The sequence below is a fragment of the Geotrypetes seraphini genome, chromosome 11 (assembly GCF_902459505.1).
Source record: "Geotrypetes seraphini chromosome 11, aGeoSer1.1, whole genome shotgun sequence".
NCBI lineage: Eukaryota > Metazoa > Chordata > Amphibia > Gymnophiona > Dermophiidae > Geotrypetes > Geotrypetes seraphini.
This window is the reverse complement of record NC_047094.1, coordinates 65,141,196-65,271,950: the sequence shown is the minus strand read 5'-3', so window position 1 is coordinate 65,271,950 and position 130,755 is coordinate 65,141,196. Positions and strand designations below refer to the sequence as shown.

The 130,755-nt window shown below is 43.4% G+C and overlaps 1 protein-coding gene across 1 annotated transcript; it reads right to left on the bottom strand.

Moving 5' to 3' along the window:
• Positions 1 to 9,150: 9,150 nt before the first annotated feature.
• PGAP6 (post-glycosylphosphatidylinositol attachment to proteins 6) lies at positions 9,151 to 120,812 on the bottom strand. The gene is made up of 13 exons (XM_033915134.1): positions 120,547 to 120,812; positions 108,728 to 108,905; positions 67,848 to 68,055; positions 67,105 to 67,238; positions 62,573 to 62,841; positions 44,443 to 44,816; positions 42,619 to 42,712; positions 32,693 to 32,816; positions 30,971 to 31,107; positions 29,201 to 29,379; positions 25,342 to 25,488; positions 22,885 to 23,001; positions 9,151 to 11,055 (listed from the first exon to the last, which is right to left on the bottom strand). Exons 1-13 carry the CDS (start codon positions 120,659 to 120,661, stop codon positions 10,762 to 10,764), a joined length of 2,370 nt encoding a protein of 789 aa, XP_033771025.1. The 5' UTR covers positions 120,662 to 120,812; the 3' UTR covers positions 9,151 to 10,761.
• Positions 120,813 to 130,755: the final 9,943 nt, after the last annotated feature.

The following is a 130,755-nucleotide window of genomic DNA, read 5'->3' as shown; positions in this document are numbered from 1 at the left end:
ATTAAGTCATGCCCCCAAAATATGATCATTACTATAATCTAATCACTGGCTTCCTATTGAACAGCCTATATGAAGTTATTATTTCTTAATTTTAAAGCACATAGAACAGGTCAGCTGGACTATCTAGCAATTCACACTATTCCCTATAGCCTCATTCGTTTTCATGATGGCCCTCAGATTTTTTTTTTTTTAAATTTTTAATTTTTCAAATTGCAGAGATGCTACTGAGTAAAGACATGAACAGGTGGAGAGGTGTAGGGATACAGATGGTACTATAGTATATAAGTCATTAGGTTGTGTGATATTTGGGGGTTGAACTGTTTCTGTAACCTGCTCCAATTGGTTTGTACTGGAGGGGTAGCATATCAAATATTATAAATAAATGATTTGCCCGTGATTGCACAAAGCAGGATCTGAACTGGGCTTTCCTGGTTGCCAGCCCAGTACTCTAACCATTACGCTATTCCCCAACTCCTTACTGTAGAGCAGTGGTTCATAGAGCAGATTTGCAAGCCAAATCTCTCTCATGCATATTCATTAGGGCTTGCCTGAAAACCCGATTGGCCTGGTGGTCCTCCAGGACAGGATTGGGAACCACAGCTGTAGAGCTTTGATAAAGAATTCTATACAGCGGAGACAAACCTTAACCCTTAACTGTAAAGTATCTTCAAATTTGGTTAAAAGAATCGAAAGGAAACTTTGTGCATGAAATTTTAGCACAGATGACAGATGCTAGAATATGATCCTGTGGTTCTTATTTTATCATTACCCTCCTAATGTCATGGCTCTCCATCTCTCTCTCTTTTCCTAGATCCTGCCTTTTTACCTTATTTTTATTGCTTTAGCTTCTAATCTCTCCCTCTTCTACCCCTGATAACAGAAGATCAAAATTTACCTCAGGATGAATAAGTCTTACAGTGGTATACAACTAGATTTCTAAGCCTGCTTTTTATTTCTGTTCATCATCCCATGGTAGATGGAGAGGTGGTTGTGTGATTGGGGCATTATTTTCTACGTTACCTAAAAGCCCTGCACTGTGTGCACCTAGTCACTAGGATTTGTCACCATCAAACTTAAGTTAATCATCATTATAAATGCAGAATTTGTTGCATTTTAAGAGATGTCACAATACCAGACTATAGTTAATTCTACAGTTAAACCTCCTGTTAGTGGTATTAACAGAGAGCATATGTAAAGCAGGTGTTATCCAGGGACAGCAGGCAGATATTTTCACAGATGGGTGACATCATCCACTGAGCCTGATAGACAGGGCTAAAGTATACTGTCACTTTAAGCTTTTATCAAAGCTTCGAGATTGCCCAAGTGCCTTCCTACCTGACGCCAGCTCACAAGGTCATTAGTTCTATGCCCAAGTGAAGAAGCCAACTAGAGGAGGTGTGCAGGCTGTGAGAATATCTGCCTGCTGTCCCTGGATAAACACCTGTTACTTTATCCTAGGTGCTTTATCCTAGGACAAACAGGCAGCATATTCTCACAGATGGGACTCCTTGGCCTTAGCTTAACTGAAAGGGATGGAGGGAGAGTTGGCCTCTAAATAAAGAATAAATGGTGCAGTACCATTGAATGAACTCAGACATATCATGTGATATAAGTATATAAAGAGTAATGGACGAAGGAAATTGGTGAACTAGTAACTGGTACAAAAATGTGCTCAATAAGGGTAAAAGGCAAATACTGTAATCCAGCAATCACTGATTGAGGATTCTAAAAGTAACACGACCTCAGTAGTAGCCGAATGCGAACATAGGAGAGCGAGATGTTATGAAGACACAGATAGAATGTCTAGTTAGGTTCTTGAATGTGGGATGTTTAAGGTTGAAAAAGAAACAGGTTATGTGAAGCCCTGCGTGGCTTAGGTTGTTGTGTGATAGGGAACGGGCTGACTGGGGATTAGGAAGTCACCAGCAGTGTTCCCCTAGAGATTACCCCGAGAGCTCTGGTAGCTCTTCTGTAAGGTAAATAGAGGTCAGTGCTCTAGGTTCACTGACTCAAATAGGAAAAGTAATGTACACTAGAGTAGAAGAGGTACTTCCCAAGGCAGGAAATGAAAGTCAAAAAGAGCAGGGGTTGGAATCCCTGAATGTGTCCATTATTGTAGAAATGAACGGATGCTCAGGGAGAGGGTTATGGCTGAAAGGAAGTATTGGAGGAACTGATAGCAGTGAATTGAAGTGTGAGCCAAAAAATCTAACCTCAGGTTCTACTGAGATATGGAGTCAGATCACTGGACTGAAAGCCATGAGTGCTACACATGACAACACAGAACCTCTCCTCAGTTAAACAGGAATAGTAGGAGGGCAACTACGAAAAGAGTGAACAGGAATCTACAGTCATGTGAAAAAATTAGGACATCCCATGAAATATTCAGTTCTTTCTTAAGAAATGTTCACATAACGATGTCAAAGTTTTTTTATTTATCTCTGGAAAAAAAAGTAACGTAATTGCAGGTAAACAACAAAAGTTTTACTCGATTTACTCATAGCCTATACAAAAGATATCCAAAAAAATGTGTATTCTAACTGGCTTGTATATGTGTAGAGATTTGCACTAATTTTATGATCTGTTAGCTTGTTTATTTGTTCTTGGCATTTATTTTATCAGTCAATTGTACTTACTTATTTTAAATGTGTTTATGTTGCTATTTTATATTTTAATAATTTTTATGGAGCCAAAAACAGAACACAAAGTGAAAACAAGCAGTCAACAATACAAGGCTCAGAATAGCAATTTTCAATAAAACAAAATCCCCTCATACCTCCCACCCAGCCCCCTTCCGGAGTCCCAGTCACCATAAATCATTGAGAATATACAGAAAAATAAAAAAGCATGGAATGTATAAACAGTCAACAGTTCAAAATACAACTCCTGGCCACAGTAGTCATAGTGTTCCAGAAGGGCTCTCAAGTAGTTGTAAAACGCAGGCCTGGAACAAAGGAAAGGTCTGGTATACCCCTGCGTTCCCAGGACAGCAGAACAATCATCTGAGGCCTCCACAATGAAATGTAGGGGCCTCCGGCTCCAGCTATTGCAGTAATATGCATTTTAAGGCAGTCAAAACGGACCATCAAAAAAAGTAGCTCGTCCACGGCTGCCGAGGATGATGAGATAGAAGCTTCCCAAAAAGCAATACAGGAAAAGGTTGGACAGTCATCTGCCATAGACTGCCAATATAATGGGAAAGAGTGGTCCAGAAGGTTTGGATGGTTGGACAAGACCAGAACACGTGGTCCAGGGTAGCCTCCAAGTGACCACATTTATCACAAGTTGCAAGTTGAAGAGCTACCGTCTTGAAAGATACGGATCGGGACGTCATCATACTTCAGCTGGTCTCTTTTAAGCCAATATTGCTGCAAAATCTCCACCTTATGCAGATAATTATGCATGTTTGCCACCATGACTCTGGGTCTCGGACGCTCCACCACAAAACGCCCCACCCAGTGTATGTGCTTCATATAGAGAGTGCCCAGACCAGCCGGCAAGGGAAACTCTGAGGCAAGCCAGTCCTTAAACACAGTGCCCAGCTGTCGGTCAGAGTCTCCGGCACACTGATGAACCTCAGATTGTCCCGCCTGGACCTATTTTCAAGGTCCTCCAATTTTTCTTAGCTCTCTGCCAGGTGCTTTTCCAGGCGAGTAAGGTGATCTCCCGTGGCCTGCACGGAATCATCATGCGCGGACACTCGTGTCTCAAGGTCAGTCGTGCGGGTCACTGTTTCTCCCAGCAGTTGTTCAAATTGGGAGATTTGGCTAGACAATTGTTCAATTTGCGGCGCCAAGGTAAATGCCAAGGTAAGTTGTTTCAGCTGGCCCTCAGAGAACTCTGCTGCGTGCGATGTCCCCACCTCTGCCATCTTGTCTTCGGTTGGCCGCAACTTATCTTTGTCTTTTTTAGCTGTTCTGCTTGACATACTGCTACCCGATTTGGACACGAATTGGTCCATGCACAAACAATAGCAGGGAACAGCTGCAAAGTGCTGGTCGATGGCCCAAAATGAGTTAAAATGATATAGGTGTACGCGAGGGCCCAGGAGCTACAGATTTCACGTCTGCACTCCTTACTGCATCACGTGACCTTGCCTGTTTTGATATTCCTATTATTTTGCTTGCTTTTTTATGACATATACCCCCCCTCTTTGAAACAGTATATATATGTATATATGAAATGTGTTTTACAAGTGGGTCATGTACAGGGATTCAAGACAAAATTGGACAAGTTCCTGCTAAACTGGAATGATACGCAGGTGAGGCTGGACTCATTTAGAGCACTGGTCTTTGACCTGGGGGCCGCCACGTGAGCGGACTGCTGGGCACGCTGGATCACTGGTCTGACCCAGCAGCAGCAATTCTTATGTTCCCCTTTTACAGATATTGTTTTATTCATTTATCTGTGTAATCATTTATTTATATAAGCTCTTGATCTGATCCTTTCATTTATGTTTTGGTAATTCACATTTTTTTGAGTGTATTTTCATGTATACATTCTTGTCCTCCTTCAATGTATTCTTTTAGACCTATATACTACACTTCTGAGGCAGACATCCATTTGGAGGCTGAAACATGGACCATGTCGGGTCATTTCCAACCAGGATTTTCAATTATTTGGACTTTTTCATGTGAATTATAAAGTGATTTTATGTGTATTATTATTGTGAATTGATTTATACAAATAAATATTGTCTACCCCAAGGCTGATGTGGTCTATCCCACTCCCCACTTGTTTTTTTGTTGTTAAGAAAGACGCTCCGGATGAGTAGCATGGAGGACCTTGTTGAAGAAAAACAGGAAGCCCTCTTGTATCACTGAAAGATAGTGGACATGAGAGTCGGCACTGATGGCATAGTGGAAAATTACCTCCGTCAGTCTGAAGAGAAGGCAGAAAAAGCATTGATATCAAAGTCCAAGATGCGAAGCCAGGAGATATGTCAGATAACATCTCTATCTTAATCCCAGTGACCAACGTGACCAATGACACCTCAAAACAAATCTCCCATATCATGACCGAAATCGAACAATGGACTATTAATTTTAAACTGAAACTAAACTCAGAAAAGACAAAAATCTTCATGGCAAGCCCAAAAGACATAATCACTACTACAACAATACACCTAAATGGTCACGATCATCCAATATCAAAAACTATAAAAATACTAGGAGCCACCTTGGAACACCCACCTGACCTTGATTGAACACACGAACTCGGTGACTAAAAAGTGCTTCTCCGCACTTTGGAAATTAAAAACCATCAAAAAATATTTTGACCCTCTATCTTTCAGATTATTGGTACAGTCATAGATCCTATCCACCTTAGACTACTGCAATATCATCTATGTGGGTATTCCTAAAAAAAACCATGAGAAAATTAAGAATAGTGCAAAACATGGCCATCCGACTAATATTTGGACTAAAGAAAAGTGATCACATTAGTCCCTACTACAAACTGCTACACTGGTTGCCAATTGAGGCACGGATTTTATTCAAGTTCTCCTACTTTTGCTATAAACTGGTGTGGGGAATGGCCCCAATTTATCTATTACCTCACTTCGAACTTTACACCTCCATAAGGACAACCAGAAATCGCAACCTTTTTGCCTACCCGAAGATCATAGGTTGCAAATACAGAACCTTTCTGGATAGAACTTTTAAGTTTCAAGCTGGCAGACAGCAAACCTGGCTAGGCAACTTCACTGACAAAGCCAGGCAGACCTACGGCGCCTTTCGGAAAGAAATCAAGACCGCTCTGTTCAACAGATTTATTCCCTAGCCAGACAACGCCCCCCCCCCCCCCTTTTTTTAAAGCTTTTCTCTTCATACTGACATTACGCTTCGTCACTAACGGCTTTCTGTTCTTCACTCGACTGTTCAGTGTCTTCCTTACCATTTGTATTCTGTAATCTGCTGACCATCCAGCCCTTTCGATGTAATATGTTAAAGATTATCCTATTTGTACCCTGTAATCACTGACTACTCAGTGACATCCTACCTATTCTTACCCTGTAATTCGCTGATTGTACAGCTCTCTTCACTGTAAACCGCCTAGAAGTCGCAAGATTATGGCGGTATAGAAAAAATAAAGTTATTATTATTATTATGAAGGTCTAAAGAATCTGGTAGCAGAGAATTCAGGCTCAGGGAAAGTGTATCATGAGATATGAGTACAAGTGAAGAACCTAAGCATCCTGAAGAAGACAGACAAAGGAGCTGCAGAGAGTTATACAGCAGAAGAAGAGGTGAGCCAAACTAAAAAAAAAAAAGGCTCTACACCCAAATAAGCAAAGAGTGGATTCCTCTTATAGTGCTCCCCTTGACAAAGTAGACTGTTGATGAAATTGGAACTAAAGGCGAGTGTGCGCAGCAGAGAAGAAATCCTTTAGAAAATGCAATGGGATAGATGTGTGGATAGCAGAGGTAGGACAATCTGGTTCAAGACACTGAAATTCCCACTTGAGGCCAGTGATGCAGATGGCCAGGTTGAAATGAATGGAGTTGATAGATGGCCTGCATCATCTGAAGCCATACAGTAGATGTGTGGATGGATAACTTGCCATGAGAAGCCATATATGTCCATTGATAAGACAGGAGGCAGTGAAGATTGACATTAAGATGCCTATGCTATCGTCTGGAAGAAGGATTACAAGGCATCAAATAGGAATGGTACCGAAGAACTTATGGAAGAAGCAGTACTGATACAGTCTTCCGTTATTTAGTACTGCTACATCGATGTTGAAAGAAATGACGGTACTGAGAAATAATCACCAGTACTAAGCATCGATGATCTCAACATGACAGAGCGGGATCCGGTACCATAAGGCCTCAATAAACTATATTTATGCTGGGCTGGTACTGATGTAGATAGGAAGTGCATTGATGCCAATTAGAATTGCAGCTTCATGGCCACCCCTCCATAGTGTAGCTCCAGTTGTACATGCCGGAGTGGATGCACCAGTACCATGTGCTAAGAATTACCACTGCTGAGTCAGACCAGTGGTCCATCATGCCCAGCAGTCCGCTCACGCGGCGGTCCTCTGGTCTAAGACCAGCACTCTAACTGAGACTAGCCCTACCAGCGCACGTTCTTGTTCAGCAGAAACTTGTCTAACTTTGTCTTGAATCCTTGAAGGGTGTTTTCCCCTATAACAGCCTCTGGAAGCTGGTACATAAGGTCCAGCAAGATGTCAAAGCGTTGGTAACCGCAAGGAAGAGGCATGCTTCAGAGATAACAACCTGCATCGAAGAATGATGGTGTCGATGTAAGGCATGCATTGAGTGACTCGGTGCTATGAATGCCTTTGATGCTTGTTGAGGCTTCTCACATCGAGTATGAAGATGATGCTTGAGAACAATGTCAATGCCAATGTCGATGTCCACTGGTACTGACATAAAATGGGATCGGTACAGAAGAAAAAATAATGAGCCTTAACAGCTGAAAGAGGGTACCCGAGGTCCAGGCCTAACAGAGATACAAGTTATTTGTTACTATCGTAATTAAAAAAAATTTTTAAGCCTTGGAATATTGGGAATATTTCCAGACAGAAAAATAATACAATGCAGAAAAACTACCACAGTCAGGAAGACATCTTAAAGACCAGGTGGGAACCGAGGGTCAAGTGAAAGTTCTACCGGAAAATTGTCGATGCCCTCGGTAAGGCTAAAGGCAGAAAAATGTCAATAGGCCCGAAGTTGGAAACAGGTAAAAAATTTTGATACGAAATAACATTGTATAGACACTAACTTAAAAAAAAGGAAATAGTGACAAGAAGAAAAATCAAAGTGGGAAGGCAAATTTGACTGGATAAAGTCCAGATACGTTGTCTTCACTCTGCAGAAAACAAAAAACTGATGACCTTGCGAGCTGGCGGCAGGCAGGAAGGCACTCATGCAGGCATGTCCGAGCAGTCTTGAAGCTTCGCTAAATGATTAAGGTGACAGTACACTTTAGCACTGTCCGTGGATGGCGTTACTCTTCTGTGAGAATATGCCGCCTGCTTGTCCTGGGATAAAGTTACTTACAGTACTGAGAGACCTTCAGCAGCTCAGGTCAGATAGCCTTCATCCCATTCCTAGGCACTTTTCCCTTTCCTTAGTTTCCTTCTGAATATGAAATAATAGGTCTAATTTTTATAATCACACCTGCCATTAACTAGCTATTAGTGGTGTCTCAGCCATAAAAGATGTGAGGTATCATGGAGAGGTGGTTATCATAAGCATAAGAACATAAGAATTGCCGCTGCTGGGTCAGACCAGTGGTCCATCATGACCAGCAGTCCGCTCACGCGGCAGCCCTCTGGTCAAAGACCAGCGCCCTGACTGAGACTATCCCTATCAGCATACGTCCTTGTTCAGCAGGAACTTGTCTAACTTTGTCTTGAATCCCTGGAGGGGTGTTTTCCCCTATGACAGACTCCGGAAGAGCGTTCCAGTTTTCCACCATTCTCTGGGTGAAGAAGAACTTCCTTGTTTGTACGGAATCTATCCCCTTTCAACTTTAGAGAGTGCCCTCTCGTTCTCCCCACCTTGGAGAGGGTGAACAACCTGTCTTTATCTACTATGTCTATCCCCTTCAGTACCTTGAATGTTTCGATCATGTCCCCTCTCAATCTCCTCTGTTCAAGGGAGAAGAGGCCCAGTTTCTCTAATCTTTCGCTATACGGCAGCTCCTCCAACCCCTTAACCATCTTAGTCGCTCTTCTCTGGACCCATTCGAGTAGTACCGTGTCTTTCTTCATGTGAGTCAATCACTCTCCATTATGGCTCAGACTGTGGCAGGAGGCTGGACAGGGGTGGAAACCTCTCTAGAAACACCTTCCAAAAAGGACATTTCCAGGAAAAGTGGAATGTGCCAAGACCTTAAAAAAAAAAAATCAGGATCTTCTGAGACAGTAAACATCTCAAAGAACTTTTCTAGGTAACTAAATCCTAGTGGATACTGCATCACTTGGTCCAAGACTGTTATGGCTCTGCATATGACTGAAGCCCTTCTAAAGATCCTGTGCCATCTTAGGCCCCTGTGCGAAATACATTCTGCCAACACTAGGTAAAGCTCAATAACATCAAGGAGCTTACATCAATTTTCCCATATGCTCAATTCATATAACTCAAACCAAATAAAGCATATTTTCCTAATAAAATAATAAATCATTCAAATTATTATATTTGTGAAAAGTGCTCAGTGCCCTTGTCTCCTGCAAACACGAGCTGCTAAGAAAACAATGTTGGGACCACAGGTAATGCTCTACAGATCTGAGCATTCTGTGAGTGGTAATACGAGGTAATTTATAGCATGTTGCATGTACATTCACAAGGAGTGCATATAAATGTATTAGAAATGACTAAAGAAATGTAGATTTAATGCTGCCAGACTATCAAAGCTAACAAACAAGACTGAGCATGGAACCCAATTAATATTTTTGCATTATTAGTAAGGACTCATGTTTTTATCCATCAGAGCATATTAGCTATATAGCCTGACACTTTCAGCATAGATGCATCACTGAATCAGTTGCAAATGAAAAGTCAGGGAAGAAAGGGCATGAGGAGGCTAATATGAGGGTGTAAATCATTCAAATTACTATAAATATACTGGAGGTGCACGTGGATCTTGTGATCCAGACTGGCCAATATCAGAGACAGGCTTGATAAAAGACTAGAGGGCCATCTATTCTAACCTCTTGATTACCATGTAGAGAAAGCTATTAGATAGTTTCTCTCTCTGCCAGGCTGCCTCATTTCACTTTTAATGAGACTGTCATCTCATTTTTAGTCTGATCTGGAAGATAAATACAGTAAACATATTCAGATTCTTTCCAGCAGATAACCAGTCATTCAAGAGTAAGTACAGTGGCTTCACGGTGTCTGCCTGGACCAGTATCCTAACCCAAACTCTAGGATGCCCACTCTTACACAGACTAAAGTTATTTACACCAGAACTCATACAGTTTCCTCCCAAACATATTTAGGTAAGTGAGCACATTATGACATGTGATTAGTTAAATACACTTTATCTGTTCTATATCCTACGATAAAGAGCTGCTAAGGGATGTCTTGTTTTGGTGCGTTGAAGTTAGATGTAAACATTTTTAACACTCTCTGAATAAATCTGATAATGGAAATAAGCAGACAAATATTAAATTAAAAAAAATCATTACCATCTGTCTAAATAATGCCATTCCTAACCAGAGCAACCACAAACATCACCCCTCCCTTTCCTCCTGCTTTCTATAGTGTCCAATAACTTATGTGTTTAGAAGACCCATCCTAGGCATGGTCATCATTAAAAGCTATATGTAAAACTGAGTGCTGCTATGTATGTATGATCAGAACCTACAATCCAAATCCATGATAAGCAGCTTAATTGCAGTCTCGAGAATGAAGGAGACCGTTAAACTGGAGAACAGTGGAGAGATAGGTCACAATGCAAATGCACAGTGTAGATTTCCCTCCCAAATACATTAAGAGAAAATAGGTATAAAAGGGTAGAATTACGAATACAATCAGAGGAAGGAAGGATACCAAATATTTGGAAAACATACAGTACTGTTCAAAACAAATTCTGTAGTATCAGCTGGATTGCATCCTGGCATGCAAAGCATGCCTTCTTAGTTCAGTATCTCAGCTGACTGGCCAAAATAAATCAAATGTGTACAGCCGGAAGGGATTACACTGCTGAGTAATATTAACCCAGCTGCCCACCTTCCATATCATTTCCTATCATTTTCAACTATAGGCCCCACTTCCCCATCTCAGTTCATGTAGTCACATACAGCTCCTCGTGATCATCCCTGCACATGCTGTTCCATTTCAGCTTTTGCAAGTCCAGCCAGGGCTTCTTATGCTTTTCTCGTGGTGGGAGAAGGAAAGCCACACTGCCAGCCACCAAGATGTGCCACAGGCTGTGGGTGTAGAAGTAATTTTGGTTTGTCTCCAGGAAGGCATAGACGGCCAGAGCAATCAGGGCTAGGAGGATGCCTGGTAAAAGGAAGAAGACCCAGCGCTTCCAGGATGGCGGGTAGCAGTGCCGGCGTTTCACACCACGATAAATCTAATATCAAAGAAGAGAAAAGTGGCATTTAAATGATATACTTTTATCTCAGGAAAGAGAAGGAACAGAGTAAGACATTAATGAAGGTTAATGATTAAGAGAGTACTGGCCAAAGGGTCTCTCTCCTCTACTGCTTTGAGTTAAGCCATGTTTTCTGGGCTCTGCCAGACCTGCATACTTTCATAGCCTCTCTACAATTCCAGAAAACTATCCCCACCTCTCCAAACCACTGTGAAGCCTGGATCTCTCTCTCAGCTCTGCTTGCTTGTAGGGACATCATTGGAGATGGATTCCACAGTTACACTTTGCAAACATCCCTGTTGCTTAGGCCCTCCCACCCTACCCCTTATCTCACCCATCTTTAGGCTCACATTACATTTATATTCCTATTAATTAGCTTCATCAATCTCCAGGATTAATCACCCTCAGCAATCTCTGCCAGCTGATCCTGACAAGAGAAAATCATCACTAATTGAGGCTTCAACTTCCACACCTTTCATCAGGTGGCCCTCTTGACTATGACTGTCACCCTTTCCTTATACTTAGAAACTACCCAACAGTTCACAAAAATGACCTTTAAATCTACCTGTAGACTCCTTCCAGAACTCTCCAGGTTGACCCCCCTGACCCACTCAGATCAACCTAACCCAAGTATAAAATTTCCCTCTTTCTTTCTTTTATTTTTATTATTTATGCATTTTCAAAATAATCCACAAGAGTACTCTTGTTACAGAAAGCAGAGTATATGGAAAACATGATTATCATTAAATAATGACAAATTGAAAAAGGTAAATTAGATAATCATTAAATTACTATTACTATACTATGATTATTCATATCTTTAAACTCTTAATAAGGCCTCAATTCTCATGAGAAAACAGTAAAGAAAAAGACAAGGAGGTCTTATATTTACCGTATTTTCACGCAGATAACGCGCACCCGTGTATAACGCGCACACGGGTATAGCGCGCAGAAACCACGATTTTATGTATAAAAACTTTTGTATACCGCGCTCACGGGTATAACGCGCATGCTGCCCGACTGTCCTTTCGCCCGCCCCGACTCTCCTCTGGCCACCCCGACTCTCCTTTCGCCCTCCCTGACTCTCCGTGCGCTGTCCCGATTCTCCATTTACCCGCCCTGCCCTGCCCTGCCCCCCCCCGGCAGGACCGCTCGCACCCCCACCCCGAACGACCGCTCGCATGCGCTCCCACCCGCATCCACAATCGGAGCAAGAGGGAGCCCAAGCCCTCTTGCCCGGCCGACTCCCCGACAATATCGGGCCAGGAGGGAGCCCAAACCCTCCTGGCCACGGCGACCCCCTACCCCCACCCCGCACTACATTACGGGCAGGAGGGATCCCAGGCCCTCCTGCCATCGACGCAAACCCCCCTCCCTCCAACGACCGCCCCCCCAGCCGACCCGCGACCCCCCCTGGCCGACCCCCACGACCCCCCCACCCCCCCTTCCCCGTACCTTTGTGTAGTTGGGACAGACGGGAGCCAAAACCGCCTGTCCGGCAGGCAGCCAACGACGGAATGAGGCCGGATTGGCCCATCCGTCCCAAAGCTCCGCCTACTGGTGGGGCCTAAGGCGCGTGGGCCAATCAGAATAGGCCCTGGAGCCTTAGGTCCCACCTGGGGGCGCGGCCTGAGGCACATGGGCCCAATCCGACCATGTGCCTCAGGCCGCGCCCCCAGGTGGGACCTAAGGCTCCAGGGCCTATTCTGATTGGCCCACGCGCCTTAGGCCCCACCAGTAGGCGAAGCTTTGGGACGGATGGGCCAATCCGGCCTCATTCCGTCGTTGGCTGCCTGCCGGACAGGCGGTTTTGGCTCCCGTCTGTCCCAACTACACAAAGGTACGGGGAAGGGGGGTGGGGGTGTCGTGGGGGTCGGCCAGGGGGGTCGCGGGTCGGCTGGGGGGGGCGATCGGAGGTTCTTGGGGGGGCGGTCGTTGGAGGGAGGGGGGTTTGCGTCGAGGGCAGGAGGGCCTGGGATCCCTCCTGCCCGTAATGTAGTGCGGGGTGGGGGTAGGGGGTCGCCGTGGCCAGGAGGGTTTGGGCTCCCTCCTGGCCCGATATTGTCGGGGAGTCGGCCGGGCAAGAGGGCTTGGGCTCCCTCTTGCTCCGATCGTGGATGCGGGTGGGAGCGCGTGCGAGCGGTCGTTCGGGGTGGGGGTGCGAGCGGTCCTGCTGGGGGGGGTGAATCGGGCGTCGGGCGGGGTGGGAACTATGTAGAAAAACTTTTGTATAACGCGCGAGGGGTATGCGCGGTAGGTAAAAACGCGTATAACGCGCGCGTTATATGCGTGAAAATACGGTATCACTAATACATAATTATAGAAATGGCTTAACGTTATCTATACATGGCCCAAAATTCTTTTAGACTACCCTATGATATTTTCTTAGTGTCCAGAAAGGTACGAAGGTGCTTAGGAACAAAAAATAATATTTGATTCTGGAGTATCTGGATAACCAAGCATAAATGTAGCTCCCAAACTTTTAACTTCCTCCCTCATAGCTAAAAATAATTTCCTACGGTCCTGTGTAGTCTTTGTAATATCAGGAAAAATCCAAATTTTCTGACCGAAAAATAAAGTTTGGGATTTGCGAAAGAAAATTCTTAATATAGCATTAAGATCTTGCTCAAATACCAAAGTTATAATCATTGTTCCATGATATTCAATTTATTCTTGTGTAGTTTCCAAAATGTCAGTTAGATTATTCAAGTCCAAAGATTGTATTCTTTCAGCTCGTTTGGCAGAAGGTAGACTTTGTAACTTATTAGGCAAATAGTAAATCCTATTGATCGGCGGAATTGAGTCTGAAGAAAATTTTAAATTTTCAATCAGGTATTTTTTAAACATATCAATAGGAGCTGCAGTAGCTGACTTAGGAAAATTCAGTATTCTTAGATTAAGTCTTCTATTATAGTTCTCAAGTTGTTCAATTTTTTTCTGGAAGAAAAGTCTGTCTTTGACAAATGTTGTAGAGATATTTGAATGGAAGTTATCTCCTTATTAATAATGTCGAACTTAGGGGTCCTTTTACAAAGGTGCGGTAGCAGTTTAACGCATGGAATACCGCACATTAAACCGCCTGCCGCACTAGTTCCTAATGCCTCAATTGACGAGGCATTAGGATTTTAGGCTGCCGAGGGGGTTAGCGCGTAATGAAATGTCCGACGTGCTAACCCCCGTAGCACGCCTTGAAAAAAGGAGCCCTTAGAGTTACCGTATTTTCACGCATATAATGCGCGCGTTATACATGATTTTTACAAACCGTGTATAACCTTGCACGTTATATGCGTGAGCGCGTTGTACAAATTTTTTTTTACATAGTTCCCCCCCCCCGACGTCCGATTCACCCCACCGCAGGACCGCTCGCACCCCCACCCCAAAGGACCGCTCGCATGCACCCGCACCGCACCCCCACCCTGAAGGACCGCTCGCACGCACTCCCACCCGCACCCCCACCCTGAAGGACCGCTCACACCCCCAAAGCCTCCCGACCCCCCCCATCATGTCGAAGCTCCTACATGTGTCCTGCTGCTTCCTCTTGGCGGTCCCGGCCCTTCTGTGAGCCCTGCGCCTGCGCTGCTTCCTCTTCCGGCGGTCCCGCCCTTTCTCTGACATCAAGCCCTCTTGCCCCGCCGACTCCCCGACACGATCGGGGCAAGAGGGAGCTCAAGCCCTCTTGCCCCAGCCAACCGTGGCACCCCCGACACGATCGGGGCAAGAAGAAGCTCAAGCCCTCTTGCCCCCGACTCCCCGACACGATCGGGGCAAAAGGGAGCCTAAGCCCTCTTGCCCCGCCGACTCCCCAACTCCCCGACAATATCAGGCAAGGAGGGAGCCCAAGTCCTCCTGGCCCTGGCGACCCCCCCCCCGCTAGTTGTTCAGGCCAGGAGGGAGCCCAAACCCTCCTGGCCATGGCGACCCCCCTACCCCCACTACATTATGGGCAGGAGGGATCCCAGGCCCTCCTGCCCTCGACGCAAACCCCCCTCCCCCCAACGACCGCCCCCCCCAAAGAAAACCTCTGACCGCCCCCCCAGCCGACCTGCGACCCCCCTGGCCAACCCCCACGACACCCCCACCCCCCTTCCCCGTACCTTTGTGTAGTTGGCCAGACGGGAGCCAAACCCGCCTGTCCGGCAGGCAGCCAACGACGGAATGAGGCCAGATTGGCCCATCCATCCCAAAGCTCCGCCTACTGGTGGGGCCTAAGGCGTCTGGGCCAATCAGAATAGGCCCGGGAGCCTTAGGTCCCTGCTGGGGGCGGGGCCTTGGGCACATGGTCGGGTTGGGCCCATGTGCCTCAGGCCCCGCCCCCAGGAGGGACCTAAGGCTCCCGGGCTTATTCTGATTGGCCCAGGCGCCTTAGGCCCCACCAGTAGGCGGAGATTTGGGACGGATGGGCCAATCCGGCCTCATTCCGTCGTTGGCTGCCTGCGGGACAGGCGGGTTTGGCTCCCGTCTGTCCGGCCAACTACACAAAGGTACGGGGAAGGGGGGTGAGGGAGTCGTGGGGGGTCGGCCAGGGGGGTCGCGGGTCGGCTGGGGTGGGCGGTCAGAGGTTCTTGGGGGGGCGGTCGTTGGGGGGGGGGGGGTTTGCATCGAGGGCAGGAGGGCCTGGGATCCCTCCTGCCCGTAATGTAGTGCGGGCATGGGCTCCCTCCTGGCCCGAACAACTAGTGGGGGGGGGGGGGTGTCGCCAGAGCCAGGAGGGCTTGGGCTCCCTCCTGGCCAGATATTGTCGGGAAGTTGGGGAGTCGGGGGGGCAAGAGGGCTTGACGTCAGAGAAAGGGCGGGACCGCCAAGAGGAAGCAGCAGGACACCGGTAGGAGCTTCTACATGATGGGGGGGGTCGGGAGGCTGTGGGGGTGCGAGCGGTCCTTCAGGGTGGGGGTGCAGGTGCGTGCGAGCGGTCCTTCGGGGTGGGGGTGCGAGCGGTCCTGCGGGGGGGGGGGGTGAATCGGACGTGGGGGGGGGCATAAGGCTTTCAGGGTGGGGACAGGACTTCAAGGGGGAGAGGAGAGTTGGGGCGGGCGAAAGGAGAGCCAGGCGGCGACGGGAGAGTCGGGCAGCATGCGCGGTATACGGGTGTGTGCGATATACAAAATTTTTTACATATATTTCGGTTTCCCGCGCGCTATACCCGTGAGCGCGTTTTACACGGGTGCACGTTATCTACGTGAAAATACGGTAGTCTCAATTTGAAAGTTATGAATATAAGTTGATAATTCATCGATTTTACTTACAACCGGTAGGAGCTTCTACATGATGGGGGGGGGGGGTCGGGAGGCTGTGGGGGTGCGAGCGGTCCTTCAGGGTGGGGGTGCAGGTGCGTGCGAGCGGTCCTTCGGGGTGGGGGTGCGAGCGGTCCTGCGGGGGGGGGGGGGGTGAATCGGACGTGGGGGGGCATAAGGCTTTCAGGAAGAATTGCCCAATTTCTTCGTGTCCGGCGGGTCTGTTCTACCTTGGTGGAATTTAAGAAGCAGGCTCGAACCCTCTCGAACAGATTTAGAAGTCGGGGATATCCAGAAAGATCTATACGCCAGGCCTATCTTAGGGCTAATTATGCCCAGCGTGAACTCTTGTTACAAGAATCTGAGGAAGCCCAGACAATGGAGGGGGAGGTGCTCACTTGTATGCTTCCCTTCTCTAGGGTAGTAAATTTGTTGGTATCATTGATGAAGCGCCATTGGCACATAGTGCAAGTTCATCAGGCATTGAGGGAGTTCCCCAGGGTAGCATACTCTAGGGGCATGACTCTTGGGCAAAAATGTAATCGTTTGCTTTATAAGAAGGTGGTTGAGGATCAGGGGGGTTGTCATAGGGGATGTGGCAGGTGCCAATGGTGTCCTCTAACCATGGAAGGGGGGAGTTGGAAGGTTCCAGGGAGGGACATCATTTTGAATCTAAGATCTGATACCAATTGTATGTCGCAGGATGTGATATACGCTATAGTCTGTCCCTGTGAGCTGATTTATATTGGTAGAACAAGTAGGGCGATTCGGGTTAGACTTACCGAGCACAAGTCCCGTATTGTTAATTCGGTCATCCAAGCCCCTCTTGTGGCTCATTGGCTGTCCCATCAACACACAGTAGAACAAATTAGGTGGCGAGTCATTGATCGGGTAGTTGGGAGGGATGGGGAGAAGGATCCTTTTAAATTGAATGAATGTGAACAGAGATATATTTTCACGCTCGATACAGTAGAGCCACGGGGTTTAAATGGAGAAATTGAGTGGGTTTCCCTTATTGGGTGAGGTCGGGCCAATGTGATTTGAGGGGCGTACACCTTTAATTTTTGTAAGGCGGGCTATTTAAACTCCCCGCTGGGACGCCGCGGCCATCTTTTACTCTCTAAATATCGTAGAGTCGGATGACACGGACGTTCCTGGTGGGTATTTTCTGAGTTGGTATCTTAGTGAGACAGTTACACTGTGAGGAGAGGGGGTTGTGTGCAATTTTAATGGCCCCTTTTCTCTCTTGTTCTTTATATATTCCAGGGAGACCCTTGAAACAGCACGTGTATTGTGCGAAACATGCATGTCGGGTTCCACTCCCGGATATCGGCTGTTAACTAAAGCTAAGTACAGATTCATCTGAATGACACTATAAAGCTAATAAGACACGTTTTTAAACAGTTTTTGATTTATAAAAAATTTTTTTTGAGCATAGTGTTACGGGCAGCTGATGATGAGTTCCCACATAATTCTTCCCGCATTGAAACATTGAACTAGCGGTGGAGTGGTGGGGCTGAGGCTACCTTCTAAAGGAATAAAGCATAGGGTACTGTGTCTTTAGCCGGGGTCATGCATCTGTAATCACATTCGTTGGACAACAATGAAACAAAACTGAACAAATAAAAATATTTTGGGTGCCCTCCCCTAATATAAAGGCAGAATACCAGCATAACCAAGTAGATAGATACAGGATCACTTATGTCAGCCATAAAACTGGCGGAATTGGAGACACCAGTGTTCTGGACATACCCATAGTAAAGAGGTGCAAAGTTATATGGCTAACATAGTAAATGATAACGTATAAAGCAAAGAGATACTTACCTGTAGCAGGTGATCTCTGATGCCATCCAAGGAACCCAGTATGGACACTGCCAAGTGCACTGTCATTTTAGATCGTTAGGAAATAATCCATACAATCAATGGAAGCGAGACAAAACCTCCAATAAGAAAATGCTCTCCCCATGTCGGTATAACAGAGACAGCTGACACACTTATAATCTTAAAATGCTAAATTTTAAGTTTTGAGAGGAGACCATGAAAGAGTGTGCATATCAGCTCAGTGAAACGTTGTGACAAATGCGAGTCACAACAGGCTCTACTTACCAACATCATACAGTATTTCTCTCCTCTGTGGGGTTTTTTTTAGTGTCTGTATAAAAAATTCCCTAAAAAGGTGCAACAATACAATAGTGAGCTGCCACTTGTTCGTGAACATTAAGCTCAATTAGTTGCAACATATAATTAAAAAAATAATGTTCAACTATGTGCTTTATGAAGGGAACTCCTATTTAATTTGAAAAGTCTAAACACTGTCCGATAAGGGACCCTATTTCGTTATCTTCCTCAGGGACGATATAGCGTATGCTTTTCATAACAATAGCTCCTGCAATTTATGGCTTGTAATGTTTCCAACATGGGGTTCCTTCTTTGTTCATCTTAAATGTCGAAGCCGGTCCTACCCAAGGTAAAGTTATGTTGCAGTGACATTGGGAGAGCCTTTTCTTGTTGGACTTTAAATCTTTAGGCAATGCCCATACTGTGCGTGTGCCATTGTCTTCCCACCCGATGTTGGCTTGTTGGACCATCAGCTCAGTAACAAAAGCTAAGAAGCCAACTAAGAGAGGTAGGAAGGTTCTGCTTACTGTTCTTGGAGAACACTTGCTACAGGTAAAGTATCTTTGTTTTCTTCAAGGACAAGCAGGCTTAATTGTTTTCAAATGTGGGACTCGCAAGCTGCCAGGATCATGTGTCTGGAAGAGGTTAAACATTGAATAGACAAGAGCCTAGCAAAACCCTATAAGGTTGAAGGAAAGTTGGCTTTAAAGTTGAGAATAGATGTTACAGAACTGTTTGCCCAAATTGACTTTCTCTTCTGTAGATGTACTCTAAGCAGTAGTGAGAAGTAAATATATGGACTGAGGATCAAGTAGTTGCTTTGCAGATTTCTTCAATAGATACAGAGCAAAAAAGAACCACCAAGGCAGCCATAGCGCAGGCTGCAAGGCCATGTAACAGCACACAGTGTGTCAGCCCAGCCTGAGTATAAGAGAAGCAAAATATAAGCTAGCAAAGTGGAGATGTCTTTTGGAAACAGCAATTCCTTGCCTCTTATGATCAAAGTTGTCATGGTGTCTGTGTGTATAATTTTATCAGCCACCTCTTCAATCTTGTCTCCAAGCAGACTACTACCCTCACAAGAGCCATCTGAAAGGTGCTTTTAAGACTGAAGTTTTCAAATCAGAAACCCCGAGCCAAGACACGGCACAAGGCAATTGCTACTGCTAATGTTCTAGAAGATACATCAAATGCATCCAATATGCCTCTAGCTAGGAACTTTAGTGAACAATTTTTGGGATAACTGTGGAGGGAGGAATTCCTCAATCTAAAAGATGTTTAAGCAAGAATTTTAAATAAATGGAAGAAGAGAACTAGTAGTCCAAAATTCTATTTATGAGCATGGATGACTTGAAAATTACATTTACCAGAGGCTTCTCTTCCTGGAGGAGCAGAAGCAGAATATGGTGATGACCTTAATAGCTTCCCCAGATTTACTCAACTATTGGGTAGATCTGCTGATCAACGTATCTCTAACAGCCTGATCCTACCATTCCCAACTCTGAAAGATATAAAATACGAGGATAAATAAAAAAATAAAGGCAAAAAACATTTAACGGCTTTAATAGAAGTAACTATGCACAACTGAACATATCACTTTTCCACATAGTCCCCATGCAAGACAATGCATTTGTTGTATCGTTCAACTAGCATTTGAATACCTGCAGAGAAGTTTTTTAACTGCTCCCAAATCCAGATGAGGACTGCTTCCTTTACTTCATCATCAGAGGTGAATCTGCAACCTCACAGTGTCTCCTTCAGTGGGCTGAAAATGTTATAATACTAGGCACCAGATCTGTGCCTTTAAGAAGGATGTGGAAGACTTTTGAACCCAAGCTGCGGCACTCTCTCTTTTGGCACAGTTGCTGTATTAGTATGTGCATTATCATGTTGCTGCAAGATTGTTTTGGACAACATTCCTTTTCTTTTGCTGCAATTGCAGGTTTAAATTCATTTTGCAGCCAAACACAGTAATTTTCACTGTTCAGTTTGCCCATGTGCTGAAGAACCATGGGGTGGAAGGAGACGTACATAGATGGATCAGAAACTGGTTGGAGGGTAGAAAACAAAGGGTAGGAGTGAAGGGTCACTACTCCGACTGGAGGAGGGTCACGAGTGGTGTCCCGCAGGGCTCGGTGCTCAGGCCGCTGCTATTTAATATCTTCATAAATGATCTAGAAACAGGGACGAAGTGCGAGATAATAAAATTTGCAGACGACACCAAACTATTTAGTGGAGCTCGGACTACAGAGGACTGTGAAGAATTGCAAAGGGACTTGAACAAACTAGGAGAATGGGCGGCGAAATGGCAGATGAAATTCAACATTGAGAAATGTAAGTGTTACATGTGGGGAGCAGAAACTCGAGGTACAACTAAACAATGGGAGGGATGTTATTGAATAAGAGTACCTAGGAAAGGGACTTGGGGGTAATGGTGGACATGACAATGAAGCCGTCGGCACAGTGTGCAGCGGCCGCTAAGAGAGCGAATAGAATGCTTGGTATAATCAAAAAGGGTATTACAGCCAGAATGAAAGAAGTTGTCCTGCCGTTGTATCGGGCGATGGTGCGCCTGCATTTGGAGTACTGCGTCCAATATTGGTCGCCGTACCTTAAGAAGGATATGGCGTTGGTCGAGAGGGTTCAGAGGAGAGCGACACATCTGAAAAAAGGTATGGAAAACCTGTCATATTCTGAGAGATTGGAGAGGCTGGGTCTCTTTTCCCTGGAGAAGAGGAGATTTAGAGGAGATATGATAGAGACTTATAAGATCATGAAGGGCATAGAGAGAGTAAAGAGGGACAGATTCTTCAAACTTTCTAATAACAAAAGAACAAGAGGGCATTCGGAAAAGCTGATAGGAGACAGATTCAAAACAAATGCTATGAAGTTCTTCTTTACCCAACGTGTGGTGGACACCTGGAATGCGCTTCCAGAGGACGTAATAGTGCAGAGTACGGTACTGGGGTTCAAGAAAGGATTGGATAAATTCCTACTGGAAATGGGGATAGAGGGGTATAGATAGAAGATTACTACACAGGTCCTGGACCTGTTGGGCCACCGCGTGAGCGGACTGCTGGGCACGATGGACCTCGGGTCTGACCCAGCAGAGGCATTTCTTATGTTCTTATGTTAAATGCACCAAAATAGGTCCCTTTCTGTCCCAAAAGAAGGTTAGCATCATTTTCTTGGAGGAGGGCCGACGTTTCAATTTTTTCACTGGAAAAGACGGATGTCTCCACTCTATGCTTTGTCTTTTGCTCTCTGGGTTGTAGTGAAGCACCCATGTCTCGTTATTGGTGACAATTCTTTTCAGAATACTCAATCTTCTTCATATCATCTCAGGAACTCGGTCACAACCTCCACTTGCCGCTGCTTGTGCAGATCAGTAAGCTGTTTGGGAACCCATCATGTGCAGACTTTCCTGCATCCCAAGTCATCATGTATTATGGCAAACGCAGATGCATAGCCGATATCCAAATATGCAGCTAATTGAGGCACCGTTATCCATTGGTCTTCTCTAATCAAGGCATCTGCCCTGTCAATGTGATCTCATATGCGCAATGTTGATGGGTGACCAGAATAACCTTCATCGGTTTCATCTGCTTTTCCCGCTTTAAACCTTTTTACCTACTCATAAACCTTTCATGGTGCTATGTCCATACTGAGTCAATATCCGACAGTGAATTTCCACAGATTTCACCCCCTCTGCTGAATGAAAGCGCACTACTGCATGTTGATCTTCGATGGTGCAATCTCACAATGGAGCGTCCATGTTTCTGACATGGACCATACTCACATGCTGAAGCAGCTTAACTGATACTTGTTCAGAAATCTGCACGACAGGAATTTATAGTTGTTTAATAAAGAAAAAAATGATTCCACATTGTCAAATGTGTGACTGCTAGACTTTTGTGAAAGTCATGGACTAAAACTAAGATGGAAAATGAAAGTTATAATATGCGTTGTCTAGTTTTCTGGAATTACATAAAAATTTATCTCAGCATGTGCCAATCTTTCATTGACACAAGACTGAGTGATATTGTGCTCCAAAATAAGGACAATCACCCACTTTTTTGTTTGACTCAATCTCTACAAAATTAAACACAGTGGGAAGAAATGATAAAAATTTTCCTGACACATTTTCATATTGGAAATATAGTGTCTCATACTTGTATTTATCCAACAAAAGATCTTATTTTTCCAGCTCTAAAGAACTGAGAAAATTTTCCTAATCACCAAACTACCTCCTGTGATCTCTAGACAGGAACTTGTGTTAACCGAAGAGCATCATAGACTAGACACACAGAAATTATGTTAAAGTGTGCCACAAGGAAGGGACACACAGAAAATCCATTATAAGGAGTTACAGAGCAGTGTGTTAACTCCACATGGATGTATCCTTCCCCCAAAGTACTACTGGAGCAATATATTCCCAGCACAAGACAATGTCACTCACCCAGGCTAAGAGCAGCACGATGATGGCGAAGACACAGGGGCCCATCATGTTCCACACACCCCTGCGATCCAGTTGCATGGACATGGCAATGAGCAGAGTCCCCAGGATGAAGAGCACCTGGGAAGCCAAAAGCAAAGCATGATAAAATGAGGCTTGATGGAATGGAAGGTGGTGTGACAGGAGAAGGTAGGACACAGCAAGACTCAGGGAAGCAAACACACTAAACTGTGTTTTGTCTCTTTTGATATCTTTACAACTCCTATTTCCACTTTACCTTTATTTGTATTTAAATTAATTTATATTCTATCTTAAACCTGCAGGGTAAATTTTGCAACCGACCTAGTGTATTGGACTCAAAATAACAGAAATAGGGATATGTGTAATATTACAATCTGGTGAGTGCTACTCTGGCATGATATCTGGATATTTTTAAACATTTGAATTTTAAAAAGCTATTATAAATCTCTTATTGAAAATGAACATGTGCAGAGGAAGGAATTAATGCCAACTCAGAAGTGAGAAGGCCACACAGAGGATAGAAAGGGGTGAGAATTTATTTAATTTGGAAAAATGTTAGTTCAAGACTATTCAAAGTTTATTAAGACAAGTAAGATAGTTAAAAAAAAGGGAAGAGATTACAGTCATGACAGGGAAATATGGTGTCCAGCTTGGTGAATACCTTTTCTGTAACACAGTGAGTGAAAGTAGCCTCAGGAGGAGGATGCAAGGCACATGTAACCATACACTAGTGGAATGTATAAGGCTGAAGAGAAATCAGACATTTATCGTTGTCTCTGACAAACTCATGTTAGATTTTGCATGCCACTCTGGGTGAATTAACTTCATGTCTAAGTTGGCATCTGGTTGGATCAGTGTGTAAACTGAGTAATTCAGATTATGGTGATCTTAAAACCTGGAAGGTATAAGTAACGTTTCTGAACAATGATGTTTGACAATAGCACCTTTTGAAGCTCTATGATCATATATTGTTGCTCTGATTGGCAATATCTTGGCACTACTTATACCTGCTATTATTGAATATACCGTACCGTCCATGTTTTTGAGATCATCATAAACTGACTCCAAGCTGAAGCTGAAACAAGGTCAGTGTTGGATCATTAATAAATTCTGCACAGTAACTTGTCAATGATTCCTTGTGGAATATCTTCATTGGCCAAGGCCAACTCCTTATTTCGGAAGGTTGAAACAGCTTCTCTTAAAAAAAGAATGTCTATGATAATTTTGAATGGAGAGGCTTAATGGTTAGAGCTGAAGAGCTGCAAACTTAAAACAAAAAAAAATTGAGAAAAGAACTCTGCACAAACCAAACAGTAAAAAGGAGCAGGGGTATAACTGCAATATGCACTAGTATTTTAGAGGAAGAACTCTGGAGAGATTTTTCTTCTCTTTTTCTTTGGTTTTTTCCATCTCTTTTATTAAATATTCTTAAATATTCAATTTCTGTGCACTGTGGAGACTAGTCACAGTCTCTGAAGAACAGACCCTTCAACTTGTCCCCTTAGAAACTGCCAAGAATACTGTCCATCTGAAACCAGAAGTTCTGTGAACTGATTATCTAACGTATCCTATTTCCTGTGCGTTTGTAGCCTATGCACATTTGTCATCTGAAAATATAAATAATCTACAAGTACAATCTAGATCACCATCCCAACTCTTGTAGGAAATGCATCACTCATTGAGTGACTTTCTTAGCTGTCTTTATCAATGCTTTGCATCTAACTTGCCAGTGCTTGTGTTTCTTTTTATTTTCTTCATTCTGATCTTTTTTCCATTCTTTAAAGGATGATTTTTTGGCTCGGATAGCCTCTTTCACGTCACCTTTTAACCACGCTGGCTCTCGTTTCCTCTTCTTTACACCTTTGCTGATATGTGGAATACATCTGGTCTGGGCTTCCACGACGGTGTATTTTTAAATAACATCCATGCCTGGTTTACAGTCCTAATCTTTACAACTGATACTTTTAACTTCTTTTAAACCATTTTCCTCATTTTATCATAGTCGCCCTTTCAAAAATTAAATGCCCCTACAGTAGATTTCTTTTGCAACGTTACTCTCGGTATCAGCTCAAATTTGATCACATTATGATCACTGTTTCCCAGTGGACCCAACACAGTTAACTCCTGTACTATGTCTTGCATTCCACTAAGGACCAAATCTAAAATAGTACACCCTCTTGTTGGTTCCCGGACCAGTTGTTCCAAGATGCAGTCATTTATGACATCTAGGAATTTTACCTCCCTAGCACTCCCCGATGTAACATTTAACCAGTCAATGTTGAGTAATTGAAATAACCCATTATTATAGTGTTGCCCATTTCTCCAGCTTTCCTAATCTCTGAAAAAGGAAAAAGGTTATAGAGGAGATAAACAGGGAGAACTGTTCAGACAGAAGAGATGAGCACTCTCAGATACTCCCTCTGCATTTCTGCTACTTACATATTTCAGGACTTTTTTAATTCTGGACATACAGAGTACTGTCACCCAAATGGAGACGACAGAGCCCAGGAAATCACAATACTGTAGTGTGTCATAATCCATGATGCACATCACTGCAATCCCAGGCTGGTCACAGGCATGATAAAACTGCAACAGGGAGAAAACAGCATCAGATCATCAGGATAGGCTCTGTGACTCTAAGAGGGTCATTTTTTAAAGAGGCATCTGGTTATAGGCAGCAAGGTGGCACATAAATGGGCAGAATTTTAGTTGTATCCATGTGTAAGTGGGCTCCTTCCTCCTGTGCACAATCAGTGGTGCATACATCAGTGTTTGGGAATAGTGTACAATTGCACATCTAATATAATCTAATATAATAAAGCCCTAAGCGCGCATGCACACTCCCACCTGCGTGCTCCCGTTTTCCGTGAGCTGTAGGGACCCGCAGGTAGGAGTGTGTATGCGCGCGGCGGCTCAGAGCCTGTCGGCCGTGGCGGCTCTTGCCGTCTGAAAGAAGGAAGGAGGAAAGGGGACGCGGAGAGGAGGCGCTTCGTCTCAAAGAGCCGCAAGCCTTCGGTCCAAGAGATCATTATGGCGCCGAGGAGGAACTGAAAAAAAAAAAAAAAAGGCAGCAGCGCCTGCGCAACAGCCGAGCATTACTGTCACACCACACCACGGCTGAAATCCACATAGGCATCTCAGTGGCGCTCCCGAGGAGGGTAACTGCAATCAGTCTCTAGGGTTGTAGGCTCTCTAAGACCTATCCTTTTTGGCAGCTTTAATAAACAAATGCTAGCTGGAATGAAAAACCACCACAGTATTTTTGCACAGGGTAAAGGGCTGAAAAAGCAGTGGCTTAATCACATCATTTTAAATCCTGTTGATTGTTTTCCCAGTATAGCTTTACTACCTAAGGTCAGGCAGAGTGACAAAGACCTTGGAATTTAGGGCCTAATGAGCTCTCTCTTGCCATCTTGGTTAGGTCCCTCGATTGTGGCTTTAGACTGAGCAATGGCCATTTTGGGATCAGTAATTAGGCATAGTATAGGGATAGATATAATGGCACATTATTTTGTATATTAACATTTGATTAAGATATGCTACGGCTAGATTGTGACTTATAAAGATATTCCTCTGTTTTCATTTTTGCTGTTACTATGTTTGTTTAATTTCCTGTGTTGTTTGCAGGCTTTTTTGTTTTCATTTTCTTTTAGGGAAAGAACACTGACGAAACAAGTCAAGAGGCATAGCAGAAATGCTCAAGAGCAAACGTGCTTTGCTTTGGGGGGAGGGTTGTGCTGGGGGGCAATCTTGCATTGCTTTGGGGAGGATAAAGAAGGGGGCCATAGAGAAAGACAAAGAAAGGCAGGCAGGCAAGGGGCCACAGAGAGATAGAAAGACAGCGGACAGGGAGAGAGACAGAAAGAAAGAAAAACAGACAAACAGGGGGCCAGAGGGAGAGAAACAGACAGAAAGAAAGACAGTAGGAGGGAGAGAGATAGAAATAAAGAAAGAGACAGGGGCAGGGAGAAGCACAGACAGAAAGAAACACAGACATACTGTACATATATTCTAGCACCCGTTAATGTAACGGGCTTAAACACTAGTATAGATTATAAATAAAGTGGTACTTCGGAATCTGAACACCCCAGAACTCGAACAACTTGGAATTCAAACTATTCTTAAAATTAAATTTTGCCCTGGAATCTGAACGCTGCTTTGGAATCTGAACGTACGGGAACTGCAAGCGACACTCAGCCCAAAGCTTCCCCTCTGACGCAGCTTCCTAGGAGGGAAGCTTTGGGCTGAGCACCGCTTGCAGTTGCCGTTGATCTTGCTGCTTATGCCTGTGGGAGTCCGATCTTGCTGTCTCTGCCAGGGGGGCCTGATCTTGCTGAGTTTGTGGGATCAAGGAATGGATTAATCCAGTATCTACCATTTTCAATGGGAAAAACTGTCTTGGAACTCGAATGTTTTGGAACTTGAACGGTGTTCTGGAACAGATTAAGTTCAGATTCTAAGGTACCACTGTACTTAGAATCAACGTGCTTTCTTTAGAAATCTAGGTGCAATTCTAGGGCTGGTGTAAAAGGTCTGTACCTGCAAAGTAGGCATGCGTTAAGTATCTTATGATGGTATTTTATAAAGACAGGTGCCTACTTTGTAAAATAGCCCAAGCTTACATGAGATACAGTACCTCCTTTATAAAATTACTTGCTAAATGCAAGCAGCCAATGTGCAACTGAATAAAATCTTTAAATCCATAGTGAGAGCATGGGGGAGAAGTCAAATGTATAAAGGAGATGAGGAGCAGCCGCTCAGAATGCAATGCAACCCAATCTAGGTGTAACCAGGAGAAAAAAAAATCTAGCTGAATTTTGTACAATATTTAATTTCTCTGCACAATCTCAAAGACCCTGGCAATGCATTCCATAAATGTGGACCCACAACAGAAACTGCTGCTCTTTGCTTTTTTTTTTTATAACGAGTCTCATTTAGCGCTTCAAATCGATATCCTCATAGTGGATTGTGACCTCAAGTTTCTGGGAGGTATATACTGTTTCAACAACTGTTTTAAGTACCAAGGTGTCACCCTATAAATCACCTGATGTACATAAATGATGCATTCTGGACACCTTAGTAATACCTAGCTAAATTATGGGTGATCTATGTAGAACCTGGACTGTAAGTACAGAATACAAGTTCATGTATCAGGAAAGAATCCATCATGGAGTTAAGAAGCAGCTTAGTGGTTATAGAAGCATGCTACAAAATAAAATAAAAATAAATAAATAACACCCCATTGGGAAGCCAAGATTCAATTCAGCTTCTCTTACTGACAATCTGTGACTGAGCAAGTCACTTCACTCTCCACTGCCTCAGAGACAGTCAACTTACTACCATATATTCTCAATAATAGTTTGAAGATAACTCAATACAAAGATATTCACAGAGTCCAGTGAAGAATTCACCCGTGTAAGATGAGTTCTTAATGAGGTCCGAAAGGGGTATCAGACAGCCCTACAAACAGTAATGTTTGAAGGGAATAAACTCTTCATTTGCCCCACGGTACCTCCTCCTCCGTATTAATTCTGCTTCTTTTTTCCTTTTTTTTCAATAGTTACTATCACTTTTAGTCATTTCTAGTGCTTAAGTCTTATTATTTCATACAGTTACTCATGAATATCAATTCTGAATACTTAGCTTTCAGCCTTGAAATCATTCCCCTGAATGCCAACGCGTTTCGGATTCTTTGTCAAGGCAACATGGGGAAAGCTACTGTTGTGAACATACACTACGTACCGCCGAACGAACACTCCTCTTGGACAAAGAATCTGAAACGCGTTGGCATTCAGGGGAATGATTTCAAGGCTGAAAGCTAAGTATTCAGAATTGATATTCATGAGTAACTGTATGAAATAATAAGACTTAAGCACTAGAAATGACTAAAAGTGATAGTAACTATTGAAAAAAAAGGAAAAAAGAAGCAGAATTAATACGGAGGAGGAGGTACCGTGGGGCAAATGAAGAGTTTATTCCCTTCAAACATTAGGGCTGTCTGATACCCCTTTCGGACCTCATTAAGAACTCATCTTACACGGGTGAATTCTTCACTGGACTCTGTGAATATCTTTGTATTGAGATATCAGAGACAGTCAAGTCAGTTTAGGCAGGGAAATAACAGTACCTGAATGCTCTCTCTTCTTGAGCTTGGATTTGGAAAAAGTGAGTAATAAATCTAATAACTCAAATCCAATCCCCTAGGGTATATGCATTACATAATATGTTAAGAGCGAGAACAAGAAGTATGGATGGAGGAGCGGAAAGAGCAGACAGAATAATTAGTAAACTCACGTACTGTGGAAAAGAACATGGTATACACATAAACAGAAGCTTCCACAAAATAGTATCGGTAAACAGCCACGGCGATAGCTGGGATAAACATGAGGTTACTGAGTGAGAGCAGCAGAGTAGCCAGGAGCTGCTGGGGCACAGAGACAGCATTTGTAGAATCAGTGCAGCTCCACCCACTCCAACCTGAAGAGAGAAAGACAAGGATGTGAGCCATTACCAGGACTTATAACACTGCTTTACTATCAGCACTGTATCATGATGCTTCACACTACACACAGCTCATGGAGCCAGAAGCCCTACACAATGCACTGGTAATCTTCCAGCTCTCACTTGAGGCATCCTTCACCCTTTCTTTTGGGATTCTCCAACCATCCATCATTGTTCCCTCCTTTTCACTTAGACCCCTCCCTCATCCCCTTTGGCTTTCATGCCTTCACACTCCTCTATCTCCCTCTTCCATGGCACAACAGCAATCTTTTGATTTGATTTGATTTCTTATATACCGCTATACCGTGAGGTTCAAAGCGGTTTACAATGAAGATAAATTAAAGATATATTAAAATAAAATAAATAAAAATGGTACTTTGGATTTCCCTAGCTGTCCCGAAGGCTCACAATCTAGCTAAAGTACCTGAGAAAACAATAAATAAAAATAAAATAAATGAAATAAAGTAAATTCCAGTCAGACAATAGGATCTGATGTTAGAAGTTCATAAAGACGATATTCCAAGGAGCGAAAGCTGGTATGCTCCTTAAGCCCTGACGTATGCAGCCTAGCCAACACACAATATTTCAGCCATGAGGTTTCCCAGGAAGTAGTAATGAGTGCTAAAATGCAGGCATGTCATTTGGATCAGATGACCTCTGCAACAGCCAGACAACCGCCACTATCATCTCGGTGCATCAGCTGCATTAAATGGTCAACTGCCACCATTCTCAGATCCGATATCTAGTATGGTATAGAACCCTGCCGGATCGGGTGAGGGGCGGAGCTGTGCTCTTAAGTCTCTGCTACTGCTTCTGCTGCCTGCTGCTGGTTTCGGTGTGGCCCCGGCGTCTCCATGTGCTCACCGTTATCCCCTGTTGGATCGGGGGAAGGGCGGAGCTGTGCTCATTAAGTCCCTGCTGCTGATTCTGCTGTCTGCCGCTGGTTTCGGTGCGGCCCCAGCGTCTCCTCGTGCTTAACCGTTAGCCCCTGCTGGATCGGGGGAGGGGCGGAGCTGTGCTCTTAAGTCCCCGTCGCTGCTTCTGCTGCCTGCCTAAGTTTCCAAGTTTGTTTAAAATTTGATAATCTGCCTATTATGTTTCTAAGTGGCGTATATTAATCTAAAATTGGGGGCGATACATAAAATAAGACATACAGTTGTACTGAAACAGGAAGGGAAAAGGAGGAAGAACTACATCGTAGGATAGGAGAAGACCACATTTAGGGACAATACACAGGGAGGGGATCCATCTGTAATAAAGATTTAATGGACAGAAAAAATTATAGATTGAAAGCATCTTTAAATAAGAATGCCTTCAGTTTAGATTTAAATCTAATGACATTTCTTTGCGCAGCTAGATTGGAATAGAATTCCACAGCGTGGGGGCGGTTACTGAAAATATTGTTGAACAGGTCGTGCTAATGTGTCTTAGGGAAGGAATTGATAGCAGATGTTGGGTGTTAGAATGGAGGGATCTTGCTAGAGTATATGGAACTAGAAGTCTATAAATTCTGGGGATTTGGTGGCAAGTGGAGATTAGCCTGAAGAACGGTTGCCATCAAACTTACCAGCTTTACAGCTACATGCAGCATAGAGGTAGCCGTGTCTTCGCAGTAGCTTGCACACACCATATGTGCCACAGTCATTTAGGCAAGGGTTCAGGTAAGCAGACACTAGAACTCTAGCGTTCACACTCCCACATTCCCTGGCAAAGGACAAACATCACAATTAGTCTGCAGAAATAAACAGCACTCAGAAAACAGCACAAGAACTAGTCGATAACCAAGAACTAATTTACTAGTACTGGCTCCCATACGAGCAGTAAGAGTCAAGCAAAATTTTCCCCAAAATAGGTTAAACCCTCATAAGGACAGTAAAAAAAAGAGCAGAATCGGCCAAGGTATTTTAGTTGTTTTATCTGCTGCTGAAGCCTTATCTTCTACTACTCCAATTAAGATTATTGTTAATGGAAACCACTTGAATGAGTTTTGTCCACTAAAATGATATAAACACTTATAAATATGAAAAGATGTCTGTCCATAAGGGCACAGCTGGACAGGCAGCACCTGTTGGTGCTTAGGAGGCCTTACTAGACAGGTAATGTCCACCCACCCATGGATGGTATGGAATGATTCATTGCAGCTGTTTCATCATAGGACATTTCAGTGTGGCTGCGACAAAACGACCGCGATGAATCGTCCCATTACGGGGAGGCTGGGCTTCACAGTTCCTGAAGAGGGTGGCCAACACATCAGATGCAGCAGCTGCGGCAGATGCTTATCCCTCCAGGGCCCAGGCTCGGAGACAATGCAGCAGCTCCGGCGACAGCTTCTCCCCACCACCACCATAGAGGTGCTGGATCGTGATCGTGAACAGGGGGAGAGGGGAGGGTATAATTTTTTTTTGGGGGGGAGGGGGGCATCACCCTCCCAAATGCTGAAATTTGGGGGAAGGGGGCACTGAAATTGGACAATTCATTGCAGCAGTTTCAGCATGTCCATTTCATAATGAACTGGCCATCCTAGACCCACAAATGGACTGGCACACTTGCTCAGAAAGGCCCAAAGTGCAATATTACTACAAAATGCCCTGAAAGATATGACACAGTAACCCATCACTCTAGCTTTAGATGCCTGTCGTAGATCAGGTTGTCATGGTGAGCCCATGTTATACAGCATTTGACTCAGTCAGACAACAGGACAGATATCCTATGATTCTCATCCGGCCTTGTAACAGAAAAACTCCAATCCCTTAGGCCCCAGCCCTGCAATCCCAATAGGCCATAGCTCCCATGGATATATCAGCCTTAGATACTCGAGGTCCTTCCAATGTGGTTAAGTAACATCAACACAGCTACAGGTTTAAATCATACACAAAAGGTTACACCAACATAACATTAACACATTTTATATACTGTGTCAACCTGAAAGAGCTCAAAACAGTCCCCAAAACAAATTCCAAAATATAGGGTACAAAAACAAATCAAAGGGATCACCAACAATAACCCTCTAATATTTAAATAATAAATAACCAAGTTTTAAGTAGTTTACGGAACCTCAAATAATCATGCTTTATTTGCAATTTCAAAGGAAAAGAATTCCAAAAGTTTAACAGCAGCATAACTAAAGGTCTTCCTATATGAAGACTACGGAACAGTTAATACACATCAGAAAATCTAGTTCATGAAAAACTGGATGCTTGCCAAGCTTTTGAACCAAGAGCCCCACCATTTGCAGGCATGGGTGTTACCCAAGCCTCTGGTTCAAGGAGAGCTCACAGCCAATGCATACCTTTGGTTCCAGGGACACACCACCTGCAAGGTCAGATACCATCTCTCAGTTTCAGGGTAGGGAAGTATATGTGTTCCATTAGGAGAGCTGAGGTTCATTTGGAAAGGATAGCCTTGAAAAAAAGCTGAAGAAAGAGAAAAATGTTTGTCATCAACAAATAGAGAATGACAGCAACAAGCTGCAACACTGAGATTTTGGTGAGATATGTCAATCCTATAGCAGTGAAGTCATAGTTGAGAGTTGGAAGCCTCCTCAACACCAAGGCAATAGTTCATTCCACAGCAGTGAGGTTGCAGTTGAGGGTTGGACATTTTTCTTAAGAAGATTATGGCAGTGAAAGCAGGAGGGACAAGACTGAGATTGCAAGTTAGAAGAGGAAAGGAGGAATGTATGGAGGCCGACAAGATAAACATTGAATAAGTATTTTCTGTGTTCAAAGAAAGAACTGGAGTACCATCTGATGGGTCAGATATACAAAACCTTTATCCCACAGACACAAAATAGAAGAAATTGTTAGTATATCAGGATCGTTGGCAGTGGTGAACATAAGGGTACATATGATAAGAGCAGGTGTCACATTTACAGAAGAGAGGTTTCAGTGAGATACAATATTCCCTCCCCCCGCCAAACCTGGAATGGATGGATTTATATTATTTTATTTATTTATTTGGATTTAGCTCAAACCTTTTCCAGTAGCAGCTCAAGATGAGTTATATTCAGGTAGACTATGCATGCCTCGACTTAATCTCAGTAAACTTATGCACATACTGGGTACACAAGTATTATAAAAACTTATTTCTGCATTAAAAATGATACATTACCTCAGAAATGCCTTTTTAAACTGCATCTAGAGAGCATATATACTAATCTTTCAATGGCTTTCCCACTTATTTGACACTACAGGTAGGATATAGCTGAATTTCTTTGCTTTCTGTTAAAGTGCTGATTTAAGGACCCACCCACTAGAGGCTGACCAAAACTGGGGTTTTAGTTTTCAGCCAAAACTGAACTGCAAATTTCAAGTGCTGGTTTAGTTTTGGCAAAAAACAAACAAAACCCCTCCCCCACGATCACTTTCAGTGGCTCCCACCCCACTTCCCTCCAACTATACAAAGGCCCTTCCTGGGCCTTTAAAACCTCCTAATGATCTAGTGTAGGGTTTGGCAACCTTTTTACAGCAAAGAGCCAATTTATCCAAAATGTTTGACCCAAGATTTACAGAGTCGCAAGGTGTAGCTTCTTTCCCCTCCAACCCCTTGCAGGTCTCTGCACCTCTCCTCTCTCCTTCTCTCCCTCCCCCAACCCAGCCAAGGTTCTCTCCCATCTCCAGGCCCCGACCCTTTAATCTCCCTCCCAACCCCATGATTCCCCCTCCCATCAGGCCTACCAAGGTACCTGGTAGTCCAGCAGGAGTCTTTGTGGCAGGAGCACAGCCCTCTCGTTCTTGCCTCCTCGCGGCTGCCTTCTAAAATGGCTGCCAAGACCTCTTGCAAGAGTTCACAGCAACTATTTTAGAAGGCAGCCACAAGGAGGCAGGAGTGAGAAGGCCGCGCTCCTGCCACAAAGACCCCTGCTGGATCACCAGGTACCTCGGTAGTCCTGGGGAAAGGGGGATCATGGGGTTGGGAGGGAGATTAAAGAGTCAGGGCCTAGAGAGCTGCATGTGGCTTGCAAGTCGCAGATTGCCAACCTCTGGTCTAGTGGGTCTTCAGGGCAAAAGCGATCACCAGTCAAGCTAGCCCCCACAGGTACCCGCTGGACTTCTCACGGCAGCCTTGCAAGACAGCCACTGAAGGTCCCGGCAACGATTCTGAGATAGAAAACAGCATAAGCAGGAGTGCCTGGTGACTGCTGTGGGATGTCCCAGCAGCCATTGTGGGATTTGAAGCAGCATAAGCAGGTGCAGTCTCAGCAGCTATTTTGGCTACAGAAACCACAGGGACAAGAGTGAATAGGTTGGGAGATCCAAGATGGCTGCGGTCGTGGTTTACTGAGCAACCGCCCGCAAGCCTTACCTGCTAAATCTTTTCTTCCGGCGGTTTTTACCATCGTTGACTGTGATTATGCCGAAGAGGAGAGGAAAGGGTGCCTTTGCAACCTCGCGGCGCTCTGGTGTGGTCTCCTCCGGCAACATTGAGGAGTTGCTGAGGCAGAGGCAGATGCAGGGCACCATTGGAACGTCGGCATTGCCACTGCCTGGGACGCTTCCGGGAGACGGAATGGAGGCGTCGTTTCGGGCTCATGAGATCTCGTTGAACCTAGACGTGAGAATTCCTCCTCCCAATCCTCGTGCCGCCAGTTCCCCGGGGGTAGAGAGGCAGTCGGAAGTCAGCATGCGGTCTCCCCCTGAGGTTGCTGGGAACGGCGAGATAAACAATGCTTCAGGCTCTCAGAGTTTGCAGCAGAGCCTGAATACACACGAAGATGGTACAACACTGGGGTTAGTCCCGACCCAGGAGGAACAGGGAGGAGAAGGTCCTTTGGTTGGTGAGCCTAACTTTTCACTATCAGATTTGCAGACTTTTAATATTGTAAAGCCCCAAGAAGTCACATTGGAGGCTTTGTGGGATCTGACTGCCAATTTGGTCAGAACAGTGAACACTAATTACTTTCAGATTGAGGGGAAAATAAAATCCCAGAAGGAAGTTCTTCAGATAAAACAAGACCTGGGAGAATCAAAATTAGATATTCAGAATATTAAAGATCAACTTAAGTCTTCCAAATTGCTTCAGGAGACATTAATTAAGGACAATGTTAACTTAAGAAGGAAGATAGAGACATTTGAAAATTTCTCTAGGAACAATAATCTTAGATTGATTAATTTTCCCCAAATTTTAACAGTTACTCCAAGAGAAATGTTAAAACGTTATTTTTGGAGATATTGGAAGTACCGGAAGATTCATTGCCTCCTTTCACTCAGGTCTATTATTTACCGAATAAGAATCAGGATTACCAGGAAAGAAACCAAGGACCAATTGATGTATCTGCTTTACTTGAATTGTCCGATAAAGAAAATGCAATACCTGCAAACATTGATTGTGACCTTGGCTATCACATTGGATAAAAATTGGCTTCTGAGATTATTCTTCAAAAATAAAGAGAAAAAATTTCTTGATTTTAAGATACATATGTTCCCAGATTTGGCAAAAGATACACAAAGGCGTAGAAAAGAGTTTCTGTTATTAAAACCTGGAGTTTTGGCTCTTGGGGGAACTTTTTATCTTCGTCATCCCTGCAAATGTATAGTACAATATAATTCTCAGAAATATTTTGTTCTTATATAAAAATTAGTGAGATTTTTTTTTCTTCTTTTGCTGTAATCACTTTCTGTACAAGTTATCTTGATTTGTTATTTGAAAACTATAAATAAATAAATAAATAAAAAAGAATGAATAGGGATTGCTCTTGCCCTGAAGACCCGCTAGACCATCAGGAGGCTTAAAAGTAGGCTCAGGGAATGCCTTTGGGTGGTGGGAGTGTGAAGGGGGTATGGGGTGGCACAGGATGGAGCGTGATTGTGGAACGAAGTAAGCAGGGGTTTTAGAAGAAAATGCACTTGCAATTTTGGTCTAAACCAAACCCGATTTCAGGATTGTCTCAGTGCTGAAAACAAAATTTGGTTGGGCTCTACTACTCACCCTCCCTTCCTCTCACCCAGCTACCCATATAGTGGGGCAAAAGCAAAGATCCTTATCTGTAGCAAATGTTCTCCAAGGACAGCAGGCACATATTACATTACATTACATTAGTGATTTCTATTCCGCTTGTACCTTGCGGTTCAAAGAGGATTACATAAGAAGAGAGCTGGACATTTCCAGGAGGGAACATTACATTGGAGAATTTCTGGTACAGGTACAAATTGAGGATATAGATTAAATTACATTGGAAATTATTTCAGGTTTCGTTACATAGAAAAGTATTCTGCTTCCTTACATTACATTACATAGAAAAGTATTCTGCTTCCTTACATTACATTACATAGAAAAGTATTCTGCTTCCTTACATTGGTAGATAGTTGGTTTCGGTAGGAGATATTAAGTTTCAGGTTAGTTACTTGGCTTTCCAATTCCTTTTTTTTTTTTTTTTTTTTGGGGGGGGGACGTTGAGGATAAGGTGCCAGGGAGTGGGCTGTGCTTGGTCAAGTTAAAGAGGAGAGTAGGAGGGGGAGGTTAAGTAGATTGTATATACTTTTTGAATAGAAGTGTTTTGATTTCTTTACGGAATGCTTTGAGGTCAGATATTGTGGTTAACAATTTGGTGATGGAGGGCTCGTTTTGCTGCTTGTGTTGCTAGGAGGTTATCATTTAGCTTTTTGCGATGAGTGCCTTTGAGTGGTGGGTAGGAGAATGGGGTCAGTGTTCTTGTTCTGGGTGGAAGGTTACGTTTTAGGCGATTGTTTAGGTAGATAGGTGCAGTACTGTTAATTACTTTGAAGAGTAGACAGTATAGTTTGAATTGAATTTTGGCTCGAATCATCCATGACATCATCCATGAAACATACACTGCCAAGTGCACCGTCACTTTAAATCTTTAGGCAGTGCCCAAACTGTGCACTTGCCAGCCTTCCCACCTGATGTCAGCTCACAGTATCATCAGTTCAATAATAAAGTTAAGAAGCGAACTAGGGAAGGCGGACAGGCTGTGAGAATCAATGTCTGTGTCCTCGGAATACACCTGCTACAGGTAAGTATCTTTACTTTATCCGAGGATAAGCAGGCATAATATTCTCACATATGGGACTCCCAAGCTGCCAGGATCATGTTTCTGGAAGAGGTTAAATACTGAATATACAGGAGCCTGGTGAAACCCTACAGGGTTAGAAGGAAAGGGTTGGCTTTAAGTAGAGAACAGATTTTGCAGAACTGCTTGCCCAGACTGTTTCTTCTGGAGTTGTGCTCTAATCAGTAGTGAGAAGTCCTTAACCCTACCAATTTGTAAATCACCATATTTGTATGTCATTCCCTCTGCAGTCCCCTAACCTCTATAACTCTTCCATTTGTATTTACCTAGATGAGCAGCATATATTAATTCACCATTTTTGCCCAGTATATCTATCGTAATTAGGTTATAAGCTCTTTCGAGCAGGGACAGTCTCTTGCATGTTTAATGTACAGCTTTGCATGCATCTGGTAGTGCTAAAGAAATAATAAATAGTAGTAGTAGGACCAAGTAGCTGCTTTGCTGCTACTTAAGAGGCCCGGAGGTATTTCTGGAGTCAGGACTCACTGAATCGGTGAGTCTGATTTTTTTTAAAAAACTGAATCTATTCGAATTGATTCAAATTGGCAAACTGGGCAGCACTACTGTGAGGCAATGTCAGGCAGAAAGGCACTGGCACACATGTGGTATGGGTATAAAGTGACAGTGCACTTGGTAGTGTCTGTACCAAGTTCCATGGATGTCACCTACATGTAAGAATATACATATGCCTGCTTGTCCCCGGAGAAAGCTTGATTTTTTGGAGTTTTATGCATTTAGATAACGTGGTTCCCATTCTCAAATTTACCTTCACTTATAAACCTACTTTCGGGAATAAACAAGTCAATATTTAAACTAGAGAATGACACGGGGACAAATTTGTCCCCATCCCCACAGGAATTCAATTTCCACATCCCATCCCCATGAGTTTTGTCATTGGTATTGTCCCTGTCCCTGCCACATTCCTATAAGCTCTGCCTTAACCGCACACGCCTTGAACACTTATGATTTTAAAGTGTTTGAGGCCCTAATTTTCAACATATTGAAGAAAAAAAAATTAAGGAACACACCAAAGAGTTGAATGATTTAAGAAAGGATATGACTGTCTCTAACTCATCTATACAGAAATTTGAAAAGGAAATGCATACATCTAAACAATTTCAAGAGACGCTAGTTAAGGATAATATTAATTTGAGGAGAAAAATCAAAATGCTTGAGAATAACTCTCGTAGTAATAATTTAAGGCTAATTAATTTTCCTAGGCTTGCGATGGTAACCCCTAGAGATATGCTTAAGAGATATTTAGTGGAAATGTTAGAAATATCAGAAGAAATGTTACCACCATTTTCACATGTGTATTATTTACCTGATAAAAGGCTTAATCAACAGCAAAAAAATCTTTAGATCAAGAACCATTAAATGTTTCAGAATTATTAAAGACTTCTGATAAAGACTTAGCATCGCCAGCCACTTTGATTATAACTGTAGCTCTTCTGATAGATAAAGCATGGTTGTTAAAACTTTACTTTAAAAATAGACAAAAAGTTTTTCTTGGTCATAAAATACAGATGTTTTCAGACCTTTCATGGGAGATGCAAAAGCGCCGCTGTGAATGTCTTCTTTTGAAACCTGGGGTTATATCCTTGGGAACTACTTTTATTTGAGACATCCTTGTAAGTGTATTGTGTGTTACTGTACTGTTAAGTATGTGTTCTTTGAACCATGTCAATTGACAACTTTTGTGGCAATGTCTTATCTGGATGGGGAAAAATATTGAGCCCTATAACTTGATTTAAATATGGGATCTCATTTTCAGCTCTAGAGCTATCAGCATTCTTTTAATATACTTTTGTATTTGTTCTTTTACTTATTTCGCTGTTTCTAAAGTTTTGGATCAAAAAGAGGACTTGAGCATAAATAGTTAAATGTTATTTTCTTTATTATTTGTAAAACCAAATTATGTTTTACTATTATATTATTGCTTTCTGTACAAGTGTAATACTTGAAGTTTAAGTTGAAAATCAATAAAATTATAATTACAAGTAAAGTGTTTGAGGCTTATGCAGATGAGGATGGAGCTTGCAGGAATGGGGCAGGGGCAGGGACAGGGACAGGAAAAGAAATTGCGGGGACGGGAAAATGAGTTCCCGTGTCATTCCCTAATTTAAACCCTAAGTAGGCAGAGTCTGGGCACAGTAGAGGCTGCCAAGTATGCACATAAACAACATTATAAAATATACTGATTTATGCACATCCTTGAATAGTGTAAGTGTAGAAAATGAACATACCTTGCTAGGGGGCATTTATTCAGCCAGTGGCAAGCAGTGATTTGCTGACCACTGACTTTATGCCTGGATATTCGATGCCAGGCCATGTCTAGGCTCATGACACTGAAAATCCAGGCACTTGTGGTCAGCTAAAACTTAAGAACCCAAACAAAAGAGAGAAGTAAAGTGCCTGAATATTGGCACGCAACTGGCTAAATGTTAACTTCGTTCCCAGAATGCCCACAAAATAGCAGGTTTGGCTTGGATGCTGAGCGATTTCAGCAGTACTGTCTAGTTAAGTGCTGCTGAATACGCCTGTTGGCTCCTGGCCATTTAAACCTTGTCCGGATCTACTTTTGTCCATTAAAACTGCTTTGAATAAGGATCCCTTATGTATCGTAAAATAGTCCCCTTAAACCAGGTACCCTGAATAAAATTACTCTGCGCATGTATATTCAGCATTACCATCCACAGACATGGCAGAGCTGAATATAATAAGAGCACTGACTGCTGTCTACTTTACAGACAACAGTGATATTAAGCCACTATTCACATAGCTTAGTGGTTTAAGTAGGACAGCATAAAGAATGTCTGTTGATTTGGCAAACACACTTGCTTTGCCCCTGCATTATCCATACCAGGGAGCCAAAGACTTTTCACCAGCAATATCCAGATACTGCCCCTGAAAAACTGATGGATGAGGGTTTATACATTTCGCAGCTGGCTAAATATATAAACCCCTTTGATTAGGCTGTTCAATGTTCTCTAAGGCTCCCCCACATGCTTCTTTGTCTGCTTGAACCAAACCATAAGCTCCGCAGAGAGCCACTTGGTTGGTTGAGGAGAGAGTCCTAATTAATAAAACACAGAACTGCATCAGAATTACATTTTTTTTTAAAAGTTGTTTTGTTTTTGTACAATTTTGAGGCTTTCTAGTCCTTATCTGGAGTCATTTCCTCCATTTCCAAGGTCAGATATTTCCTGTAATGATGAAATGAAAGTTTACATCAGATGCTTCCTGAAGCAGTGAGAAGAGGAAGATTTGACAGCCTTTATTCTCTTTACCAAGTTTTGCACTAATCTCCATGGCCATCAAGGTTAGTGGTGCTATGGTAAGATTGGGACTTTCCTACTTATTGAGGGTTGGGCTTTAAACACATTCCCTCTAATGCAGGCTGCCGCAGTCTTTTTGGAACTCTGATACTGTTATACTATTTTTTTAATGGCAACATATGTGCAGCAACTCCTAACAAAATAACAGTTGTTAAAAATTCAAATATTAAATTCTATAAATCTATATGCAAGTGTCTCACACATTAGAAACATAGAATATGACAGCAGAAAAGGGCCACTGGCCCAACAAGTCTGCCCACTCTAAGGACTCTCCCCCCTAAGCACTTCCACGAAGTGAGCCCACATGCTTATCCCATTTTTTCTTAAAATCGAGCACGTTGCTTGCCTTAATTACCTGAAGTGGAAGATCATTCCAACGATCAACCACCCTTTCAGTGAAGAAATACTTCCTAGTGTTGCTATGAAATCTCCCACCCCTGAGTTTCAATGGATGCCCTCTTGTTGCCATAGGTCCTGTAAAGGAAAAAGATATCTTCTTCTACCTCAATACGGCCAGTTACATATTTTAACGTCTCTATCATATCTCCCCCTCTCTCTGCGTTCCTCGAGAGAGTATAGCTGCAACTTACCTAGACATTCCTCATATAGGAGATCCTTGAGTCCTGAGACCATCCTGGTGGCCATTCGCTGAACTGACTCCACTCTCAGCACATCCTTTTAAAAATGTGGCCTCCAAAATTGAACACAATATTCCAGATGAGGTCTCACCATGGACCTGTACAACGGCATTACAACTTCGGGCTTCCGGCTGGCAAAACTTCTTCGGATGCATCCCAGCATTTGCCTAGCCTTGGATGAAGCTTTCTCTACTTGATTGGCAGTCATCATATCTTCACTAATGATTACTCCTAGGTCGCGTTCTGGTTAAGGTCTCACCATTCAGAGTGTAAGTACTGCATGGATTTCTGCTGCCAAAGTGCACAACTTTACATTTTTTGGCATTAAAACTCAGTTGCCAAGTTGCGGACCATTATTCCAGTAAGAGTAGGTCCTGCGTCATACTGTTGGGCATTGTGCTTTTGCCCACTATGTTGCACAGTTTAGTATCGTCGGCAAATAATGCAATTTTGCCTCGAAGTCCATGAGGCAGGTCCTGTACAAAGATATTAAATAGGATGGGACCCAAGACCGAGCCCTGCGGCACTCCACTGATCACTTCCGATGTTTCGGAGGGAGTACCATTTACCACCACCCTCTGAAGTCTGCCGCTGAGCCAGTCTTTAACCCATGCCATCAATGTTTCCCCTAATCCCCTGTAAGAGTATCTCACGCATTGCAGGGTATTTTGTAACAGGACAGCAATGTGAAATGTTCAGAAAGGCCCCTATCCTGTCAAGGCAACATAAGTGCTTGTGCATCTCTTTAAAATAGGCTCCTACAATGCAGGAAAAAAAAAATCTCTTGCACAGATTTAAACACCTGCTTTGTAAAAAGGTATAAAACATGTGTAAGTATGTGTGCACTTTACAAGTTACACACATACATTGCAGCTCAACCAAACTACATCTCCATAACATCTCTGTAGCATGAGCAGATTGCAAATCTGTGTGTATTTTTATACAGAGTGCCTATTTTTACATGTTATTTACCCTTGGGCAATTGTATACAAGCCATTTTCCATATGAAAAACACATTTTACACACAGAGAAGGATTTATATAATCAACCGTATTCAGCTCAGATACCTTGTAAGGGTGCTCGAGAAGTATGTATAAGAGCATCTCACAGCTATACAACTGATGTAAGCACATCTTGCATATTCTGACATGCACAGAGGATGTGAAAGATATTCCCTAGTCTCCCTGAGAAGTATGGATCTATGCCTTACCTGTTGTGCAGGTCAGAGTGGTGTTCAATGACAGTACAGGGGCAGCAGGGCTTAAACATGCTAACACAGAAGCATTAACATTACCCAGAGATGTCTGTGGAGAAAGATCGCAAGTGAGCAGAAAAAAGTGCGGTGTTCCTCCTTGTTTACTCTATTTAGTACAATATATCATGATTACAAATCCTATTTCAGGCAGATGTTTCTAAATAATTTTACAATTAATTTCAAAATTTTAAAGAATAAACCCTATTGTGCTAGTCAGGTTTCCTTGGCTTATCAGCCTCAGAAACAGCTCTCTTTTTTCCTTCACAGCCATAGCGCACAAAAAAACAGGAGCTCAGATTCACCAGGTGGTGATCACAACTAGCATTTGTACACCCTTATCTGCAAACCAAGTGGAGAGGAAGTGTTGCGATCACTACACAGACATTCAGCTAAGCAAAAGGAAGCTAGGTTTTCCATTAGCTTCCCACTGGAAGAATACCAAGCAACACAGTCAGATCAAGAAAACATGGCAGAAGGATACAGAAATACTTCTCACTGTATTGAGATCACATACTCAATTAGGCAGATATAGATTAATTCTGTGATGAAATAACAATATCCCACTATTATCACAGCTATAAAATAATGAATAAATAAATAGATAATTAAACAATAAATAGTATAATGTAAAGTGCTCAGACTCTTCAACCAATACAGAATAGTGGGATATCACTGTATTGAGAGCCATATGCTTGATAAAAAGGAATTTCCAAGCATACTTGGATAAGTTACCTAGATATAAATTGCATCTTATGAATTCCATAATGAAGCTTTCTTAGGCATAATGTAAGTACTATGATGAACAACAGCAGTAAATTTTGGAAAATGAGATCATACTCCTAATACCTTGCCTTAGGAGCGAGGTTCATTACTATCACAGTATGTACTAGAAGAATACAGAGTTTTCTTATTTTGATTCTTTTGGGATAAAATGTCTCCCCTGGTTGCAAAATGGAAAGTAGTACCTCTCAGCCAGCCCACCTAATGAAAGTGAGCTTCCAGTGTCACCTGATTGCATAATGTAGGCTTGGCCTCTATATGTCTTGCAGGGTGTAAACTATGACTAATTGTGCCTGAATATTAGCATGGCTATTTTAGTTGCAATTGTTTGTACCTTGACAGTAAGTAGGGATGGAGAGGTGAGGTATATAAGGTGGCTGGGGGCTAGAGATCTGGTGGCTGTGGTAAGGAACACTAGGGCTGGGGGAGGGGGCTGTTTACTACAGATGTTGTATGCAGTGGGATGAATTAAGGCAGGGGTGGCCAACCTGCGGCCCAGTGAAGTATTTTGTGCGGCCCCGGTCAAGGGCGATGCAGTGGTTTCCTCTGCTGCCCCCGGGTGTTTACCATCTTGTCGGCTCCCTCCTCTGTCTTGCTGCAGCATTTGCACGGCCCCATTGAGGCTGGGATGGATAGAGTGGTAAAGGACTGCACTGTTGCTACAGGGGTATCTGATTTGAGCTCTTCTTCTTAGTAGCAATTGTGTTTTATTATGGTGTTACTATTTGGATTTTATATTGACTTTTTTGTATTTTTAATATTATTGTGCCACAGGTTTGGCTACAGCGTGTGAATGGATGGGAGAACAGATATTAAACCAGTTAAAAATAAAATAGTATGAGTACTACTACTGGCACATGGAGGACCGACTGTCGGCAACAGACTACCCAGTTTCATCATTAATGGTGACTGTTACCAACTGTTGTAAACACAGACTGCTGACTGGTGGGGCTGATCCCTCCAGCTTTTGCTGTCTGTGCATGTGAGGCCCTGCCATACCTTGTTCAGCTGCAAGTTCACTGTAAGGATTCCACCACTATCCAGGCAAGAGTCTAAGTTCAGCGGCATTGAAATGGGGTACTGTGAGGGGACAACAATAGAAGGTCCATTTGCACTTCGGAACCGAACAGTCACTGCATCCAAGTCCTCCCGGATTACAGACAGGTGGCGCAGGCAGGGGCTCACCGAGGATGCTGGATGATGCACGATACTTGCATTTTGGCTGCTCCCTGGGACCGGAAGGGTTGAGTTCTCTGCTGTTCCATTGTCAAGAGTCACTGTGCTCTCCCATATGCCTGTCTGGTTCAATGTTAGGTTCAGGCTTTTGTAGAAGTTCAGAAATGAGCTTGAACTGGCCGCTGCTGGCAGGCACTCTGCGGAAGACACACATTTACATGTCAGATCTCCACAGCAGAATCTTGGGGGTGGGGAGGGGCTTCTCTGTGACTTCAGTCAAAAACCTAATCATCAAAATATCTGAATCTTATTTATTCAAAATAAACACCCTAGCAAAATCTGCATTCAAGATTACCTATTACCCATAGCTACAGTAAAATAAAAATTAGGACAAAAAATGGGTGTGCAAAAATTTTCAGTTCTGACTATAGGTATTAATTTAACCCTGTTTCCCTTACAGCGGAGTGTGCTGGTTGTGAAGTTTGAATGCTCTTCAGATGCTAAATGGATCCACTCCCATTAACAAACAGAAGGAACTGAACTGATTTGATAGGAGGCAGCCACAGTTATTAACTTTAAAAAAAAAAAAAAAAAGGCCCGATGACAGGGCCATTCACCGGGTGGACCAGAATAACAGCTCCAGGAAATAGGTTGGGGGGAGGAGGGAGAGAAGGATTTGGGGGAGAATAAGAGTCAGCAGAGGCTTAGAGATGGAAGAATATGAGCACTCAAACAGGAATACGTGGAAACTCAGAGGGAAAGAAGAAAGACTGAGATGCTGAGCTTGGGCGGGAAAGTGGGGACTTGAAGATAAAGTGAAAATGGAGGTGTGGTATGGAGAATAAGTAGGGAATAGGGAGGATGGTAGGGACTTAGTAGTTAGATAAGTATGAATAGCAATGTGTTAGCTGGTCCAACTTAGGTTGTACCATCAGAAATTACAAAGTTTAGGGTCACTCGAAGTTATAGGGAAAATACTTTTAAATCCAATGGGGGGAAATATTTTTTCACTCAGAGAAGAGTTACACTCTGGAACACAATGCCAGAGGATGTGGTAAGAGCAGTTATCATAGCTGGTTTTAAAAAAGGTTTGGACAAGTTCCTGGATGAAAAGTTCATAGTCTGCTCTAAAGACAGGCATAGGGAAACCACTGCTTGACCTGGATCAGTAGCACAGAATATTGCTATTATTTGGGTTTTCCCTTGGTACTTTGACCAGATTGGCCACCATGAAGACAGGATATTGGGCTAAATGGACCATTGTTCTGACCCAGTAAACCTATTCTTATTTTCGAGAAGGTCGCAGAAAAGTGGAGAGAGAAGTGATATGGATGACCTGCAAGATTGGAAAGAGGGTGAGAGGCAACAGAAAGATGGGAGATACTGTAAAGTGTTGAACATAAATGGCTTGTGTGTATTTAGGGGGCAGGGACAGGGCTGGGGATAGCAGGAGATTAAATACAGGGAGAAGGAAGATGCCTTGGAGGAGAGTGGAGACTTGAAGAGGTCAAGTGCAGCCTAAGGGATTGGGTGGAAAATTAAGGCGGCAGGGGAACAAAGCATGAGGGTTGAGTAGAAAAATGAGTAGAGAAGGGAGACTTGGATTTGGATTGGACAGATGGATGAAAATATGGCTGATGAGTAAAGTGGCAAAGAGACCAGGACAAAATAAACAAACAAAAAAAGTTAGACAAAATTTTTTTTATTTTAATTTCAGTGATTGGGGATATATGTAGTCTGGAATGTGCATCTCATACATTTGCATTTCACAGTACATGCAATGTTTTTTTCTCATGTTGAAGTGCATGGAGAGTCTAGCTTATTGGAGGCCCCGTTTCAATTTTTGTCTACACTTTATGCTACTTTTCGAGGAGCATTTTGATGTTCTATGAATAGGGCAAACTTGAGGGATTCTGCTATTTTACAATTCTGTACTGAGCTCTATAGCAGATTGCTGGCCTAGAATATCAGTTATGCCTGCTACTGGAAAACTGAATAGCCCTGTTTACCACTTTACAGTAAATTTGGTCTTCAGGGGCAAGGTCCACTACCTCTCTTCTGAGAATCATGCACGGTTTTGTTAGAACATTACGTAAATTACATGATGGTAATTTATATATTCCTGCACCCAAACAATTCCATCTTGAATCTACTAGACTTAGAAGTTTTTTCTGTGCTGCACTTCCACTAACCCTTTAGACAGAAAATTCCCTCTGTAAATTCAAATCTGGCATATAAACCTGTTCTAACAGGCTTATTCTTTTATTGTCATGCTTGACTATTCTACTTCCCCTCAAAGAAGCCAGAAAGGTACGAGTACTGACAAAAAGCTATAGTAGGTGTTCTCCAAGGACAGCAGGCATATATTCTGTGATATCATCCATAGAACCCGGTATGGACAATACCAAGTGCACTGACACATTAAATCTTTAGGCAGTGCCCATACCATTTGTTAATATAAATTAAAAAAAAAAACAACCCCAAAAACATATATGGACAAAATTGCTGATCTGCTTCTGTTTTAGTACCACTGTGAATCTTTTGACAGATCGTTTTTTGCATGTGTTTTTTCTCAGTCATGCCTCAACATAACATAACATAACAAAGTAACATAGTAGATGACGGCAGATAAAGACCCGAATGGTCCACCAGTCACCCCAATCTGATTCAATTTAAATTTTTTTTTTCTTCTTAGCTATTTCTGGGCAAGAACCCAAAGCTCTACCAGGCACTATGCTTGGGCTCCAACTGCTGAAGTCTCCGTCAAAGCTCACTCCAGCCCATCCACACCCTCCCAGCCTTCGAAGCCCTCCCCAGCCCATCCTCAACCAAAAGACCATATACAGACACATACCGTGCAAGTCTGCCCTTTACTGGCCTTAGTTCTTCAATTTTTACTTTTATTTTCTGGGATGAACACAGAGGATCTAGAATCAGAAAATAATAGTAAAAATTGAAGAACTAAGGCCAGTAAAGGGCAGACTTGCACGGTATGTGTCTGTATATGGTCTTTTGGTTGAGGATGGGCTGGGGAGGGATTCGAAGGCTGGGAGGGTGTGGATGGGCTGGAGTGAGCTTTGACGGAGACTTCAGCAGTGGGAGCCCAAGCACAGTGCCGGGTAGAGCTTTGGGTTCTTGCCCAGAAATAGTTAAGAAGGAAAAAAAACAACCCAGAAACAGAAATTGGGAAAAGATTGGAAAGCAGTTCCTCTTCCAATAAGGGGGCATACAACCCTGATCCCACAATGAAGAACCAGAGCGGAGAATTCCATGAAGCAGTTTGTCTTCATCCTGTCTTATGAAATTCTTAAGTTGCTATAAAAGAAATCAAGCCTATTCCAAGCATATTGTAAAAGAAAATAATTAATGTCACACCCTCAAAGCGCCATCAAGCCCAATATCCTGTTTCTAACAAAAGCTAATCAAGGTTATAAATACCCAACAGTATACCAAAGAGCAGATCTGTTTCTTATTGCATATTCCCAGGGATAAATAGTGGATTTTTCAAGTCTACCTGACTACTAATGATTTTGCTTCCAGGAACTTGTCTAAACAGTTTTTGAACCCAGCTTTGTTAACTGATTTCACCTCATTTTCTGCTAACAAAATCCACAATTTTAATTATACACGGAGTGTTCCCTAGTCTTAGTACTATTTGAAAAGGTAAACAATTGTCCCCTATTCATCTATTCCATCCTACTCATGATTTTCTAGACCACAAACATCACATATCACAAAATTATTTTCCTTAACAGCAAATGATAAAATTTTACCCTGAAACAATTTGACAGTCTTTTTAAGCAGTCATTCAGCATTGTTTTAAAATAAATTTTCTAATAATATAAAACATTTCTTTGCTTTTTACATGGGGACAGATAGGGGACAGATGTGATCTGAGAAAACCAAAAAAAGGGCTTAACTAGATATTCAAAATTAAAAGAAGCCCAAAGAATCTATAATGTCAAATCACACAAACAGCTTCACATCTCACAGAAAGGAAAGGAAAAATGCAAAATATAGACTTCTTCTAAACAATTTTTTCTCTATAAATGAAGAAGGAAAAATTCCTCAGAACCCCATCAGGAGCACACACCCATTCTCTTACTCAAGAGGGTATTTACTTCACAGGCTTAAAAAAAAATTCTCATTCAAGAGCAAAAACAAACATTTTTTTTTAAAAAATCTTTATTCATTTTAAAAACTAACATCAAGTGCAACATATTATAAAACAATGTACAAATAAACAGCACTTAATTCCATCAAATGATATAATAAATACATATTCCTTCCCCCCCCACCCACCCTTTCATACAGCATAAAGACCATCAAGAGTAACATCAATGATCAAGACAAACAAAAGTGTGATCAAATAATAAATTAAAGGCATATCCCCCCTCCCTCCCACCCACCAATCTTGGACGTGTATAATCAAAGGGCTAAAACTAATATTCAATCTTTACAAAATTTTGTCAATGGGTCCCAAACCTCCTTGAATTTCTTATAATGTTCCAATTGTATTGCACTCATATGTTCAAATGTATAAGTTTGGCACAAGGGTTCCCACCAAAAACTACAGTTTAACATGTCCCAATTTTTTTAAATGAGCTGTATGGTAACTCACATCATGATGAAAAGTAGTCTATTATTGCATGGTGGCCAGCATTTTGCTAACTGCTGTATCAGGGAAAATAGGACCACATTAGTGTCTGCACAAAAAGAAAAAAAAAAAAAGTGGAGAGAACTAAGATGGCGACAGAGCAGAACGCGCGTTTGTGAGCTCCTGTTTCAGCGAGACTTAAAATTATTGGGGGGCGCTGCTGAGCCCGAGCATGATGGCGGCTTGACTCCTGAGCTCCCGCGCTATCCCTCGCTCATTTACAAACCTCTTCTAACTTGCTGAGGAGCGTGGCTACAGCCTCCTAAAGTGCTACAGGCTTCATCAACTTGCTTTTCCGCCCTGATGTCGGACAAAAAAGTGGGTAAGTGGCACAAGCCTGAACCGCTCTCCCCATCGAAAACGCCGCTCCCTCCTTCTGCCGGCGATTCAAGCCACGAGATCTTGGCGGAGCTGCAAGAGTTAAAGGAACTCGCAGCCGACACGAAAGCATGCACGGATGAAATCAATGAGAAATTAACGAGAATGTCAGTGAATTTTGCTCAGCTACAAACACGTGTGAGCACGCTGGAAAACAAGATGGATGCGACCACGCTGCAGGTGGCTGAACTTCGGAGGCAGTCGACTCGCATCGCTATATTGGAACGGGACCTGGAAGATAGCAATGACAGGTCCCGACGCTGTAACATTCGTATCCTGGGGCTCCCTGAGAATGGTAGAGATGGCGAGCTCATTAAAAATCTTGAAGCTTTGATTTCCCAACTCCTCGACCTTACCTTCCACCGGGAATTTGAAACTGAGCAGCCCACAGGGTACCTTCCTCTTCTGCTGCCGGAGACCATCGCCCCAGACCTGTGGTTCTCAAGCTGCTCAGATACCAACACGTCTTGGAGATTATGCAGCGGGCTAAGATCAGGGCTCCGATCAAGCACGAGGGTTCCACCATTTTGTTTGTCCCAGATCTGAGTAAATCTACCGCCCGCCGACGCAAAATGCTCCTCTCCTACAGATTGCAGCTAAAGTCTCTAAATGCCAGATTTGGCATACTCTATCCGGCTCGCATGAGAGTGACACTGAATAATACAACTAAGGATTTTGTCAATCCGGACGAGCTGGCTTCATTTATTGAAATGCATTCTCCTACCCCAATTAATCAGGTTTGATTGCATGTTCACCAGGTTTCTCAGCTGCTGCTGTATCTGTAGATGGATACTTTATCTGCATTCACTATTATAGTCTCTTTACCATATCTATATTGATTCTATAGCACTGTTGGTTCTTGTCCGCGTTCCGAACTGCTGTTAAATGTATTTGTATGTTGAATCTTGATTACTGATGAGGGAGCTTTGGGATCTTTCTGCCATTCTGGCTCCCTCAGCTGCGCTCACAAAGTTGTTATATGGATGTGACCTTTTTGTCACTCATGTTAATTCAAGGTGTTCATCACTGGTCTTTGATCAATATATTTTCCTGGGTCATATACTAATCTGTTTTCTGCTTTACACCTGGTATCACTATACAAGCCTGTCTTACTGGTTACCTTATAAATTTGCACAACGTCTCATACTTCTATGTTCTTTTTATTCTTGCCATGTCTCTTAATATCATATCTTTAAATGCAAAGGGTCTTAACAACAAAATTAAGCTAAAAAAATTTTTAACATATCTTGACAATCACAAACCTGATGTCATAATGTTACAGGAGTCCCATTTGGATGATTCTGCTTCAGCTAAGGTTCATCTCCCGTGGGCCTTACCTCCCTATTATTCTCCTGTCATAGATAGGAAAGATGGAGTGATTACTCTGATTAGGAAAACCAGTAATATCTCCATCATTTCTCCTCCAATGACCTCAATGGCCGTTGGGTCAAAGTCACGATTCATAGTGCAGGTGAAAGATATTGTCTGTTTAATTTATATGGCCCGAATTTAGATCGCCCAGATTTCTTTCACTCCGTTACAGAATCGCTTCTGGAAGAAACCACGGCTAATCTGATTGTAGCTGGCGACTTCAATCTGTCTTAAGCCCTAATAAGGACAGAAAATCAAATTGCACATATAAAAAGTCAAAAGCATGGTTCCCTTACAGGATCTCATCACTGATACCAAACTAATGGATATATGGAGATATCTACACGCTGACACAGAGGCCTTTACCTTCTTCTCCCCTCCTCACTCATCGTACTCGAGGATCGACTTCTTCCTTGTAAGTGAATCCTTGTGCTCTTCCATCATTGATGCCACTATCCTGCCAATCACCATATCCGATCATGCGGCCATTACTATCCAACTTAAAAGTATGATCTCACCTCGGACATATCGGCAATGGCGTTTCACTAATGCCCTCTTGCAAGATGAGCAGCTCTGCGAGTTGATAAGGTCTCGAACACAAGAATACTTCCAGCTTAATACTCCTGAACAAACATCTTGGACTTGCTGTTGGGATGCTTTTAAAGCCTTTATTAGAGGAGTCATAATTAACCATACCGCTCACAAACATAAACAACTGAAAGAAGATTTAAAAAAACTGGAAGATGAAATTAGAAGTCTTGAATCTCAACATCAACAAACCCCTTGTGACATTGACCTTTTGCTTCGCCTGAATAGGACTCGCTTCCGATACAACTCTATCTTGAGCAACAAAGCTTCACATGCGATTTTTCAACAATCCACATCTTACTTTGCTGAAAATAATAAATGTGGTCATTTACTGGCTAATCTACTTAAAAGGAATGTGGAAAAATCAAACATTGCCTCTATCAAGTTGGGTTCAGGGGTTGAAATTACAGGAACTACGGCCATTTCCCAAGCTTTCATGGCTTTCTACAAATCTCTGTACACTGCTGACTTTCGCTGTCCACAACAGATTTCGGAATTCTTGGCCAATATCCCCCACCCCTCCCTAGATGAGGTGGATAATGAACGTCTCAATGAACTGATTTCACCTTCCGAGATATCATTGGTTATACATTCTATGGGCCTCAAGAAATCTCCCAGACCTGATGGACTGACGGTGGAGTTTTATAAAGAATTTCAGGATGTACTGATTCCATTTTACCTACCATTCCTTGAACACCTCATCTCCACTGGTAAGGCCTCTGGCTCTTTCACCGAAGCCACCATTATTGTGTTGCCGAAACCAGGCAAAGATCCATGTCAACTTGCCAATTACAGACCGCTTTCCTTAATAAATGTTCATACAAAAATCTACGCAAAACTACTGTCCAACCGTCTACAGACGGTCATAACCACACTCATATCTCCGACTCAATGTGGTTTTATCACTGGTCTTCCTCTAGTGACAATACATGAATCTTCTCTCATGTCATAGCTCAAGTGCACAGCCAGAAGCATGAATTACTTGCGGTTGGGCTAGATGCAGAGAAAGCCTTCGACCGTATCGAATGGCCCTTTCTTTTCAACACCTTACTCTGGTTTGGTTTCTCTGATGATTTCATCAATAAAATCAAGGTACTTTACTCCATGTCTACCACTAGAACGCTTATTAATGGTTCCTTATCAGAAGCATTCCATCCTACCAGGGGCACCAGGCAAGGCTGCCCCCTATCACCCTTACTTTTCAACCTTGCGTTGGAACCACTGATACAGAAAATTCGTGCCAACCCCGGTATAGTCGGTTTCAAACTCCGAGACCTTGAGCAGGAAGTCAAAATTTTGGCGTATGCAGATGACATCTTACTGTATACTATGCCTGCATCTTTTCCATATTTATTCTCAGACATAGCGCTATATGCGTATGTTTCAGGATACAAACTCAACATGAGTAAAACTGAGGTGATGCCTATTAATTGTCCGGCGGCAGAAACTGAAATAACCACACATGGTGTGAAATGGTCAGCCACCTCCATAAAATACTTGGGAGTGCTGTTTGGTCCGAGTATTGAGGAAACTATTCACCTTAATGTGGAACACGTCTTGGGCATCATTAAGTCCTCCATTGCTAAATGGTTTTCATTATCCCTGACTTGGTGGGGTAGGATTGAAACAATCAAGATGATGATTGCTCCCAAGGTAAACTACATCTTATCCATGTTACCCTTTCATCTTCCATTCACCTTCTACAAACAAGCCGATTCACTGCTTACGAAATTCTTGTGGAAAAACAAACAGCCCCGTATAGCCCTTGCTAAATTGAAAGTGCCTCGCAGCTTGGGAGGAGTGAATTTTCCCTGTTTTCTTCATTATCATCATGCCTTCTTCTTGAGACAGTGGACAATGGGTTACCATCGTTCTGTCACCTGCGACTCCCCTGTCTGGCTCTCAGTTGAATGTGCATTATATGGGGAAAGACGTATTAGATACTTGGCTGGCATCACTCTCTCTAAATTGGACAAACTAGACCATGTTTTGGTAGCCTATAAACAAGCGGTGGATAGAGCAGATTCTACCTTCTCATCTAGATGGTCTGGCTCCACCATGATACCTTTATGGAATAATGGTCGGTTTAAGATAGCAGAGTCTCCTGTCTCATGGCAGGAATGGCAAAAATGTGGCATATGGATAGTGCAAGATCTCAGGAAGAAAGAAGCCTGGTCGTCCTTTTCAGACCTTTCGTCCACTTGGGGCCTCGCTGGGTCTCAATATTTTCGTTGGCTCCAACTGATGCATTGTGTACAGCACTCCTTACATAGTGTTAGTCTGTAGTCGGCTGAACCCGGATTATTTCATTTTTTGTGTTCCTTGCCCAATGGAAATATCAAAGCATCTATGTGGTATCAATCATCTCCTGCAAAGGGCTTATTTCTCTGATCCCCTAGAATTGGAGGTGAAATGGTGCAAAGACCTCAACTTACCCTCTGATGCCATAGATTGGATGGCCTTATGGTTGACCTTCTTCAAATCTATTCGCTCAGCCTCTCTTCTACAATCCATATTCTTTCTCTTACACAGAGCAGTATGGACACCTGTGCTGTCCCATAAAATAGACCACTCCTTGTCCTCTTTATGCTGGTCCTGAACTACATCTACTGGCACACTAGAACACCTTCTTTTTTCATGTCCACTCATACAGGATTATTGGAGTAAAGTGTGGATTTGCATTTGTGACGTATTAGATCTCAGAGAAACTCTGTCCTATCCCATTCTTATCATAATGTCACAAGCTCTTACAGTACCTATGAATTCAGATAAGGCTCTTTTACTCACCATAATGTTATCTCTAGCTATACAGACTGTGTTGTTTTGCTGGAAGGATTTCACTAAAATAGATTTCCACATGTGGTGGAATGCTCTTTGCCTCACGGGAAAATATGAAAAAGTATATGCTGGGAGATCTAATTCTATGACCAGATTCCTTGCTGTTTGGCAGCCTCTCCTTCTTTATTGTAATGTCTAACCCTTGCATTTCAATGCTTCTGTAAATCTGCTTGCCTGATTCACTAATAGCTCTCTTCTTTAGTCTTACACCTTGGGCATGAGCAGTATGTCTGTGCTTACTACTTGTTGATAATATACCAGTGTATCATTATTTTTACTTGCAATTCATCAGTGTTTATAGATGTGATCTGCACCCTGAATTTTGTATTCACCTTTGTTCCTTTCTTGTAATTTGCAAACTTAATAAACAGTTTTGAACTAAAAAAAAAAAAAAAAATTCTTACCTGCAACGTTGGCTGTATTTCTTCAATGCCGAAAAGAAGGGGAAGGCAGAGGATCACCTCTCCACCCCTGTCTAGTACATCTACACCGCGTCAGACTTAATTACCTCATTTACAGTCCCCTCAGCGACGGGCTTCTCTGTTGCAGAGCCGCAGGAAAGGCTCAGCTTAGACAGCGAATTCTCGCTGAGCCCAGCTGGACCTGACCCTCCTCCCCCTGCCTGGAAACGTGACTGTGATGAATCTCCAATTAGAGGGCAACTTGGGAGTGGAAGGGAGGGGGAACCCGTTGCAGCTAGCAGCTTCAGAGGCGGAAGCTTCAACATCTTTAATCCTGTTGGAGCCGATTGAGAGAGGAGCACCGAAGGAGAACGGTGGTGAGTCAGGAGGAGACATGAGTTGCGAAGGAGTTCAGCGGCCAGAACAAGATCAGTCTCATTTGACCCAATTCAAGCCGCTTCTCAAGCCTTGAATCTCTTTGGACAGCAATAGAAAACCTGCATTTGGTATGTACCAACGTTATATCACTAACACTTGGCCTTCCAATAAAAATGAATCAAATTGAAACTCAGATTCAACAGCAAAATGAGAAAATTGGGGGGATTGAACAAACTATGCTTGAGGTCAAAACTTTTAATAAACAACAGGTTACAGATAAAACTTTTTATCTTTGGAAAATTGAAAAAGCACAGTTACTTACCGTAACAGGTGTTACCAGGGACAGAAGGCAGATATTCTTGACTGAAGGGTGACGGCACTGACGGAGCCCCGGTACGGACAATTTTAGAGTGATTGCACTCTAAGAACTTGGAAAGTTCTAGTAGGCCGCACCGCGCATGCGCGAGTGCCTTCCCGCCTGACAGAGGCGCGCGGTCCCCAGTTAGGATAAGCCAGCTAAGAAGCCAACCGGGGAGGTGGGTGGGACGCAAGAATATCTGACTGCTGTCCCTGGATAACACCTGTTACGGTAAGTAACTGTGCTTTATCCCAGGACAAGCAGGCAGCATATTCTTGAATGATGGGTGACCTCCAAGCTAACAAAAAGAGGGATGGAGGGAAGGTTGGCCATTAGGGAAATAAATGTTGCAAAACAGACTGGCCGAATTGTCCATCTCATCTGGAGAAAGCATCTAGACAATAATGAGATGTGAAAGTATGAACTGAGGACCAAGTAGCAGCCTTGCAGATTTCCTCAATAGGAGTGGAACGGAGGAAAGCTACAGATGCTGCCATAGCTCGAACTCTATGGGCCGTGACAGAACCTTCCAGTGTCAATCCGGACTAAGCAAAACAAAAAGAAATGAACGCTGCAAGCCAATTTGACAACGTACGTTTAGAAACTGGATGTCCCAATTTATTCAGATCAAAGGACAGAAAGAGTTGGGGAGTTGATCTGTGAGGCTTAGTACGCTCTAAATAGTAAGCTAAAGCCCGCTTACAGTCCAAAGTATGTAAAGCCTGTTCTCCAGGAAGAGAATGAGGTTTCGGGAAGAAAACAGGCAGGACAATCGATTGGTTGAGATGAAATTCCGAGACAACCTTAGGGAGAAACTTTGGATGTGTACGCAGAACCACTTTCTCATGATGAAAGACTGTAAAAGGTGGATCAGCAACTAGTGCATGCAACTCACTGACCCTCCTGGCAGAGGTGATAGCAATAAGGAAGACCACTTTCCAAGTGAGAAACTTGAAAGAAGCTGTAGCCAAAGGTTCAAAAGGAGGCTTCATTAAGGCGGAAAGAACCACATTGAGATCCCAGACTACAGGAGGGGGCTTAAAAGGTGGTTTCACATTGAAAAGACCCCGCATGAATCTGGAAACCAAAGGATGAGCAGAGAGAAGTTTGCCATAAACTGGCTCATGAAAAGCAGCAATAGCACTTTGGTGGACTCTGATGGAAGTAGACTTGAGACCAGAGTCAGATAAGGAAAGAAGATAATCTAACAAGGTCTCCACTGCAAGCGAAGTGGGATCATGATGATGCAGAAGACACCAGGAAGAAAATCGGGTCCACTTCTGTTGGTAGCATTGAAGAGTGGCCGGTTTCCTGGAAGCATCCAGAATAGAACGAATGGGCTGAGACAGAAGAGAATAAGTTGAGGTCAGCCCGAGAGATACCAAGCTGACAGGTGCAGAGACTGGAGGTTGGGATGCAGATGCTGGGTAAGCAGAGAAGGAAACAGTGGAAGAAGAATGGGCTCCCTGGAACTGAGTTGACGTAGAAGGGAGAACCAATGTTGCCTGGGCCACCGTGGAGCAATTAGAATCATGGTGGCTTGTTCCCTCTTGAGCTTGAACAAAGTCCGGAGCATGAGAGGCAGAGGAGGGAAAGCATACAGGAACAGATTGGACCAATCCAGAAGAAATGCATCCGCTGCCATACGGTGAGGAGAGTAGAGTCTGGAGCAGAAGTAGGGCAGCTGATGATTGTGAGGAGCTGCAAAGAGGTCTATCTGAGGAGTGCCCCATTGAGCGAAAATGGACTGGAGAGTCAAAGGATCGAGAGTCCATTCGTGGGGCTGGAGAATTCTGCTGAGATTGTCTGCTAAGGAATTCTGCTCTCCCTGAATGTAGACAGCCTTCAGGAATAATTGGTGATCTGTCGCCCGAGACCAAATCTTTTGGGCCTCCTGACATAAGAGGCGAGAGCCTGTCCCACCCTGTTTGTTGATGTAGTACATTGCAACTTGATTGTCTGTGCAAAGTAGTAGAACCTGAGGAAAGAGAAGATGTTGGAAAGCCTTGAGGGCATAAAACATCGCCCGGAGTTCCAGGAAATTGATGTGATGTTTCTTTTCCTGAGCCGTCCAAAGGCCCTGAGTTTGAAACTCGTTCAAGTGAGCCCCCCAAGCATAAGGGGAGGCGTCGGTGGTGATGACTAGTTGATGAGGAGGTAGATGGAACAGAAGACCTCTGGAGAGATTGTAAGATATCGACCACCATTGTAGAGATTGACGAAGAGATGATGTCACAAATATGTGTCGTGAGCAAGGATCCGTCGCTTGGGACCACTGGGTAGCTAGGGTCCATTGAGGAGTGCGCAGGTGAAGACGTGCGAAGGGGGTGACATGAACTGTCGAGGCCATGTGGCCCAAAAGTATCATCATTTGCTTGGCAGAAATGGAGCGTTGTGGAAGCACCTGCTGACACAGATATTGAAGAGTCTGAAGACAGTTGGACGGCAGAAACGATCTCATGAGGATTGTGTCCAGGACCGCTCCTATGAACTGAAGTCTCTGAGTAGGGATGAGATGGGATTTGGGTAGATTGATCTCAAATCCCAGAAGTTGGAGAAAAAGGATGGTCTGGTTGGTGGCAAGGAGCACTGCCTGAGAGGAAGCGGCTTTGATTAGCCAGTCGTCCAGGTAAGGGAAGAGCTGAAGATGATGAGAGCGGAGAAAAGCGGCCACCACAATGAGACATTTGGTGAACACTCTGGGAGAGGAGGCAAGACCGAAGGGTAACACCTTGTACTGGTAATGACAGTGATTGATCATGAAGCGGAGGTACTGTCTTGAGGCCAGATTGACCGGAATGTGAGTGTATGCCTCTTTGAGATCGAGGGAGCATAGCCAGTCGCCTTGATTGAGAAGAGGTTAAAAAGTGGCCAGAGAAAGCATTTTGAATTTTTCTTTGACCAAGCATTTGTTGAGATCGCGAAGATCTAATATGGGTCTGAGATCTCCTGTTTTTTTGGGGACTAGAAAATAGCGGGAGTAGAATCCCTGCCCCTTCTGATCGAGAGGAACTTCCTCTATGGCGTTCAGAAGAAGGAGGGATTGGACCTCTTGAAGAAGGAGGGAGGACTGAGGAGTGTTCAAAGCAGACTCTCTTGGCAGACTTTGGGCAGGAAGAGTCTGAAAGTTGAGAGAATAGCCATGGCGGATGATATTGAGGACCCACTGGTCCGAGGTGATGATCTCCCAACGGCTGATGTACAGAGAAAGACGTCCTCCTATGGGTTGAGGCAGATGGGCGGATGGTAGAACACTGGCTAGGTCCTGGAGAATGAAGTCAAAAGGGTTGCGTGGACTTCTGCTGTGGAGGAGGTTTCACCTGTTGCTGCTGTTGCGTCCGAAGAGGTTGACGCTGTTGCTGACGCCGACGCCTAGGCTGCTGAGGAACCTGTGGTAAGGGTCTAGCTGCATAATGGCATTGATAGGCTGATTGTTGCCGAAAAGGCCGGACAGGTGGAGTCTTCTTCTTGGTTTTGAGAAGAGTGTCCCATCGAGTCTCATGTGCGGACAACTTTTGTGTGGTGGAGTCCAGAGATTCACCAAAAAGCTCATCCCCTAGGCATGGGGCATTAGCCAGGCGATCCTGATGATTGACATCAAGCTCTGACACCCTCAGCCAAGCCAGACGACGCATGGCAACAGACATGGCGGTGGCTCGTGAGGTAAGTTGGCTCGTGAGGTAAGTTCAAATGTGTCATAGATAGAACGTACCATGAACTTCCGAAGCTGGAGAAGGGAGGAAGAACAATGACAAAAAGCAGATCTCTTGCGGTCAGGTAGGTATTTCTCAAAAGAAACCAGATTCTGAATGAGGTGCTTCAAATAAAAAGAGAAATGAAAGGCATAATTACCAGATCGTTTAGCCAACATAGCATTTTGGTATAACCTCTTACCAAATTTGTCCATGGCCTTCCCTTCTCTGCCAGGAGGGACCGAGACATATACACTAGCTCCCGCAGACTTTTTGAGAGTAGATTCCACCAATAAAGACTCGTGCGGGAGCTGGGGTTTATCAAATCCAGGTATGGGGATGACTTTGTATAAGGAGTCTAATTTACGAGGAGCCCCTGGAATAGTCCTGTATTTTAAATTGTACATCGCTTTGAATTATGATTAAGCGATTAATCAAAAAATCATTAAACTTGAAACTTGATAGTCAAGGGAGTTTCTAGATTTTTATAGAAAGTCTCCCTTAAAATATCATGGAGGGGCAACTTCAGAAATTTCCTTGGAGGCTGGTCGAAGTCCAATGCATCAAGGAATGCTTTGGATTTTTTGGACTCAGCCTCCAAGGGAATAGAAAGAGACTCGCACATCTCCTTCAGAAAAGTTGTGAAGGAGGCATTGTCCGGTTTAGAGGATGGATCTTGAACAGAAGGATCCTCTTCACCAGATGAACATTCACCCTCAGAGAGAAGAGGCTCTTCGGAGTCGCCCCAGAGATCAGGATCTCTGATTTGAAAACTTCGATCTCGGGAATCCGGTGTCGAGGGTTCAAGGTGTCGGGATTTACGTACCGACTTACCTGATCTCAAAAAAGTGGTACCGGGAGAAGTTAGAGGCTGTAATGGTGCCGAAGTTTGGACAGCCTGATGGAGAGCCCTCGGTTCCGGTGCCAGTACCGGCATGGAAGTCGAGGAAGCCGAATGGACCGGTACCGATAAAGTGGAAGCGGACAATAGGGGCTGCCCCACTGTCGGTACCGGTGGCTCAGACCGGACCGGGACTGGAAGGTTCGGTGTCAAGAGAGCAGGGAGGAGCTGCTGCAACTGCTCTTTAAGCTGCACCTGGAGGACGGCTGCAATTCGCTCGTCCAGTGAAGGCACCGGTACCGCTTTCTTTTTCTGCGGTACCTGTGGTGCCGCTCGACGCCCAGAGGATGATGAGGCCGATGACGATGCACTCACCTCTATGGGGGTGGAGCGTTTGCACGGGCGCCTCGTGGTCGGCAGGACTGGACTCGCTGCCACAGCGACCGGAGGGCGCTCGAGCGGGGAAGGCTTCTTAGCCGGCTTACCTGACTGGTGCGACGCCAGCGCGGTGTCGAAGAAGTGGGTGCCGATTGCGAAGGAGCCGATGCCAGTGTCGATGCCGCAGAATCAGCCATCTCGGCACCGAAAAGTAATTTTTGCTGAATTTGTCGATTTTTCAACGTTCTTTTCTTTAAAGTGGCACAACGGGTGCAGGTGGAAGCCCTATGATCCGGACCCAGACACTGTAAACACCAGTTGTGCGTGTCGGTCAAAGAAATGGGCCGTGCACACCGTTGGTACTTTTTGAAGCCTGGCTGAGGGGGCATGAAAGTAAAGACGGCCTTTGCCAAATCGAAAGCCGAGGCTTCGATGGTGGCAACAGGCCCCGCCGGGGCGAACCCAGGCGAAAAAAAGTCTTTTTTTTTTTTTAAATAAAAGAAAAGAAGGAAGAACTCTTCCTATACAAAAGGTACGCGAACGGGAAGGCGAAAAAAGAACTTTTCAACGGCCGTTGAAAAGAACGCGTCTTCTTAGCTCCGCGGAAACTAAGAAACTGGGGACCGCGCGCCTCCGTTGGGCGGGAAGGCACTCATGTGTGCGCGGTGCGGCCTACTAGAACTTTCCAAGTTCTTAGAGTGCAATCACTCTAAAATTGTCCGTACCGGGGCTCCGTCGGTGCCGTCACCCATCAGTCAAGAATATGCTGCCTGCTTGTCCTGGGATAATCTTGAAAACCAAACTAGGAGCTTGAATTTAAGGCTATTGAATTTTCCTATACCTAAATATATGACTTCAAGAGAGATCTTTAAAGATCTTTTGACTTCCATTTTGAAAATTCCGGAGTCTAATATCCCCCCGATACAAAAACTTTATTTCCTTAAACGAACTATGATGGAAAAGAAAGAAGAGGAAGAACAAGCACAGTTAGGAATTTCGGAGGTATTGGAATCTTCTGTAATTGAAACTCTGGGTCATGCTACTTTGATAGTATCCTTAATTTTTCTTCAAGAAAAGGCATGATTTTGAAACTATATTTTAATTTAAAACAGATTTTCTACTTGGGTGGAAAAATTTATATTTTTCCGGATGTTTCAAGATGGACTCAAAGTCGAAGGAAAGAATTTTTGCAATACAAGTCTAAAGTTATTTCTTTGTGAGCCTTCTTTCAATTGAGGTTTCCCTGTAAATGTTTAATTAATTATCAAGAAAATAAGTGTTTTTTCTTAGAAGGAAAAGGGATTTCTGATGCTACCTATGAAATTACAGGATAACTCATGTCTGTTAATAATTAGCTGAGGTTAACTGCTCTTTTCTTTATCATTATATTAGAATTTACCCTTTTTCCTGGAAGGGATTTTTATTTTCTTATTTTGTTCTCCCAATTGTGGACTATATATTAAGTTGAACCATGTTTGTTCTAATTCAGTGAATTTGATTGATTGTAATTTTTCTAAATTTCTTTTCAAAGTTCATTCTTTGCGTGTAACTAATTGATAAGAAAAAGAAAAAAAGTGGAGTTAAAAGCTGATTCCAGATTTTTAGAATAGATTAATCCAATTCTGGTTTTACCTCTCTGCAGGCATGACTTTGTACTCTTGCTTTGGGTAGGGAATGGACTATGGAATCAGTTACAAGGCCATGCATACAATGGGGTTAAATTGGATTAGGCTCTGCAGAAAATCTAAGCAGAGCTACCCAAACAATGAGTTGCAACCCCATTTAGGATGGCACAATCCTGCACAAAAGAAAGGCAAGTATGGCATCTTCACAGCCAACACAGCAGGATGGATAGGAGCAGCAACAGAGTCAGCAAGAAAGGTCTAGGATCTATGTGTTTGTTTGTGACCACTAAAATGAGGATGCAGCATTGAAAGTCTGGTATGCACTGCTCTAGAGCCAACTGGCATCCTGAGTGAGAGAGAGAGTTAGGATTGATTTGTGCAGAAGGAAATGAATCTCACAGAGTGAGAGAGAAGGCAAGGACTGCAAACAAAGACATAGCATGCTTACCTGTATGGGAGGCCACCACTTCATATGAGACACTTGTGTTTCTATTGCTGATGCTCTCGGCTGTAACCTTAAGCCAGCTATCCCAGGGTGGGGAAGTCAGGATCACGCTGCAGTTTGCCTTGCCTGTGCAATTCACTGTGTGTTGGTAGCTCTGTGGCAGTGTGACGGAGCCCAATGTAACTTGCAAGGGACACACCGCCTCTGTGTTATTTGCTACGCATCTTCCCAGCTCTAGCTTTAGCTCCAGGGTGAATTCAGGGATAAAAACTCTGCAGAGGAGAAATAATTTTCTAACATTTGACTTCATTCTGTGATCAGGATCTGCTCCCCTTCCTCCCCTCCCGCGCCACACATACACACACATTTACACTTGACCCTCATGAGTATTTGTGTGTAACACAGTAAAGACAATCAAGAAGCAGAACTCTGGTGTCTATGAAAGATATCAGCAATTGTACTCTGTATACAGTAGGTATGTCAAAAGCTCATGTGATGCACATTCATCCTCCCTATTGTTCTCACTACAAATACTTAGGAGTCAAACTTATATTATGCAATTAACCAAGTGTTACATTTAGAATATGCATTATATACTACAAACTTCCCTATGTACCTGGCACGCAGCTTCTCACTAGAGAAGGCTTGTCCAGCCTAAAGCCCTAAGGCCAGAACCCAGCCCTCCATATGCTTTTTTCTGGCCCTCGGAAGATTTGCTATATGCACCACGTGAATTACTAGAGTCCTGCTTCCCTGTTATAACTCAGTTCTCTGTAAAGTCTGAGCCAAGCAGTACAGGAAGTTTGGATGGTTCTTGCAGCTTCAAGTCTCTTGAGACTTGAAACCATGAGACCAGGCTAAACTTCCGGCACTGTGCAGGACAGACTTACAGAGAGCTGAGTCATGGTGGGGAAGCACGAAGTCCATTGTTTGTTCTGCAACTGAAGCTAGATTAGGGGAAAGAGACTGGATAGAGAGAGAGAGAGAGAGAGAACATAAGAATAGCCTTACTGGGTCAGACCAATGGTCCATCAAGCCCAATAGCCCGTTCTTATGGTGGCCAATCCAGATCACTAGAACCTGGCCAAAACTCAAGGAGTAGTGATATTCCATGCTACCAATCCAGGGCAAGTAGTGGCTTCCCTCAAGTCTTTCTCAATAACAGACTATGGACTTTTCCTCCAGGAACCTGTCCAATCCTTTCTTAAAACCAGCTATGCTATCCGCTCTTATTACATCCTCTGGCAATGCATTCCAGAGCTTAACTATTCTCTGAGTGAAAAAAAAATTCCTCCTATTGGTTTTAAAAGTATTTCCTTGCAACTTCATTGAGTATCCCCTAGTCTTTGTAATTTTTGACAGAGTGAAAAATCGATCCACTTGAACCTGTTCTACTCCACTCAGGATTTTGTAGACCCCAATCATATCTCCCCTTAGCCATCTCTTTTCCAAGCTGAAGAGCCCTAACCGTTTTAGTCTTTCCTCATACGAGAGAAGTTCCATCCCCTTTACCATCTTGGTCGCTCTTCTTTGAACCTTTTCTAGCACCACTATATCTTTCTTGAGATAAGGAGACAAGAATTGAAAGCAATACTCCAGATGAGGTCGCACCAAGGAGCGATACAGGGGCATTATAACATTCTTAGTCTTGTTAACCATACCTTTTTTAAATAATTCCCAGCATCCTGTTTGCTTTTTTAGCTGCCGCCACACATTGGGCAAAAGGTTTCATCATATTGTCTACGGTGATACCTAGAGAATGACTGGCTGGGAGGGGATTTATTTATTTACATTCAGGTACTCAAGCATTTTCCCTGTCTGTCAGGGTGCGTTCACACTCTTTCTAATGTACCTGGGGCAACGGGGGATTAAGTGACTTGCCAGTGTCACAAGGACACACTGTTGTATTTTGCCACTATTTGACAAAGCATATGGCAAAATACAACGGTGCCTGATTTAGCCCTCCGAATGTTACAAAATATTAAATGTGACCCCTGATGTGTACTAGAGGCACAAGACTAAGTCTATGTTACCTGTGATAATCTGCTCAGAAACTGTTGAAAAATGTATATTTATGTAAATATCATATTTAATATACCACCTATGATACCAGCCCTAAGGTAATCAACAAAAACAAGGGTTAAAGCAAATGTTCAACAGAATAAAAAGGAATTTACTAAATTAGTTTACAGCATTAGTGACCTCATAAACACTAGAAACCAGCCGCCTCTGATCCTCTCCTCAAGTATAGGCAAAAAAGAGGTACTGGACAATTCCCAGAGAGGCACATGGGCTGCTTGAGAACTGGGATACTGTTCTTCAGAGAACAATTCACAAGGGGCCCTAGAGTACAACCGCAATCAAATCAGCAACTGAAACTGACCACTCGGTTTTAGCGGAAACTGAACCCCAAATTGGCCCTGCCTGACCAAAAAGAGTTCCCCTCTCAGACCTACTCTATCTGGGATCCCATAAAAAAAACTTCTCAAAAGATTAAATATCATTTAGAACACAGCGGTTTGTTTGATCTTTGGTCTGAAAAAATACGATCATGTTAGTCCATTCTATCAAGTTACATTGGCTGCCATTTGAGGCAAGAACATTGTTCAAGTTTGGTTGCATTTGTTTCAAGGCTTTATTCTGTCTGGCTCCAGTTTACCTATCCTCCCGTTTTGAATGGTATAAACCGTAAAAGATCACCCGAAGAAATCATTTGTTTGCTTACCCGGCTATAAATTCTTGTCGTTATATGAGATTTCTAGACAAATTATTTGCATTTCAGGCAGGCAAAATGAATTCTTGGTTGTGTACCATTATTTCTCAGGCTCAGTCTTATCTGTATTTTAGGAAGTTGCTGAAAATTGATTTATTTGGTAAATTTGTAAACTGATATTTTACCTCATGTAAATTTGTAATTCTGATTTTTCCTTGATATATTTTCATGTCAATTGTAACGTCACTGATTGTACAGTCCTTTTTGCTGCAACCCGCCTAGTAGAGAATGACACAGGGAAAAAATTTGTCCCTGTCACCACCCCGTCCCCATCCCTGCAACCACTGTCCCCACCCCGTCCCCATGACTACTTCCCCGCAGCATCCATACAAGCCTCAGTACTGCAATATTTAGCTTATTCCTTCCTTATAAATCAAAGTTCTGGTTGCTGAACTAGAGAAAGAGATGTTCAGCTGGCAAGGCTTTATTTATACATTTTTATCAACACAACTAATATACCACTTTATCCTAAAGCAAAAAAAATAAAATAAATATAATTTTTTTTTCTACCTTTGTTGTCTGGTTTCTGCTTTCCTCATCTTCTCCTCATTCATTTCCTTCCATCCAATGTCTGCCTTCTCTGTCTTTTCCATTTGCTCTGTTACTGTGCCTCTCCCTTCCATCTCTCCCTCCACTCCCACCCTAATTGGTATGCCACCCTTCTTCTTCCCTCCGCTCCCACCATAATCTAAAATCTCTCTTTTCCCCAGTTCCCTTTAGTGTCTGTTCCTCCCCACCCTACCTTCCCCAGTTCCCTTCAGCGTCTGTTCCTCCCCACCCTCCCCAGTTCCCTTCAGCATCTGTTCCTCCCCACCCCACCTTCCCCAGTTCCCTTCAGCGTCTGTTTCTCCCCACCCCACCTTCCCCAGTTCCCTTCAGCATCTGTTCCTCCCCACCCCACCTTCCCCAGGTCCCTTCAGCATCTGTTCCTCCCCACCCCACCTTCCCCAGTTCCCTTCAGCGTCTGTTCCTCTCCACCCCACCTTCACCAGGTCCCTTCAGCATCTGTTCCTCCCCACCCCACCTTCCCCAGTTCCCTTCAGCGTCTGTTCTTCTCCACCCCACCTTTCCTCCCTCCCTGCTTCTTAACTTCGCAGCAGGCAATTTCTCTAAAAGTGCTTCCTACCAGCAGCAGGAGCGTTGAAATCACGTGTTGCTGTAAGAAAGGTTATCTCTCATGCAACTTCCGGTTCCGGAAGCACTTTTAGAGAAATTGCCTGCCGCGAAGGACGGCTGCGGCAATCGGGCTCAGGTGGCGGCAGCGATCAGAAGGGATGGAGGGAGTGAGATGTTTGGGCTGCAATCGGGCGGCGGCAGCTATCAGTATGGAGGGAGGGAGCGCGATCAGTGACTGTGCGCGTTCCCTCCCTTCACTGCGGAGATAAGGCCATTCACCACTCCAGGGGCGGTGAATGGCCTTCTCCCTGTACCTGTGGCAACCACTTCCTTTCTCTCTCCCATTTTGGCAGGTTACCTGCGGCTAGCCATGGGTAACAGTCACCCGTGTCATTCTCTACCACCTAGAACTGTGGTGTGGTGGTATATAAGAATAAAGTTATTAGTATTATTCTTATTATTATGTACAGCGCTGCATACATCTAGAAGTGCTACAGAAACGATAAGTAGTAGTAACAGTAACTCCTGGAAAATTTAATGAAAACAGGAACAAAATTTGGCTTGGAAAGAAAACTGGTGAAAAGATACATTCAGTTCTGTGTTTTGTCTGTCTGCAGGTGGCAGTGATCACAAAGGGTCTGCTTACCGGAAGTATGCAGGTTTTGTGGGCCACACAACAGTTTGCTGCAGTGGAGTATCCATTTCTAGGATAGGGATGTTAACAAGCCGCATCACAAACATGTCTGGCTGGAATATGTAGAGACAGGATGTGGAAAAGCCCTAAGGTGAGAAAAGAAGGGGGGTGGGCGATACAAATCAACACGAATATGAAATTGAGAGAGAATTACATCCATCAGTCTAGGAGATACACAGAGACATAAGCGCACACTTAAAAAGGGACAGAGTATACGCTACACAAAGCGGGCAATTCTATAAAGGGTGCCACAATTTAGGTGACAAAATGTCATTATAGATTCATGATCAGCACAATGCATTTGGGTGCCCAGATTGATATTATAGAATGCTAGCATAAGTCAGCATGTCCACGCCTATATTTTGGCACACCCACTAACATTTTGTAGATAGCAGGTATAAGTGCACATGCCTAAATATAGTATCTCAGCATGTAAATAGCCTATGATCTATATACATAAAATGCTGACATGCCCAAGCAATTTCCACCCCTTGTCCACTCACATTATTAACTGTGCAAATGTCACTTAGATTTAGAGACTAAGGCTATAGATTTAGGGGGATGAGGAAAACTGAAGAGAAAATTGCAAACAGACTAGGAGAGCGTACAGTACTCTCTGTACTGAATGGCAAATGAGGAAGTCATGAAACTGTCTTAGCATTTCCCCTCGGACAGTACCATGTTAGGTTAAGTACCTTCATTTGGATTTTCTCATCATCTTTTGGCAGGTGAGCCGCTATGAACCAGTCTCCGGCTGCAGGGTTGCTGATATTCAAGAAAGTGGTGTTCTGCAGCATGCTAGTGAGGACCAATATCTTATTATAAGACGGACGGACTGATGTGCCAGGTGCAAACTGAGTGCCCAAGGGGTTAATTACTGGAGGAGCTCCATGACGAATATACCTAGAATACACAAGCCAAACATAACAGGACTATATTCTGAATTCCAACCCAGGTATCAGGATATGTAGTTCAGACCTCAAACTTTAGAGAAACATGGTAGAACAGAAGTGTCATTAGCACATGTAGACTAGATTTCAGATACTCCATCTACTGGACTTTTATCCTTCTCTGGGTACCTGCTTTTTAAATTTCCTCCTCTCCCCCTACCCCACTCAGCCAGTCAATCTCAATTCTGTTTTGTTCACTATTCAAAGTGGGACTCCTCTTTCTCCTGTTATCTTTACAATTATCTCCCTCTGTTTCCTCTTCATCAAATCTCAGCCTTGGTGGAAGTTCCAAAGGAACTGGAAAAGATTTACTCTGAAAAATGGAATAAGAAGGCAACAGGCCATCTTCATGAAAAAATAGCAAAACAAGGCTTTTTCTCCAAGCTCATAATTGTTAATGGACATAGTCTTATTGGGCTATTTTTAGCAGTATTCTCATGAAATGCAATTATCTGGTACCGGTAACATTGCTCAGTTCTCTCTCAGCTATAGCACAATCTTTTTGCTGTTTCACATGACTGACTGTTTTATGTGCATTACTTTGAACAATCATTCTGGGAAGCAGGTTATACATTTTATTAGGGCTGAAGATTTAGCCTGTTAACGCAGTAAAGGCCCTTTTCACAAAGTCATGGTAGCAATTCCTGGCATAGCAAATGCGATGTAGCCATAGGAATTGAATGAGCTGTGTCACATTTGCTGCAGCTTTGTAAAAATGGGCCCTAAATTTTTGAACACCAATTCAAAAATTTTATTGTGATTAACATGATTACCTGGTCTTCTACTCCTGTGTCTGAACCCAATGCTTTGCTGGGTCTGAAAGTGGCTGCTGTTAACAGTGTCACTGTGCTGCTGCCGCTGGCTCTGTTTGGCCTAGAAACAGGAAATTACATAAACTGATATAACTTCTTGTATCTGGGTTAGACAGAGCCAGGGGCAGAACACCAAGCCGACAATGAAGCCACTTTCAGACCCAACACAGGAGCAGGAGGTCAGGTAATTCAAGGAATAAGGAGGGAGAGAATTGCTGCACTGACCGGTGGGGGGGGGGCAAGAAGAAGGAAAGAAGCTCTAGACTTGGGACAAGAAAGGAGGTTAAAGAGAGGAAAAGCAGCACTGGAATCAGGGAGACAGGGAGCGAGAGAGGTGCTATATCAGGGGAAGGAGGGAGAAAGATGCTGCGCTGGATTTCGGAGGGGGCAAGGAGGGTGAGCAAGAAGGGAGAGAGGTGGAGCGTTGGCAGGGCAAGGAGGAAGAGAGATGCTGGACTCAGAAAGGGGAGGAAAAAGATCCAGTGAGGGGATTGAGGATGAGAAGGGGAGACTAGATACACAGAGGGAGAGAGACTGGATGTGAGGGGTAAATGGAAGGAAAGGAAAATGGGAGCCACTGGTCTGGAGGCAAGAGAAAGGAAAGACCAGGACACAGCCAAGATTGGTGAGGGCTGAACGTTATGAGTACAGAAGAAGGAAATGGGGAACTAGGTAGTAGGTGAAAGAAAGAGGAAACTACAAACAAACAAGTAATTTATGATTGATTTTGGGAATTTTCTGTGTTTGTTGTATTTTCTTTAAAAACATCTTGCAATTAATTGCTAATGCACAACCTGATTAATTGTGATAAAAATTTAAATCTTCCTGCAGCCCTACATTTTATATATATATTCTTTTGACCAGCTTCAGCAATGAACAAACTTATGTGAACATAACTTTATCTGGGCAGTTAATTAGTTAGCAGACTGAACATTAGAACTAACTGGGTGACTTCCAGCTTCATCCTCAGAACACCCCAGCACTGGATAGCAGCAAGGTGGTCTGAATAGATATTCAGCAACATTACCCGGATAACAATACGGAAAATCTAGATATGAACCCAGTCAGCAGGACTTATCCAGATAGGAGCCAAGCCTATCTGGATAAGATCCACGGAATATTGCTCCCTAAAGGGTTTTGAAGGTTCTCAATTGAGGAAAATCCTGGGGTCAGTTAATTATTTCCCACTGTCCCAGAGGAGATGGAACACACCAACCTCAGACTATTCCAGTGCAGAACAGATCTGGCAAGGCCAATACTACCTGTTCTGCTGTCCTTTGCAAAAGATTAGTAGGCTGTAACCTCCATCCCAAGGTGGATTTTCATGGAGTCCTTCTACAGGAGGATTAACCCTTTCCAGTTCTGTCTGAGAAGAACCCCTAATATGTGTGGGGGTCAGAGGGAGGGGGGAGGGGTGAAGTACAGGAGGGAACAGACCAGAGATAGAATATAGCACACAGACCCTCTAAGGGTGCTGCTGCACCACTTCCAACCTTCTCATGATAAGAGCCACACAGCACTTAAGAGATAAGTTCAATGCTTGCTGTGCTCATTCACACCCAACCTCAATAAAGGCTTAAGTTTTATGTCTGAGGATCCAAAATCTGAATTTATATCACTGACCTTTTTGGTAGATTATAGTCAAGTAAATGTATTGGACCCCTCGACAATCTAATATTTTTAAACAGCAAAAGTGTGTGAACACCAGTATGTTAGTCTCTAAAGCTAAAATATGTAATATTGATGTCAGTGGAGTGTAATTCAGTCACCAATAGACCAGCCAAACACTAAAACAACTATAACAGAACCCTGGCACTCAGTACTTGAGTTCCAACATGAAAATCTGAAGTAGAAATGAAGATCTGCAAGATTTTTGTGCTATTGCACCCAAAAAAAAGCAAAATGGAAATTGTCATGGTATTGAGGAAATAAATCTAAGACACGTATTAAACTATACAATAATGTCCTAAACAATAATGTTTCTAAACCAACTATTTCACGATTCATTGGCACTCATGCATTATACCAAACTAGCGCTAACTCCCAGGAGTCAAACTGTGGTAGCAACTCTCCCTACGAAAACATGGCAATGCAATTACACTTTGCTTCAACTAATTACACTTGCAATTACACTTGCTTCAACTAATAGTCAACCTGTCAATCAAATCAGGGAAGATTCCGGAAGACTGGAAGGTGGCAAATGTTATGCCGATCTTCAAAAAGGGTTCAAGGGGAGATCTGGGAAACTACAGATCGGTGAGTCTGACCTCAGTACCAGGAAAGATGGTAGAGGCGCTGATAAAGAACCGGGGGATAAATGGACAATACTCTGACTGGAAGAGCGTCACCAATGGGGTGCCGCAGGGCTCAGTGCTTGGACCTGTGCTCTTCAACATCTTTATAAATGATCTGGAAATTGGTACGATGAGCGAGGTGATTAAATTTGTGGACGATACTAAGCTATTCAGAGTAGTGAAGACGCAGGAGGATTGCGATGATCTGCAACGTGACATAAACATGCAAATGAGGTTCAACGTGGATAAGTGTAAGGTGATGCATGTCGGTAACAAAAATTTCATGCACGAATACAGGATGTCCGGGGCTGTACTTGGAGAGACCTCCCAGGAAAGAGACTTGGGAGTTCTGATCGACATGTCGATGAAGCCGTCTATGCAATGTGTGGCGGCGGCAAAAAGGGCGAACAGAATGCTAGGAATGATTAAAAAGGGGATCACGAACAGATCGGAGAGGGTTATCATGCTGCTGTACCGGGCCATGGTGCACCCTCACCTGGAATACTGCGTCCAGCACTGGTCACCATATATGAAGAAGGATCCAGAGAAGGGTCCAGAGAAGAGCGACTAAAATGGTTAAGGGGTTGGAGGAGTTGCCGTACAGTGAGAGATTGAAGAAACTGTTCAAAATACTGAAGGGAATAGACTTAGTAGATAAAGACAGACTGTTCACCCTTTCCAAGGTAGGGAGAATGAGAGGGCACTCTCTAAAGTAGAAAGGGGATAGATTCCGTACAAACATAAGGAAATTCTTCTTCACCCAGAGTGGTGGAAAACTGCAACGCTCTTCCGGAATCTGTTATAGGGGAAAACATACTTCAGGGTTTCAAAATTAAGTTGGACAAGTTCTTGCTAAACTGGAATATACGCAGGTATGGCTGGACTCATTTAGAGCACTGGTCTTTGACCTGAGGGCCACCGCATGAGTGGACTACTGGGCAGGATGGATCACTGGTCTGACCCAGCAGCGGCAATTCTTATGTTCTTAAGGCTCTGAACTGGCTGAAGTGAGGCTCATTCTGTTATGCTATGTGCAGAACTGCAGTGAGCAAAGGAAGTCCTAGCCATGAATTCTAGGCAAAGCAGAAAAAAAACCCAAGCGCCCACTCCTACTGCTGCTGGGGAAAGGCATGGGGGTGGACAGGGAAAGCATTGGTTCAGAAAGTCATCCACTGCTTCCTCAGACTTGGGGAGGGGGACGTATCAATTCAACTCTGTTGCCTACTGCTGTTACCAGACTTGCTGCATGAGAAACAGCCATCATTTAGCAACACTACATCAGAGTCCAATACATCAATATTAGTGGAAAAACTTCATCTTCCTCTGTTATTCGAACATGACATAGCTTTCTCCACTCTTTTAGACAAACAAATTTCAATTTTGGATTTGGCACCAAACTGGCTCAAATTTTGAGTTCAGCTGAAAATATAAGTGCACTTTTGGCTGAAACCAAAAACACTCTTCCTATTCCATGATCACTCTCTGTGCCCCCCACCCATAGGCCATTCTCTAGGCCTATCTTAAGAAACCCTAGTGGCTTAGTGACCTTTTTTGGGGCAGGAATGAAGCATTTGTTCCTGACTGGTGCTCCTGCTCCTTCAAAATGGCTTCCAGAACTTGCAGCAGCAGCTCACACAACTGCTGTGAGAGATCCTGGTGGCCCTATTAACACTGGAACTGGTGTAAACAGTAGCAATTTCAATAGGGCTGCTGGGATCTCCTGGGGCAGTCTCAGAAACCATTTTGAAGGAGAAACTGGCCATGAACAGAAGTGAATGGGGAACTTTCCTGTGACCACTATACACCAAGGACACAGGAAGGGACTGCTGTTGGGGGGGGGGGGGGGAGAGAGGAGGAGTCTGCTTTAAATAGTGCCCAAAACTTTTTTCCTACCCCTCCCACACCATTCCTTTCTATAGAAAAATAGGTGGAGAGGCAATGACATAAACAGATTTCCAATTTTAGAACTAGGCACATTGAGGATAATCAGAACAGGATAGTCTGCATTTTTTTAAACACTGACAGCTATGGGCAGAATTAGCCTCAAATATTTAGTGGGTTATGAGGCTTGTTTTCAAAGCACTTAGTCACACAAATTACCATAGGTTTCTATGATAATTTGTGTGTCTATGTGCTTTGGAAATGAGCCTCGTCTGCTGTTCTCTCTCCTTTTGCCACTTCTTTGCGAGTCTAGTTACTTGCTGCTTTAGCTTCAAAATATCAAAGTCTACATTGCTCAAAGTAAATTTTTATGGAATCTGCAGCTCTACATCACATAAGTCAGTCTGTGTATAACTAAAGGATAGATTTCAGAAAATTGGTAGTGAAACAGAACTTGTTTCTTCACAGCAATACAGAAGTCAAAAAGAGAAGTAGCAATGTACTAATGTTTAGCACAGGATTGTCCATCCTCAGTCTGAGAGCATCAATTTAGTCTGCTTTTCAGGATTTCTCCAATGGATATGCATGAGATTTGCATGCACTGCCTCAATTGTAAGCAAATAGATCTCAAGCATATTCATTATGGAAATTCTGAAAACCTGACTTAGTAAGGGCTGAGGTTGGTCACCCCTGGTTTAGCTCATCTACTGCATCCCCAAACGTCACTGCACACCACTAGGGGCTACCCTAACCAGCCCACTGAGCAGACTGGATGGGCCATAAGAACACAAGAATAGCCTTACTGGGTCAGACCAATGGTCCATCTAGCCTAGTATCCCATCTTCACAGAGGCCAATCTAAGTCACAAGTACCTGGCAAAAACCCAAATAGTGGGACAGAGTCAAATGGCGTCTGAGACGGACGCACGCACGCAAAGGACTCTCTGCCTAGGTTGAGTCAGGTGAATGCTACCACTAACCTGACCTCATTTCCTCATTTTCATAATGGGGAAGCAAAAAGGTTTGTTGCAGGCTGTTCCCTCCAGTGGCCATGACTCTCCAGCAGATTGTCCAGACAACTTTACAAAGACTTGTTCCGCACGGTGCACAAGAGTGACACTGGCACAGGTGGACCTTAGCATTGATAGGGCTTCTTTGAGCCCTAATCAACGACTGGCTCCCCTTCAGCCCAGATTAGTCAGTCCCATGCTGTAAGAGGAGGCCAGGTCTTCCGGAGAGGAAATGGAAACACCAAGCCCTGGAGGAATGTCTGAGGGACCCCATGTGGTTGAAAACCCGGATTGAGACATAAAAACAATCTCCAGCTTGAAGAAAGATGGGAATTCAGAGAAGAGAACTTACAGTATGAAGAGTTGGTGAAACCTGCCATCGTTAGTATGGAAGCTATCTGCAGGGCAATAGAAATTATGGACTCCAACCTGAAAAAAGCTGTAGCAGTTCTGAGGAATGATTCTGGTAAGATCAACTCTAAGCTGAATCTCTACGGTGAAATCCTGAAAGAGCATGGTGAGACTATTCAAAAACATGAGCAACAGATCAATCAAGTTAAAGATTTGCAATAGAGAATGACATGGGGAAAAAAATCTGTCCCCGTCACCGCCTCGTCCCCGGCCCACCATCCTCTGCACCTCCCCGTCACCGCCGTTCCCTTCACTGCCCCGTCACCGCCATCCCTTTCACCGCCCCATCACCGCCACTGCCATCCCATTCACCGCCACGTCACCGTCCCCGCTGCATCCATATAAGCCTTAGTACTGTAATATTTAGCTTATTCCTTTCTTATAAATCAAAGTTCCTGCTACTGAACTAGAGAAAGAGATGTTCAGCTGGCAGGGCTTTGTTTATAAATTTTTAACAACACAACTAATATACTACTTTATCCTAAAGCAAAAAATAAATATATAAATATAATTTTTTTTCTACCTTTGTTGTCTGGTTTCTGCTTTCCACATCTTCTCATTCAATTCCTTCCATCCACTGTGTGTCTTCTCTCTGCGTCTTCCATTTGCTGTTACTGTGCCTCTCCCTTCACCCCCCTCCAATTGGTCTAGCACCCATCTTCTTCCCTCCGCTCCCCCATAGTCTGGCATCTGTCTTCTTCCCACTCTGTCTTCCATATTTCCCTTCAGGGTCTGTTCCTCTCCATCCTCCTTCAATGTCTGTCTTATTCCTTTCCACCACCACCCTTCCCTCCCTCCTTTACCATCTGTTTCTTTCTACCACCCTTCAGCTCCTCTCGCGTGGCCTATCTATCTACCTTCCTCCCTCTTATTTTCATGGCACGTTACAAAGCCACTGGAGCCTGCGAGCTCGGTCCCTGTCCCATCCCCACAAACCATCTCGCTTCTGTGCTCCTATTTTCCCCATTTCTAATATCTCCCCTATGTATCTGCCATTGCCCCCCCCCCCGTGTCCATATACCATCCCCATGGCATGTCCCCTTTATGTCTCTGTCCCTATGCCCCATGCACATAATTTCCCCTCTTTCTGTTACCTTCCTGTGTCCAGATTTCCCCTATCTTCCTCTTCCATACCAGTGTGTCTCTTCTTTTCAACCCCATCTAACTTTTTTCCCTCTTTCTTCCTCCCCCCCCCTGCTTCTAGCATCTGGCTCACCTGCCTGTCCTTCCCTTTCTTTCCTGCTGTGGGTTTTTCTTTCCGTCTTCATCCCCTTGGCCCAGAATCCTTTTCCCTTTCACTCCCTCCTTCCAGTTTGAGCCGGGAACACGCGCGATCGCACGGTCCCCACAGCTGCCACCCGCCTGCCCAATCGATCCTAGTGTTTAGCCAGCTCTCTCCCTTCTCCTCACCTTAGTTTGTAGGGGTTTTTTTTCGGCGACCTGCACGCTTTCCCAAAGAGCCGCGCACGCGCGGCTGCTCAGTGTTCAATCTTCTGCTCTGCTGCAACTTCCTGTTTCCAGTTGCGTCAGAGCAGAAGATTGAAACTGAGCAGCAGCGGGTGCGCGGCTCTTTGATAGCGTGCGGGTCGCCGAAAAAGAAAACCTACAAACTAAGGTGAGGAGGAGGGAGAGAGCTGGCTAATCTCTAGGATCGATTGGGCAGGCGGGTGTGGGCTCCGGGTGGCGGTGAATGTCCTTGTCCCCGTCGCCGCAGCGACTGCTAGTTTTCATTCCCCGTTTTGGCAGGTTACCCACGGCTAAACGCGGTGGCCACGGGTAAACCGCCACCGTGTCATTCTCTAATTTGCAACTACATATTGTTAAAGAAATATCTGTTATTCAGAAAAAGCTGGAGCATATGGAAAATTTTCAAAGAAAAAATTACTTGAGAATTAATCTCAGCTTTTGAGATGGTTCTTAGGTATTTGTGTGAAATCTTATTAATTTCTGCTGAAAATTTACCACCAATATTAAGAGCACAATACTTGCCATTAAATCTAAACCAATTAGCTCTATACCAACTAGTAAAGCCGAGATTGCTGGAGGTGAAATGGACTTGACAAATTTCTTGGAAAATTCTCTGGAAGTGATTGTTGAAAGGACCACGCCGCTTGTGGTGACTTTTGCTCTTGAGTTTGATAGGGACTCGATTCTAAAAAACTTATTTTCAGACATATAAATGCTCAATTTTTAGGCTCAACAATACATGTTTTTCCAGATATCTCAAGTCTTAGAACGGAGAAGAAGGGATTTTTTGGTTATAGGCCTAGAGTCCTGTCTCTAGGTACCACATCTATTTTGAAATTTCCAGCAAAATGTTGTGTTGCTTATGGTGGTAAAAATGTTCCTTTTTTTGAGCCGAAACAATTGTTGAAATTTATTGTTGCTAGAGAAGGGGGTGGGGGTTCATAATTGGATCTATTGCTCCTCCAATAGAATAATGTGAACTGGCTGTTTCTTCTTTTACCATCCCCATTGAATAAAATATATTTTTGATTTTCTTCCAATTTTTACTTATCTTGGCTCTACATTTATTGTGGACTAAAAAATTGTTTCCGATGGTGGGCGATTTTCCCATTTTTGTATAAGTAGGTCATGGAGGCTTTATTGGACTCTTACTCTCACCAACTTGTAAATATCAACCCCTTCTTCTGCCTCACTCTCACTATTCTTCCTCTGAAGTTCACTCCATCGTCTATTTGCTCCTCTGTCTCTCATAAGTCCTTCTCCTCCTTCCACATTGACTTTGACTCCTGGCTCCCCTCCTTTCTTGAGACAAACAGGATGCCAGGGTGAGGGATACAGTTGGGGGAGATGGTTAATCTTCTGGTTAGGGTGGTGAGCAGGAGGGAGTAAGGTTAAGGATTGAAGGCTATGTCAGAAAAGTGGGTTTTCAGTCTGCTTTTAAACAAGGTAAAAGAAGGGGCATGATGGATGAACTCAGGTAGTTTATTCCAGGCATAAGGGGCAGCTAGATGAAAGGAATGAAGTCTGGAATTGGCAATGGAGGTGAAGAATACAGATAAAAGCAGCTTTGAGGAATGGAGCTCTCGGGGAAGCATATAAGGAGAGATAAAAGAGGAAGATACTGAGGGCCTGCAGCATCAACACACTTGTAGGTTAGTATTAGAAATTTGAACTGTATGCAGAGGTGGATAGGGAGCCAGTGAAGCAATTTGAGGAGCAAGGTTGGCAGTAGATAAGTCATGCAGATGAGTTTTGCACCAATTGCAGGGAGGAGAGGTGGTTCAGAGCGAAACCCATTAGAAGTAAATTGTAGTAGTCTAAGCATGAGGTTACTACAGTGTGGATAAGGGTCCAGATAGTGTGCTCAGAGAGGAAGGGGTGAATTTTGGTGATGCTGTAGAGATAGAAGAGACAGGCTTTAGCAGTCTGTTCATGTGCATAGAAAATGAGAGATCAGAGTTGAAGATGACTCCAAGGTTGTGAGCAGGAGAGACTGGGACGATAATAACATTATTTATAGAGATGGAGAACGGAAAGGGAGGAGCAGAGGGTTTAAGAGGAAAGAGGAGCAGCTCAGTCTTGGATGTTTAGTTTCAGATGGTAGCAAGACATCCAGGCAGCAAATCAGCCAAACAGGCTGAGATTTTTTCTTGGACTTTAGGTGAAATTTCTGGTTTAGAGAGGTAGATCTGGGAGTCATCCACTATCTTACTTTGCATATTAAGAACCATTATTTAAAAATGTGACCTCAAGGCATTCTGGGACATAGTTATCTAAAAGAAAAAAATACACTGCAGTGTACTTGGCTAAATCTTACAAAGCAGAATCTTTTACAATCTATTTCCCAAATGGCCTCCACAGCTTTCTATTGCAGGACTAACTCATTGCATCAAAACAAAACTGAGAGCTTCTGTCTGCCTTCATTAGCATGCAACAGGAAGACAACTCAAATTGAATTTGCATACAATTTAAGAATCCAGTTCACACAAATCAAAAATCAACCAAGCCTCAGGGACCATAGCAATCCTCCTGTAGTTTCTCGGATATTCACTCTGTTTATAGTAACCCAATAGATAAAGCCAGATATGAACAAACTATCCTATCCTGTCTTTCTGGTTCATTTTGTTTGCTAAAGGTTTATTCCAGCTACCAGAGGCAAAAGCTACATGACTTGCAGATTACTCCTCCTCAAAGCCAGTCTTCTTGGCTTCATTCTTTGAATCTCTTCCATTTTGGATACAGAAGCATACAAGGTTTCAATACTTAACGCAACCACCAGCTCTTCCCTTGTCTATTTTCCTCAACTTCTCAAATCTGCTCTTCCTATTTCCCTGCGTATTGCATGTATAAATTCTATCACTATTTCTGTAAATAAATATTTTCTCTGAACTTTCCTTTTGCCATATCATATGCTTATATATCATACAAATTCCTTTCGATATCCTCCACAACCAAGTTGAAAATGTAGTTTTTCTAACACTGAAAATGCATGTATGCCTGCTTTATTCTGTCAGATTTGCTTGAAGCTCTGCCTCCAAAAAGAAGTCTTACACTACTGCCAGGAAGACTTGAATTGCAATGTTTAAAAGATAGCACTGTTCTGAAAGACCCGAAGAAACCAAATTAGTATCATGCTATATAAAGAAAAAACAAAAACACAACTATTCACTACAGCAAATAGTGGCTACTTCACCTCTGGCAACTTCTTTGTGCCGTGTCAAATCTCTATATCCCCCTCCATGCACCATCTTCCTTTCCTCTCCTCCATTATTTGCAATTTCTTCTCCCCTCACCATGCATGTCTCCCTCAACTCTCCCATCTTTCCTTCTTCTCACCCTCCCCTCTCAAAGTGCCACCAGATTTTCTTCCTCTTCCTTCTTCCCTTCCCCTGTGCCATCAGATATCCTTCCTCTCCTTCCCTGTACTCCAAGGCTTGCTTCTTTGGGTCGGTGTATCGGCAATGACTCTCAGTGCTACCTGCTGCTTCCCTTTGCCGTGGAGAGACTTCTGAGTCCAGGACAAGATTCAATGATGATTCATTCTCCCTCACCCCCGATTCAATAATGATTCAGCTCGCCTCCAACTCCAACCTAAAGTAGAAGTGGTAAATAGGCTGCTCCTGGCCTGCCCACCAGGGTGTCCTTCTGTCGTGTCATCAGTGATGCCATCAGCGATGCAGCAGAAGGAAGGCCCCAACGGGCAGGCCAGGAACATAACATAATAATTGCCACTGTTGGGTCACACCAGTGGTTCATCGTGCCCAGCAGTCCACTCCCGCAGCAGCCCTTAGGTCAAATACCAGTGCCCTGAGTCTAGCCTTACCTGCTTCCATTCTGGTTTAGCAGGAACTTGTCTAACTTTGTCTTGAATCTCTGGAGGGGTGTTTTCCCCTATAACAACCTCCGGAAGAGTGTTCCAATTTTCCACCACTCTCTGGGTGAAGAGGTTCCTTACATTTGTACGGAATCTATCCCCTTTTAATTTTAGAGAGTGCCCTCTCGTTCTCCCTACCTTGGAGAGGGTGAACAACCTGACTTTATCTACTAAGTCTATTTCCTTCAGTATCTTGAATGTTTCAATTATGCCACTCTCAGTCTCCACTTTTCAAGGGTGAAGAGCTGCCCAGTTTCTCTAATCTCTCACTGTACGGAAACTCCTCCAGCCCCTTAACAATTTTAGTCGCTCTTCTCTGAACCCTTTCGAGTAGTACTGTGTCCTTCTTCATGTACTGCGACCAGTGCTGGACGCAGTATTCCAGGTGGGGGACGTACCATGGCCCGGTACAGTGGCATGATAACCTTCTCTGATCTGTTCGTGATCCCCTTCTTAATCATTCCTAGCATTCTGTTCGCCCTTTTCGCCGCTGCCGTACATTGCACGGACAGTTTCATCAACTTGTCGACCAGTACTCCCAAGTCTCTTTCCTGGGGGGTCTCTCCGAGTACTGCACCGGACATCCTGTAGTCGTGTATAATATATTTGTTACCGATACGCATCACCTTACACTTATCCACGTTAAATCTCATTTGCCATGTCACGGCCCATTTCTCGAGCGCGTTTATGTCTGTTGCAGGTCTTCGCAATCCTTCTGTGTCTTCACTATTCTGAATAACTTCGTACCGTCTGCAAATTTTATCACCTCGCTCGTCGTAAGAGCACAGGTCCAAGTACCGAACCCTGTGGCACTCCACTTGTGACATTTTTTCAGTCTGAGTATTGTCCATTTACCCCCACTCTCTATTTCCTATTCGCCAACCAGTTTTTAAACCACATGAGTATTTCACCCTCGATTCCATGGTTTGCAATTTTTCGAAGTAGTCATTCTTGTGGGACCTTGTCGAACACCTTCTGAAAATCCAGATATACAATGTCAACCGGGTCACCCTTGTCTATCTGCCTGTTAACTCCCTCGAAGAAGTGCAGCAAGTTCGTCAAGCAAGATCTTCCTTTGCTGAAGCCGTTTATCGCTGAAGCCCGTTTACCTCTGCTACTTTAGGTTGGAGTCGGAGGAGAGCCAAATCAACATCAAATCTGGGGCGGGGGAGAGCAAATCATCAATGAATCTCATCGCGGTATCAGCAGCCATTCCCACACGCTGCCTGACGCTGACTGGAGGGGGGGGAACAGATCAATTTAATTGAATCAGGCAGCTCTACCGTGTAGCCCCAACAAGCGCCTCATGTACCCTTACCAAATGTTCAAAAACATTGATCTAAGAGATCTAGGTGGCAAATACTTGGTCGCAAAAGGGTGCAGCTATTTTGGACCCATATCATGCAAAATCTTAAAAAACAGTATGTCAGTAATGTAGAAGAATAGAACATTTTAAGAGACACAACTTTGGACTCACTAATTGGTTCACTAATTGGTAAGAGAGAAGCTTCTCCTTTAATCTGATAAAAAATGTATAACTATAAATAGGTTGTACTACAAGGGCGAATCAAAAATTAAAGGCAATTGTTAAAATGACACAATAACAGGAATAGAACTAACGAAATGCAACATATGTACTCGGACATTGCTTGTTGGATAGTTCGTCCATGCACAGTGCAGTGCTTGCCCTTTAGTTGTGTGGGTGCCACGAGATCAGAAACATGGACACTCCATTGTAAGATTGCACCATTGAAGAACAATGTGCAATAGTGCGCTTTCTTTGGACAGAGAGCGTGAAACCTGTGAAAGTTCACCATCAGATATTTACTCAGTATGGACATAGCACCATGAACCAATGAAAGGTTTATGAGTGGGTAAAAAAGTTTAAGGTGGGAAGAACAGGTGTATCCGACAAAGGTTATTCTGGTCGTCCATCAACATTGCACATACAAAAGTACATTGATAGGGTGGATGCCTTGATTAGAGAAGACCAACGGATAAGGTGATCCGTCAATTGGGCACAGGACAAAAGCGCTCCAACAAAGACACACCGACAATCGCACGCAGGACGTATGCGTGCTACCGGTCCCACCGCTTTAAACCCCTAATATTAGCGATGTGAGGGGGTGTGGGGGGGAACCCCCCATTACATGTATGAGTCCTCACGTTCCCATAGGAGGGGGGGGAATCACCCACTACACTTAAAAACTTCTGAACTCCGAAAACTGAATGGAAAACGGAAGTTAAGTGTACTTGGGGGGGTTCACCTCTCCAACCCACCTCCCAATGGGAGTGCGAGGACTTCTACATGTATTGGGGGCCTTCCCCTCCCCATAACCCCCCTCATAGCGGTAACATTACCGGTTTAAAATGGTGGGACTGGCAACGCAAATACATCCTGCACACAATTATTGGCAGCCCAATGTCCAGCTCGCTTTAGTTACGAAACCACAGATAATAGTGTCTCAATTGGCTGCAAATTTGGTTAGCAGCTATGGATTCAATGCATGATAACTTGGGATACAGGAAAGTCTGCACATGATGGGTTCCCAAATAGCTTACTGATCTGCACAAGCAACAGCATGTGGAGGTTGTAACCCAGATCCTGAGATGGCACAAAGAAGATCCGAGTATTTTGGAAAGAATTGTCACTGTCTATGAGACAAGGATTCATCACTGCAACCCAGAAAGCAAAAGAAAAAACATGATTAAGTGAAAGAACTGGTGTTCACCTGGCTTCGAAAGCAGGCAAAAAACGTCTACTCTGTAGGAATGCAGAAGCTAGTTGAACGATACAACAAATGTGTCATCTTGCATGGGGACTATGTAGAAAAGTGATATGTTTAATTGCTCACAGTTACTTCTATTAAAACCATTAAATGTATTTTGCCTTTACTTTTTCTTTCTAAATCTTTATTCATTTTTAAAAGCCAACATAAAGTGCAACAGGCTAACCAACAATTCGTACAATAAACAGCACTCATTACAATCAAATGATATAAGTACATAACACCCCCCACCCACCCTTCCTGGATGTATATAGTACTCATTCAGAAATCAAAGGGAACTACTAATGATCAATTCTTACAAAAGTTTGTTAATGGACCCAAAATCTCTTTGAATTTATTATAGTGTCCCAATTGTAATGAATTCATACATTCAAACTTATAAATTTGGCATAAGGTTTCCCACCAAAAACTATAATTTATATTATCCCAATTTTTCTTGATTAGCTGCATAGCAACTCCTGTCATGATGAGAAGTAATCTATTTTTGTTTGCATTGATTGGACTCTTGGGCATTAATAATGTTCCAAACAACACTGCATTATATGACAATGACAATGGAGCTTCCAATATCATATTGATTTGACTCCATATGGATTTCCAAAATTTGAGTATCAAGGGACAATAGAACAGTAAATGATCCAGTGTCACTATATCAAGATGACAGTGCTAGCATCTATTAGACTTAAAACAATCTTACTTCTGCAAACAAACAGGGGTCCAGAAAATTCTATATAATAAAAAAAACCAAGTCTGTCTCGTAGATGCTGACGCTGTACATCTCATTCTCCAAGACCAAATCCGTGGCCATTGAGAAGCAGAAATCTGCTTCTTAATCTCAATGACCCAAATGTCTTTTAGACTAGTTTTAGGTTTCTTGTTGAAAAAGTCAGATATTAATTTATACCACTTGGCTACCTGATGCACTAGCAAATCTGTCTGGAAGGACAGGCCCAGCAAGCTATACTGATCTTTTAAATTTCACCAAACAGGGAACGCCTTCTGAATGGCCTGCTTCAACTGCAACCACTTATATGCTTGAGACTTTGAAATACCGAATGATTGCTGCAGTTGTGAAAAATCAAGCATTTCCCATTTGATAGCATATCATCTAACGTGCGTATTATACCTGCCTGCAGCCAATGCTTCCAGAGGATCTTAGACTCACCAATTTGAATCTTGGAGTTCAACCATAAGGACTGACACGTGGATTGATGAATCAGAATAGGTGTTAGGTTATTGATAAATTTTAATGTATGCCATGTGGAGAATAAAATTCTATTGTCCTTATAAATCCGAGGTAACTTGATACTTAAAACATGACACAAACGCAATGGGACCAGGAGTTGCCATTCTAATATTAACCAATCCGGAAGATGCTCCATGAATTCAGGAAGGATCCAATACATACCCTGCCAGTGACCCAGTGTTCCCTCTAAGCTGCGCTGGCGTGCGCTGGCGCACAAAATATTAGGTCGCAGCGCACAAGTTTCTCGTCACAGCGCAGGACCGGCAAGATTGACTCATTTGAACTTCCTGCATCAGCATCGGAAGCGTGCGCTGGGCCGGAGAGATCTTGGGGAGCCTCCGACAGTGGCTTTCTCCCCTCTCTGCAGCTCTCCTTTACTTCCCAGCGCAGCGATTCACGAAGGCAGCCTCGGGGCTTTTGCTGAGTCGCGGCTGCCTCTGATGATGCAACTTCCTCTTTCCTCAGAGGCGGCGCGACACAACAAAGGACCCGAGGCTGCCTTCGTGAATCGCTGCGCTGGGAAGTAAGAAGAGCTGCTGGGAGGGGAGAAAACCACTATCAGTCTGGGAAGCTGCTGGGCAGGGGAAAAAAGGGACAGCTGCTACTGGAAAGGGAGAAGGAGAGATGCTTCTGGGAGGGGAGGAGGGAAAGGAATCTGGGAAGCTGCTGGGCCAGGAAAAAAAAGGGACAGCTGCTACTGGAGAGGGAGAAGGAGAAGGAGAGATGCATCTGGGAGGGGAGGAGGGAAAGGAATCTGGGAAGCTGCTGGGCCAGGAAAAAAAAGGACAGCTGCTACTGGAGAGGGAGAAGAAGGAGAGATGCTTCTGGGAGGGGAGGAGGGAAAGGAATCTGGGAAGCTGCTGGGCAAGGAAAAAAAGGGACAGCTGCTACTGGATAAGGAGAAGAAGGAGAGATGCTTCTGGGAGGGGAGGAGGGAAAGGAATCTGGGAAGCTGCTGGGCTAGGAAAAAAAAGGGACAGCTGCTACTGGATAAGGAGAAGAAGGAGAGATGCTTCTGGGAGGGGAGGAGGGAAAGGAATCTGGGAAGCTGCTGGGCTAGGAAAAAAAGGGACAGCTGCTACTGGAGAGGGAGAAGGAGACGGAGAGATGCTTCTGGGAGGGGAGGAGGGAAAGGAATCTGGGAAGCTGCTGGGCAAGATAAAAAAAGGGACAGCTGCTACTGGAGAGGGAGAAGAAGGAGAGATGCTTCTGGGAGGGGAGGAGGGAAAGGAATCTGGGAAGCTGCTGGGCAAGGAAAAAAAAGGGACAGCTGCTACTGGAGAGGGAGACGGAGAGATGCTGCTGGGAGGGGAGGAAGGGAAGAGAGTTACTGCTGGACAGGAGGCTGGGAGAAAGAAAGAAAGGGGGCAGGCAGGGAAACAGAAGGAAAGAAGAGAAACAGAAAAAAAGAAAGAAAGGTCAGGGAGAGAGGAAGAAAAAGTTGGGGGAGGGAATGAGGTGTGGAGGAGAGAAAGCATACAGGCTGATAGAAGGGAAGAAAGATTGGATGCACAGTCAGAAGAAGAAAGTGCAACCAGAAATCACCAGACAAGGTAGGAAAAATGATTTTATTTTAAATTTAGCAAAGTGGAGGCAGTATTACCACAGTTTTCAAAGGAATTTGCCCAAATAACTTAATAGTTAACTGGGTAAATTCCCAGAGATGAAAACTTCCCTTCACTTACTATGCACAGTTCTGAATTTATATCTGCTGTCTATATTTTACAATATGGTCCCCTTTTACTAAACCGCAATAGTGGTTTTTAGCGCAAGGAGCCTATGAGCGTCAAGAGCAGTGCTGGGCATTCAGCGCAGCTCCCTGCGCTAAAAACTGCTATTGTGGTTTAATAAAAAGGATGGAGGGTATATTTGTCTATTTTTGTATGCTATAAAAACCAAATACAGAGAGAGACTGAGAGCTGTTGACGAAGAGCTACGTGTGTGTCTTTCTTCCATTCCAGCCAGAATATCAGCTTTGTGTTCAGCCAAACAGGCCCAGGTTTCGCACTGAATAAAGTATTTTATAATTTTTATAATTTTTATTTCATAATAAAGTAATTATAAAATACTTTCTTTGTGTTTATTTGATTCCTATTCAAGAGAATTACTTTATATATAGTCAATATAGGCAGAGAGTTAAATTTTTTAACATTTTCTAATGGTGGTGTGCCTCGTGATTTTTTTCATGAAACAAGTGTGCCTTTGCCCAAAAAAGGTTGAAAAACACTGGTCTAGAAATTGAAAGCATCAAACGTATTGTCTTCTGGACTGTTTTTAATTTACAGTTTACACATATGGATGTAACAGACATAACTACATTTGTTGTAAAACATTTATTAAGATATCATTTCATCCCTACAATTTCTGTGTTCTTAAAAATATTATTTAATGTTATTTAATTTAGCGTGTAGGCCTAAAATTCCTTTGAATACCTCGTCCTCATGTATCAGCAACTTTGACAACATATTTATTTGGCTCATAACTTGCTGGCGCCCGATATTTTTAGCTCACAGTGAAAAAAGTTTGCTCACAACACCCGCCCGCTTAGAGGGAACACTGCCTGCCACATAATAAAAGCTTGATGGTATCTATAGAAATTTGGAAAATTTACCCCACCCACCGCAATTGTTTTTTGTAAAGATACTAAAGCAATTCTAGAAGTTTTACCCAGCCAAATAAATTTTGTGAGAATACCATTTAAAATTTTATAAAAAGACCCTTGAAAGAAAGCCAGCAACATACTCATTTGTAACAAACCACAGGCAAAATCATCATTTTTATGGCTTGGACTCTCCCCCCACCAAGAAAGATGTAGTGGGTTCCAATGCTCATACATTTCTTTGACTTTCAGCAATAAGAATTTTTCATTTACTGTTATTGTGTCTTCTAATGTTTTCTGAATCATAATACCTAAATATTTTATACCCTCTTCCTTCCAAAGGAAAGTGAATGAATCAAATAATCTTTTTACACAATGCACATTTAACAGAAGAACCTCCGATTTGCTCCAATTTATTTCATACCCAGAAAATTTGCCGAATCGATCAATCAATTCCAGTACATGCGGGATGGTAGAATCAGGATTCTTCAAATGAAGCAAAATATCATCTGCATAAGCAGAGATCTTATATTCCTGACCTGCATAAGGAATCCCCTGTATCTCCTTTGTCTGCTGTATAGCCAACACAAGGGTTCCAGAACAATATCAAAAAGCAAAAGAGATAAGGGACATCCTTGTCTAACTTCCCTCTCCAGACAAAAACATTCTGAGAAAGTATTAATATATAATCTGGCAGAAGGGGAACTATACATGGTTTGAATCATTTGTATAAATCCGGATCCTATACCAAACCAATCCATCGTTTGATACATAAAAATCCATTCCACACGATCAAAGGCCTTCTCTGCATCCAAAGAGACAGAAAAAGCCGGATCATTCATTGTTTTTGATAAATTTAGCATATCAAATGCCAATCTAGTATTATTTGTAGAATGTCTTTGAGCAACGAAACCCGTTTGATGCATACCGATCATATAAGGGAGAGTCTTGGCTAATCTTAGAGCCAATAGCTTAGCCAGGAGTTTTCCATCCACATTAATTAAAGAAATAGGCCTGTAATTTGAAACCAACATGGGATCTTTATTTGGCTATGGCAAAACAATAGTTAAAGATTATGCCATAGTACCTGAAATGCAACCTTTAGTTAGTTGTGATTGATATAAATTTAGAAGATGAGATAAAATTGTAATTTGAAATGATTTGAAAAACTCCACAGTGAATCCATCACTACCCGGAGCGGATCCAACTCTGAGGGATTTCAACGCTGCCTGGAGTTCATTAAGTGATATAGGCGCTTCAAGATTTCCTTTTATATGCTCAGGAATTTTTAGCCCATAAATTAACCTTAAAAATTCTAAACCCTCAATTTCTTTATTTGAATAACATTCAGAAGAATATAAAGCTTTAAAATAATCCAAAAATTGTTTTAAAATATTTCCAATTTGAGAATGAGTTTTACCATAGTAACATAGTAGATGACTGCAGATAATGGTCCATCCAGTCTGCCCAACCTAATTCAATTTAAATTTTTTAATTTTTTCTTCTTAGCTATTTCTGGGCAAGAATCCAAACCTTTACCCGGTACTGTGCTTGGGTTCCAACTGCCGAAATCTCTGTTAAGACTTACTCCAGCCCATCTACACCCTCCCAGCCATAGAAGCCCTCCCCAGCCCATTCTCCACCAAACAGCCATATACAGACACAGACCGTGCAAGTCTGCCCAGTACTGGCCTTAGTTCAATATTTAATATTATTTTCTGATTCTAAATCTTATGTGTTCATCCCACGCTTCTTTGAACTCAGTCACAGTTTTACTCTCCACCACCTCTCTCGGGAGCACATTCCAGGCATCCACTGCCCTCTCCGTAAAGTAGAATTTCCTAACATTGCCCCTGAATCTACCACCCCTCAACCTCAAATTATGTCCTCTGGTTTTACCATTTTCCTTTCTCTGGAAAAGATTTTGTTCTACGTTAATACCCTTCAATATTTGAACGTATGAATCATATCTCCCATGTCTCTCCTTTCCTCTAGGGTATACATATTCAGGACTTCCAGTCTCTCCTCATATGTCTTCTGGCACAAGCCTCCTATCATTTTCGTTGCCCTCCTCAAGTCTTCTTTCGTCCTTCGCCAGATACGGTCTCCAAAACTGAACACAATACTCCAAGTGGGGCCTTACCAATAACCTGTACAGGGGTATCAACACCTTCTTCCTTCTACTGACTACGCCTCTCTTTATTCAGCAGAGATCCTTCTGGCAGCAGCCAGTGCCTTGTCACCAGTGTTCCCTCTAAGCGGGCGGGTGTTGTGAGCAAACTTTTTTCACCGTGAGCCAAAAATATCGGGCGCCAGCAAGTTATGAGCCAACTCGCCCGATTCTCCTCTCGCCGCCCTGCCATCTGCCGTACGCCTCTTCCGATCGTGCGCTGTGACGAGAAACGTGTGCGCTGCGATGTAATATTTTGTGCGCCAGCGCACGCCAGCGCAGCTTAGCGGGAACACTGGTTCAAATGGTTTTATTTATTTCCCCAAATTTATTTTTGTTATACGCATTGAAAATATTTGATATTGCGTTTAAATCAAAATCTCAATAAACTTGAAACGAGTGCCCGTGAGATTGTGGGAGGGTTAAATACTCAAAACTTAGAAGTTTTTGCTACGCCAGCTTTCTGGTATCTTTACATACAGTGGCGTACCTAGCATATGTAACATCCGGGGCCCATCATTTTTTGGCACCCCCCCCCATCTGTAAGAAAAACATGATTTTTAGTAACAAACCACACGTCACACATGAGTACCTAGGAAAAGGCAGCATCTTACATATTGCAGTGAGCAGTACATCAATACACCCATTGTAAAACTAAACAAGCCAGACCAGCACAGATCAATCCTACACCGTCAATCCTAACAGAAAACCATGTCTTTCGAACACACAGAACACAGAAAACACCTTCGCCTAGTAAGGAATATGTAATCACAAACTAACCCCTCCCTCTTTTACAAAACTGTAGTGTGGATTTTAGCTACGGAGGTAACAGCTCTGATGCTCATAAAATTCTGAGCATCAGAGCTGCTACCACCAAGGCTGGTGCTAAAAACGCTTCACAGTTTTGTAAAAGGGGGGATAAAATAAAAATACATAGACAAAGGTTAAATTGAACCAGCAAGAAGCTGGACTCTGCATACAATGCTTCACAGAAACAGTGACACATGTCTCCTAAAGCAATAAATAAATAGAAATTTTTTTCTACCTTTGTCTTCTGTGGTTTCTCCTTTCCTCATCTTCTTGTAACTCTCTTCCTTCCATTCACTGTCTGCCGTCTCTCTTCCCCTATATGGCATCTTCTCTCCTTCTATGCCCCTTCCAGAAACTGTATGCCTCCCCCTTCCATCTCTCCTTTCACCCCATTGGTCTGGCATCTCTCTCCTCGCCTTCCCTCTCCCACACCTCTCCTCATAGTCTGGTATCTCCCCTTCCCTGATTCTCTGGCATCTCTCTCCTTTCCTTTTCTTCCATCTTTCGTTCCCCCTCCATGCTCTCACATCTCCCCCTTCCTTTTCCCTTAGACTGGCATACCTTCCTCCTATGCTCCAAGCCCTGGCATCTCCTTTAATTCCCTCCCTCATCTTCTTCTCCCTCCAGCTGGGTACCGCAACACTCTTCCCTGCAGCTCTGCACTTCCCCACAATTGCCATGCTTCGGTTCCTCTTCTTCCTTCCTTCCTCCCCCCCCCCCCCCCCGCGGGACCCTGCGGCACCATCAACTCTTACTCCCTCTAATGTCGGCCCTGCAGCTCCAGACTTCCTCGCACCTTCTCCCCTCCCCCTTTGGATCGCTATTATTTTAAATGTTATAGCCGCGGAGCTGTATCCATCAATGGAGATGTCTAACCTCGGCCTGCCCCGGAACTCTTACTGCAGCAGCCGCCCGTCTAGGCAGGAACAGGAAGTCACTGTTGCAGTAAGAGTTCCGGGGCAGGCCGAGGTTAGACATCTCCACTGATGGATACAGCTCCGCGGCTATAACATTTAAAATAATAGCGATCCAAAGGGGGAGGGGAGAAGGTGCGAGGAAGTCTGGAGCTGCAGGGCCGACATTAGAGGGAGTAAGAGTTGATGGTGCCGCAGGGTCCCGCGGGGGGGGGGGGGGAGGAAGGAAGGAAGAAGAGGAACCGAAGCATGGCAATTGTGGGGAAGTGCAATCCCCCCAATGCGTCCCCTTACCTTACCTCCCCTTACCTTTGCGACGCGTGTGTGCGCTGTGAAGAGAAACTTTGCGCTGCGATGTAATATTTTGTGCGCGCGCGCAGGCCAACGCACCTTAGCGGGAACACTGCTTGTCACACTATTTTTTCGCCTTTAAATCTTCGGACACTATCACCCCCAAGGTCCCTCTCCCCATCCGTGCATATCAGCTTCTCTCCTCCCAGCATATACGGTTCCTTCCTATTATTAATCCCCAAATGCATTACTCTGCATTTCTTTGCATTGAATTTTAGTTGCCAAGCATTAGACCATTCCTCTAACTTTTGCAGATCTTTTTCATATTTTCCACTCCCTCTTCGGTGTCTACTCTATTACAAATCTTAGTATCATCTGCAAAAAGGCACACTTTTCCTTCTAACCCTTCAGCAATGTCACTCACAAACATATAGAACAGGATTGGCCCCAGCATCGAACCCTGAGGGACTCACCTTTCCTTCCTTCGAGCGACTTCCATTAACCACCACCCTCTGGCATCTGTCCGGCAGCCAGTTTCTGACCCAGTTCACCACTTTGGGTGCTAACTTCAGCCCTTCAAGTTTGTTCAACAGCCTCCTATGAGGAACTGTATCAAAGGCTTTGCTGAAATCCAAGTAAATTACCGTATTTTCACGCATATAACGCGCGCGTTATACGCGTTTTTACCTACCGCGCATACCCCTCGCGCGTTATATGCGTGAGCGCGGTATACAAAAGTTTTAAAACATAGTTCCCACCCCGCCCGACGCCCGATTCACCCTCCCAGCAGGACCACTCGCACCCCCACCCCGAACGACCACTCGCACGCGCTCCCACCCGCACCCACGATCGGAGCAAGAGGGAGCCCAAGCCCTCTTGCCCGGCCGACTCCCCGACGTCCGATACATCCCCCCCCCCCCGGCAGGACCACTCGCACCCCCACCCCGAACGACCGCTCGCACGCGCTCCCACCCGCACCCGCATCCACGATCGGAGCAAGAGGGAGCCCAAGCCCTCTTGCCCGGCCGACTCCCCGACGTCCGATACATCCCCCCCCCCCGGCAGGACCACTCGCACCCCCACCCCGAACGACCGCTCGCACGCGCTCCCACCCGCACCCGCATCCACGATCGGAGCAAGAGGGAGCCCAAGCCCTCTTGCCCGGCCGACTCCCCGACGTCCGATACATCCCCCCCCCCCCGGCAGGACCACTCGCACCCCCACCCCGAAGGACCGCCAACTTCCCGACAATATCGGGCCAGAAGGGAGCCCAAACCCTCCTGGCCACGGCGACCCCCTAACCCCACCCCGCACTACATTACGGGCAGGAGGGATCCCAGGCCCTCCTGCCCTCGACGCAAACCCCCCTCCCCCCCAAAGACCGTCCCCCCCCAAGAACCTCCGACCGCCCCCCAGCCGACCCGCGATCCCCCTGGCGACCCCCACGACCCCCCCCACCCCCCTTCCCCGTACCTTTGGTAGTTGGCCGGACAGACGGGAGCCAAACCCGCCTGTCCGGCAGGCAGCCAACGAAGGAATGAGGCCGGATTGGCCCATCCATCCTAAAGCTCCGCCTACTGGTGGGGCCTAAGGCGCGTGGGCCAATCAGAATAGGCCCTGGAGCCTTAGGTCCCACCTGGGGGCGCGGCCTGAGGCACATGGGCCCAACCCGACCATGTGCCTCAGGCCGCGCCCCCAGGTGGGACCTAAGGCTCCAGGGCCTATTCTGATTGGCCCACGCGCCTTAGGCCCCACCAGTAGGCGGAGCTTTAGGATGGATGGGCCAATCCGGCCTCATTCCTTCGTTGGCTGCCTGCCGGACAGGCGGGTTTGGCTCCCGTCTGTCCGGCCAACTACCAAAGGTACGGGGAAGGGGGGTGGGGGGGTCGTGGGGGTCGCCAGGGGGGTCGCGGGTCGGCTGGGGGGGAGGCCGGAGGTTCTTGGGGGGGGCGGTCGTTGGGGGGGAGGGGGGTTTGCGTCGAGGGCAGGAGGGCCTGGGATCCCTCCTGCCCGTAATGTAGTGCGGGGTGGGGTTAGGGGGTCGCCGTGGCCAGGAGGGTTTGGGCTCCCTTCTGGCCCAACTACCAAAGGTACGGGGAAGGGGGGTGGGGGGGTCGTGGGGGTCGCCAGGGTGGTCGCGGGTCGGCTGGGGGGGCGGTCGTTGGGGGGAGGGGGGTTTGCGTCGAGGGCAGGAGGGCCTGGGATCCCTCCTGCCCGTAATGTAGTGCGGGGTGGGGTTAGGGGGTCGCCGTGGCCAGGAGGATTTGGGCTCCCTCCTGGCCCGATATTGTTGGGGAATCGGCGGTCCTTCGGGGGGAGGGATGTATCGGACGTCGGGGGGGGCATCAGGCTTTCAGGATGGGGACAGACCTTCAAGGGGGGACAGTGCACGGAAGTCAGGGGGGGTGAACGGAGAGTCGGGACAGCGCACGGAAAGTCGGGGCAGTGCACGGAAGTCAGGGGGGGGTGAACGGAGAGTCGGGACAGCGCACGGAAAGTCGGGGCAGTGCACGGAAGTCAGGGGGGGTGAACGGAGAGTCGGGACAGCGCACGGAGAGGCGGGGCAGTGCACGGAAGTCAGGGGGGTGAACGGAGAGTCGGGCAGCATGCGCGGTATAATCGTGAGCGCGTTATACCAAAGTTTTTGTGCTTATCATCGTGATTTCTGCGCGCTATACACGTGTGCGCGTTTTATACGGGTGCGTGTTATTTGCGTGAAAATACGGTACATCTAGTATATGTCCTCGATCCAGCTCTCTGGTCACCCAATCAAAAAATTCAATCAGGTTCGTTTTGCACAATTTACCTTTTGTAAAGCCATGTTGCCTTGGATCCTGTAACACATTAGATTCAAGGAAGTACACTATCCTTTCTTTCAGCAACACTTCCATTATTTTTCCAATAACTGAAGTGAGGCTCACCGGCCTGTAGTTTCCTGCTTCATCCCTGTGACCACTTTTATGAATAGGGACCACATCCGCTCTCCTCCAATCCCCAGGAATCACTCCCGTCTCCAGAGATTTGTTGAACAAGTCTTTAATAGGACTCGCCAGAACCTCTCTGAGCTCCCTTAGTATCCTGGGATGGATCCCGTCTGGTCCCATCGCTTTGTCCACCTTCAGTTTTTCAAGTTGCTCATAAACACCCTCCTCCGTGAACGGCGTAGAATCTACTCCATTTTCTCGTGTAACTTTGCCAGACAATCTCGGTCCTTCTCCAGGATTTTCTTCCGTGAACACAGAACAGAAGTATTTGTTTAGCACATTTGCTTTCTCCTCATCACTCTACACATATTGGTTCCCAGCATCTTTTAGCCTAGCAATTCCATTTTTCATCTTCTTCCTTTCACTAATATATCTGAAAAAATTTTTGTCTCCCTTTTTTACATTTTTAGCCATTTGTTCTTCCGCCTGTGCTTTCGCCAGACGTATCTCTCTCTTGGCTTTTTTCAGTTTCACCCTGTAGTCTTTTCTGCTCTCCTCTTCTTGGGGTTTTTTTGTATTTCACGAACGCCAACTCTTTCGCCTTTATTTTCTCAGCCACTAGGTTGGAGAACCATATCGGCTTCCTTTTTCTCTTGTTTTTATTGATTTTCTTCACATAAAGGTCCGTAGCCATTTTTATCGCTCCTTTCAGCTTAGACCACTGTCTTTCCACTTCTCTTATGTCCTCCCATCCTAACAGCTCTTTCTTCAGGTACTCTCCAATTGCATTAAAGTCCATACTTTTGAAATCTAGGAATTTAAGTATTGTGAGGCCGCTCTCCACTTTAGCCATTATATCAAACCAAACCGTTTGATGATCGCTACTTCCCAGGTGAGCACCCACTCGAACATTAGAGATACTCTCTCCATTTGTGAGGACCAGATCCAATATCGCTTTTTCCTTTGTGGGTTCCGTCACCATTTGTCTGAGCAGAGCCTCTTGAAAGGCATCCACAATCTCCCTACTTCTTTCCGATTCCGCAGACGGAACATTCCAGTCCGCATCCGGCAGGTTGAAATCTTCCAACAGCAGAACCTCTTTCCTTCCAAACTTTTGGATATCCACAATCAGATCCTTATCAATTTGCTGCGATTGAGTCGGAGGTCTGTAGACTACACCCATATAGATAGAAGTTCCATCTTCTCTTTTCAGAGCGATCCATATCGCTTCTTCCTCTCCCCAGGTCCCTTGCATTTCAGTCGCTTGGATATTGATGTTTACATAGAGAGCTACTCCTTCACCTTTTTGACCATCTCTGTCCTTCCTAAAAAAATTATATCCCGATATGTTTGCATCCCTTCCATATGATTCACTGAACCATGTCTCTGTGATAGCGACAATATCTAGATCTGCCTCTAACATCAGGGCTTGCAGATCATGAACTTTGTTGCTTAGACTGCAAGCATTTGTGGTCATCGCTTTCCAGCTATTTTTCAGCGATAATCTCCTTTTTCATATGGATTTTTGTTTCGTTTCACTTTCCGTTGCAATACTAAGAAATGAGTTGCTGATATTGTTTATGTTGCAGTCTTTACTACTATCACATCTTTTCTTTTGCCAGGGGTGGTCTCTATAATTGTCCTTCGTACATACACCACCCTCACCTTCTAGTTTAAATGCCTAGAAAAATATTGTCTAAATTTCTCTGCAAGGTTTCTTTTTCCTGCTGTAGTAATATGTAGCCCATCAGTGCAATATAGCTTCTTGTCCTTCCATGTATTTCCCCATCCTCCTATGTACTTGAAGCCTTCTTGATGACACCAGGCTTTGAGCCATCTATTAAAGTCCTCTGTGTTTTTCACTCTTTGCTCTCCCTTTCCATATGCAGGCAGTATTTCAGAAAAAGCTAAAGTCTTTACAAAAGGTTTCACGCCCTCACCAAGCTCCCAAAAAGCTTTCTGTGCTGCAAGTGTGGAGTTGCTGGCCAGGTCATTTGTTCCCAGACGGATAACAACATCAGTGTTAAAAATCCTTAGTTTCTTCCTTAATTATAGTCTGTATTTGCCTGGAACTCCTGGTAGCTGAGGTTCCTGGAAGACATTTCACTATTTTGGTCTCCTCGCCTTGTGTTCCAAGGTTAATACCTATGATGATGGAATCCCCCAACAGTAATAGTTTTCTGTTTTTGGCTTTTTTATTTGTGCTTAGGGTGCACTTGTTCTCTTGAGTTACCTACACTGGTTCCAGTCCCACCTCCCTTCTGTTTTCTTGAGTATCACAGTGCACATCTTTTTTGGCTTTGAGATAGTTAGCCAATAATCTTCCCGATTTATTTGAGTTTTCATAATACAGAGCTTGCTGAGAAAACAATTGTGAGGAAATCTCGTTATATCTATATTTAGCTTTCAACAGGGCCTGCAAAGTATTTTGTTCCCATTTTGAGGCCAATTGTGACTCCAAAGTCAAAATATTTTGTTCCAAATTAGAAAATTCCAATTTTAGTTGTTTCCTAATGTACGCCGAATATGAAATTATTTGCCCTCTCATTGTAGCTTTGAAAGCATCCCATAAAATTTCCAAAGAGATTTCCTCTGAGGTGTTGAGCTGAAAATACTCATTCATTTTTATTTGAATTTCCTCAAAAAAAAGTTTGAATCTGCAAGAAATGTATTATTAAATCTCCAAACAGGTCTAGTATAATCTTTTTCAGTAAACTGAAATTCAATCCAAATTCCAGCATGATCCGACAAAAGGATCGGGTCTATGCTGGCTTTTGTAACCTGTTGAGTTAAATGATCCGAGACAAAAAAAATAATCAATTCTCAAAAATTTATGAACATGTGAGCAAAAGGAAAACTCACGAGTATTAAAATGAAGAAGCCGCCATATATCTTTCAATCCACAGGCCTGCACCAGATTATCTAGACCAGGCGTGCCCACACTTTTTGGGCTTGCGAGCTACTTTTTAAACGACCAAGTCAAAATGATCTACCAACAATAAAATAAAAAAAAAACACAAAGCACACTGTACGCATAGAAAATGTTAATCATCATTCCTATTCCAGGGTTTTTCAAAGAGGTCAAAGCAGATGACTCTATGCACTATAACCTCAGTAACAACCATACAAAAATAGACAAATATACCCCTCTCCCTTTTTACTAAACCACGATAGCAGGTTTTAGCGCAGGGAGCTGCGCTGAATGCCCAGCACTGCTCTCGACACTCATAGGCTCCCTGCGCTAAAAACCTCTATTGCGGTTTAGTAAAAGGGGACCTTAGTGTAAAATATAGACAGCAGATATAAATTCAGACACATTTTGATCACTAAATTTAAAATAAAATCATTTTCCCTACCTTGTCTGGTGATTTCATGAGTCTCTGGTTGCACTTTCTTCTTCTGACTGTGCATACAATCTTTCTTCCCTTCTTTTAGCCTGTATGCTTCCTCTCCTCCAGACCTCATTCCTTCCCCCAACTTTTCCTTCCTCTTCCCTGCCCTTTCTTTCTCTCTGCCTCCCTTTCATTTTTTTCTGTTTCTCTTTTCTTTCTCCCTGCCCTCCCCCAAGCCACTGCCACTGCCACTGCCATTACCATCGGGGACCAGGACCCAAACGCTACCAATAACAGGCCCCAAGCTCTCCCTGCTTCGGCCAACCAGCATTCCTCTCCCCGACGCCAATTCTGCCGTCGGGAAGAGGAAGGCTGATCAGCCCAAGATCGTGATCAACCTATTGGGGGAAATGCTGCCGGGTCCTGCCTTCGCGGAAACAGAAAGTAGGCAGGACCCGGCAGGAAGAAGAACAAATGCTTCACTAACCTGTCTCCCGCATTAGCCCGTAGCGAACGCTTGCTTCAGGGCTCTCAACATGTGCGTGCTGGCTTCCCTTCTCCCCCCCCCCGGACATAACTTCCGGTTTCGGAGGGAAGAGAAAAGAAGCCGGCACGCACACGTTAGAGCCCGGAGCATAAGCTCGCTACGGGCTGAAATCTCCAAGCCGGTTTTTTTTTGGGGGGGTGTAATATTCAGCAGCGGCAGATGACAGCTGGGCGGACCGCCCAGCTAAAAGGCCCTAGGGAGAACACTGGAGAGGAAGGCTGATCGGCCCATAGATCAGGACGGCAACACGAGTCTATCACAGAGCCCGGGATGGGCTCCGCGATCGACTCGCGTTGCCTTCCTGAGCTACTGGTCGATCGCGATCGACGCGTTGGGCACCCCTGATCTAGACCCAGTGATTTTAGTTGCTTACTAGGTTGTTTATCCATAAGTGGATCCATGACAGCATTGAAATCTCCGGTTACAATTAAATTAGATGTAGCCAGTGACAGAATTAATTGGAGTGTTTTAAAGAACTCGGCCTGATTTGAATTAGGAGCATAAATATTAAGAAGCGTCAGGGTATCATTTCCTGAAGTCATAACAACATGAACCCATCAACCTGTAGGATCAGCTTTACAATTACCAAATACCGCCGAACATTTCTTATTGACCAGGATAGCGACTCCAGCCTTTTTCCCCACTGCAGATGCAAAAAAGCAATGTTTAACCCACCCTCTTCCAATTTATTGACTTCAATAGGTGCTAAATGAGTTTCTTGTAAAAAAAAAAAAAATAAAACATCCATTTTCTGTTTCAAAAAATTGAGAATTTTTTTCCTCTTAATTGGACGATTCAGTCCATTGACATTTAATGAATACAATTTCATAGCCATTTTAAATTATTAAAACATAACAATTATTAGACCTTAAGTTCTCTTTAAAAAAAAAATTATTAATATTTCAATACACATCTAGGACCCAAAATAGTACATAACCTCATCTCCACCCCCGTCCCAACCCATCTCAACTTATAACACGACTGCTTGTGTACAACCCTCTAGGTCAGATGACACCCCCCATGCTCCCTAATTCTTTCCAAAATGTAATCCTCTATATACCCAATACTAAACAATCAATTTCCCATGTACAATTTAATGCATCAAGAACCACAGAGTTAATTCATTACTAGTTAATTACTAGATACTATTACGGTTATATAAGTACAAAAATATACCTCAATTTATATATCAAATCATAAGTGAACCCATAAAAATACCCACCATATTCCATTAAATTCATACGTCTAATTTCATTTCATTATACCACAGAATTAAATTAATAAGAAATATAATCTGAATTAATTTCACAAATACAAATGAATTAAATAGGTTATTAGAGCAAATAATTTATATCTTTAAAAAACTACAAAAAGATTGTAATATCCAAATTGATAAAGAACAATAAATATTTGTTCCACTCCCAACACATATATATATAATTTTTAGAAATGCCTCAACTGAAGCTATAACAAATGGAACCCAATCTGGAAAACAGTTAAAATACACCATCCCTAAAAGGGGATCTATACAGACATTCAATATGCTATCTGCATGAGGCACATGTTCCAGTCCTTATAGCAATAAACCCAGTAGTTACTCTTATAGCTTTCCTTCGTTGCTCTTTGATAGCAGCCTCTGAAGGAAGCTATGTGAAGAAAGTTATCTTAAATTCATTCTGAGGAAACAAAAAGAAAAGCTGTTATCTAGATCCTTCCTCTGCTGTGCACCCTGACTGTTCTCAAACATTAATCTTTGGGAGAAGAATGTGCTGTGCTCTTCTGCACAAGAAGCTGGACTTCCTGTCTTAGGAACTCTTACTGCTGGTCAGCAAGTTGCATTTTAAAATGCTATAGCCCTGCAATTTGTTATGACATATTATTCTACAGCTAATCTTTATCAACTCTCAGCGAGAGCTCTGGCTATTCAGGCTCTTTTATTCTCCCTGCATAAACTCCATCTGCTTACGGTAAACATCCACTTGGATGACGAGCTCTGAGTTTCTCTTCTACAGCCGGCTGCAGGCTACCTCAATGCAAAAAATGCTCCAGTAGTTAAACCAAGAGCGCAACAACCAGCATCAGTGTCGCCAGCATGAAGGGCAGCAAGCAACCAGTGCGCCTCAAAGCTTATTATAGACCAAGACTCTGTTATATCTCGCCTACCCTATTGCCATCTTCAGGGCAACGGGAAAGGCGATACCCTTCTCATATTCATATTTTAAGACCAGTTGACACCTATGGAGTTTCAGCTTAGCATTGCCGACCTAAAGTTCAGCCGATCCATCAGCAGTTTTCATAAAGAAGACTCAGCCCCAGAAATGAACCGTGACTGCAGTAGGCATTCTCCAGTCTGGGCCAAATGAAATCCTGCCCTCACTCTAACCCTCAAAAAACATTGTTTGTTTAAAAATTGTAGAGATTTTACAGTAAGGGCTCCTTTTACAAAGCTGTGCTAGGGCCTTAACACGCGGAATAGCGTGCGCTGAATTGCCCTGTGTGCTAGCCGCTACCACCTCCTTTTGAGCAGGCGGTAGATTTTCGGCTAGCAAGCACACCTTCGTAAAAGGAGCCCTAAGCACTTTCCATATGAAAATGCAACCAAAAAATATTATAAAATAAACATGAATGAGTGAAAAATTCAAAATAAAGTTTGAAAATATACTAAATCATAACATATATTTTCAAGTCTGAATATTCTAAGACATAGGATCTAAATGTTGAGAAAGAAAATCCTCTAACTGCACTGGCTCCTCATAGTGAGTAGTATTTCCATTAAAGGTCACTTTCATCACTGCTGGATGTCGGAGCGCATACCTGACTCCCAACTGACACAATTGAGGTCTCTTCTGAAGAAATTTCTTCCTCCGATTTGCTGTTTCCTTTGCGAAATCAGGTACTAGGTGGATTTTATGATCCTGCCATTTCAGCTCTTTTGGTTTTTTTGGCCATATTTAATATTTCAAGTGCCTGCTGAAACCAGAGCAATTTAAAGATAAGAGGCCTAGGGCCGTTTTTACCGTCGATAGTTTTCATTGGAACTCTGTGAGCTCTCTCTATTTCAAGAGGGAAACGAAGATTCAAAAGAAATAACTTTGGTATTAAATCCTCCAGGAAAGAGATGGGTTTTGTTCCCTCCAAATTCTCTGGTAGCCCCAAAAGTCTTATGTTACATCTTCGGCTTCTATTACTTGCGTCCTCAAGCTCCCTGGAAATGCGGGTTAAATCTTTGCAGTCAGTTTGAATCTTGTTCAAACAGTTCTCCAGATCAGCAATCCTATGTTACAACAAATCTGTTTTTTCCTCACATACCTTTAATTGATTGGATAAGGTATGGACCTCCACCTTTACTAATTTCAGCTCTGAAGTAAGTATTTTCAGTTAGCATATCTTTAAGGCACTTAAATTCTGCCATCATTAACTCAAATTCAGATGGATCTCTCGACAGGGGCATTTTAGATGGGGTGATTGGATATGGCTTGAGCCGCTTCGCATTACCCCCTGCTGGGAACGTTGCATCAATTTTTGATTGCCTTCCTATAGCCATTCTTGAAAGAAGTATAGTTATGAGTAAAAAAAATACCTTTTTAGAGGAAAAATTTTCCTTATTCAGTGACTAAACAGCTTAATGAAGCAGATGGAGGCGGCGCTCTGGAATCAGCCGACCATCTTTGGCTTAGAGAACTGCATGGGAATGGGGACGACGGGGATCCCGCGGGTTCCCCCTTCGGGTCACGGGGATCCCGCAGGGACACCCCTAAGGTCGCGGGGATCCCGTGGGGACGCCTCCTAGGGTCACTGACATCGGGAAGACTTCCGGTCGGCTGTGTGCTGCGGCAGGGCAGGTAGGGAAAAGAAGACGAGCCTCGCGGCTCAAGCTCCATTTTGTAGGGAAAAGTTTTCCTGCAGTGGAGCTGTCCAAAGCACCAGCCACTCTTTGTGCCTTTTCCGTATAAAAGGTGGAAACGGGGGATATGGGGTAAGGGAAATAGACTTCCACAGTTGGTTAACTGTCGGGTAGATTTGAACTTCTCATTTGAAACTTTAGTCTTAATGATTTGAATTTAGTTTGTATTTCTCAGTAGTTCAAGGCAACTTGCATTCAGATAGTTGGTACAGTATAGACTTCTGTACTTTTTTGTGTTTTTGCTAAGATTGTAAACTATTTTGGATCCTCTCTTTGGGGTGAAAGGCAGTGGAGAAGGAGTAGCCTAAATGGTTAGAATAGGAGCTGACAACCAAAGAGCCCCAATTGAAAGCCTGCTGTACCTCATTACATTCTTGGGCACGTCACTCCAGTTTCCATTGCTTTAGATATAGACTCAGATTGAGCCCTCTTGTGAAAGGAAAATACCTATTGTAACTTGCTTTGAGCTACCACTGATAAAGGCAAGAGCTAAATCCAGAATCTCTTCCCAAAATATGTGTTATTTCGGGGGGGGGGGGGGGAGGGGGGTTCTGTTTGGTGAATCCTGGTTTACCTTTAAGATAGATTAGGTTTTGTGTGTTTAATTTTGTAGCATGTCTTCATGTTAGTAGTATTGTGTTAAGTGTCCATTTTGCTTGCAGATGAGGGCTGGGAGGCGGAACACAAAAGGAGGGAGGGAGTGTGTTTTTGGCACAAGGCATGAACTTGGGAGAGAGGATGGAGGAAGGGAGGGAGTGCGTTTTTGGACACAAGGCATGAACTTGGGAAAGAGATGCTAAGGTGGGGGAGGGAGTGCGTTTTTGGATATAAGGCATGAACTTGGGAAAGAGGATGGAAGAAGGGAAGGAAAGAGATGTTGAGGTGGGGGGAGGGAATGCATTTTTGGACACAGAAAGTATGAACTTGGGAGAGAGGAAGGGAGGGAAAGAGATGCTGAGGTAGGGGAGGGAATGCGTTTTTGGACACAGAAGGCATGAACTTGGGAGAGAGGAAGGGAGGGAAAGAGATGGTTGTGTACACGGGAATGGAAGAAAGGAAAATTTTTGGTCATAGGGAGGGAGTGAGGTACAGATGAGAGGGAGAAATGTTGTGGTGGAAAGGGAACAGTGGGACAGATTGAAATGGATGCAAGAGGGAGGAATGCTGGACATAGTGGTGAAGGAATGGAGGGAGAGATGTGGCATGGTGCTGGAGAGGGGTGATAGAAAGAGAATGTTGGGCATGGGGCTGGTGGGCAGGCATGAAAGATGAGAAAGGGATAAATGCTGGGCCGTGGTAGGAGGAACCAATGGACAGCAACAGAAGAGTTTACAGAAGATGGGAAAGCAGAAAAAAGAAACTGGGACCAACTTTATGAAAAAATAAGTCTCCAGACAACAAAGATAAAAAATGGAATTTATTGACTAAAATATGTTAGCTTTGGGAAATATATATGGCAGATGTCTTTGTATTGTGTTCAAAAGAAAAGGAAATGCATTTCTGGTTTTATTTCTACAGTGTTGAAGTACTTGCTGACCCTTGCTGTGACTGGTGGGGATCCCCAAGCACCACCAGCAGAGGACCTCCTCTCGAGACGGCCAGAACTCCCCTCCACCAAGAACAGCAGTCGCTGGCAATATCCATTAGAAACATAGAAACATAGAAATAGACGGCAGATAAGGGCCCACGGCCCATCCAGTCTGCCCACCTTAATGTCCCTCCCCTACCTTTGCCCTGTGAATAGATCCCATGTGCCGATCCCATTTTGCCTTAAAATCAGGCACGCTGCTGGCCTCAATCACCTGTAGTGGAAGACTATTCCAGCGATCAACCACTCTTTCAGTGAAAAAGAATTTCCTGGTGTCACCTCGTAGTTTCCCGCCCCTGATTTTCAACGGATGCCCTCTTGTTGTCGTGGGACCCTTGAAAAAGAAGATATCTTCCTCCGCCTCGATGCGGCCCGTAAGATACTTGAACGTCTCGATCATGTCTCCCCTCTCTCTGCGCTCCTCGAGCGAGTATAGCTGTAATTTGTCAAGCCGTTTTTCATATGGTAGATCCTTGAGTCCCGAGACCACCATTAGCCACTGAGGTGCCAGCATCTGTGACTCAGGGATGCTACTGCTGCCTGCCAAGCTTAGCAAAAGGGAACCCCGGCCAACTGCAAAGGAAGTCCTCAGCTGACAGCTTGGGGGTTCTCATCAGCCAGTGGCATACCTGGCTTGTGTGACACCCGGGGCCCATCATTTTTTGGCACCCCCCCCCCCCCATCTGTACGAAAGGGAAGGTCGTGCCTCACAAACTTGCTGTACTTCTTCGAGGGAATAAACAACCAGATAGATAAGGGGGAATCCATAGACATCATTTACCTTGACTTCCAAAAAGCCTTCGACAAGGTACCTCACGAACGGCTACTAAAAAAGCTGTGGAACCACGGGGTGCAAGGGGATATCTACCGATGGATCAAACACTGGTTGGCAGGCAGGAAACAGAGGGTTGGAGTAAAGGGCCAATATTCAGACTGGCAATGGGTCACGAGCGGAGTTCCACAAGGGTCGGTGCTGGGACCTCTATTGTTTAATATATTTATTGACGATCTGGAGACCGGGACAAAATGTGAGGTTATCAAATTTGCTGATGACACCAAACTCTGCAGCAGGGTTAGGAACACGGAAGACCGTGAAAACCTGCAAAGGGACCTAACGAGACTGGTAGACTGGGCAAATAAGTGGCAAATGAGTTTTAACGTAGAGAAATGCAAAGTCATGCATGTAGGGAAAAAGAACCCGATGTTCAGCTACAAAATGGGGGGAACACGGCTAGGGGTGAGTAACCTTGAAAGGGATCTGGGGGTGATGGTTGACACATCACTGAAACCATCGGCGCAGTGTGCGACAGCCTCAAAAAAAGCAAACAGAATGCTGGGCATCATCAAAAAGGGTATCACAACCAGGACAAAGGAAGTCATCATGCCGCTGTATCGCGCAATGGTGCGCCCGCACCTGGAGTACTGTGTTCAATACTGGTCGCCGTACCTCAAAAAGGATATGGCGGTACTCGAGGGAGTGCAGAGAAGGGCGACTAAACTGATAAAAGGTATGGAAAATTTCTCATACAGGTTAAAAACGCTGGGGCTGTTCTCTCTGGAGAAGAGGAGACTTAGAGGGGACATGATAGAAACCTTCAAAATCCTAAAGGGCATAGAGAAAGTGAATAAAAACAGATTCTTCAAACTGTGGGGAGCCACAAGCACTAGGGGTCACTCGGAGAAATTGAAAGGGGACAGGTTTAGAACAAATGCTAGGAAGTTCTTTTTTACCCAGAGGGTGGTGGACACATGGAACAAGCTTCCGGAGGAGGTGATAAGCCAGAACTCTGTACAGGGGTTCAAGAAAGGTTTGGATAGGTTCCTGGAGGATAAGGGGATAGAGGGGTACAGATAGAACTTGAGGTAGGTTATAGAAATGGTCAGTAACCACTTCACAGGTCGCGGACCTGATGGGCCGCCGCGGGAGCGGACCGCTGGGCAGGATGGACCTCTGGTCTGACCCAGTGGAGGCAACTTCTTATGTTCTTAAGCCACACGTCACACATGAGTACCTAGGAAAAGGCAGCATCTTTCATACTGCAGTGAGAAGTACAACAGCAATACACCCACTGTAAAACTAAACAAGCCAGACTAGTACAGATCAATCCTATAATCAATCCTAACAGAAAACCATGTCTTTCGAACACACAGAAAACATCTTCGCCTAATATGGAATGTCATCACAAACTTACCCCTCCCCCTTTTACAAAACTGTAGTGTGGATTTTAGTGTGGTAACAGCTCTGACGTTCATAGAATTCTGAGCATCAGAGCTGCTACCACCACGGCTGGCGCTAAAAAACGCTCCACAATTTTGTAAAAGGAGGGATAAAATAGAAATAAATAGACAAAGGTTAAATTGAACCAACAAGAAGCTGGATTCTGCATACAATGCAATACCACAGAAACAGTGACACGTCTCCTAAAGCAATAAATAAATAGAAAATTTTTGTTCTTCTCTGGTTTCTGCTTTCCTCATCTTCTTGTTACTCTCTTCCTTCCATCCACTGTCTGCCATCTCTCTGCCCCTATATGGCATCTTCTCTCCTTCTATGCCCCTTCCAGAAACAGTATGCCTCCCCTTCCATCTCTCCTTTCACCCCCATTGGTCTAGTATCTGTCTCCTCTCCTTCCCCCCTGTTCTGGCATCTCTCTCTCCGCTCCCTTCCTCCTGTTCTTCCCTGGTCTTCCTTCTCAATTTATTTTCTGCTTCTGTCAATTCTTTTTTACTATTCAGTCATCAATTTCCCTCTTTCACTGTGTCTACCTATAGCTTGCCACCTCTTTCCCTCACCCCTTCCAGTAACTAACTCTATCCTCTTCCCTCAATCCTGCATGTGCCCTTTTTTCTTTCTCCTCCCCACTTCCTTCCAGGATCTGCTCCCCCTTTCCCTCACACTTCCATTCAGTAGCTGTCCATCCTCTCCCCCACACTTCCATTCAGCGTCTGTTTCCCTCTCTCTACCCCTTCCATCTACTGTTCACCCTCTATCTCGCCCCTTCCATTCACTGCCCTCTGTGCTCTTTCTATCCAGTGTGCACCCTCTTTCTCTCTTCCATATGGCATCTTCCCTCTTTCTATGCTCCTTCCATAAACTATCTATCCCGTGCCCCTTCTCTCCTTTGTACATGATTGATTTCAACTCTGTCACCTCTCTGTTTTTCTCTCTCTGTCACCACCCCCTCCCCTATGCTCTGACATCTCTCTCTTCTCCTTTCTTTCCTTCCCACCTCACGGTCTGGCATCATCCCTTCCCTGATTCCCGGCATCTCTCTCTTTTCCTTTTCTTCCATCTCTCCCTCCCCCTCCATGCTCTGACATCTCCTCCTTCCTTTCCCCCTTCCTTTTCCCTTGATCTGGCATACCTTCCTCCTTCCCTCCATGCCCTGGCGTCTCTTCTTCACTCCAAGCCCTGGCATCTCCTTTCATTCCCTCTAGTTGGGTACAGCCACACTCTCCCCAATTCTCTCCCCCTCTGCTCCCTTTCCTCCTTCTGTCACCCAAGGCCTGATGTCCTGAACTTCATCGAGCAGCAGCAGCATTCACAATTCACTGCTGTTGTCCGCTTCAGGCCTTCCTCTCCGTCGGGTTCTGTCTTCATGAAAACAGGAAGTAGGCAGGACCCGGCAGAGAGGAAGGCCTGAAGCCGGCAACAGCAGCGAATTGTAAAAGCTGCTGCTGCCCGAAGAAGGTAATGGCGCCAGGCCTTAGAGCACCGAGGGAGACCGCTTCTCCCCCTCCCAGCCGAACCCCCGCTGACCCTCCTATCTCTCCCCTCTCCCAAGTGAACCTTTCCAACCCTCCCAGCTTGAGCAGCAAACCTCCTTCCAGTACCGTCGGCTGCTTCGCGACTTTCTCTGCCAGTGAAGCGTCACTGATGACGTCATCAGTTACGCAGCAGAGGGAGGAGAAAGCCGCGAAGCAGCCTACGCTACTGGAAGGAGGTTTGCTGCTCTCGCTGGGAGGGTGGGAGCGCGATAGGGACCGGGCTGGCTGTGCACCCCCCCTAAGGCTGCACCCGGGGCGGATCCCCCCCCGCCCCCCTTGGTACGCCACTGTCATCAGCTGAGTATTTATATTTTATATTTACATTAGAGGCTCTGGTAGAAACCCATTTACAAAGTATAAACACATAGAAATATGGAATATGATGGCAGAAAAGGGCCACGGCCCAACAAGTCTGCCCACTCTAATGACCCACCCCCCTAAGTTCTTCCTTGAAGTGATCCCATATGCTTATCCCATTTTTTCTTAAAATCTAGCACGCTGCTAGCCTCAATTACCTGCAGTGGAAGATCATTCCAATGATCAACCACCCTTTTGGTGAAGAAATACTTCCTGGTGTCACTATAAAATGTATTCTTCCCAATTAATATTTCCAAATTAATAAAGTTTCTTTGCTTATTTGTAAATGGGTTTCTACCGGAGCCTCTAATTCAGTAGCATAATTAAATGAAATAACTATTTCAGAAGTTTATAAGGATTGGCGGGGACGGAGGGGATTCCTCACGGGGACGGGTGGTGACGGAGGGATTCCTCGCGGGGATGGATGGGGACGGGTGGGATTTTGGCGGGGACGGGTGGGATTTCTATCCCCGCGCAACTCTACTTTGGCTGCAGCCAAGCCACGCCCCCCTTGCCTTTACTTTTTGATTTACCCTCATACATTAAACATAAAATGCCAGATGATTAATGAGTCTATTTCACAGAAGCATATAAAGGGCTAGGAGAGCCCTAGCAGTGGCAAATTTAAAGGTCATGCAATTCAAGATAATAAGTAGCTATTACATTGCCCTCTTGAAAGGTTAAAGATTGGATTATAATCATCCCATGTTTATACAGAGCATAGTGAAGGATTTCACTTGCTTCTGCAGGACTTAATAAAAACATGGGACACAACTTCTCTGCTGGATAAGATGCTCAGTATGAGGACTCCACAGACTAGTGTGATGCTGCTGGGAAAAATAATCTCAGAAAATGTATTACCTTGGTGGTGATGTCAGCAAGAAATAAATGATACATCTGGTGGGTCTGAATCAATGCTTTTGAGCACAATCATCATACATGGCTATCTGCAATTATAAAGGGGCTCTTGGAGATGGAAAGAATGACTGCAATAGGAAACAAGTCAGACATTTTTAGAAACACAGAGCAGATTTGTGGACAGTCTCTTAAGGGAGATAAGGTAGGCTTTCTTCAAGATCTTTACAGAATGAGACTAGCGAGATACTTGGTCAATAAGTATGGTCATCAGTAAGCCAGCTGCATCTTAAAGAGTGAATATGCAAGTATACATGCTGGAGTGACTAGAAGAGGAATTAGCTGTTGAAGGTTTAATGAGAAGGAAGAGAAGATGAAGTAGAAGGGTGTTATCTTCTAGTACATCATGCTGAAAAGAATTGAGGCACAGCACACTAAGTTGTTATCTGACTGTTTTTAGATTTCCAGAATTTTAGTTGACAAACAAAATTTGACCAGAAGAGACATGCATGGAATAAAATGTGTTCATTTTTAGGTTAATATTGGATTTCCCCCCCACCCCTGAATTTTGGACTTTTTCAGTTTCACACATTTTAATAAAATGTTTTAAAATGTGTACTAGAACTTTTTCATGTCCACGGTTCACAGGATAATTGTGCATGAAATTTGGCATGCACTAACAGACAGACATCCTTAATAAGAAAAGAGCTACCAAAAGTATGTAAACCTTCATTTCTAGTAAGTCAACAATGAAAAGGTACCCCCTGTACCTATAACACTTACACTGTAATTTCTACATCTTTGCATTCAGGTCCTTTTCCCCGTGCTGCTTGCAGAAGCCATCGCAAGAGAACAACATCTTTTGGCACACGGAAGTGGAAAAGTCGGGTGCTCCCATACCAGTTGTAGAAGGACAGTTTCTGGGCATTCTGGGAATAATACTCAGTAGCATAGATCATGTCTGCATAAAAAAAGAATGAACACAGCTTTAGTATGCCACAAATAACAAATATTCAAAATCATGACATTATATGAAGTGCCATGTGGAAGAGCTTTCAAATCCCACAGTAACAGATGTAGAAACCAGGAATTCTTGATCAAGGGTGCAGAAAGAGATCAAATGGGATGAAGTGAAGGGTCTTGAAATCTGAAGCTGAAACTTTCAAGAGTGATGGCAGTAATTAGGACAGTTATTGGTAGTATAATTTAATACTACTGTAATTTTTGTGACATACCGTATATACTCAAATATAAGCTGAAATAACTTTCCCTTCCCTCCAAAAAAAGGAAGGCAAAAAGGTTGACTCAAATATAAACCAGAGGGGGGGGGTTATTATTAATTTTCCCTGCCAGTCTCTGCACCCAGACCCCTTCCTCCCTCCCTGCCAGGCTCTGCACCCTGTCCCCCCACCCTTCCTGCTCTGTCAGGTTCTGCTCCAAGCCCCCTCCCTCTCTGTCTGGCTCTGCACCCTGACCCCCTCCCTTCCTACTCTGCACCCTGTTCCCCCCTTCATCCCTCCCTGCCCTGTACCCTCTCCCTCCCAATGCTTTGAAGACCTCCACCGGGCCTGCCGTAATACCTGGTGGGCCAGAGGGGGGCCTCCTCACCTGGCTGACTATGACTTTTTACCTCCCTCCTGCCTCTTCTGTATACTTTTTAAATCCCAGGTGGTGCAGTGGTGAACCGGACCAGGAGCGGTCTTCCCACACTCCTGCCCTGAAGGACAGCCGCTTGAAAATAGCTGCCACAAGTCAGCCGGGACAGGAGAAGGGAGGGTTCCCTCCTGTCCTGGCCTACCGCTGGACTACCAGGTTTTCCGAGAATTCACGGGAGCCATTGAGAAAGCTGCTCAGCGCCGAACAGCAGTGCCAAAGCACACTCCTACTCAGTACCGCTCAGCAGCTGAAGCTAGAACTTGTGAAAGCGAGCAACCGACTGGGTTAGCAGCGGGGCAGGAGCGCGGAAAGCTCGCTCCACCTCTGGACCACCAGGGATTCTAGCGGCATAGGAGGTACAATGGACAGGGCAGGAAGTGGGGAACAGGGTAGAGAGCCTGGGTGGAGGGAGGGAAGGGGTCTAGGTGCAGTGCCTGGCAGGGAGGGCTGGAAGAGAGGGGGCTGGGTGCAGAGACTGACAGGGGATGGAGGGAAGGGGCTGGATGCAGATCCTGGCAGGACAGGGCAACTGAATATTAAGCCACCCGACATATTCAAGTCAACCATTTTTCCTCCTTTTTGGGGGCAAAATGGTGGTATCGAGTTATATTCGGATCAATTTATATTCGAGTATTTACAGTAGTTATTCTATACTGTGTGAGGGTTTGTTTGTGTTCTGCATATATTTATTTATTTATTTTGATTTCTATCCTGTCCTCCCAGTAGCTCAGAACAGGCTACAAGCGAACATTCATAGTAGAATACATTTGGGCAATGCAAAGACTATACAGCAACTTAAGTATAGGTTAAGAATAGAGAAGTGGGTGCAGGAGGAAGGGGGAATTTTAGGGGGGCGATAGGGATTGATTGCAGTTGGAATTTTAGTTGAAGAGGAGGATCTTTACAGCTTTCCGGAAGGTCATCAATGAGTTCTGTAATCTTATTTGCGGGGGGAGTTGGTTCCAGAGTTGGGGGATGAAGTGGCTGTAGGAGTGTTTGCGGGCAGTTTCTGACAGGAGAGACCTTCCTGGGGGGATGCATAGGTGTTTCTCTGTTTCAGAGCGAACGAAGCGGGTGGGGATGTATAGGGTTAGCTTGAAAAAGACAGGCATTAACCCACCATCCGCCTCCCTGGAGTAGAGGCATAGTATGTCTTAAATGCTTGAGAGATCTGATGATCAGTATGGAGATGATGCCCATCAGCACCCCAAAGGGTCAACACTTTCTTGGAGCCCTTCCTCTTATTCACCATACAAGCCAGAAGGCGGCCATTCTTATTACCATATTTATATAATTGATATTGATAATATAATGTAGTCTTCTTAGCTCTCTGGTGTAATAATTCATTCAATTCAGTCTGTGTAGCCAACAAATTCTGCCGAAGATCCCCCTTAATATAGGACATATAGGACATATAGGAGCTCTCCTATATGTCCTTTGCAACTGAATCAATTTTTGCTCCAGGCACAAAATAGTTCTCTCTCTCAATTTACATTTAGCACTGCTGTAAGCTACGATGTCACCACATAGTACAGCCTTCACCTTATCCCAGAAGAGAATGAGTTGGGATTCGTGGGTTTTATTATGAGTTTGGAAATCGACCCATTTTTGATGTAAAAATTGAGGAAAATCTGGGTCCCTTTACAACTTCTAGATAAACCTCCAAGTTGGTCTGGTCCATGCCAGGGAGTCCCAAAACACAATCCAGACTGGAGCATGACCTGATATAATTGTGGGACCTATATGAGCCTCATCCATCTTATTGAACAAGACGTGATCAAGCAAAATATAGACCAATCAAGATTGTGTCATATGGGCTCTGGAGAGATGTGTGTAGTCCCTTACTGTAGGATATATTATTGCACATGTCACTGTGGATATATCTCCTTTTATTTTATGAAATTTATGTGCTTCTGTTTAATAAATCCTTTTTTCACAATATAGTGTCACAATTGCATGGGTTGGTTGGGTCCCTTCTGTTGCTTATTGGGGTGATTTTAATTGTGTTGTGGATCTTGATCTTGTAATCCTTGTAATTTTTATTTGAATATAATCAAGGGTTTCCCACTGCTTTGTGAGGCCTTAGAGATTGTTGATGTTATGGAGAACATTACATCTTCCGTTAGGGTCAACTATAATCTTATGTTTGATCACCTGAAACTTTTTATGAAACAAAATCACTATACCAGCCTTCTTCCCCTTTACTGAAGCTTTAATAAGGTCACCCACTCACCAGGAATATAGTTTTGGATACTCTACTATACTTAAATGTGTCTCCTGAAGGAGGGCAATATCCACCTGCTGTTTATGCATGGCATGTAATAATTTCCTAGGTTTTATAGGAGAGGAAATGCCCTCAACATTCCAGGTCACAATCTGAAGCATAGGACCAACTATAAAAGGAAAACGCAGTGCAAAGCAACATATACAGAAGGAGCTGTTCAGCTAGCAGCCTCCTCCAGTTCTGGTCTAAATAACTGAATAGTAGCCATGAAGCATATGAAGACAACATCCGCAACATAAAAATTATAACATGTAGACTAGCCTATAGAAAACTCCACCATGCACCCATATCATCCCCCAACTTCCCTCCCCACTGATCCCCCCTTGTAACCCACCCAGCCCCCTACTCTGTACCATCCATCCATACATACTATCCACTATCCATACCAATCCCCAGATCATCTCAGTCATCCAAAGACCTTATACCTACAGCACCCATACTCTCCCACTAAATCCCAAATCCAGCATAGTAAAGGTTTCATGTAATGGTCCCCTTTAGGGAGTACCTCCAAAAAGGAACTATAAGAAAGCAGAAAAGAAAAACAAAGCAGCTGCTAGAGGTATCAAATAAACACAGCAAGGTATCTTGTCATCAGTTCAACATAAAAGAATGTCCAGAGCCCAAACAAGGGAAAAAAAAATTGCACTGTACAAATAAAAGTTTATTAATATCATGCCCAACTGGCAAAAGCAGCACTAAACAAAATAGCCAGGAGGTCCCCAAAATTGCTATAAAGTTCTGAGAGAGTGAACTGAATCTGTCTGTTAGGAACCCCTAGACTGGAAGGACAGCATTGATGATAACAAAAGGGAAAAGTTCTCCACCAGTATCTAACACCAATATCCAGGAAGGTGTTTGCTAGTAGTTTTCAGAAATTCCACAGGCAGAGGTTTACACAAAGTCAGCACCACCAAAAGGCCAGCCGTTCATGATATACTGTCCAAAAATGCTTTCATATCTGCCACCTGATCATAATATTTGGTTTGACTGCAATAGTTAACTTTCAGCTTAGCTGAATACAACAACAAAAATTTCACACGTTTTGGCATAGAAGGCGTCATTGAACCACCTGTGAATAATCCTGAAAACAGAACACTTTACAATTATTGTATGCCAAGCAATTGCTAGATCGCGTCCCTCTTAAGATCAACTGTTTGTGGGCAAAGTTCATTATATTAAAAAATGACCACTTTGGGATAAACAGCAGGTAGTGTTAAAGTGTGGAGGAGCAGCATTCCTGCTCCATTCCTTGGCACCGCCAAAAAATAAATTAATTAATGAAAAATTTAAAAAAAAAAAAAAAATATATATATATATATATATATATGGTAACGGGACGGGATTAAAGCGTGCCAGACAATCGCGCTCAGACAAATGTGCCAGATTAAAAATTAAATTTAAAGTGCTCCGAGAGGGTAGGGGGGGCCTCCCCAACTTTACTTAGAAGTGTTGGTGCTGCTTTTGGGGGGGGTAGAGAGGAAACTAATTTTTCCCTGTTTTAGGGAAAAATTACAGTTTCCTCTGTAATGGGGGTTCCCCCTGAACCCCCCAACAGCAGCACCAACACTTCTAAGTAAACTGGGGGGTTCCCCACACACACCCTCGGAGCGCTTTAAATGTAACTTTTAATCCAGCGCGCTGACGTCCTGCGCGCATTTGTCTGAGCTCCTTTGTCCTGGCGCACTTTCATCTATGTACCTATATACATACACACACAAAGGCTTAAAATGTTAATTTGCAATGCCTTGGATTGCATAAAATCATGTTTCTGCTTTGAGTAGGGAGACGCAGGGAAGAAAATTAAGATTGCGGGAATGGGGATGAAAAATGCACTTCACTACAGGGATGGTGAGGGGACAGGAATGAATCTTTGTCTCCTCATCACTCTCTAGAACTCATTCTGAGGGGATGAAATGGTCCAGTGACTGCAGAAGTACTGTAAACATTTGAATATTGATTCTCTTAAGACTCAGCCAGGCTGAACTCAATGTGCTCATGCATGCCACATGCAGCCAGCCAAGATTCACTGTTAGAACTGTAATACAATGTCGCAACTATAAGCAAGCCCTGGATGTTTCCTTAAAACAAGCGTGTAGTGTATAACAACATGACATTTCTGGAACACTTAAATGCAAAAATGATTTTCTTTCTTGGCACAAACCCTAGTGTCTCAGTAAGACTCTACTAAGGTGCCCTGAGGTGTGTCATCTACATACTGCGCCTGCAGCAATCCGTAAGCAGTGCCAGATGGCAGAGTAATAACAAAGCCTGTCAGCACGCCAGACAGAGGAGGAAGGGCAAGGATATCTTTACCAGGATAAAGACTACGGTAATTGCAAGTTTAGGTTCTCTCCCTTAGAACTCACACAATGTCCAGCTACAGGCAGAGCTTACGTTCAGGAAAGATCTTTTCCATTGGAAAAAAGGTGACAGGTTAGTTACAAACAAGGGCAGAACCCTGAGACAGCAGGGGTCCACAATAAGTAGGAACCAGAATTATGGCCAGCCCTTTGCTCAGATCAGCACATAAGGAAAAAAAAACTCCCTAGTTTTAAATTCTCTGCTCCCTGAAATGCTTTAGGGTCAAAGAATCATGGATTTGATATACTGCCAGGAGTAGCCTAGTGGTTAGTGCAGCAGCCTGAGAACCTGGGGAACTGGGTTCAACTTCCACTGCAACTCCTTGTAACTCCGGGCACATCACTTAACCCTTCATTGTCCCAGATACAAAATATGTACCTGTATATATAATATGTAAACGGCTTTGATTGTAACCACAGAAAGGCAGCATATCAAGTCCTATCCCCTTCCCCCCATTCTTTCTTTCTGTGGATACAATCGTACTACGTGCAGGCATTTTTTTCTGTCTCTTCTGTGCTCACAATCTAAGTTATGTACCTGGGGCAATTGATGGTTGAATGACTTGCCCAGGATCACAAGGAGTTGCAGTGGGAATCAAACTCAGTTTCCCAGCCCACTGCACTAACCATTAGGCCACTCCTCCACTCAACTTTTTAAAAAGCTGAACCTGTCAAATTATTCATTTTATTTAAATTTTGTTTCTAAGCTACGTCCCCTAATTCCATAAACTTGTGTGTGGAATTTACAGAATAGTCACACACACTATAATGGGAGTATTAATTCATTATACCTAATTCTTTAAGGAATTCTTAAACTTTCTACAAAAAAAGAATTATTAATCTCAAAACAGTATTTTAATTTAAAAGTTATTTTAATACCAACAATCAATGTACCGTACAAACTCATAAGCAAAGGATACCTGAAAATCTTCAACAATACTCCTTACTCAAAATAGTAAAACATCTATCAGTTCATCACAATAAAGGAGTACTTATCTTCTGGAGTTCTTATCTTCTAGAGTCGTCGTATCATCCTGGGCTCAGCTGCATATTCCAAAGTGCTCAGTGTTCCCAAACAAGGAAGTTTGTCATACTTGACATTTTGAATTGCACTGATTTTTTGGAATTATGAACAAGGATTGTTGGATTGATGAACTTGGACTATGGTTGTTTTAAAATGGAAGTTTATAATAATAACAGTTTATATACCGCAGTACCGTGAAGTTCTATGTAGTTTACAAAAGATTAAAAGACGTTACAAATTGATTGAACTTAAGAGGTGAAAGAAAGTGGTTAGTAGGTCAAGAGAACCATATTGAGGAGAAAGATGTACGGGTCAGCTGTCTAGATATTTCAGGAACAGATATGTTTTTAGGCGCTTCCTGAATTCCTCATAAGTAGTGGGCGAAAGTAATTGTTCTAGATCTTTACCCCATAATGCTGCCTGATGCGAGAGAAGGTGTTCATGGTGTTTTTTCAGTTTACATCCTCTAACTGTGGGGGAAACGAAGTTCGAGTGTGAGCTTCTCTTGTGTCTGTTGGCTGAGAAGGACTTTTTTCACTTGTGTTTTTGTTTGGGAATAGAGAATGACACGGTGACAAAATTCATCACCGTTCCCGTCCCTGCGGAAAACCATCTTCATGTCATTCTTTAAAGAGAGAGGAAAGAATCAGGGTATAATTGGGCACAACCATTGACCCACAAGCTTTGCTTTGAAGAATGCTGATGTAGAAGGACCGAGGTTGAAATAGACACTAGAAAATGACATGGGATTATTTCCCGCGGTTATCCGCGGGGACGGGGACGGTGATGAATTTTGTCACCATGTCATTCTCTATTTGGGAACACTGAGCACTTTGGAATATGCAGCTGAGCCCAGGATGATACAACAACTCTAGAAGATAAGAACTCCTGAAGATAAGTACTCCTTTATTGCGATGAACTGATAGATGTTTTACTATTTTGAGTAAGGAGTATTGTTGAAGATTTTCTGGTATCCTGTGCTTATGAGTTTGTATGGTACACTGATTGTTGGTTTTAAAATAATATTTAAATTAAAGTACTGTTTTGAGATTAATAATTCTTTTTTTGTAGAAAATTTACAGAATAGTACCAGTTATGTAAGAACATAAGCAATGCCTCCGCTAGGTCAGACCTGAGGTCCATCGTACCCAGCAGTCCGCTCACGCGGCGGCCCAACAGGTCCAGGACCTATGCAGTAATCCGCTATCTATACCCCTCTGTGTGTGTAACAACTGTTAAATTAGCTAACTGGAATCAACAGTAATTGGCACTAACTTGCAGTTATGCGCATAATTGTCCTTAGTCAGTTTTCTACAAATCTGAATGTGCAAAATCCATCGCATTCAAGTTGGGGGGAGGGAGACCTGAGAAGGGCATGCCTGTTATTCTGTAACCTTAGCAAGTGCTACCAGTTAGGTGCCTAAATGATAGTGATTAGGCATGAGCATTTATACCGCTCATTTTTTAGCTAGCACAAGCGCTCATGAATAAAGTAATTGTAGATTTTTAAACTAGTATTCTTTTTTTTTTTTAATTTATTATTTTATAAACTTCATTAGTGTATTACATTTGTTATAAAACAATCATTACAATACAATTTTCATAAAATACACCATTTCATACAATTAATATAAACAGCATTACTTTAGAGATGATGCGGTATACAAACCTAAGGTTTAGATTAGATTAGACTTTACCCACCTACCCTCCTCTCAAATAATGATAGTTCCAATTAACGTATTACATAATAAATGAAAAATTACATAGAACAAAGAATCCACACGAGACAGCACATTGTTACAGAGAACCAGAGGTCCAATGGGCGCAACTTTCTGGCTGCTTTACATCTCTTTAGGGTATTCTCAACCTGGTGTCCTAAGGTCTATGGAAATTATGAATAGTAAAAAATCGCAATCAAATGCATCCTATATTTTCTTGAATTTTAGTTAAAGTCTTTTTTTTATTATTATAGCAATCATCACCAAAAACAGGAATATTAGCAACAATTAACACAGCTGTTGCAATGCATATTCATACCAACTACCAGATTACATAATTTTTTAAAATTTCAGATTGATGCAATGAAAATAACCAGTTTAGTAAAAATGACTGTACATTACAAAACATTTTCCCCCACCTCACAAATCTCTATAGTCCAAGAGATAGCAGGGCCAAACTGAATAAATGATCTCATTGAGTCAAAGTCCTTTATAAATGTACTTTTGTTTAGAATCAAACTTCTAATATTTGGGGTCAACCGCTGAATATAAGTAGACCAGATCAAAAGAAATCATTTTCTTCCCACAATATTAATATTTGAAATGTATTCCTTCATTGCCAACATGATGGGGGCTCAGGCTTCATCTATATATGGAGCACACATCTTTTTCTCTACAAAAATAGTTGTCATAAGCAATTTGTGTGTGTGTGTGGGGGGGGGGGTTCTCATCTCAGTATCATTCAAGTGATCACTTATTAAATCTAAAGAAACTTCTAGCAACTGACCTAAATAATTATCACCTGACAAGCTCAAAATGCACAGGCTAGGTTGCCCTCGATACTCTTACATTTAAGACACAATGAGGCAAAAGGTTGTGCTTAACACACTCTAGTTTGCGGTCAACAGGTCCTATGAATAAATCTGCAGCAACATTTTCTCAGGTCTCCACCTTGAGCCACAGAAGGGGGAGTTTTAATAGAGCATAAGATATTAAATGATCTCAGAGTGCAACTGAGCTCTTTTTCCCAGGCTTGTTGTATAAAAGAACACAGGCAAATTTTCAAGATTGTCAAATGAATCAGTTTCTTGATTTTGCAGGATTTATTTTTTGTTCCTTTGTGTGCTAGAAGAAGCTCTTCTACCTTGTGAAATTTGTGTAGTTGTGTTTATTTAACTGTCTTGTCCAGAAATGCTTTCAGTGTTTCCTCTAAGGTCTAAGGTCTGTCTTAATTTTCCTAAGTAGATGCTGATAGCTTTTGTTTCGTTTTTAGGGGTAAAGCCTTGATAAAGCTCAAGCAGCGAAACATGTCGGCGTGATGTTTCCCCTAGTCAGAGACCACAAGTTGAAAGCTAGGTACATACTTAAAAACTAATATAAAATAGAGTATAACAAAAGCAAATATTTAAACGTATAAGATTGAAATTAAATCAAGGGAACCGATGAGGAGCTGGCACATAAAGCTTAGAGCAATGAAATCGAATTGAGCTCTGAGTGGTGGCGCTGAGGGTCCCAAAAAATAGTTAAAAAAAGTGAAGGGATGCAAGACAGCTGATAGAAAATTGTACTATCAGGTGGAGGAATTGTTCAGTGTTTCCTCAGCATTCCTAAAGCTCACACCATACCCCTATGTAAATAATTCAGTTATTCACTGAGGTAAAATGTATGGTAAATAAACCAGAAATACCACCTCTTTTATGAAACTGCGATAGTAACACGGAGAGCCGCGCTGAATGGCCTGCGCTGCTCCCGACACTCATAGGAACTCAGTAAGTAGTGGGACGGTTTGGTTTCATCTGTAAAAGTGGCAATATCACCATAGATAATTTATATTAATATTAAATAGCCTCCTGTCACTTGATTCTATTTAAACTCAGTCTTTGGGGACCACCTGTACAGTCAAAATTTCAGGATACCCATAATGAATATGCATGAAAGATTTCAATAAAAAGAGGGTAGTCCATGCAAAACTCTCATACATATTCATTATGGGTATTCTGAAAACCCAACTGTACAGGTGGCCCCCGAGATCTGGGTTGAAAATCACTGAATTCGCCTATCGTTAATTGTGCTAGTCCACAGTTCCTAACTCATTTCTAAAGGCTATTCTAAAACTTATCTTTCTTAATTATGAAAGCAGCCTTTCATTGGAAAATACATCAAAAGCTTTAGTGAAATCCAGATAAGCTGTATCAGACACATTTCCCATAAGTTAAATCTCTAAAACAAACAATAAGGTTGGTCTAGCAGGAACTATTGTTCCCAAACCCATGCAGATTCTTGAAAATCATTCTTATCTTCTTTGAACAGAACACCTTATAGTATTTTTCCTAGCATTTGTGATACACACCTGCCAATAAGGCCTCAGTCAAGTCCCTGCCTTAGATAACACTTCTAGAGACCCACAATGCTATCATGCAAGTACACAGGAAGACAATATTTAGTCTTACTGTAAAGCACTACAGGATTTCTGCAAAGTACAGTCCAGAATATGGCTCATCTGTCCTCCATGAGCCAGAGGCAGAACCGAACTTTAACACTTCTTTTGAAGCAACCCCTACCCTAGTGTGCTAAAGCCCTCCATTTCTTCCCTCCCTTTTAAGATATTTTTTTTTTCATTGTATGCAAGCTCTTACCTTTTCCCATTTTTCCTTTTTGTTCTAGTAAGTCTATTTGTTCTGTCGTCCCCTCCACTTTTTACTTTTAGGTTTTTGTTTAATCTTAACAATATTTTGACAATTGTAAACCATTTAGGTATGTTTTTGATAAACGGTATACATCAAAGATTAAATAAACTTGGAAACATCAAGTTGGGATGGCTCAAGCAAGTCCCACAAAAGAGAACAGCCACAGAGGGATACAAAGCACAGAATAAACTATCAGAACAAAGCAAGTGCTCAAAAAGTGCAAGCACAGCTACACATATCCCCACCAACACCCCTCCCCCCATCATCCTTATCTTCTCACTACAACTCTTTTCTTGTCATTTCTGCATATTGTTCTCAGTGACATCACGCTCAATGAGCTCATAACTAATCAAAGAAAAGAGATAGTCTCCTCTCAACACAGAGATACAATACTCAGATTGATACTTTAAAATTATCACAAGTTGTTTGCTTCATTGGGTTCTTTTACTGATCCGGGTACCAAGCACCACTTACCTCCCTCAAATATGCTTTCCAAAACAGCAGGTACAAGAGATTTAAAAGGGAATTTTCTATAAATACCTATGAGGATCAGTGGCTAGGAGAAAAACGGAATGTAGATATATATATACAGAAAAAGAGAAGTATAGAAACACTAAACAAGTATGTCTAGGACTAGAACAGGAAAGTTATCGGCCACAAATAGATGCATTTTTCCATATAACTACGCCAATACCCCTGGTGAACGTGTATTATACCTAACATCAAACCTGGACCTCTCTGAAGTCCAGAACCAGGCTTCTGCACCTCTGATCGGGACGCGTGCATCTCACATAGGGACAGAGAGCTCTTCATGAAAGGTGCTGCCGACCTCAGCTGCGAAGTATTTAAAGAAGCAATTCAAGATGTACTCACCCTCCGAGCTACCGCGGGACGTTCCCCCTCGGTCGCCGAATCCAGCCGCCGGCAGCAGCAGTATAAGCGGAAGCAGTGCCAGCCCTCTGGCACTGCTTTTGCCTGCCTGAGCCATAATGGAGCTCCCGGGGTTGAGGCCCGGCTCCCCGCCCTGCCCTGCCCTGCACTGCACTTGAACCCAGAGGTTGCACAAGAGACGCTCTCAGGCTTAGCTCAAGCCCCGCCCACTTCCTCAGGTGTTCCAAAGTCGACTACCCAGAGCCTGTAGGACTACGTGCGGAACTTCCGGTGTCGAGGCTTTGGCAGCCTGGGCCTCGCAAGACAGCAGTACACCTGATAATCATAGTGACACATTTCCGGATTCTATGACGTCATGGAAGGGCGCTCTCTTTGCTGTAGTGGCTCCTCTCGTTATAAACTTAAGCACCGAAGAAAAAGAACAGAATCCCGCCGTGGCTTTTAGAATATGAAGGGAAAACAGGCCGCATTAAGTCAGAAAAAGCCACGGGGCTCATCCATATCAGTAACTCTGTACTATAATCCATTTTAAAGGTGTACACAGGGACTTAAACCCCCGTCTCCGCATCAAGCTGCGCTAGAGGGTTTTTTGCGCGGGCAGGCACTTAACTCACCTCCCGCGCTAAAAACCTCTAACTGAGCTTGATAAAAGGTGTGTGTGTGGGTGGGGGAAGGGTGGTAATCTGGTCTCTGTCTTCATCCCATCCCTCCCCATCAAATTACTACCGTCCCCTGTTGAACTGGAAAACTTAGGGTTAACTTTGTCTCAAAATTCTAAGGTCCAGATGTTCTAAACCAGTGGTTTCCAACCCCGTCCTGGAGGACCACCAGGCCAATCGGATTTTCAGGATAGCCCTAATAAATATGCATGAGAGAGATTTGCATATAATGAAAGTCACAGGCATGCAAACCTGCTCCATGCATATTCATTAGGGCTATCCTGAAAACCCGATTGGCCTGGTGGGCCTCCAGGACAGGGTTGGGAACCACTGTTCTAAACTTACTGTTATAATCCTGTCACCTGTTAGAATTTTATGTCTTTGTAGTGTCAGTAAATTTTTCAATTTCAAAAACCTGAAGCTGCTGCTGAAAAACCTTTTCATGCAAATGAGCTCTGTAGAGGTTCACAGAAATTTCATCTGATCATTCGTTGGAGAAAGCGACTGACGTGCAGACTAGTCCACCAGGGCCGCCATCAGAAATTTCTGGGCCCCTTACTGAGCAATCCTATTGTGCCCCCCCACGCACCCCTTCCCCCCCACTTTTGTCCGGGGGGGTGCTATCAGGAAATCGGCAGGGGACAAAAAAAAGTATGACAGCAGTGTTTATTGTTTATTGTTGTGCACAGCAGAAGCATAATACAGGAATTTGTGCTATGGTGGCCTAGGGGACCCTGGGGGAGCCCGGGCCCCCTGTCAGCTCCGGGCCCCTGAATGCAGGACTGGTAGTGCTGCCCTGATGGCGGCCCTGTAGTCCACGGAAAGAGGCATAAATGTGCACATGCGCCAGGAAATGCTACAACGTAGGCATGCATGAGTGTCGATCATAGGTGTGCCTTATTGTAGCACATCACGGGTGCATATAAGTGTGCATCACATGCGTCAATAGCTGTAAGGCACTTGTGTCGCAAAAGAGATTTTAAAAACCCAGCACTTTAATGGTGTTTTCCCTTTTTGCTGGTATTGCATTAGTTGCAAAAGCGATTTGAAATGGCATTTTCACTTAGTGTTACCATTTTCCTGTACTTGGGTGACTGGCTCTTAGTGGCTCCATCTCCACAGGCTGTGACAGTCTCTCGAAATTACCATTCAACTCTTGCAACCCCTCGGCCTGTTAATAAACTATGAAAAATCGACGCGCCAGTCACTTCAATCTTTGGAATACATAGGAGCGCACCTTCATACTCCCTCCGCAGTTTCAAGTTTAAGTTTCAAGTTTATTCGATTATTTGATTAAACGCTTATCATAAGATACTAAGCGTTGTACAATAATAATTGAAACATTAACAGGAGTATGGGAAGATAAACAATTTTATAACATAATTAACATTTTTAAACTATAAAGACACAATAGGAAGGGAGGGGAGAACTATAATATTTATTAAGAAAAGGTACAAAAAAAGGAAAGTACATTGGGAGGGGGAAAGGTTAAGAGTTGCTGGACTTGAATCGAATAGTCAGTTGAAGGCATCTTTAAAAAAGAAACATTTTAAACTATTTTTAAATTTCTGTAAGTTGGGTTCAGATCTTATATATATGGGAAGAGAGTTCCAGATCGTGGGGGCAGTTACTGAAAAGATTGTAGTACGTCGAATACCTATTATTCTTAGAGATGGAATATTAAGAATATGCTGAGAAGTGGATCTTAGGGCTCTCGGGGGGGTCATACCTACATGATGCAAGGTTCTATGTTAGGATTCACTGCCCAGGAAACGGATCTAGGTGTCATTGTTAAGGATGCGTTAAAACCCTCAGCTCAATGTGCAGCAGTGGTTTAGAAAGCAAATAGAATGTTAGGAATTATCAGGAAAGGAACAAAAAACAAAGATGAAAATGTTATAATGCCCAAGTATTACTCTATGGTATGGCTGCACCTTGAATACTAGTCGCCATATTTCAAAAAAGATATAGTGGAGTTAGAAAAGATACAGAGAAGGGCGACGAAAATGAAAAAAAGAATGGGATGACTTCCTTATGAGTAAAGACTAAAGTGGCTAGGGCTCTTCAGCTTGGAGAAGAGTTGGCTCAGGGGTGATATGATAGAGGTCTATAAAATACTAAATGGAGTGGAAAGGATAGATGTGAATTGCTTGTTTACTCTTTCTAAAAATACTAGAACTAGGAGACATGCGATGAAGCTACTAAGTAGTAGATTTAAAATACACTGGAGAAAATATTTCTTCACACAACATGTAATTAAAGTCTGGAATTTGTTCTGAAGAATGTGGTGAAATCAGCGGGGTTAAAAAAAGGTTTGGATGAATTCCTAAAAGGCCTTAATTGAGATGGCTTGGGGAAATCCACTGCTTATTCTTAGGATACGTAGCATACAATCTGTTTTATGGGGATCTAGCTAAGTACTTGGGACCTGGGTTGGCCATGTTTGGAAACAGAATACTGGGCTTGATAGACCTTTGGTCTGTCCCAGTATGGAAATTCTTATGTTCTAATAATAGGCTGTACTCATTGTGCTGTGCTGGTGCCTGCCAGTGTCAGCTTTCCTGCAGCCTGACTGAATGGAGAAGACTTTTTGCCTCAAACAGTGCTAGAAATGAGCTAAAACTGGAGAGTTTTGGGCAGCAACCAACACCAACTGTGAACTCAACCCCCACGAATCCTCGCAATGCAACGGGGGTGATAAAAATACTGCTGGCTCCCTGAAACCCAAAGGAATTAACACAGGGGCCCCACAGCCTGCACTCAAACTTCTATTAAATTAGAAGGCAAGCCATCTCCCCTGGGAACGGATCCTAAGTTTTGAACATGCACAAAACAAGCCCTGTGAGCTGCAGACTGCCCTCATGGAGTCTGAGTCCTCTCAGGCACCAAAGCCTCATGAATTGGATGAAAAAAAATACCTGAAAATAACAAAAAAATGAACAGAGCAGATGTACCTTCTCAACTCGCTTGCAAAAGGAAAAACTGAAGAGGGCACTATACTCCACTGGTGAAGAAAGAGAAGCTGAAAGATGTGATTGACATTCTTCTACAAGCAACTCGCAATCAGGGGATATTCATCTAGCGTACAGACACCTATGTCTTTGCAACAGAATTGTCCTTTCTCACAAGGAAGGTCTTAGTATTCTTTCCCATTTGACTACTTTAAAAATATCCTGTGACCAAGTGATCAGGCGACCACTTCCCATACATCTATAGCTACCATCATTCTTTAGACTAGTCACTATTTGCTACCATAGAAGCAGGAGCTGAGAAATACTTAGCTGTGGAGGAGAAATAATAGGAAACAAGTCTTGTGGCATCTATAGGAGAGATATAAGCAGGTACAGTATTTCAATGATCCAAGTTATTCATATTAAGTATTATTTTACAGACATACTTGGATAAATTGGTTATACATGTAACATCTTATGAACTCCAGAAGGAAGTTGTCTTTAGCATAATGTAAGTACAGGGTGTCCCAAAAGTCACTACACACTGTTAATAAATTCTTAAAAATTACACAAGAAACTGAGTTTATTCATAATCTTAGCATCAACAAAAGAGTCGTTGCAATTTTGCTTGCTAGGCTTGCCATCACATTCCAATGCCTCCACATCAGCGCCTCCATTTTCGAGCATCTGTTCCCCTACCTTGCTTCGGGCCATGCATATTCTTTCCTCAAGCCGTGACAGGTTGCAGGGCTTATTCTTTTGCTGATGGCCTCAAGTCTCTCAGAATGATACCTGGAACGAAATAGAAAAAAAAGTGTGTAGTGACTTTTGGGACATCCTATATTACAATAAGTGTTAGTAAATTTGAGAGACTGACATTATATCTCACATACCCTGGTTCAGGAGCAAGGTTCATTACTACATCTGGAGAAAAAAATCTTTACTGAATTGAAAATAGTTATGATTCAATACTAACTGAGTTAATTGTATGAGAAAATCAGCTCTGATCCAATGGTGATGGATATCCTGCATGAAAATTCTGGATACAAGTTCCACTGCTGCCCTTTGGGGTATGTTGGAATAGAGAGACTCCAAATCCATGGTGATCAATATATGCGAATCTTAAATATCTGAAATTTGTTGAATAATAGACAAAAAATGTGTCGTATGTTTCACAAAAGATTTTGATAAGCCCACCAAGGGTTTATGAAACTAATCAATAAACTTGGATAGGGGTTCTAGAACTGTACCCCTCAAGGAAACTATCGGGCGGCCTAGAGGTGGTTGTATGCCTTTATGTACCTTAGGCACGATATAAAAAGTTGGTTTGCGGGGAAAAGTAACCTTTAGTGACCCTCATCAAGTTTATCAAGTTTATCAAGTTTATCAAGTTTATTAACACAATTTGATAAATCGCCTATTATAATCACTAAGCGATGTACATAACAAAAATATATCAAGTGCAAAGGGGTTGACATTTTAACATAAGAACATTTAACTTGAACAAACATACAGTGGGAAGGAAAAGATAAAAGTTACAATTTTTGTTTGGGGTAGAATAAGGAAATAACAGTAGGTAAGGGAAGTAATAACCTCAGCAATATTAAATTTATTATACTTTACTTTAAACATTAAAAGCATCTCTAAATAAATAAGATTTTAAAAGTTTTTTAAATATTAAAATATCTTTTTCGTTACGAATGTATTGGGGAAGGGCGTTCCACCATAGGGGACCAGTCACCGAAAAGATGTCGGCCCTTCTAGTACCGATGATTTTTAGGGAGGGAACTGAAAGAAGATTCTGGTTGGAAGAGCGGAGTGAACGTTGTGTGTTATAAGGTATCAAAAGTCTGGAAATGAATTGAGGTTCGCCGCATGCTAAAGTTTTAAAGATAAGTATTATTATTTTAAATGTGATTCTATGGCTAATAGGTAACCAATGAGAGTCTATTAACAACGGGGAAACATGATCATATTTCTTTGCATTGTATATTAATTTTATTGAAGTATTTTGAATCAATTGTAATCTCCTTTTTTCTTTTAATGATATGTTGAGAAAGAGAGAATTGCAGTAATCGAGTTTCGATATTACTAATGAATGAATTAGTATTGTGATAGATTTAGGGGTCAGAAATTTGGATATTGATCTAATACGGCGTAATTTATAAAAGCAGTTTTTAACCGTGAGAGAAATATGATCGTGGTAAGTGAATTTCTCGTCAATTAGTACACCAAGAATCTTAACTGATGGAACTAGATTAAGTGTGATATTATTAAGAATGAATGGGATTGATAAAGTTATATCGTTCCTCCAAGTAAATAATACGGCTTTCGTCTTCTTTATGTTAAGTGCCAATTTGTTAGTGTTAAGCCAAGAATGAATTATTTCTAATTTCTGATTAATGGATTTGATTTCATTATCACATTTAGGATCTAAAGGATGGATAAGTTGAACGTCATCAGCGTATGCAAATGGGGTAAAGCCTATAGATTGGCAAAGGCTTAACAATGGAGAAAGAAATATATTAAACAGAAGAGGAGATAAGATGGATCCTTGAGGGATGCCAAATGTGGAAGAGTGAGATACAGATGTTTCGTTTTTAAATTTAACAGAGGAAGAGCGATCAGCGAGATATGAAGTAAACCATAAGCAGAATCAACTATGCCTGCAATGGTACATATTAAGGCATTTGTGGGGTCCCCGTCAAGAATGGTATAAAAACGGGGATCTGAAAGTTGTTTCTTGACCTCCATGACATATTGCTCGCAGTTTAGGACCACTATAGAACCCCCTTTATCCGCAGGCTTGATGACACAACGGTCATCTCTACTCAGTTCGTGTAGGGCCATACGTTCTTGTCCCAATAAATTAGAATACCTTTTGAGTTTTGGGGAGACGTTGTTCTCCAGAGTTTGTATGTCTTTGAGAACCAGTTCTCGAAAGGTGTGTACTTTGGGATCAAGAGAACCAGGAGGCGACCACCTAGATGGAGCTCTGAAAATTGAAGAATCCGTGTCAGCAGGGTGATCATGAAAATATAATTTAATCTGCAAGAAACGTATAAACCGTTCAACTGAGGGCTCCCCGTTCACCATTTATTATTATTATTACTTCTGGTTTTGAACGTTTGCCACAGATATAGCTGTCTCTCCCTCTCACCCACGTTTTTGGATCAGGGAAGATTTGGTCTTCATCGTTAATATCAAAAGCATAAAATAAACTCCAAGTACCTATTGAACCAGTTCAAGTCTCAGAATGACAAAAAGCCCTCCATATGCACAAGATCAATGGAACTTTTCTGGAAACTGACAGAACTCCAGTCCGACACTGTAGGAAATCCAACTCTAACAACCGCCAAAAGAAGTCTTCACTCTAATGTTGCATACAATACAACAGGTCCAATTATCCAAATGTCCCAACTTCAACCCCATGAGTTAATTGTTGGTGCACATTGTTTTTGCTGAACCCCTGAAACAACCGAAAGATCATCAAAACAAGGGGGACCCTTGTCAGAGGGTTGAAGTTGGGACATTTGGATAATTGGACCTGTTGGATTGTATACAGAGGTATATTCCATCTCGTACTTCTGAGTGTCCCCATATGAGACTGGGATCCATGGTATATCTTGAGTACTCTAAGAATAGGATTTTTCATTTAATCTTTTTACTGGCATTTTGAAAAGACAAAATACAGCGTGTAACAATTGTATTCAGTACAGAAACAATACAAAGCAGAAACAGTTTCAGTTTTTGTATGAAAGCCACCAAAGAACCAAAAGACTGAAGCACAAGCTATTCTTGTGACAGGTCTATTCAAACTCACTGGCAAGATAATTGTGATATTTTTGATAAAGTTATTCTCTTGGGGAAAAAAGTGATTTCAAAAAATAACTTCCACTAGACAAATATGAAATACTGAGTTGCAAAGCACATTAGTAGAAGGAAATGCAAAATTTGTTCTGAGCAGGAGGAAAAGCTTCAGAGCACAGCCCGGAATAAAGTTTTCACAGACTATTCAGTGCCTCCTCATAGCCATAAAAACATCCTCCTGTAACTTTTAGCATTCACAGTCGCACATGTGACATAATTAAAGTATCCTACAAAAACATTAAGCATTCAACTTCATTTGTCTATTCTTGTAAGCTAAAAGGTTCCATCTTTGAGGAGGCACTGAATAGTCTATGAGAACTTTGTTCTGGGCTGTGCCCTGAGGCTTTCATCCTATTCAACAAATTTTTCATTTCCTTCTACTGATGTGGTTTGCAATTCAGTGTTTCATATTTGTTTAGTGGCAATTATTTTTTAATGTAATCTGATTGTTCCACCTGTTTTCTGCTGATTAGGTGGAGAAGGGAGGGGCTCTGTTTTACTTCTAAGGTTAATTGCATTATCTTTGGGACATTGCTGTGAACAAGGCTGCCCTGGAACTTCAGTAAGATAAGTTGCTCTGAATTTCATATTCTGCTCTTTTCACTGGTTTTCAGCATTATATCTGCTTAATTTCTCTTCTCATCCCTGTTTCTTACTAAAAATAAAAAAGCACAAAAAAATAAACCCTTCTCTTTCCTCTGTTAAATCTTATTTCCTCTTCCTCTTCATAGGAAAAAGGGTAAGACTTTGTTAACTCTAATTAAATCCTGGTGCCTGTGGCTCAGGGTGACTAAAGTAGGGAAAATCCTGTTATAAATCCTGTGTTTTAGGGTAGCACTGATAGAACCTGCATTTTTGTTTAAAATACTGTGTTTTAGGTGGTATAGAGCCTATATTTCTGTCTTACTAGTATTCAGCCATTGTTTTCTGCTGATTAGGTGGAGAAGGGAGGGGCTCTGTTTTACTTCTAAGGTTAATTGCATTATCTTTGGGACATTGCTGTGAACAAGGCTGCCCTGGAACTTCAATAAGATAAATTGCTCTGCATTTCATATTCCTCTCTTTTCACTGGTTTTCAGCATTATATCTGCTTAATTTCTCTTCTCATCCCTGTTTCTTACTAAAAATAAAAATAAAAAAGCACAAAAAATCTTATTTCCTCTTTCCCTTTCCCTTCATAGGAATAAGGGTAAGACTTATAGTCCCACCAACCCCAGGGACCACTATTCATATATAGAGACCCATATAATCAGGACTACTCAAATCAAGTCACTTCACAACCAATCAAGATGACCTTTATTCTATGCAATCACTGTGGTGCTTTAATTCCAAGACATACTATTTGGAGACTTAAGGCTTGCCCCATCTGTCTTCAACTTGCCAGTATTAAGGAGGAGCTCTGCAAACTTAAACAGGAATTGAATACAATTAAAGCAGCTTCCATCACTCCACAAAATCATACCAACTTACCACCTCTACCTCAAAGAATAAAACAGCCCAGGAATAAATGGGTCACAGTAGGCTCAGGAAGACTGCGACATGTAACACAGAAACATCCACCTTCACTAATATTACCTCTACAGAATTCCTTCACTCCACTAGTGCACTGCGATACTCAAGAAAACAGAAGGGAGGTGGGACTGGAACCAATGAAGGTAACTCAAGAGAACAAGCGCACCTTAAGTACAAATAAAAAAGCCAAAAACAGAAAACTATTACTGTTGGGGGATTCCATCATCAGAGGCATTAATCTTGGAACACAGGGCGAGGTGACCAAAATAGTGAAATGTCTTCCAGGATCCTCAGCTACCAGGAGTTCCAGGCAAATACTGACTATAATTAAGGAAGAAACTAAGGATTTTAACACTGATGTTGTTATCCATCTGGGAACAAATGACCTGGCCAACAACTCCACACTTGCAGCACAGAAAGCTTTTCGGGAGCTTGGTGAGGGGTAAAACCTTTTGTAAAGACTTTAGCTTTTTCTGACCCAAGCACAGTACCGGGTAAAGCTTTGGATTCTTGCCCAGAAATAGCTAAGAAGAAGAAAAAAAAAAAAATTTAAATTGAATCAGGTTGGGCAGACTGGATGGACCATTTGGGTCTTTATCTGCTGTCATCTACTATGTTACTATGTTAAGTTTCTATACTGACTAAGAACACTGTTGCAAAACACATTAGTAGAAGGAAATGCAAAATTTGTTGAGTAGGTTGAAAGCCTCAGGGTTGTATCTCTAAGACAGGCATGCCAAATATGCGGCCTACAGGTGAAGTTCTGAGTGTCATGCATCAAAGCATCTAATGTGCATTCTAAATTTAACATTTGGTTCATTACAAAACCCAAAGACTTACTCGGAGATTTTGACCCTGGTTTCCTGTGCATCACAGAAACATGGATCGAAAGAGATGACTCTTTCACACAAAACGAACTCTGCCCCCCTGGCTACTATGGACTCTTCTCACCCAGAACCAATCGGAGGCGAGGAGGCTTGGCCCTGCTTTACAAATCATTTTGAAAAGGGCAGCCATGCATCACTAGAATTCTTGCTAGCCTCAGTCAATGACGAACTCCATCCCTACCCATTAGGCATCCTGCTACTTTACCGCCCGCCCACTCCCTGGAACAAATCCTCCGAACTCGTCCTAGAGACTATAACAAGGGCCTTCCTAAAATTCCAGAGACTATTGATCATTGGCGATATTAACCTCCA

Bases quoted from the DNA above. Each gene is read 5' to 3' on its own strand.
- PGAP6 (XM_033915134.1), bottom strand. From the start codon at position 120,661: ATGGCTCAGGCAGGCAAAAGCAGTGCCAGAGGGCTGGCACTGCTTCCG. The intron at 31,108-32,692 runs GTATGCATTGGC...GTCCTTTGCCAG, and splicing joins GTGTGTCCCTGGAACCAAAG to GGAATGTGGGAGTGTGAACG. The intron at 11,056-22,884 runs GTGAGTGACATT...CTTTGATATTAG, and splicing joins TCGTGCTGCTCTTAGCCTGG to ATTTATCGTGGTGTGAAACG.